This window comes from Electrona antarctica, assembly GCF_951216825.1.
Source record: "Electrona antarctica genome assembly, chromosome: 12".
Taxonomy (NCBI): Eukaryota; Metazoa; Chordata; class Actinopteri; order Myctophiformes; family Myctophidae; genus Electrona; species Electrona antarctica.
Genome location: NC_136793.1, coordinates 36,260,744 through 36,404,922, shown reverse-complemented (window position 1 = coordinate 36,404,922; position 144,179 = coordinate 36,260,744). Strand labels below are relative to the sequence as shown.

General features: G+C 40.8%; 7 protein-coding genes across 16 annotated transcripts; 1 reads left to right on the top strand and 6 right to left on the bottom strand.

Moving 5' to 3' along the window:
• Positions 1-14,189: 14,189 nt before the first annotated feature.
• On the bottom strand, positions 14,190-32,116 carry tia1 (TIA1 cytotoxic granule-associated RNA binding protein). 4 transcript variants are annotated; one of them, XM_079516472.1, is made up of 12 exons: positions 31,722-32,116; positions 30,692-30,788; positions 30,089-30,187; positions 28,934-28,988; positions 27,950-28,037; positions 27,679-27,754; positions 25,487-25,595; positions 22,897-22,992; positions 20,724-20,808; positions 19,155-19,293; positions 17,873-18,024; positions 14,190-15,735 (listed from the first exon to the last, which is right to left on the bottom strand). In XM_079516472.1, exons 1-12 carry the CDS (start codon positions 31,751-31,753, stop codon positions 15,597-15,599), a joined length of 1,167 nt encoding a protein of 388 aa, XP_079372598.1. In that variant the 5' UTR covers positions 31,754-32,116; the 3' UTR covers positions 14,190-15,596. The 4 variants fall into 4 exon arrangements, with proteins under 4 accessions (XP_079372598.1, XP_079372597.1, XP_079372596.1 ...); XM_079516471.1 differs by having other exon boundaries at positions 17,873-18,027; positions 31,722-32,105; XM_079516470.1 differs by lacking the exon at positions 14,190-15,735 and having other exon boundaries at positions 16,245-18,024; positions 31,722-32,099.
• A 3,927-nt stretch (positions 32,117-36,043) lies between these two features.
• Positions 36,044-51,484, bottom strand: LOC306933817 (prominin-2-like). 2 transcript variants are annotated; one of them, XM_079516142.1, is made up of 24 exons: positions 51,235-51,484; positions 50,443-50,489; positions 49,368-49,570; positions 48,842-48,962; positions 48,338-48,401; positions 48,033-48,122; positions 47,303-47,487; positions 47,060-47,128; positions 46,526-46,589; positions 45,575-45,700; positions 43,268-43,292; positions 42,072-42,230; positions 41,849-41,972; positions 41,430-41,524; positions 40,121-40,205; positions 39,272-39,418; positions 38,734-38,805; positions 38,564-38,653; positions 38,075-38,128; positions 37,864-37,944; positions 37,713-37,781; positions 37,023-37,112; positions 36,418-36,530; positions 36,044-36,189 (listed from the first exon to the last, which is right to left on the bottom strand). In XM_079516142.1, exons 1-24 carry the CDS (start codon positions 51,455-51,457, stop codon positions 36,054-36,056), a joined length of 2,532 nt encoding a protein of 843 aa, XP_079372268.1. In that variant the 5' UTR covers positions 51,458-51,484; the 3' UTR covers positions 36,044-36,053. The 2 variants fall into 2 exon arrangements, with proteins under 2 accessions (XP_079372268.1, XP_079372269.1); XM_079516143.1 differs by lacking the exon at positions 36,418-36,530.
• Positions 51,485-54,263: 2,779 nt separating this feature from the next.
• LOC306934590 (transmembrane protein 150A-like) lies at positions 54,264-75,838 on the top strand. Of its 3 annotated transcripts, none has more exons than XM_079517223.1 (8): positions 54,264-54,327; positions 56,211-56,507; positions 58,869-58,916; positions 62,122-62,208; positions 63,275-63,342; positions 65,125-65,252; positions 67,765-67,942; positions 70,702-75,838. In XM_079517223.1, the coding sequence occupies exons 2-8, from the start codon at positions 56,443-56,445 to the stop codon at positions 71,019-71,021; spliced, it is 894 nt and encodes a 297-aa protein (XP_079373349.1). In that variant the 5' UTR covers positions 54,264-54,327; positions 56,211-56,442; the 3' UTR covers positions 71,022-75,838. The 3 variants fall into 3 exon arrangements, with proteins under 3 accessions (XP_079373349.1, XP_079373350.1, XP_079373351.1); XM_079517224.1 differs by having other exon boundaries at positions 54,278-54,323; XM_079517225.1 differs by lacking the exon at positions 54,264-54,327 and having other exon boundaries at positions 56,095-56,507.
• On the bottom strand, positions 74,800-81,412 carry rnf181 (ring finger protein 181). 3 transcript variants are annotated; one of them, XM_079517227.1, is made up of 6 exons: positions 81,370-81,412; positions 79,871-79,964; positions 78,790-78,923; positions 76,758-76,873; positions 76,098-76,172; positions 74,800-75,980 (listed from the first exon to the last, which is right to left on the bottom strand). In XM_079517227.1, the coding sequence occupies exons 2-6, from the start codon at positions 79,954-79,956 to the stop codon at positions 75,921-75,923; spliced, it is 471 nt and encodes a 156-aa protein (XP_079373353.1). In that variant the 5' UTR covers positions 79,957-79,964; positions 81,370-81,412; the 3' UTR covers positions 74,800-75,920. The 3 variants fall into 3 exon arrangements, with proteins under 3 accessions (XP_079373353.1, XP_079373354.1, XP_079373355.1); XM_079517228.1 differs by lacking the exon at positions 81,370-81,412 and adding an exon at positions 80,459-80,560; XM_079517229.1 differs by lacking the exon at positions 81,370-81,412 and adding an exon at positions 80,213-80,401.
• A 1,626-nt stretch (positions 81,413-83,038) lies between these two features.
• Positions 83,039-89,229, bottom strand: vamp5 (vesicle-associated membrane protein 5). 2 transcript variants are annotated; one of them, XM_079515394.1, is made up of 3 exons: positions 88,870-89,229; positions 86,550-86,693; positions 83,039-84,700 (listed from the first exon to the last, which is right to left on the bottom strand). In XM_079515394.1, the coding sequence occupies exons 2-3, from the start codon at positions 86,673-86,675 to the stop codon at positions 84,545-84,547; spliced, it is 282 nt and encodes a 93-aa protein (XP_079371520.1). In that variant the 5' UTR covers positions 86,676-86,693; positions 88,870-89,229; the 3' UTR covers positions 83,039-84,544. The 2 variants fall into 2 exon arrangements, with proteins under 2 accessions (XP_079371520.1, XP_079371519.1); XM_079515393.1 differs by having other exon boundaries at positions 83,040-84,700; positions 88,749-89,217.
• A 7,872-nt stretch (positions 89,230-97,101) lies between these two features.
• On the bottom strand, positions 97,102-106,929 carry vamp8 (vesicle-associated membrane protein 8 (endobrevin)). Its single transcript, XM_079517346.1, has 3 exons — positions 106,654-106,929; positions 102,853-103,017; positions 97,102-99,560 (listed from the first exon to the last, which is right to left on the bottom strand). Exons 1-3 carry the CDS (start codon positions 106,666-106,668, stop codon positions 99,351-99,353), a joined length of 390 nt encoding a protein of 129 aa, XP_079373472.1. The 5' UTR covers positions 106,669-106,929; the 3' UTR covers positions 97,102-99,350.
• A 4,342-nt stretch (positions 106,930-111,271) lies between these two features.
• Positions 111,272-128,546, bottom strand: ncaph (non-SMC condensin I complex, subunit H). Its single transcript, XM_079515588.1, has 18 exons — positions 128,379-128,546; positions 126,914-127,174; positions 126,021-126,111; positions 125,595-125,687; positions 124,692-124,803; positions 123,100-123,233; positions 122,268-122,457; positions 121,425-121,507; positions 121,086-121,279; positions 116,930-117,075; positions 116,486-116,592; positions 115,459-115,584; positions 114,430-114,537; positions 114,048-114,188; positions 113,388-113,498; positions 113,035-113,111; positions 111,584-111,659; positions 111,272-111,443 (listed from the first exon to the last, which is right to left on the bottom strand). Exons 2-18 carry the CDS (start codon positions 127,135-127,137, stop codon positions 111,384-111,386), a joined length of 2,073 nt encoding a protein of 690 aa, XP_079371714.1. The 5' UTR covers positions 127,138-127,174; positions 128,379-128,546; the 3' UTR covers positions 111,272-111,383.
• Positions 128,547-144,179: the final 15,633 nt, after the last annotated feature.

The following is a 144,179-nucleotide window of genomic DNA, read 5'->3' as shown; positions in this document are numbered from 1 at the left end:
CCAGTAGGGGCGCTGTTGTGCCAGAAACAGAGAGAGAGATAGTGCTGCACTGTTGCCTGCTAATGAGAGAGAGAGAGAGAGAGAGAGAGTCCACTCAGTTCACACGGGTGTGATTTTTTATATTACTCCCACAGATTTTATCCAAACATCACGCAAATCGGTACACATTATCTCTATAGTCATGTGATCAAGACTGCTCTGTCCGATTTTTCATATTAGATCCTGATTGGCTAAGATTGGCTTTCAAAGTTTGCAAGAGTGGCCCATTTAGAACAAAATGCCTCAAATCATGAACACAGCGTCCGATTGCAGTGAATCTTTGGATGCACATTCCCAGTTCCCACCAGGCCAAAAAATAAATGACAACATCAGTTTTTTCAAATCGCCCTCATGTTGGCACTATAACAGCCAGATGCACGTTTTGCCTTATACTGTAGCTCTTGAACCGTAGGTCATACAATCAAAAGTATGTTTCCCTTGGATTATTACACAACTCCCCCAATTAAACTTGCAACTTTAACTTCCTTTGCCGGCACACAAAAACATGATATTATCCACATGATTAAATATGAGTATCAATGAGGGAAAGCAGACCGTACATTTTTCTTAAAAAACATTTTCCAGGGATTCGTGATTTTCACGGAAACGGCAGCAGCCGTCTGTCAGATGAACACGTCAATAATTATAATCTACTGTACATGTAGCTTGTTATGCCTCACGGACCACTGTATGCATTAATCACATCAACCGGCTCATGTAAAATTCATATGCGACAGTGTCAAAGACGGCTTACTTGAAGTTGATTGACATATCTGTCTTCTATTGGTGCAGCCTGTTAGAATATCACAGACATGTGTCAGTCAATGGTATTAGGCCTATCAGAGCAGCCACTTGTCAAATCTTAATCCCCCTGTCATGATACCGTCATGGTGAAGTGGAGCATCTACTTAATATTGCATCCATCAGTCTCTAGCTGCCTCCTCTCTGTGGTGGCCGGTCCTATAGAGCTGGAACATTACTGCTGCACTGCCTTTTTTCCTTTTAAAATTGACTTTTTTTTGGTTCAATTTCTGTGCATTGCTGTGCTTTGTCTATTGTGATTTGCCTTGCTCGAAAGTCGAAACCATACGAGAAACATTTGCACAATCGCTTTTCTATCGGTCATTTGCACGTCAAGTAACGCTGGTAGCATAATATGGCTCGGTTTGTCACTAGACCCCTCTGTATACATTGCTGGAACTACAGCATTTCTGGCAACAGAGTGAACAAAGCATCCTCTCTCCATTAATAATTATCACATTGAGTGCCTAGTCTTTTTAAATCCAACCGTTGAGTGCCATGGACGAAGATCTGCATTTTTTAACGTTTTATATTGCGTTGGTCGTGGTCTTAAGCTACATCTGGTTAGCCCTGGAATGCTAGCACGAGTCTGTCCCTATATCGGAACATAACTCGGACGGTGCTGAGTCGGCTCAAGCAAACTTTGCAATGTTGCTTGAGACGGCACGCCACCGCAGTCCCGAAAACAAGCACTCCTTAACGTCTTGCCTCCTCTGGAAGCAATATAGCCCACTGCGTTAGGTGTTGACCTCTACCCTGAAGGTCATCTTGCTGTTGTCTGTGATCATCCGGTCATGTCGTCGGCTAACTTCATCACAAATGTACAGCTCCTCGCTGATGGGGACTATGAAGCTGCTCACCACCGTTATCCTGATGGGGACTATGAAGCTGCTCACCCCACCGTTATCCTGATGGGGACTATGAAGCTGCTCACCCCACCGTTATCCTGATGGGGACTATGAAGCTGCTCACCCCACCGTTATCCTGATGGGGACTATGAAGCTGCTCACCCCACCGTTATCCTGATGGGGACTATGAAGCTGCTCACCCCACCGTTATCCTGACAGCACAAGAGCTGTCAGAGCACTAACTTTATGTTCGTCGGTCCATTGTCCATCTAACTATTTTTCTCTCCCTCTCTATCTATCTCTCTCTACGCCCTCCTTCCCTCTCTCTGGTGGTGGTTCATCTCTCACACACACACACACACACACACACACACACACACACACACACACACACACACACACACACACACACACACACACACACACACACACACACACACACACACACACACACACACACACACACACACACACACACACACACACACACACACACACACGTCTGCAGGTGAGCATTCTTGTGCACTTAATCATCTGTGACAGCAGCAGGGATTCATTTTCGTATGCCTGTATGAAGTGTCACAGAGATTTCTAAGATTACTCTCTCTTTTATTAGACCTTTATAGATAGAGAAAGAGGAAGGGGTTGGGAGGGAGTGTGTGTGTGTGTGTGCGTGCATCCGTGCGCATGCACCCGTGCGCGTGCACATAATCCCGGCGCCCCAGGGCAGATAAGCAGACATGTTATGACATGTGACACTTCACTCCCATAATCCACCTTGATCTGACCGCTCTGCACAGCGCAAAGCACGTCATGACAAGTGCTCTTCACATTACACAAAAGCAGTATAGAAGGCTAACTGGCTTCTGGCTTTAGAACATAAGTCACCAGTCATTATAGGGCTATTCTTACCATCTCAGGGATGTTTTGGGGCATTTTTAATCTTGCACTGTATAGGCTACTAAAACACGTCAGTTTTAACAATGTTGCACTGTACTATAACGGTACCAGTGCTGGACAGTTAGGAAGAACATGCACTTAAAGGAGAGTTAGGAAGCGATAGTCGCAACACTCTGTGGAGTTATTCACCACAACAACAACAGATGGAAAGGAAAAAAAAGTTTTCACGCGATTGAAGAAGAGATCTAGCGCTTGACTGGCCGTGTGGGTAAAATGCTGAGGAACGCTCAGAATGATCAATGGCCTAATAAAACGAACCTTCACCTACCACCTATATTGCATCCTTTTCCACCCCTAGACCACCTGGATCGTAATAATTATCATCATCATTATGGTAATAAAACGAGTTGGGCGGAACTCTTAAGTACATTACTTAACTGTGAGTGGACGACCCAATAAAGCATTACACTTCTATATAGCCAAAGAACAGAACTGTAATTCATCATAAAGGAGGTAAAAAGGGAAAAGAACATATACAGTGAGGGGGGGGGGGGGAAAGGGGTGGGGGATTTTCGAATTGCAGCCGTCCGTAGGTGCCCTTTGAGAGCGGTTGCTCGTCATCTGTACCCAGTGTCATTAATTTATAGGACAGGTATACTTGTCCAACGTGTTAATACTGTACTGAAGTATGTTTACTGATTTTGCTTTTATTGAATTGATTTTGACCCAGGGACCACCATCCTGAGAGCCACCTAGGGAGTTGGGACCAGCAGTATTGTGTCGGGTCCATTATAGACCCACCTGGCACAATAGTGGTGGGGGTTCATGCAAGCGCTCCCAAGAGTGACTGTGTGTGTGTGTGTGTGTGTGTGTGTGTGTGTGTGTGTGTGTGTGTGTGTGTGTGTGTGTGTGTGTGTGTGTGTGTGACCGCATCACAGTCACACAAATCTACTAACTCTATTCGACAAAACTTCACCTACTGTGTTGCGTTCGGACGGCATAAAAAATGAACGCAACGCAGCGCAATGCAACGCAATGGAGCACTCCGATTAAAAAGGGAACATTCCCAATGTTAATTATCAATTCCAATTGATAATTAACATTTGGAATTGATGGCTCTTATAAAGCCGAAAACATCTAGCTCAAACCAAAAGGAAATAGCAAATTCACCTCCTGATTATTGAAGTGATCAAGAGCTGCATACACATATACTGTTCCCTGTTACAACTCACATACCTTTAACGGCAGATACAACACAACATACAAACTGTAGATTCACATCACTCAGCATTCCATTCCACAGACCAGAATTGTTTCATTGCCACCCAGTCATTGGGTCCCAAAATGACAGTACACCAGCTTGAATCACACTAGTATACACACAACAGCATATACAACACAAGCAGCAGCAGCAAAGAAGCAAACGGAAGAAGTTCCTACCTTGAGCCACCTTCTGATGCCAGGGTCAAACTTTGGAACCCATGGATAGAGAGATCTCTCTAGTTCATTATGAGCCCTCCAGCAGTGTCTCCAGTCATCTCCATCCTCCATACATCTGGCTAGCTGGCCAGTACTTTCCTCACAGTATCAATGGCACTAAATGGTAAATGGTACATGGTACATTTATATAGTGCCTTTATCCAAGGCGCTTTACATAGATTGTGCATTACATTCACCCATTCACACACACATTCACACACCAATGGCAGAGGAAACCATGCAAGGCACCAACCTGCTCATCGGGAGCAATTTGGGGTCTTGCTCAAGGACACCTCGACACTAACTCTGGGGGAGCTTGCGTTCGAACTGGGAACCTTGCGGTTTCCATCCGGCTACTCTACCCCTGAGCCACTGCCCTTGGCCAGAAAGGGATTTTTGAGTGGTGCAACCACTTCTATAGACAAGACAGCTATGTCCATCCCTGGGTCCCTAGGCTGTGTTCGAGCACGAAAATAGCGTTCTGTTGAACAGCCTCTGTCATGTCACTCTGTCATTTATCGACCATTTCGGACGTAGAACCAGGCCGGTACCCTGGGCGCGTTCCTGTGGGTCTGGGACTTCCGGGGACCCCCCAGGGTCCCCCACACGGAGTTGCACCACTCACTTCACACGGGTGTGATTTGTTTCACCAGAAGGAAAAATCTTGTCTGAGATTTTCTGTGGAGTAACAAAGCATTTTTCTTCTGGTGGAAAAGAAATCCCTTTGTGGCCAAAAAGTGCATTTTATACGTGTGGGGAAAGTAGGCTTTCCAATAACACAAGCCGCCTTCGTATTGGTGAGTAAAACGTTCTTTATATTTACACTACAGACGAGAGGCTGGTCTGCATTTATGCGAGCCCCGGAAGTCGACAGTAACATAGATCTAAATGCAACATTAGAGCTATGGACCTGAGTTAGGTAGCCTATGCCTTGAAATAAATTAAGAGATAGAGATCTAGATGTGCAATTCAGGTTGTAACAGTTCAATATCACTTTCAATTAAACCATCATAAACAGTTAAGAATGAAGTTGCATACAAGGATTTGGTGCTGTGACACCCTAAACTTTAGGGTGTCAATACATTTGTTTAGGGCCTAAACAAATGTATTCTATAAATGTATAAGCCTACTGTAGGACACATGCACTGCACATTCAAGCACCTTTATCATGTTTGTTCATTTCTCTCTCTCTCACACACACACACACACACACACACACACACACACACACGCAGGTTCGTGCTTAGCATAGGTAGCTCGTAGCTAACTCACCTGCAGAATAAAATCAAAACGAGCAAGCAGTTTATTATGAAGATGAATTAATTCTCTTTCAAACTGTTAGCAGTTTTCACTTCCTAACAACCCAGACAACTCCACTCAACTTCTATGAGGTGTAAAGTTACATTGTAAGTTATTTATTTCACTTTTTACTACCAAACATAGCTCCGCTCATCTGTGTGTGTGTGTGTGTGTGTGTGTGTGTGTGGAGGGGGGGAGGGGGGGGGGGGGGGGCGTAGCTACCGGAGGATTTGAAAGACCTGAAAACTGAAACTGAAACCCATAGTAACTCCATTTTAACCATATTAGATTAACACCCGTCCTTGGTTTATTATTTTATTTAACCAGTAAGAACCACATTGAGACTTAAAGTCTCTTGTGGGTTAGTCTCTTGTGGGTAGTTGATCAGTGAATCAGTGATCATATTGTCCATGTGTGAGGGGGCTGTTTGTTTTTTCATTTCCTTTTTTTAATAATTCTTCTGGAAAATGAAAGAAATAAAATACAATAAAGAAATAAAACAAACATTTAAGAGTATTCACAAAACTATGAGTCACCAGAACCAAGGACGGTGTTTTCTATGAATCTATAATGGTTATGGAGTTTGAAGTTACAATGGGTGTGTATAGCAAAGGGGTTTGTCTGATGAAATTATTATTAAATATCTAAATATTGAATAAAGCAACTTAAAAACTGTGGTGCTCACAAAAGCATGAGTAGACGTTAAAATGACCCCAACCATGTTTGAAAGTGAAATATCCAGTTAAGGGATGCCAGAGGAAGGGGGGTTATATTGTTTTCTGTTTAGAAGGACAGTTTTGTTAGCTGCATCATGAAGAACACCAACGCCCTTCACAGCGAGATACACATCAGTTGTATTGGCCTAATATTGTTTGTCCATAAAGCTGGAGATTTGATTTATCAGTGGGATTGAATTCAGAGTGTTTCTGCCTGGAGCCCATATGCAGTTTGAATTTAGTTTGCACAGTTTGTCTGCTGCTTTGTAACTTTAGGATGTCCAATCATTTAATATGTATCTATCTCTCTCTCTCTGCCCCCCCTTCCCCCCCCCTGCTCCTTCTCTGCTATAAATCTGTCACTGGCTCATCCAGAGTGAAGAGAAAGAGGGGAAAGAAACTGTCTGGAGTGTGAAGGGCTGTCAGAGATTTCTTCTTCTCTGGCTCTGGATTTACACATCACATTTTCCTGACTGACAAAGTACATAAACACACGCTCAGAGTTGACTGGCTTGGCAAGTGATCCACAACACCCACCCCATGCACACACACACACACACACACACACACACACACACACACACACACACGCACACACACACACACACACACACACACACACACACACACACACACACACACACACACACACACACACACACACACACTGTCTCTATGTCTCTCTCACACACACTGTCTCTATGTCCACACATGCACGCGCATACATCATCACATTGTCAAAGATGTACCCAAACACTGTACATGGATGAGAATATTTCTATAGTACACTCTCTCTTCTCTCTGTCTCTCTCTCTCTCTCTCTCACACACACACACACACACACACACACACACACACACACACACACACACACACACACACACACACACACACACACACACACACACACACACACACTGAATCACTTCCATCCACCCCCACAGTAAAATCATTGTTAATCTAACTCAGAGTGTAAAAAGGTTTTACCATTTTACATGGACACTCTGGCTTTCTGTATGGGATTAGGGGAGGAAGAGGAGGTGGTGACATGACGTCATCATAGATAGACTAACATTATTTTTTTGATCAATGGAATGGGAAATTTCTCTTTGTCTCATCTGTCTTCTCCCTCTACTTTATTTCTACTCTTCCTCTCCCTATCTCTCTCCCTCTGTCTCCTGTCTCCTGTCTCTCTCCCTCTGCTGGCAATGAGTGATTAAAGTAGTCAGATGAAGTCTGAAACAGACAGGATTGATGGGACTTGGCCACAGGCTGGCTTTGTCCTATATAGGTGTGTGTGTGTGTGTGTGTGTGTGTGTGTGTGTGTGTGTGTGTGTGTGTGTGTGTGTGTGTGTGTGTGTGTGTGTGTGTGTGTGTGTGTGTGTGTGTGTGTGCGTGCACATGTTGAGGGGACTGTCCTTCTTGATCTGTTCTGCTCTTCCTCGTTCCTCTTCCTCTGTGTTGACAGCTGTCTGATGAGGTGACACACACACCTGTGCTCCCCAATAACACACACACGTGTCGCACGCACGCACGCACACACACACACCCACACACGGTCGCACGCATGCACATGTGCGTGAGGCGGGCCGCTGCTTAATGTAAAAGTACATCCCCTAGCCATGATGTACAAGTACACCCCCTGGACCCCCTGGTATGTCGCAGGGGCTTTTGCCAAATTTTAATAAAAAAAACAAAACAAACAAACAATGACACTTCAATTTTATTATTATAATCACAATAGAAAAACGTATCATGTCAGTATCGTGGTCAGTATAGTCAGCATAATATCAGTATCATGGTCAGTATCATGTCATTATCATGGTCAGCCAGCGAAAACTAGAGTTCTCAACAGGCCCGTAAATTAAGCCCCGGCCCTACCTGGGCCCTAACTGGGCTGGCCCGAGGCCCTGCCTTGCATAATTAGCACACATTTATATAGTCCATATATGGGCATTCCCAGACCTGTAGTTTCGGTGGGAAGGTCGCTTCTCACCCCCAGGGCGTACCATGTCAGTATCATGGTCAGTATCACGTCAGTCTTCAGGGTCAGTATTATGTCAGTATCAAAGCGGTGGCGTACTTCATCATGATCCTCTTCCTCTGTGTTGCACTGTTGTCTGACAAGGTGACACACCTGTCAGTGATGCATGCACAGTTTCACCACAATCGGATGCTGCGTTGAGTAGTTGTGGCGATTTGTACAAAACAGGTACAAAGCGGGCTACTCCTGAAAAGTTTAGAAGCCAATCGTAGCCTAGGATTATGAGAAATCAAACAAACCCGTCTTGATCACATGACTATGGAGAGCATGTGTACCGATTTGCGTGAAATTTGGATAAAATCTGAAGGAGTAATATTAGAAAATGTGTTTTACATATGCCGGCCTCCTGGTGGCGCTATAAAGAGCAGATGTGAAAAATTCCAGGAAAAGGTTTTTCCTTGGCCTCTAGGGAGTTGGCATACAAAGTTATCCACAGAGCCGTGCAGTTAGAGGTAAAACACTTTTCAGCCAGTTATAGCGCCACCATGAGGCTGAGTTGAAAATGTTCATGTGGCATTTCTTCCTCGGCCTAGTGGGAATGTGCATGCACAATTTCACGGAAATCACACAATGTGTTCATGATTTGCAGCATTTTGTTTGAAACTGAGCACTCCTGCGAACTTTGGAAGCCAATCTTAGCCAATCAGGATGGAGTCTGAGAAATCTGAAAGACCCGTTTCGTTGAATGGCTCTAGAGCATGGGTTTTCAACAGGTGGTCCGTGGACCACTGGTGGTCCGTGAAGGTGTTGCATGTGGTCCCTGACCATGCATTTAGTAATGTAGGAAAGTGAAGATTTATTGCATTGACCACAAGTTAAGAAACAATGCAGTAAATGATCTGGTGACAAACGATGACGCGTCGATGTTGTCAGTTACTGGGAAGTCGGATGTCAAGAACTTCCACAGAAAGGTGAGTTAGAATCTCAAAGGAAACCGTACCGGTTTGCCTGGTTGAGTCACCATTATATGGAAATGTGCCCATAATCAATCGCAAGTGTCTGCTTACTCATAGAGTAAGTTACAATGAACAGCAACATGAGTTTAATATGGAAGGTTAATTTCTTTCCCCCACACCACGCCCATATCCCCCCTCCCAACACAACAATGGTCCCCAGGTTAATTCTCAGTCAGGGTAGTGGACCGCCCCCAGGTTGATTCTCAGTCAGGGTGGTGGTCCCCAGGTTGATTCTCTGTCAGGGTGGTGGTCCCTGGTTCATAATCAGTTGAAAACCCTTGCTCTAGAGAGACTGTGTACCAATTTGCGTAATGTTTGGACAAAATCTGTAGGTGTACTGTCCAAAAACTTGTTTTGCACAAAGCGGCCTCCTGGTGGCGCTATAACAGGCCGTTCTGGAAATTAATAAATTAATTAATTAATTAAGCATCCAGGGAGTGTGTGTGCAAAATTTGGCATCGTAGATGCCAAAATGCCGGAGATTAGCTGGTCACAGACGGACGGACGGACGGACGGACGGACGGACGGACGGACGGACACACGGACACACGGACGGAGTGCAAAACATACTCTCTCCCCATGCCTTCGGCCTGGTGGAGACAATTAACTTACGTGGTGAAATATATCTAATGCCTGCCAATTGCTCAAACGTATTAACTTTCAGTTTCAGTCAGGAAATGAATAGTTTGTTATATACAGTATCATATCAATTTTTGAAAGAAAAGAAAAGAAAACAATGAAATGTAATTAAACAGATTGGCAAAGGATAAAACACATTTTATGAAATAAGCACATCGATGGGAAAAATACATTTGACAGATTGCAAAATCTAGTTCTACCAGCAGAGGGGAGACTTTAGCTTTAGGTAGTGGAATCAGGCAGTCATTAAAAGTGTAAGCACAAAAGGAAGTCATCTAAAAATCTAAAACAGAAAACCTTTGTCTTCTAAGCTCTCTTCAACAATTGTACCAAAACCTTTGCCATGCCTATTCATTGGTGCTTTAACAGCTTTTTGTAAAACTGTTTTTTTTTGTGTTTAGGGGGTACGGTTCAGTCTTTGTTTTCAAGACATGGATCAAACTCATCCATCCACTGTCAGAGTGCTTATATTATAAGTGTCCATTACATTGTTTGTACTGTTGAATGTAGTATTATTAGAGGCTAATGTGCTATGTCATCTCATCATGCTTGTTTCATATTCACCTGCGTGGACATGTTTAATGTTTCTCTCTTCACACAGACACAATACTCAGTGACCGTGTGTGTTGTGAGACAGCATGCCTTAATTATGGATTAATTGTGTCATTAGCAGGTTGCTGCTGTTGGCGCCACATTGGGCCTGTCAAGGTTAATTACTGGAACATGTTTATTTGCTGTCAGCCTCTGCCGCAAGCTGTCACTGGATGGACACACACACACACACACACACACACACACACACACACACACACACACACACACACACACACACACACACACACACACACACACACACACACACACAAATACACACACACACACACACACAAATACACTGACAATGACAGTCACCAAACACGTGACAGTGACACACACAAAATATATAATATAATATATACCATACATACACAGACACAATCATACACATTGAAACACAAACTGCAAACTCACACACATATGCACGCACACACACCACAGACCTCAAACACAATCCCACTTTATGTTTTTCATCCAAAATTACCTGAAAAGTCTACTCTTTGAAAATGATTGATGAAATTGATTTAAAAGTAAAACTAATTCTGGTACTATTAAAATAATAGGCCTATAAACTTATTTAACTGATCACATGCATCAATGCATGTGGTGAATACATTTTCTAACTATTCACAATTTAAACAACTCCATAGGGCAGAAACGGCTATATCCACATTGTAGTATAGGTTAAGCTAAACACTGCATGGTTAAGCTAAGCAAGTTAATAAGGTTCAAATATGTGAAAAATATAATCGCTGTAAGTAAACAGATTGTCACAAGGTGTAGGTGTTACATTGTGCTACATCGTCTTCGACCTATAGAACCAACCATAATGACAAGCATAAAATAGTCGTGAAGGTAGATGGATATGTCATACTCTTCCCAGAAGAACATCTCAGCTTCATGATGCTCTTATGTGCCTGTCCATGGTGTTCTAAAATGGATGTTCACTTCTGGAACTTTATGTACTCCTGTAGGCCTAAGAATAATTCTTTGCAGTGCCTTCCCTGCCAGTATCTTACCTCAGATACTTTAAGAAAAGAAGGCACTCATGTAGAGTATTGTACATTATCTTAGGTACACATCAATGAACTTTCAGTTTTTGTAACAGCCTTTCTGCCCAGATATTCTTGCTCCAAGTCTATGAATCAATGGACTATGTATACATGTTTTCTCGCAAGCGCAAAGATTGGAACTATTCATATTTGTGTTGAAAGTGGGCAAAAAGTGTGTGTGTGTGTGTGTGTGTGTGTGTGTGTGTGTGTGTGTGTGTGTGTGTGTGTGTGCGTGTGTGCGTGCGTGCGTGCGTGCGTGCGTGCGTGCGTGCGTGCGTGCGTGCGTGCGTGCGTGCGTGTATATGTGTGCATGAAAGGCCATGAAAACCATGAAACCATAAAAAATTGATTAGACAGTGAGAACAGCAAAACAAAAGGGAGAAATTGAAAGAAGGGAGACAAAATAACAGTAGAGAGGGAGAAAGAGAGGGCACGGCCACTTTGATGGATTTCAGCTGTAATCTGTCCACTAACTCATCTCCTGACATCTCTTTTCCTCTCTCTCCATCTCTCTGACAGTCCTTCTATTAGCCCGGCCCAGACAGACCCTGGCTGAGCAGACGCACACACACGGCCCATTTATCAGCCTGTCACTCCTCCCAGCCTGCTAGTCGAGACCCTGCCTGGCTGCCTGGAGGACTGCTTGACTGGCTGGCTGTGTGACCGAATGGCTGGTTGACAGATTGGCTGGCATTGGTGCTTAGAAGACTGACTGACTCACTGACTAACGCACGCACGCACGCACGCACGCACGCGCGCACACACACACACACACACACACACACACACACACACACACACACACACACACACACACACACACACACACACACACACACACACACACACACACACACACACACACACACACACACACACACACACACACTACCCATGTTCAGAAATCCACCTCCATGTGTCAGTCAGTCATTTAACATCGTAATGACGAGCTGTTGTTCTGAGTGACACCAATGTAGAATTATAACGTGGTTCTGGCATCTGCTCCCACGGCATGAACAAATCAAATGTGGGCAGAGATCACCATCTAGTGGAGAACACTGGAATCACATGTGAGGTCAAATATGGGACTATCTGCATTTCAGGATTGATCTTTTGTCAGATTTGATACACATTTATTTTATAGAACTAGGCCGGTGCCCGTTCTGCACCAGACTACTCAGGAACAATGCAAGTCAGGGATGAATGCCCTACCCGTAGTATCAAGTTATACAATACTTATTGTAACCATTGTCAGAGTAGCATACCTAGGCCTATATTGTATCCATCTGTCTGTCTGTCCCTTTTATGCCCATATATGGATATCTCTGTATGTCTTCCTACCTGTGTCCCTTTTATGCCCATATATGGATATCTCTGAATGTCTTCCTACCTGTGTCCCTTTTATGCCCATATATGGAAATCTCTGTATGTCTGGTCTCAAGATGTGCAGACATATACATTAATTTGGTTATATTAGTAGGATACAGTAGCTATATAGAACTCTGCATGGGCTACACGTGATCTATTTACTATGTATATGATTTGCTCAAAGGGGATGTGATATAACTTAATAAAGGAAAACAACGCCGTCTTTTCCTTTGAAAAGGACTGAGTCAACAGACTCAGTCTTTACAGATATAGTACAGGGGCCGAGCCAGATTTTGGTACCACCTAAGGTGACCGTAAAATGTTTGTATTTTTGTATTCCTACATGTCTATGGTTTATTGTCTCCACCAGGCCGAAGGCATGGGGAGAGAGTATGTTTTGCACTCCGTCCGTCCGTCCGTGTGTGTGTGTGTGTGTCCGTCCGTCCGTCCGTCCTTCCGTCTGTGAACAGCTAATCTCCGGCACCGTTAACCCGGTCGATGCCACATTTTGCACACACACTCCCTGGATGCCAACGATGAACCTCTGCCCCAAAATTTCCAGAACGGCTTGTTATAGCGCCACCAGGAGGCCGCTTTGTGCAAAACAAGTTTTTGGACAGTACACCTACAGATTTTGTCCAAACATCACGCAAATTGGTACACGGTCTCTCTAGAGCCATTCAACGAAACAGGTCTTTCAGATTTCTCAGACTCCATCCTGACTGGTTAAGATTGGCTTCCAAAGTTCGCAGGAGTGCTCAGTTTCTAACAAAATGCTGCAAATCATGAACACATTGTGTGACTTCCGTGAAATTGTGCACGCACATTCCCACTAGGCCGAGGAAGAAATGCCACATGAACATTTTCAACTCAGCCTCATGGTAGCGCTACAACAGGCCAAGCCGCGTCACACACACACGTTTATATTGCTCCTAAACATTTTGCCAAACATCACACACACTCCTATCCTCCTGGTGGAGACCTGTGCCCAGAAGGGCACTTTTTCTAGTATTTGATATGATACATCTTCAAATTCAGTAGCTTAATGCCAGTTATATAATGTGACCATACCATTTACAACCTATATAAGGCAACATTTTCAAAATGTCATTATGCTTTAAGTAGCATGTGACATGTCAAACTAGGGTCCTAGTTCAGAATCATGGGGTTCCCTGGGGTTTTCATGATTCTAAATCCATTGCAAGCATTATTTTTGCACGAAAAACACTCCTTGGGCTAAAAACGGCCATAGCTTCATCACAAATGTGATGGTCATCACATTTGGGCAAGTGGCTATGGCTGAATCGTGCAAAACTAATGCTTGGAATGGATTCAGAATAATGAAAACCCTAGTTTGACATGTATCAGTGTTGGCCCCTGCACTAATACATCTGTTCCACTGAGATCGGCTCCTCACACACACAGTCATTGAATAAGAATACAGAGAATGGTTTATGCGCATCAGCATTTTTAATTGGACAAAGCAAGAAAACATTGATTACAGTAGCAGAGTCAATATCAATTATCAGGGCTAGCCACCTTTCTAAACAAAAGGGTCTGAAAATGTCCGTAGGCACTGCCTAAATTTTTTAAAAAGAGTTTTCATGTCTGCTAAAAGAAACCAGCTCTATAAGGCAACGATTATACCATAGGCCTCCCCATTTCTCTGGCAAAAAAGGGTGACAGTGTAAAGTTGAATCCATTCAAGGTTTGTGATACAAAATACTGGCATTTCAATATTAAAAATAAAAAGGAAAAAAAACATCAGAAATGTCATTTTATGTTCACCCTTTTAAAAATCTTAAATTTGTTAATGTTTAGGTTTTTTCTGCACTGCGTGGCAATGCTCTCATCCCTGCATGGAAGCATCACGTGTGTTGCACTGTGCCAGTGTCATGTTTGATAGTGCTGCTCTGCTACGTACAATGTTGGAGTTAACTGTCGAGTTATCAAAACAAAAAAAAAAAGCAAGCACCCACAGTTAACAGTAGCATTTTTACTTACATCGTTTCAAATGAATGTATGGTTATTTACATGTGGAGGGAAAAATAATAATTTGAGGCTGACCAAAATAGATATGGAGAAGAGATGGAATGCAAAACAAAAACCCTCTTGGTAATCACAATTTTTTGTCAAAAGTACAAGAGGAAGAACTGTGCAATATTTATCTGCCCTTACAGAGAAACAGCAGTGGCTTCAAATCCCTGCAATTTTTAATCCAAGAAGCAAAAAATAAAAATGAGGAAGAACTACAGATTTCCATTCCTCAGATAACCAAGGTTCATAACTTAGCACGATTCATCTGACCCTTACGGTTTCTTTCAATCTTCAAAGAAAAACAAAAAAACTACCCCCCCCCCCCCGCACTTTGACTTGTCCCAAGGAAACGAGTGAAAATGATGGAAGCAATATTTTGAGTCAAAAATCAAACCCAAAAAACAAAAGGCGCAAAAAAAGTGTCTCCTTTACAGTTTTATATTCATTTACAGTTTAACTTAAAAACGGTAAGAGCCCCTGGTTCACGGCCAGTCTTGCCTTATCACAAAGGGCGTGAATACCTGTGTGGGTCTCAAAAATGCTCCTCCCTGACTATTCCCCTTTACCTCAAGCCCATGGCCCAGTGTCACCCACCCCCCTCCCCCATTTACATCCGTCTTTTTTTTATTTTTTATTTTTTAAGATGTTCAGGTCTCCGTGTCCCATTGTTTTTTGTTTCATTTAAAAAAAAGTCCTGCCGCAAAAGGGAGGCGGTGTTACACATCCCAGCGGGGGAACCTCTCAGCCAATTAGAGGGCTGGCACAGAGTTGACAACAAAACTTCTCCCACCCCCGGAAATAACCCGCCCGCCCAACCCTTATCAGTGTGTGGGGTATCCGGTGGCGCCCATCCCTGGCTGGTTGGCTAGCATACTCCCATTCAATCCCTGCGTAGGCTCCATAACCCCACCGTTACTGATGGCACTCACGCCAGTCCACCCAGCACTGGCCGGTAAGTGACTGCAAAAACGAGGGAAAGAGAGAGAGAGACAGAGAGGAGAAAGAGAGAGACAAAACGCCAGGAGGTTAAAAGTGAGGAGGCGATAGGGAGCTGAGGGAGGGAAGGAAGGAAGGGTGGGTGGGGATGAGGGGTAGGTTTGATAGGGCAAACATTAAGGGCCAAGTAGAATCTCAACAGACTTGAATGAGAAGAAGAAGGTAAATGCAGTTATGGGAGTTTGAGGATTTTTAGGCAGGCTGGGGCAAAAATGAAGCTGGCGAAACAGGCTAGTTGAGAAAAAGTGTGGGGGCATTTTGGAAGGTCCAAGGGAGGGGCTTAATTTCAGGGAGCGTGAGAGAGCAAGCAGACGAAGAGCATAAAGGCTAATAAGCAGAGCAAGCTTTGGACCCCTAGCACCGTCCTTACCGCTAATGAACAAAAAAAATTGCCAAAATTCAAGCTCCAAGGGGATATTAATTGCAACCATTTTTAGATTTGGCCATAATTTAAACTAAAAATATAACCAAAATAATGTGACTCTTACCATCTTTATGAAACAAAATAAAACTCACAAGAAAGGAAAATTGACAATTTATACAGGTTTATCTACCGATTATATGTCCAAAACTAAAGCCATGAATTTTCCAATTCCATTAGACTTGTGGTGTCATATACTATGGAGAGAAAGACTAGGTAGATTTTAATTCTGAACAGACATGACACCAGGCAATTTCACAAATTAATGGAATACACCAATTGGCATTTGATGGAAATTAAGATCTGCAGACATTTGGTCCCCTGTTGCACATGTCGGGACACTACTGGTAGATAAACAGTAATTTTGCTTATCCATTTCGGCAGCTATTTCAATAGGAATTGGTGTTGACATGGTATGGCATTTTGTTTGTTGGAGACACGAAACGTCATTGCACATATGTTGTCCAACATTAACAAAATTAAACAAAAAATCAAATGGCCTACAAGCAAATATTCACACAGAATTTATTCAGTTATCGATGTAAAAACAATTCAATGAAAATTAAAGAAAAAAAAAGTCTCAAAGCGATGATATGGTTGTTGAACAAACAAAAAACAAAGGGCGTGAATCCTTCCATACATTTCAGTAGCCTGGGTCAGCCATCCAAACAAATGTGACCTGCACTAGCACAAATCTGTCAGATGTTGCAAAAACTCATTTAGAGAAAAGTGAGAGTTTACGACAAACTGTTGACTTTGGGCTCCGTTAAGATTTCACTGCAGTAAAACTAAGTGTTGGCTTTCAGTAAATAGGTCAGGACTCATACAAAGTTGGGCGATGTGAAATGCAAACTCGCAGTCTTTTGTCCTTCAGTCAACCTTTGACAACATGACTCGTCTACAAGACTCGAGCATCAAGACCATCGAATTACCACAAGGACGAAATACAGCATTGTGACCCGCTTTGGATGTGCAATGCCATTTGTAAGCTAGAAAAATACAAAGCTCACAATTCAGCTCAGTTTTCAGCAGCAGCCAAGTGATTTTGGTAGAGAAGGTCACAAATGTTAATCAATAAATCATATATATGAAGGTTTGCTACTCAATGACATATCAAATTAAAACAAAATACTTTATTCAATGAGTTACTCATTTAAGAGAAACATTTGCCATTTGAAGGGTTTTGCCAGCCAATCACTGGCATTTTTCAAGAGGGGAAATCTGTTTATGAACAGTTTAACTTTTTTTTGTAAAAAAGAAAAAGAAAAAAAAGGAAAAAGAAAAGAAAATAAATTTTAAAACGGTAAGCGGCTTTTTGGATTGAAATCCCTTCACATGATGGAGCATGCTTTACCAGAGAAGGGTTTGATTGCGTGGCTGGCGGTGGTTACTACAACATCCTAAACGACAGTCAATTACAAAATAAAAGATAATGTGTATGTTACATATTGTTGGTGTGCTTTAGTCTCAATCTTCATAAAGCTGGACATGGTGAGGGCGGTAAAGGTGGAGTTGTGGAGAGGAGGAGGGTTACGTGTCTCCCTCACGTGGCCCAGAATTGATGCCCCTGTCCTTGGTCTTGGAAGAGTCCACACATGAGACCTCAACTGATGCTTGGAGAGGATGAGGATGTTGTGGAGGTGGGTGGGAAGCCATGTGCGCACCGTTGTTGATACTTACTTGAAGCCTTGCTGGTTCCAGGCTTGGCCATACACGCCGTAGGTGGGCACCTGCCAGCCATTGGGGACGTACTGGCCGATCTGAGGGCCGTTGCCGTACCACTGGCCCCACTGACCATATGGCTGAGCTGCTGCAGGGAAACTCATCTTGTTCTGCTGGAGAGGGTATGAAGCCAGACTATGAATTCACACATATCTAAGTTTAACAGCATGTATAAAGGGGTGCACATAACCGGTGCGCCAGTGCTCAGGCGTCGTCAAAATGCTTGCTGCGCGGCAGGGCAATGGCATGCGAGGCACTTTTGCGTACCGAGAGCTGAGACAGAAATTTACTTCCTGAGAATCCAGACAACATTCCTGTGCATACAGCCAGGCACTCAAAATGTCTATCTATGACCTTTAAGTAGACTTAGAAATAAAACTAGTGTTGAGTAATCATTACAAGTGGCTCTTATTTTGAAGAGGAAGTCAGAGCAGACTGCAGAGGAAGTCTGTTTCGGTTGTAACCAAACTGTCATGACAGTTGTTGAAACTGAAAAAAGTTTTTATGATGCTGTTCAGAGCGCTAGTCACTAACCCACATTAGAGACTATATTGACGATATGAAAACCATGCAACTGTCACTTAAACAATGTACACACTTTGGAGTAACGTTATTGAACCTCCACAGCATTAGGCGAGTAAAGGTGGTTGCACCGGAAAACCGATGGAGAAACGCAGCTAAAAATCCGAATCTCATGCTGGCTAAAGTAAAGTTGTGGTAGAGTTGTCAAGTAGAGACGTCACGTCACATGGTGTAGAGACATGGGGCTCCATCTTGCGCCACCCATATCCCTAAACGTATTTGCCCTTTTTTCTTTCTTTTTTTTACTATTTTGATAAACATTTAAAAATAGTTCAACTAGCCGATCTACATCGAGGCATTGTGAGCTTGGAGATCGGCTATTTGAACTATTTTAAAAGGTTTTCTAAAATAGTAAAAAATAGTAAATTAGTTTAGGGATAAGGGTTGGCACAAGATATAGCCCATGGTGTAGTAGAGATAGCCACATTGTGCAGTTTCAAATTTACAAGCGAGGAAGCATTATGCCTGTAGCCTTCATTAACAGTGGTTGATTTAGTGTACTGTACAAAAATTCTATGTAACCGTGAGTATAATGCTAGTCACAGAAGTATGCAGTCCTCCAGGATTGCAACAAACCACCAGAATACATGGCTTTTAATATTATTAAATGGGTTATCTACTACCCCACGCTCGCAAAATAATTCACCCTTATTCTTACCTGGGGTATGGGCATCTGCTGCATGGGGTTCATCATATCTGGCGTCTCCTTGCCCCAGTAGCACTTGACTATATGGCCCTCTATCGAGGTCCCGTTGACTGACACAATGGCATGGGCTGCTGACTCGTGGGAATTAAACCTAGATGGAGACAGGGAACAATTAAATGAATAGTTCGCCAAGAAATGCAAATTGTGTCATCATCTCCTAGCCCTCAATTTCTTTGTCCACAATACAAAAGGAGTTTACCCACAAAAAGAATTACACAGAATTACTCAGCTTATACTGCATAATCAAAGTTCCCAATCTAATCGACATCAAACAAACAGTAAGAGCTCTGCAATGCCTGGTTTAAGTGTGACATTACAAACAAGTGTCAATGTTTTTGAATGTTACATGTGCACAAATTGTTTTGGCTTCAAATGTCTTGGATAATGTTGCAAGAGCTTCAGTAATTTTATGGTAATTCATTTGTTGACCCCTTTTGGAACACTAAACGCTATGGCTAGTTTTGGAGAAAGCTGCTACATTTTGCTGGCAAAAATGCTTGTCTTGATTAGACAATCATAATGCATATTTAAACTGGCATGAAGGAGAGTAGACAATGCCAGGATTTTCATTCTTGAGGACAGTTCCAATAATTTGTTACCCTCTAATTGACTATGGTACGTTACCTAACAAACATCTACAAAAGTCAGCATGGAAATGCATTCTGTGGCTCCAAAATTAAAAAAATATATATATATAAATTATGCAGTTACTGGCAATACATTTGCCAATTACCAACATGAATGTGAAAACTACAAACTTATTTCCTTCTCTCTGCCCCTGCGCAAGATTGACAGAAAAGAGGGAGACCTGCAGCAAAGGTCGTCATGAACGGGACTCAAACATGCAACGCACTGTCAGGCCAGAGCCTATATGTGGCATGCGCCTGTACCACAAGGCCAGCGGGCAGCCCAACAAGGCAATTTTAACACATTATTGCCCAGCCCTCTAGGCGAGATCATGGCACTAGTGCCAGAGAAATCTGCGAAATAAGCAGAGAAGAAGGGTCACTTCCACCCAAGCTGGAAGTGATGTAGTCAGGATCTGTACTGTAGTGTAAGCTTAGGGAACGGACGGACCATCGCCCCCCAGAGCAGCAACATGATCAGCGCGGCTTGGATTAATGTTTTAATAATAGGCTATAAACATGGCATGTTATGCCATTCCGAGCATAAATACCACTAATAATCCACTAATGTACCACAGATTATCATGTAGGCCGTTTCTACAATGAGAGGCCTATGGATGCTAGAAAGGGTTAATATAGGATGTGGAAATGTACAATGACAAAAATACTAACCAAATTGGTATTTCAACAATTACTATACTAAGCATCTTTTCCCTCAATCATTTATTAAAAGACCAAAAGTCACATTAATTATCAGCTGAGGGAAAGTTATAGAAAATAAAGACTATACAGACTATACTACATCACATGGTACGTTTATACTAATCATAGGACAATTGAACTGGATGACTACCCCACAGGCACTGAAAAGGGTACAAGGACTCTTCTTTCTCACCTCACGAAGGAGTAGCCTTTATCTGGGAACACACGGATTTCCATGATTTGTCCAAACGGAGAGAATGTCTGTCTCATCAGTTGTTCTGGAGGACAAATGTAGAGGACAGAAAAACATCAGATAAACCTATTTTTCCAAGAGGTTAAATGTGCTATAATGACAGTGTGCAGCCTGAGATCTGCAGAACATTCTTATTATTTAAAACAAAATTAAGTGAAGCTAAATTCAAAAGCAGGGTCTTATTTTTGCTGGTCACTAAACTATTAGTCTCTGTACCCAGGCGTTTGTTTTCGTTCACATTTGACAAAACTACTAACTGTGCTGTCTGATGGAACGCCTTTCAGTATCAACTTATGTCCTGGCTACTGTAACCACATGCTATGTCCTGGCTAGTGTAACCTAGGGGTGGGACGAGTCACTTACCTCCCGATTCGATAAGATCTCGATAGCCAGGGTGTCTATTTGATTTATATTGAGATTCTGCGATTGTAGCGATTCGGAAATACAATTCTGTTTTGCCCTTTATAATTTATACTATACTTATCGCAGAGGCTGTTTATTTTTGGACCACAATTCTTATATGAGACGATTTTAAGATGACCCCATGTTATTCTCCATAGATAGAGAAACTTCCATGAACCAGGGGATGAGCAAGTGACGTCAGGACTTTGGCACTCTATTTGAAAACCCAGACAAAAACCATCTGGAGTGTCCATTGTCACTCTCAGGTTTGCTGGTTTAAATGTGAACCACAACAAAATGAACAAATCATATCAGCCAGTTGTGCACAGCTCAAATGAACACAAGAATGGCCCTGTCTGCATACAGTACCAATGGTTTAATAAGAGCTACAACTACTTTTAAACCACAGCTTATTTTGTCAAGTTGCATAGAAAGCCAACTTATTGACATTTTCTGAGAAATCATGAAATCATGAACTGAGCGAAAATAAGGCAAAGGAACTGAAATCTCAACTAAGAGCACAGCAGACTTTTCACAAAGCCAAATAGTTAATGCGAACACTGGGGCGTAATAGTGTGTGTGCTGCGCACTCGTCAAACACAAGAAATCAGACTTTCTTATGCAGTCCAACCATGTAGAAGAATGTATGAACGTTTGGAAGGCACACGGTGGCTGATCGTCTCTACTTTCCTCATTGACCCGACAATGCTTAATTAACTGAAAACTGCTTAAATGCTGCTTTAATGTAAAATTATGCTTTTTTGTAGTATTACTGAATGCTTCCATGTTACTTTTTTTTGTTGCGTAGTGTCTTTCAACTCAGCCATAACAGGTCCCTAACATTATTGCGAACGAAGTGATTGCGAACGAAATGAGCACTAACTATAGAAGCTGGCCAAAACTGTCTGTGTGTCACGCTGTAACACCACCCGCCCGCCACCAGAGGGAAACTGAAATTGGAACGATACAAGTCTGTGTGTGTGTGTGTGTCAGACTGCCACAACAGCTTCGTTCGCTTCCTGCGTTTACGCGTCTTACTTGTATCTATCCATATTTCTTGGTAGGTTAAAGACAGGCATGAAATAGACATGATCAGTATTTTTTGATTGCAGTCATTCACAGCAAAGCTGAAGATGAACGGTTTAACTGTACACAGTTAACTGTAACTGTGTACAGTGACAGATGAGCACCATCTGATTTTCTCAGAATTGCAAAACAACCCAACTTTAAATCGACTGGCAGCTAGTTCCCAGTGGCAAAAAGGGTTTGCGTTTCTGCAATATATGTGAAATGTTTATGATTTAATTTCTCATTAAAGCCCATTAATGCCCGATTGGATTATCACTACTACTAGACTAGCACCAAAACCTACTTAGGGCAAGCAATTTATGGGCATATATGCCCATCGTTATATGTGCATATCAGTCGGAACTGCATATCCGACAGACTCTCCTAGGTTCTTCTGCGATGCACGCACTGACCGCACTTCCTCCGTCTTCTGCGATATGCTCGCTGTTTTAAGTCACAGTTCCTGAGATATGCCAACTACAGACATGTATGCATGATATGTGTAAGCAAAATAGGAAGTCATTCATTATGAATATTCTGATATGAAACTATATTTGTCGCTGAATGTATTAATTTTCTTTTGTTTACTATATTGCTCGTCTGCGTTATTCTCAGGTTCATAATGTTGTGCTATTGTACTGACCTGTAAGTCCTGTGCTGACTCCACCACAGTAGACAGTGCAGTTGCTGGGACTGGACTGGTTCACCACCTCATCAAATGACAGGTGCTTTGAGTTGCCTGGTAGGAAACCATGGACAGGGGACACATAAATCTACCAACCAATACAACAAATGGGTCAATGTGCAAAAAGTAATTTAATTTTTCAAAAGATCACTTAAAAGGACCACTTCACCACTTTTGAAACTTATCTCCATATAATTGGTCCTCACTAATGTTCATGATAAAATAGCACAATTAGCCCTTCACTAAATCCCACGCCAAAAAGCGATTGTCCAATGCCAATTCAAATAGTTTAGCATCGGTTGCTATGCAGGTCAAGCTTTCTTCGCTGCTAACGTGCCTATTGGACAAGGATGGGTTGGGGAGGGACTTAGTGAAGGGCTAATTGTTTTCTAAACAAGAGTTGTTTTAATATACATTTAGACTTGTATTATCGTGAGAATGATGGCTTCCATTATCGCATTGCAACTTTTCAGGAATAGAAAGCCTGCAGTTTCGATTAGCTTGGATTCCCCATCGATGTCACTGGTGGACAGGTTTCTGAACTGGCCACAGCCATCCCATGAGACACAGACCGAGTTGAAAAGAATTGTGGCATTTTATCATAAACATTAGTGAGGACCAATTATATGACGATAGGTTGAAAAGTGGTCCTTTAACCCATTCAGGTCGAAATTAAAAAAATCTTCTAAATCCTCCAGTTTTCTGAAATAAATGTTTCACTATTTTTCAAAAATAGCAGACCTACAAGCTTGTAGATCTGCTATTTTTCAATAGCTAAATTATAACAATGTTTAACCCATTTAGACCTGAGGACGCATCCGTGTCATATTATAGCTTTTAACCCATTTTGGGCGGGAACCCCTTTTGGTGTTTTAACTAAGCATTATGTTATACTTTAGCTATTGAAAAATAGCAGATCTACAAGCTCATAGCGCGCCACTCGGTGGCGCGCTATGAACTTGTAGGTCTGCTATTTTTGAAAAATCGTAAAAATGCGGCACAAATCTTTGAATATATATTCTTTCAGAGCGAAAGTTTTTTTTATTTCGACGTCAGGCCTGAATGGGTTAAAACACCAAAAGGGGTTCCCGCCCAAAATGGGTTAAACACATTATCTTCTGCCTAGGGCAGGGCTTCTCAACATCTTTGGCTGGGGACCCCGAAAATGCTTTGGCCATGTCTCGTGACCCATGCCCTGCTCCCCACTACCAATACAAGTAGACCTCTCATGAATACTGAAACCAGATATAATCATGGAAAGTTTATGCATGTACTATGTAAACTCTAATTTTCCAGCCATTCAGTTGCAAAAACAAACTTTATTTTTATTTTAATAATTACTCTTCTGCCTAGGGTACACATGACTCTGCTGCCTAGTGGACACATGGACACATGACTCTGCTGCCTAGGGTACACATGACTCTGCTGCCTAGTGGACACATGGACACATGACTCTGCTGCCTAGGGGACACATGGACACATTACTCTGCTGCCTAGGGGACACATGGACACATTACTCTGCTGCCTAGGGGACACATGGACACATTACTCTGCTGCCTAGGGGACACATTACTCTGCTGCCTAGGGGACACATTACTCTGCTGTCTAGGAGACACATGGACACATTATTCTATGCCTAGGGAACACATGGACACATTATTCTATTCCTAGGGAACACATGGACACATTACTCTGCTGCCTAGGGGACACATTACTCTGCTGCCTAGGGGACACATTACTCTGCTGCCTAGGGGACACATTACTCTGCTGTCTAGGGGACACATGGACACATTACTCTGCTGCCTAGGGAACACATGGACACATTATTCTATGCCTAGGGAACACATGGACACATTACTCTGCTGTCTAGGGGACACATGGACACATTACTCTGCTGCCTAGGGGACACTTGGACACATTACTCTGCTGCCTAGGGGAACCTGAAGAGCATTAACAGCGGTGCCCCATACAATCCCTCAGAAGCATTCAAGACAAGAGTACCTTGTTAAACATACTGTATATGCTAATTTTAGCCTTTTTCAATTAACAGGCAATCCCTCAGAAGCATTAAAGACAAGAGTACCTTGTTAAACATACTGTATATGCTATCCCTCAGAAGCATTAAAGACAAGAGTACCTTGTTAAACATACTGTATACGCTATCCCTCAGAAGCATTCAAGACAAGAGTACAGCTAATCCCTTACCATAGGGAATGAAACATCTAGTTCTATTAGCTATACTGTTAAACATACTGTAAATGCAAAATGTAGCCTTTTTCAATTAACAGGCATTCATGTCATCTGGTATTGGAACGACTGCTTCAGTTCAGTAATTTCAGTTGCATATTCTATTTTTTTCTAAACTACACACCTGATACAAAATTGAGTGTGAATTTTTCTAATCCTTTGGATTAGTCTATTACAGATTGCATGTTAGCATTGTATGGGCATTGGGCACAGGTTTAAGTAGGAAGTAGGAGTGGCACAGATACATGTTATTACAAAGACACCTTTATGTAAAATGAAATGTCAATCAATGACGACATACTTTCATAGTTGGTTTTTGGAGCAGGGGGCTTTCTTGTGGCCCAGTTGGTTCGGATCTGTCTGCCTCCCAACCACTGCCCACCCATCTGCTGAATAGCGTTCTCTGCATCCTGGAACATAGGGCGAGGAAATAAAACTTTAAATAAAATTGTTTCCCCACACACAGGCATTATTGGTCAGGCTGTGCCACGTATATTAAAAGGTAGAGCAACATAGTTTTGGTTTAAAATGTTGTTTTTGTTTAAAGCTCTATATTTTGATAACCAATGCTATAGAATGTTTAGTAACAATGGTCTCCCTGTCTCTTTAAAAAGTCTTTTAAATCCTGAGTTTTCTGAAAAAAAGAAAAAGAAAAAAAAATACGTTTCCGTCAGTCGTTCTCAAACGTATTCATGTCAAAGACCCCAAATATATATGACATTGGTCGCCGACCCCCATCTGAAAATATGTTGTTCCAGGGACCTTCCCAGTAGCAAAGATTTGAGTTAAAAACTTGCTCTGAAAGAACTTGCTCTGATTTCAGGCACATTTTCACGATTTTTAAAAAATAGCAGACCTACAAGTTCATATGAGCTTGTAGATCTGCTATTTTTCAACAGCTAAAGCATAACATAATGCTTAAAACACCAAAAGGGGTTCCCGCCCAGAATGGGTTAATAACCCATTTAGACCTGAGAACGATTCTACAAATGTCTTCTAAATTCTGACAAGCTCGTAGCACGGCACTCGGTGCCGCGCTATGCGCTTGTAGATCTGCTATTTTTCAATAGCTAAAGTATAACAAAATGCTTAAAACACCAAAAAGGGTTCCCTTCCAGAATGGGTAAAAAAACGAAAATTCAGGTGGTTTGCCAGTTTCAGATAATCAGGAGAGTACCCATTTATCAACTTAAAAGGTTTGTGGCCCAGTTCCAAATTTGTCTGCTCACTTTGTTTCATCACTTCCTGTTTCAATTGTTTATCATTTACATTCAAACTGATATCCCAATCTAAAAGAATTAAGCTTACTAGTATTTACTAAAGAGATGACCCCGTGTTCCTGAACAAACACATAGTGGCCATCTATTGGCTATCATAATATAGAGCTATGAAACACTTATTTTAACTAACAAAATATATCACTTATTGCATCTTTAACGGGATCTGGTACGGTACATTATGCCTTATGGTATAAGGTACGGACAAAAAGCAATACCATAATCACCCGATTGACTAGCTAACTAAATGTCTTCACTCTAACCCTCATGCACCGGCAAATTGTATTGAGAAAGAAAAGCAACTATATTGGTGACCTGGTGTGTATGTATGTGCATAGAGAGAGAGAGAGAGAGAGAGAGAGAGAGAGAGAGAGAGACACAGAGAGACAGAGAGAGAGAGAAGCTTAAAAACTGTAACCATGACAAACTGTTAACAAATACATTAATTTAATTAAGTGAAAGGTACAAAATGTAGTATTTATATAACTTGGCTTGAATTGTTCCACATCTCTATCCAATGTTTTGCGTTTCCCAATAACCTCCCAAGTACTTAAACAGGTACTTGGGAGGTAATTTGTTTGTTTTTTTGTGCACACTCTTTCAATGTTCCAGCAGGGCTAAGCAGGGTTGAGGCAATACCAAATGGTGAAGTGTAACGCTATCGACTACTGGTCAGATAATTCTCACTAGCAACAGACAAGACATATTCAGACAATTCCATCCATAGAGGTTTGCTAGTCGCAAGTTGTCTTGCACTCTTCAACTATTAACAAATGTTTGTAATGTTGAGTAACTGCATGGAGCAGGGCAGAGGGCAGTTGCGGGTGTTGCTTGTAACGCGTTACCCCCAGCACTGCTGTAGACGGGCCAGAGTGATCTAGTGATACTTGATAACAGGTAGACCACAAGTAAATACGGTACTGAACCTGTTAGAAACAGTGGCAATGGTAGTGCCTTGGGTTGCAAAATTCCAGAACATTCAAGGTGTAAATTTCCCATTGGGAATTATCTGGAATTTAATGAGAATTAAGGGGAAGTAAAATGAATATAATGGAAATTTACAGATACTTGCTCAGGCTGTATTTACCATGTAATATGCAGTTAAAATATAAGCAGACAATTGTAAAACCTTCCAATGAAAAAATAAATATTGAAATAAAATTTGGACTCATTTTACACAAATACGTTTTATACAAATCCATGACCCCACACTTACCCACTTGTTGAAGAAAGACACAAAGCCATATCCTTTGGATTTTCCTGTAGCCATATCTTTTACAACACGTGCATCCCTGCAGACGCCCGCGCGCGCACACACACACAAACACACACACACACAGACACACACACACACACACACACACACACACAATATCATTCAGAAATTATAACAAACCGGTTAATAATTATTTTGAATTATGTATCCAAAAGAGTGTGCACTTTGTTTAACCAATAAAGTGTGAGGGTAAAACTAGTGCTGCACTTACGATATCCTCCCAAATGGGCCGAAAGCAGCTTTGACGTCTTCTGTGGTGATTTCAGGGCTCAGATCTCCGACAAAGACATGGAAGTGATCTGTAGAACATGCACCGTTTAGAAATAACATGATATGTTATTACACAGGCTGTCACAATATTGCAGAAGACAAACAATAAACTAAGTTGCAAAATTTCTGCTAAATACGCACTTTAGTGCAATATGTACTTTGATGCACATTGAATAGGGATGGAATGTTTTTCTTCTAAAATAAATATGGTATTAATCAGTAATAGTGCAGTGCCCGTTCGGAGTGGGCAGATTACTTGAAAAGCGCTACATGCTGTGTTATAAACCGCAAAATGGGTGCTTTGCGTGTTCGAGAACCTCTCATCTGATAGACTTCACAGTTCACACTCAACACTGTCCTCCCTTGGGTCTTCAGCAATACACTCACCAAGTGTTGGGTTTCATTCAACACTAATACAGGCCTACCCTAATGTAACAGAAAACTAGCATTAATATGGTTCCCAGGACTGGAGTTGTGACTTACCAAATCAAGCCATATGGCTGAAGATCATCATTCCATTAATATAAGAACAACAATTGTGTCTACGACTCCTTTAGTAGAAGTACATTTGAACTAACCTGGAATTCTCTACATTTACCCATCCTAACTATTAGGAGCAGTGGGTAGTTGAGGTTAAGTGTCTTGCTCAAGGACACCTCAACGCTAAGCAGTACAGCTGGGATCAGACCAGGAACCTTCCGATTCCCAAACTCTGCCACAGCTGCCATTAAAAGACTACAATAGCTACAATTATAGGATATCATCTAATCCTGTAAGCATCCACACGGTGGATGCATACGGTATGCTCCCCTACTTTCCGCTTTATCAAGTTGTGGAAATGAGCCCCACATTTCCCAGACTGAGTGACCTGTGTAACAAACTCTGTGCTACAAATGACACATGACAGCGGAGTTCTTTGACTTACTGCTTGTGTCTTTTTTCTGACTGGTTGGCGTCGTGGCCCAGTTGACTTTGACTTCCTGGGGAGAGGGAGAGAGAGGACAAGCCAGGTGGGGTATGTTTACATTATTCACAGCATAACACAACTGCCTGCAGCTGGGGTGACGCCAGTCTAATGAACTGCCAGTCACACACACACACACACACACACACACACACACACACACACACACACACACACACACACACACACACACACACACACACACACACACACACACACACACACACACACACACACACACACACACACACACACACACACACACACACACACACACACACACACACACACACACACACACACACACACACACACACACACACACACACACACACACACACACACACACACACACACACACACACACACACACACACACACACACACACACACACACACACACAAAGGAGTGCCTCACAAACGGCTACAGAGAAATTGTAAATGCAAAAAAAATATAAAAAAAATAGTGTGCAGTCTTTGTCGAATGTGAACGTCAATATAACCCTGCACTAATGCCTCCAGGCCTATACAAGTTGATAAATGTGATGTGATCTCAAATACATCTGTTTTACATGAGTAAAACTGTTGGCATCTGGTAATTTATTTCCAACAATGGTATTGTCTAAAGGTGGTCACAACTGGGAAAACTGAAACTTTGATATGGCTTGGATGGCTTTCAACAGTAGTTCATGCATATGGCTGCAGGAAACGACAAAAAAAACAACCTTATGCTTGTTGCCAAGTCCGTTTGTAATGTTTGTCTAGGAGTATAAGCTTATTCCATTGCTGCACTCAATGTAATGCACTGGTTAAGAGTATTGCCTAAAATGTGCATGTGATAATCTAAACTTCAGTAATTGACAGTGTTCAAATTTCCTAGAGCAGTGGTTCCCAGCAGGTGGATCTAGCCCCAAAACGGGTTTGTGAGAGATCTTGACAATGTCACAGACCAACAACTTAAAATCCAGGAGAGGTCTAACCCTCGCCTTAAATTTGACCTCAGTAAAGTCAAATTAGGATCCCAGTTGAGAACCACTGTTATAGAAACATGTGTCATTAAACTTCCCCATCCCAAGCCCACCCATCCCCACTCACCCTGTAGATACGATAGCTTACCTTACCCATTATTTTACGTCCGTTCATGGCTGCCAGGGAGGCAGCAGCATGCCTGTGCTCATAGAACTCGACAAAGCAGTAGGGATCATTGCCGGCAGTCTGTTAATAAATGATATTGAAAATTGCAATACATGATATCTTTACATTTATAACTATACAGACAATACAAGACAAATTAGTCAATTTATGTAATATAATTAGGAAGAAATGGTTAACTGAAAACAACAACCTTAAGGATCTCAAGTATGTATGTACCAATATGTATTTTACCAATCTACATATCAGGTTGGACTCACTGTCATGGTGACGATAATGACGTATGGTGTAAAATGTATTTTAAATTATAATCATTTTAGTAAAAGGCAGTTGACTGAACATTAAACTGGCATACACTTAGAGAGAAACTGACATTCCAACTCTATACTGCTATATTTGTGGAGTTTGGTTCATTTGGTAAATGACTGCATTGAGTAAATGAATACAAATAGACAAAATGTTAACGCTAACCATGTTAAAAACACCATCAGTGCCTAGGCCTATTAACTGTGGTTTCTGTCAGGCCCTTAAAATGATATTAGTCCAAAACTAGAGGCCAATACTCACGTCAACTATCATTTTACAGCTCTTGCACGGCCCGATCTGTGTGAAGACCTGCAGGATAAGGGGCTCAGTGACATCCCTGGAAAGGTTCCCCACATACCTGCAACGAGGATGGACTCTTTGTCAAACAGGAAGTAGCATGCAAACAAAGGCTAGTTAACCAAGCTAGTAGCTACAACGTCGGACTTTGACGAGAATTAAACCACATCCACCATAACGACCGAGACCTAAATAAAAATAATTTAAAAAAAACACCCGGGCCACACAATTGAAGGGTGATGAGCCCCTTGAAAAGCAAAGTCTTGTGTGTCTGTTCGTGCGTTGACGTGGCCGGTCTGTCATCCAGTCCGACTGTAACCCGCCGGTGGAAAAATTGCATTCACATGGGCCTCCCCCGGTGCTAATAAGCTAGCTCCAAAAATTACTACTGTCCATCAACGTGTAACACATACAACACAAGTTTTAAAATAACTCCTTTTAGTGTGGGAGGTAAAAGAAAACAGCGTATACACATCGACCTTTAATAATCAAAATAGCATTTGGAGGCCCCGGTTATTGAAGTTAGCAGCGTTTGCAATCACGTTATTGACGCTAGCCATGTTAGCAGCGCTTCACTTTCATTTCAGAACCAACTGCAATGTTGACTCGTTCACACTTTGTCGCGATAACCCTTTCCGTCGACAAAATGGACGCGATTCCGACCGAATAGAGTTTCTCAATTTAAAACGAGTCGTTTTTGTCGCGCAAATTCAACAGGAATTCAGCTATTAGCTAGCTAGGGCCCGGTCTATTTACATGAACACACACACCGCAAGGAACACGCTCGTTTCATAAAACAACTTGTCATCCGTACATGAAGAACACGTCAAACTGAAATGTTAACATGTTTAGAGCGGCGGTGTGTTAAAACAACAGCGCATTTAGTATTTATTGATGGAATTTGGAAACGTTGCGAACGTTTTTTCGGAATGTGCCGCACATAACAAGGAACATTTCCATGCCAGGTGGTAGACGGAGCCCGCCGTTTACTTACAAGGTTTTGGGTTGATCGTCGTCCATCATCATGCTTCCAGTGGTCGCGTCCTGAGAATGTTTTAATCCGTGAACATACAAATATACGTTCCCGTTTTAAACGAAAGCTGGCCACAGGCGTTACGGGGGTCGCTTCAATTTAACATCAAACGTCGGCCCCAAAATATATCCTCACTCACACTCACACACACACACACCAGCAGACAGCCTCAATCTGATGCAAACAATGGGAAGTTGAAGATGGCGGAGGACAGCGTCAGCAGCGTGAACGGCGGCGTCGCTTGCCAATAAGGACAGATCTACATGCGGAACGACGCGTCGCGGTGTGACGTGTTGTTAGCTTGTAGATCTTTTATTTTTGGCAAGCGACACTTATGCGATGGATATCTGCCGCCACATCTGCACACAGTGCCAGTGCACTGCACAGTAGTTCGGGAATGTTAGCACACCATATGGCTTCATATGATCATATCTATATAGCTATATACATATACAGATGAGATAAGGGTATAAATGGTCTTAGTCCAGACAAAACTAAAAAAGTGCTTAGTCCAGACTCCAAAGCCATAGTAGTAGTACATTACAACTGGAAAATAGTAAATTATACACGTGATTTAGCGGCAGCTGGTGTTAGTGGAGGGCATTTGTCTTCGAAATGTGCATGTGCAAACTGTATTTATGCGACATTTTAAGTTGATGCAATGCATAATTACTAGATATAAAAATCAGCAACTCGTTAAATCCATAATGCGAAAAATCAGTGCGCCGCCCGGGAATCGAACCCGGGTCGCAAGAATGGGAATCTTGCATGATACCACTACACCAGCGGCGCCTATGTGCAATGCCTGTAGAATAGCCGTATTAAATCTAATCGAATTAAATCTAATTAAAGCAAGCGTGTCAAAGGTTCAAGTTTGAATTAGGTGAACATGATGTTAGTGCTGCTCAAGGTGCTTGTTTTGTTTTTGTTAAAGGGTTAAACTATACATTCTCAGATATTCTTAAAACAGAAAATATTTTTTCAGATGGGTCAGGGCAGAGCCATCTAATAGAAGAGTTGCGATATTGAGGGGGCAGAAAACAGCCCTGGCACGTACGGTTCATGTACTCGCGCGAGCCCATCGGGAGCCCATAGACTCCAATGCATTCCGTAAACTTCCGGTTGTCCCCATTCGTTGTCCCCAGTTTACTCACTCTATGGTTTACTCCACTAGAGGGGGGGGGGGGGGGGAGTGGCCTCTACCCAGTAATCGGCATAAGAGCCGCCATTGGACTGGCCCCATGAACTGAACGGAGTTTGCGTAACTCTGTCTTACTCTGGGTCAGGGTAACCAGGGTAACTAATTTCATCCAACCAGGAGAGAGAAACCATTTATCTGTTTCAATTTGAATATAGTGTTCCAATTCCAAATTTGTCTAGCTGCTTAATTGTCTCCACCAGGAAGCATACTAGGGCCTTTACTGTTCCTATTCCTAATATATGTAAACAACATGACATAAGCAGGAACAAACTGCAGGTTGAAAAGGCCCTCAGCTCTGAACTCGGTAGAATCTGCACCTGGCTCGCTGATAACAAACTATCTTTACACCTGGGAAAAACTGAATCCATTCTATTTGGATCAAATAGTAATCTCAGCAAGGCAGATGGCTTCTTGGTTAGAGTGGGTGACAATATTATCACACGAAAAGATGAAATTACCTACCTAGGTTCCATCCTGGAGGCAAATCTTTCCGGTGATAAAATGGCCACCAACGTAATCAAAAAAGTCACCCAAAGAACAAGATTCCTATACAGGATCTCCTCACTGGTCAACAAAAACACCTTGAAGACCCTAACAGGAGCCCTCGTACAAGGTTTCTTCGACTATGCATGCACCTCCTGGTACCACAGCACCTCTAAGGCCCTTAAAACAAGGCTCCAGACTTCCCAAAACAAACTGGTCAGGCTACTACTTGGCCTCACTCAGCATCTTAATGGGTCTGGTCCACAAGATTCGCTACACCACCAAGATACCCATGTACCTGTCTAAATACTTCCTTAATGTCAACGAAGTCCACACCCACAACACCAGAGGGAGTTCAACAAACCATGTGCAACCCAGATTTGGCACAAACAAGGGTCTAAATTCAGTCCGCTCTTATGCCACCAAAATGTGGAACGCCCTACCAACAGTCATTAAGACTTGAAAATCCCTTGACTCCTTCAAAACTGCTCTCAAAGGGCACCTACGGACGGCTGCAATTCAAAACTGGCCCCCGTAAAATCTGAATCCCCCACCCACCCCTTTCCCCCCTCACTGTAGGCCTATATGTTTCTTTTCCCTTTTTACCTCCTCTATGATGATTTCCTGTTTTGACTATATAGTTGTGTATATTCGTACGCCTCTTAATGTTTTGATGAATTGAAAATGGTGGACCCTATTGTAAACAAGTGTAATGCTTTATTGTCGTCCACTCACAGTTAACAGTTTTTTGTATTGAGTTGTACTTGAAATGTACTGTAATTCTGCAAACTGTTAATAAATCAATCAATCAATCAATAAAAAAATGCCGAAGACATGGGGAGAGAGTATGTTTTGCACTCCGTCCGTGTGTGTGTCCGTGTGTGGACGTGTCCGTCCGTCCGTTCGTCTGTTACCAGCTAATCTCCGGCACCGTTAACCTGGTCGATGCCAAATTTTGGCCACACACTTCCTTGTATGCCAACGATGAACTTCTGTCCCAAATTTTCCAGAACGGCCTGTTATAGCGCCACCGGGAGGCCGACTTTTGAAAAACACATTTTTCGAGGCCCTCCTATATACAGGTTTAATGTTTGTTTTTAGTTCAATGTTTGTTTTTAATTCAATGTTTGTTTTTAATTCAATGTTTGTTTTAAAAACGACATTGACAATGAAAGGAAAATGTACATCTTGTCCCTATAACATTAAACATTAAATGCCATTAACAATAAACAGAATTCAATGTTTGTTTTGTCACCGTTTGTTTTATCACCATTACATCACATAATCATAGCAACATGAGTTAGACTTTATTGTATTAGTGCCCCTCACTTCACACGGGTGTGATTTTTGATATTTCTCCTCCAGATTCTGTCCAAAAATCCCACAAATCGTTTCACACTATCTCTAGTCACTAGTCTATAGTCATGTGTTCAAGCCGGATCGCAGGATTGGACCGCTTTGAACAAAAAGCCTCAAATCATGAACGCAGCGTTCAATTTACGTCAAATCTTTCACAGACTTTCCACCTAGGCTGAGGAATATATCCCACCCTTTTCATATTGGCCTGTTATAGCGTTAGAGTTCTCTCTTCTGATTGGATGAAATTGGTATCCCAAACTGAAAATGTATTTTCTGTATTTGCAGAAGATCTAGAGAGATGGGCAGACCAGAGGTCTTCATGATTTTTAGGACAAGGACCCCTTAGCTGAGAGAGAGACAAAGCATGGATTCCACAACTATATATCATAAATTGTGTTGCATTTTGTATTTATATATTTAAGAAGTAGAAGACCCCCTAGCGGTCTAGTCTATGAAAGATATATTTATCAATAAATATGCATTTAGCTATCTGATAAAGATATATTCACTTGTATGTGTCGATATGGTTAAAGTGCCTGTGCCAGTGTGCCTACAGAAGTTAGTATGTCCTCCTGCCTGAGAGCTATTGTTTTAGTTTTTGACTATTTGCCAAGATTTTGCTTAATTGTCCTTGTAGCAGCCATGGGTCGGGTCTGACTCTGAACTCTGTGCTGCAGAACTCCCATGCCAGTGCCACTACCAGTCTGTGTTAGACTGTTTAACATATTTCTTCCCCTCAAGATAGTGCCACACGTTTGTTATAAACATTGCGCATAAATGTCACAACAACCCTGGTTGTCAAGGAAACGAAGCAAGATGAACTGATGGCTGACGTGATGATGGAAGGCGTAAACCCACGATATATGTATAAAACTCTTTATCTCTGTTTAAACTTCAGAATATCTGGGACCTCACTCTAAGCATTTATGGAATACCCAGATATCAATTTTATTAAAAGAAGTTTCATCTGTTTATTGATGTAATTATTTCATATCTGACAGAAAGATATGACCAGTATTTACTAGCGAAAAATAAAGCCATCAGTCTATTGAAATTATTAGGCCTAGCTAACCCTAACCCTAGAGTAAAATAAAAATATATGTTCATTTTGGAAGAAAAAAACACACATGATTATTTGTTTAAAAGCATAACAACTCAAAGAAGTATCATGGCACAAAATCCCAGATGATAGCACTTAAAAGCACTACAAATATAATAGTTGTAAATTGTCATGTATATGTCAAGTATTGTCATATTTGCATCTTTGTGCTTTGAAGCTCATGAAGATCACTGAGCTCATCTAACATGATATGGTTAGACTTGTCTTTCTCTGGCTGATGATTCTGTTCTCCTGGTTTATTCTCAGGCAGGGTGAACATGTCTTTTCTGCAAGAAAAACAAAAGATACTCAAACAATTTAATAAGTATATTTTATTTGGTTATTACTACTGTTTTTTATTATATTTTTCCAAAAGCCTTGGTCAATAAAATAAAACCTTGGACTGAATATGTCTGTATGTGCCATGATTTAACTCATCAAATTGAAGTTTGTATTTATGTTTTCCTTTCACCAAACACTAATCATAATTAAGTTTCTGTGAAAATTGCACTTACACAGTCAAAACTGATGGTGGTATGCATCGCAGACGTGTCACTACATAAGTGCTCAAGACTAATCCAAGAACTGATGAGGCACAGCACCACCCCAAACACAGCCAGAAGGCATTCTACATAAACAAAATGAAAATATAAAAACAATACATTTGATATACAGAGTATTTGAGATGTTTATGTTTTCCAGAGGGTTAGTTTTTTTTAATTGTCTTTTATTGTTTTGTCTTTTTTTTTGCATCCCTTCATCAAAAGGACCACAATGGAAACAGCCTTCAGACTTTTACATTTTCAATAAAGTGTTCAATCAATCAAAAGAGTAGACAATATTGGGAATCCTTGATTTATGATTTGATTTATCTAGTGCGAGAGACGTCGAGAAAGAAAATATTGACATGATTATGAAGAAATTAAATTCAATCATCTCCGTCCTGAATCACACATCTTTCTCTTCTATAAAAAAGGGCGACTTATTCTATTCTTCTCTATCAAAGTGCTCTGACCTTAATGTTTGTTGTTTGTTTAAATGCTGGAAATCAAGCCATTGTGCACCACTCTAGATTAGTGTCAACTACAAGTACAAAATATAATGAAGATGTTTCACTCACCCATGGGTCAATCACATTTAGGCACATTGCTGTATACACATTGTCCACAGACCTTGCAAGCCAACTGCAACCCATAACCTCATACAAGATCTACAAACAAGAAAAGGAGAGAAGTTTAAAGACTGACATAAGCTGCCATTGCAAATGTAAATCCAAGTCCACAATCCATGTGAATTATTCATGGGACCCACGACAAAATATCACACCAGACTCACAATATTTATTCAACAATAAAATCTATAAACTGTGACAATTTATGGGGGCCCTAGCTCGACCACCCAGGATGCTCACACATAATTTCAATCCTATTCAGCACCAGTGACCAGTGACCATGCATATATCTAAATGACGGAGCTGTTGCGCATAGACCCACCCGGCAGCACTATTTAATGCAATTTATTCGATTTTTTTGAATTACTCATGACAAAGTTGTAAAAGTCAACAGTATGTATGTCCATAACATAAACAAGCAGCACGCTAGCAAACAATTCACTAGTTCTTTGTTTCAATCATTTTGTTATTATTATTTTTCACAATTGAGCATACCACATATTTCGAGCTCTTGACATATGTAAATCCAAACAGCATGACATTAAAGAAACATGCATGTCATGAACCACACAGGCACTCCATATTAGCTCTTTTGAACAATGAATTATGGTGTAGTCTGTTCATTGCTTCTTCACCCACCCAGTGCCGGACCCAGCCCAAGTAGTGCAGTAGGGATCGCTCTGCTTTCTGCTTTGTGCACTGGGACATCTGAGAGAATAGAATAGAAAGCTAAAATGAAGTCAGAATGTGTACAGTAATGGGAAATTATTTATTTAAAAAAATCTCTTACATTAGCCACGATATATGGAACTTGGGCATGCATTGCTCCTTCCGTTTCATCAACACCACTCAGGGTTTTGTCAATATTAGTCTGCAGGCATGAGAGAGGTACTTCCAATAAACAACATCAACTCAATTACATCCTTTCTATATTATGCACAGAACAATTTTGTAATGGGGCAGAAATTGAGTGCTTGATTGTAATATTCACTATTCAGTACCTTGTATGTTTGTTTTATGTGTCTCAGGGCTCCAACACTTTCATTCATCTTGACCTAACGTGCTCAGAAGATTGATGGAATGTCAGCTAAACATTCTTCAACGATCACGCTCACATGAGACAGTGAGATACTGCACTACACATGCACATGCACATGTGCGCACACACTGATTGATTGATTGATTGATTGAAATATTTATTAACAGTTTGCAGAATTACAGTACATTTCAAGCACAACTCAATACAAAGACTGTTAACTGTGAGTGGACGACCCAATAAAGCATTACACTTGTTTACAAGAGGGTCCACCACACACACACACACGCACGCGCGCACGCACGCACACACACACACACACATACATGCACGCGAGCAATCCTAGTATTTAAAATTGGTGACAATTCAATGCACCTTTTTTTAAATGTATGTAATCTTTTTTGGCTTGAGATGACATGATTTGAATTGACACAGGTTGACACAATTAACTCACAGCGTCTGCAGTCTGTTGCCTGACCAGGCGGTTGAGGTGTCGTGCTTTCTCAGCCTCTTTTTGTAAATCGTCCTTAATCTCTGTATTTTCCTGACAGAATAGATGCAGAGGCTGTAAATCACTGCAGGATCTGTCTTTTCACCTTATTGCTTTGTTGGACAAACACCTACAGGGAGTTGTGCCTTCTCATCCAGTTCCACAGCCAAAGTAGCAAGGTCTCTCTTTACCACACGTGTGCTGAGCTGAGGATGCAAAAAAATAAGCAAAGTCAAAATGTAAATGAAACGAATAACCATTTAAGTCCATCATTTATTCTGACCCCTCCCCCGATTTATACATTATGGATAATTAGTATGGACTTCGATGGTTCTTCGTCTCAACTGCTCAAGGACTAAATACTAAATAATCAAACATACTGTATGCATGAATAGAAACAGCTAGGCAGACACACAAAGTCACACTATCTAATGACTCACACATTGTGTACAGTGTACACTGTGCACAAATGCACACAGACAAGTACAGTCAATGGACAAACAGAACACTGAAAGAAAAGGAAACACTATACTGTAGTGTAGGTACAAGACACATACATTTACAGTAAACACACTCAACAAACTGCATATATTGCATATAGGCACAGACAGAAAGGAGATGAAGAGAGCAGAGAAAGAGAGTGAGATAGCACTTATAGCTGTAAATTCATACCAGGGATATCAATAGATTGTAGTTGATGGTATCAAGGCCAATATTTCTGAAGTCCTGTATGTCCTGCCTGCCGCTGTCAGGCAGCAACTTCACTTCCGTCATGTCTATAGAGATGCTCTCAGCAGTCTTGCTGAAGTTCTCCATGTACTATGAAAAGGGAACAGGTGAACAGTCAAAGTATAGCTCATATTTTGTATTATATTATATTACTGTACTAAAAACAAAACAAAGTTATGCAATATTTAAAGAAGCATTCAGTGATTTAGGTGATTTGGGTAAAGAATATATTTCAGTTTTGAGTGTCGTTAAACTAAGCAATTTAAATATGCCGCTCTATAGCGATATTCTCATAGTAACCATTTGTGTTTGTTCAATTAACAACGGTTTCGCCATTACTTCAGCTCTTTAGTGAACAGAAAATACATCTTCAGGTCAGGATACCAATTACATCCAATCAGGAGAGAGACCTCATACAGGATAGAGGATAAACCAGTGAAATTTGAAGTGAGCTGACACATTTGGAATAGCATGAACACTAAACTGAAGCTGATAATTGGGTACTTTCTCCTGATTGGCTGAAGATTGGCCACCCACCTGAAATTAAATTTGTTTTTATTAAACTCTAGAGATGCAGAGACCCCCAATGAACATACACTCTATCTATAGTAGCCTAATCAGAATTGAACCTTTTAACAAAAAAAACATTTTTGTTTTAACCAAAACATATCATTACCCACCTTTAATTTATCCATTCATAACAAGTCCATTACATTTGTACACTCAAGTAACACTGAGGAATTTACAGTGTTTTAGAGAAAATGCAACTGTTAAATGCAATAATTGGAACACCTTGGTAGAATTGAGTAAATCTTCCAGGTCAAAGAGTTGATCCATATCCATACTGTGAAACATGGAACGTCCTTTCCCACAGCCCCTGTAAACAAAGTCAAATTACAGGACACAATTTGTTCCACCTGAAACTCACCACAAAAAACTAAAATCCAGCACAACTGATCTTAAGCTGTTCTGGGGGGAGCTATAGATGAGCCATCACATTGACAACACAAGAGACGGTCGCGGCCACACAGCCAACTCAAGGTATGGCCACTGAGCCAACTTGGGGACCCAACGCAAGGACAACACAAGAGATGGTCACGGCCACACAGCCAACTCAAGGTACGGCCACGGAGCCGACTTGGGGACCCAACGCAGCTCCTCCAAGGAAAACAAACAATTTAACGGAGCTGAACGTGAATCCCCCCCCCCCGCCCCCCCCTTTTTTTCCCCTCACTGTATATTTTTCTTTTCCCTTTTTACCTCCTTTTTGATGAATTCTTTTTTGATGAATTCCTGTTCTGTCTATAGAAGTGTCTATTTGTACGTCTCTAAATGTTTTGATGATTTGAACATGGTGGACCCTGTTGGAAACAAGTGTAATGCTTAATTGGGTCGTCCACTCACAGTTAACAGCCTTTGTATTGAGTTTGTGCTTGAAATGTACTGTAATTCTGCAAACTGTTAATAAATTCTTCAATCAATCAATCAATCAATGTCCTCCATGTCCAATCAGGTTACCACTGTATGTGTACAGTTTGAGAAAGAAGGAATCTTCACAATTCACAATGTAAAGTTCAGTGGTGCTGCACCATAAACATAAGTCTGCCTGGGTGACAATCTTCTTGCATTGATGAGATTAACTGGCTGCTTGTGTATACTGTAGGGATGGTCTATATTTACTAGAAGTGAGTATAATACAATAACCACGGAAAACGAAAGCGGGTATATGGTGAATACCTTCATACACTACTGGGCCACCCCATAATAAATGGTAAATGCATTAATTTAGTCTAGTACCTGAGTATTTCCGTATCATGATGTATTTAGTAGTGAAACGGGAGCTGTGCGTGTCTCAGTCAAGCACATTAACGGGGGCGGGGTTGTAAATTCAGAATTCATATGATACATGGAGTTGAGTTGGAAAACCAACTCCATGTATCAAAAATCCACACACCAGCTGTTCACAGACTCCACACATCTTGGCGGCTATAAGCACTGATTTTGGGAGTACCATGAATGCACTTCATTTTCTTCTTTGTGACCATGGTGTATGTATGGCATCACTGTATGACATCACTTACATACTGTGATAAAGACTTACTGATAGATGGCATATGTGTTGGGGTAAATATTCAAGCTTTGATTTCCTTGACTGACACTGGGACTGCTGAACAGGTTTCCCTGCTGGTCTAAGAACTGTGGAGGAAGAGAATGTAATAATGAAGTCACTGGACAAGAGCTTGTGACTACCGGGTCAGTTTTCTGATAGGTGTGCAGTTTTGTGCATGCCTGTGGCTCTCAGAGGTAACAATAATTAAAGGGAACAGTAGTTGAAACAAGTTGGTCTGGGAGTGTGCGAGTGTAAATGTTAAACTTGTAGGCCTACTTTATACATGTCCTTCATTCATTTGTTTTTCTTAGCATTTGACACAGCTACAGCTCAAATTTAGTGGAGAAAACAACAATAATATCAACCATTTAACTTAACGTTTAAGCTAATATGAGACCAATAACACTTACTGTAAATATCTGACCACTGGTGAAGCTACGGCATCCCAAAGTGTGAGCATTCCCTCCAAAGAACAGGGTGACAAAGACTAAGATGATGGAAACCCAAGAGAATGCACAGATCATTATCATAAAACTGTGGAGAGAAGAAACACATCATTATTATAGTACAATGAATGCATGAGAAATGATTTGATGCAATTACATAATTAGTCAAAAATGGGGTGCTACTTACACTTTAAACAGGTAAACAGCTATTGTTTCCAGTTGCATGTCTGGGTACAAGTAGTATACTTTCGGGTTGAACAGCACAGGCAGTCCCAGAGAGATGGCAGTCACTAAGAGCAGCACTGTCAATAGCATCACTGTGCACACTGTAGCTGACACTCCCCACCTGTAGATGGCATCACATACACATTTAATTTTGTTGAGCAAATAAGTTAAATTAATTATAACTAGAAAAAGTGCCCCTCGGGGCACAGGTCTCCACCAGGGCAGGCCAGGTTGTGGCCTCCTGGTGGTGCTATTATAGGCCAATGAGAAAAGGGTGCCATTTTTTCTTAAGCCTTGGATGGCAATTGGATGATTTGAGGCATTGTTCCAAAAATGTGTTTTGCAAAAATCCACCTGTTGGTGGCGCTATAACAGGCCAGTGAAAAGGGTGGGATATATTCCTCAGCCTAGTAGGAACGCCTGTGAAAGATTTCACGTAAATTGCACGCTGTGTTCATGATTTGAGGCTTTTTGTTCAAAACGGGCCAATCCTGCAATCTTTGAAAGCCAATGTTGGAATATGAAATATCGGACAGATCCGTCTTGAACACATGACTATAGTGATAGTGTGTAACGATTTGCGGGATTTTTGGACAGAATCTGGAGGAGTAATATCAAAAAATGTGTTTTTCAAAAGTCGGCCTCCTGGTGGTCCTATAACAGGCCGTTCTGGAAAATTTGGGGCAAAACATACTCTCTCCCCATGCCTTCGGCCTGGTGGAGACAATAAACAAAAGTCAATCAGCAGTTTTGTGTGGTTTAAATGTGAAAGATTGTGGTTAGCATTTAGAATACATAACAGCAAACATTGTAATAGGCCTACCCACAAAAGGTACTATACTGTAAATGCAAGTAATGCAGGGATCACTAAAGTGATTTACATGAGTAAGGCGGGTCACACTAGGGCTGGCCTCGCTGTTGCAATAAATAAATAACTAAAATATGATTATTTTTGATTATTGTGTATGGTGTATTTTAAAGATCACCGTTTAAGATCAAGATCAGACTTCTCTGTTTTTATGATATGTGATACAGGTGCTGCTGATTATGAGGTCAGTGCAGCGCCACACAAACATTTAACAGGGATGGATATTAATGCCAGGAACTCCATCTAATTCAAGTCGAGATGCCTAAAATAACAAGACAAAAGTTACATACCTGACATAGTCGTAGAAGACTATGGGCCCTATTAAGCAAGTGGAATCTAATTACATATAATTTTACAGTTTTTAAGACGTGGGGGCGGGTGCAATGTCATATTACAATTATGGGCCAGGTAAGAAGCGCTTTCGACACCCCGTGGTGTGAGCAAAACGGCCTTGAATTAGTCATGGGAGTGTTTAAGGGAGTTTTGAGGCTTACCCAATGAACATGTCCGTACTATTCTCTTTACGACACCAGCTGATGATGCGCCCTTTTCGGCAAGTGGTATTACATTTCTGCAGACTGGCACCATAGACATGACATGACTTTGTCACATTTGGATTAATTATTCATATTGCACTGCATGCTGTCACCTTTATGCCTCCAAAGAACAGATCCACAAGCTGTCACAGCCATGATGTGCATAGCTTGTAGGCCTATGTCTCTATTTTGTTAAGTAACTTGCAGTTTTCATTGGAAAGTCATTACAGCGGCGCAGCCATATGCTAAGGGAGGGAGATATACGCACATCGTCACTTAATTTGTTTCTGTTCTAAGCATGAAAAACAGCTGTAAAAATCTTTATTCTAGTTCATTTGATTCATAAATGAATAACTAAGACTTTGAAATGGCACCTACCTATACCTTTCAGATCGGAATGGAACTGCGAGTAGATACGCAGCATTGGCTGGCAAATTGGCAATCCATGCGTAATGTTCCCAGAATCGTCTAACCCCCGAACATACAAGTTCGTTTGATATTGTTTAATTCGATAAAAATAGAACCATGTACCATACAGCGAATGAAAGCAAGATTCCTAAGGAATATGGGGATTTTTACATTTTAAAAAACGGTTGAGAAATGAGAGAACCATGAGTGTTTATAATATCAAATATTATAAGAATAATATGAAAGACAAACGGGCTGTGAAGAGCTCAGCTCACCATCCCGACAAGGAGGAAATATAGCCTATAGTGCATGCACGTATATGCACTGACTGTTGCACACACGCTCTTTATTTGTTTCTATTGAAAAACACCAGTAAAATAACGTTTATTTTATTTTATTTCATTCGAGTCACGACGAAGGAATGAGTTGAAATGCCATACGTGCGCCATGCGTATTGCTGCGGCCCCAATGTTATGGTCTTCGCTCGTAGCATATTATTTAAGAAGAATTGAGTCGGGTGTGATACAGCGTATGAAAGCAAACCTCCCAATGAGTATGGAGATGTTTTAATTTCTAAAAAAGGTTGAGAAATGAGCGATATATGACCCTTTATAATCTCAACGAGAAAGCCAGAAAACTCGCTGTTGCCATGTGTCATAGAAACAAGTAAATAGGTCTATAAACATACTCCCAAAAGAATCGCATATAACAGGGGTCTACAACCTATTTTAAATGAAGTGCCATGTTTTTATTTTCTAGATAGTGAGTCTGCCATATCAAGATTCCTTTTAATGACACCACATTAAAATTTCCAGCATATTTTGATTGTCCACAAATATAATGCACAATCTATGTAAAGCGCCTTGGATAAAGGCGCTATATAAATGCACCATTTACCATTTACCATTTATAAAGTTCTTCCTTCTTTTTACATATTTTCTTGCACATTGTTAGAATGATCATTATAAATATATATCCCCCTGCAGTCAGAGTTCATTGTTTTAATGAATGAATGTGATGCATTGTGAGCTGGTAGATCTGCTATTTTCAAAAGTAATCTTTGAAAAAAGTGACAATTGTGGAATATTTTTGAAAAATGTTATTGAAACATTTAAAAACACAAATCTGTCATGGGGGTCACTGGCTTAGTTGGGCAAATGCATTAATCTGGGGGTCCTTGACATGGGAATATCGCTGTGTGAGGATCACTGGTTTAAACAACATTAGGAGAAAAGCCCAAATAAGCACTTTAGAAACAAGAAAAGCAACCACAACTACCAATATTTACAAGCATCTTTGCAGAAAAAGAAGCCGCTTATAATAAACAGACATGGCAACACTCCAGCAGCACTCCAGAGCCGCTCAAGTGTAAAATGAAACAGTGCTTTTTGCTTTTAAGACGTGGTCAGACCCAGGCGGAATCGGTATGCGCTGAGTGTTTTTAGGTCAAGGGGCTAGGGGCTTAATAGCAAATTAGCGCAAAGCGAAAATAATTAACATATGGACACTCCCCCAATGCTAAATTATGCAGGAACGTGGTATTCCATATGAGTGAGCGCTCACCACGGCTTCCATAATACGAAAAGGCGCAGAGCGAGGGCGAAATCTGTATTACCGCATGGGTTTTTCGTCTTGCTTAATAGGGCTCTTAGGCTCCTTCATAACGCTGGAAGATGGTTCTCAGATCAGAGACTGCCTCAGTGAGAGATCTCACGCTAGGAAAACTCTCGCTTGCATTCCTCAGTGACTCTTGGATTTCATTCAGCTCCAACAAGAGACCTACACAATCAAATGTTAATTTAACTAAGAGTGTTTTTACAACTGAAGATTATACTGGTGTTTCACACAGCACATATTATGATATTGGAGACAGACAGACAGACAGACAGACAGACAGACAGACAGACAGACAGACAGACAGACAGAGCGGGTGGTGAAGAAAGCACAACAACGCCTCTACTTCCTGAGCTTTCTACAGAGGCGCCACAGAGAGCACCCTGACTGGCTGCTTCACTGCCTGGTATGGCAGCTGCTTCAACCGCAAAGCAATGCAGATGGTTGTGCGAACAGCCGAACGCATCAGCGTATGTGATCAGGTATGTGTCAGCAAAACTTGTGGAATTATGAAGGACTCAAGCCATCCCAACCGCAGACTGTTTGAAATGCTGGTTGCATGGAAAACGTCTTTGCAGTCTCAATGCCACTGGAAACAGACTGCAAAAAAAGCTTCTTTCCCTGAACAATCAGATACATGAACGAACTGACAAGAACCAGAGCTAAACAGGGCAAAGGAAAGACACCCTTGTGTGTCTTTCACCCACACACCCCCACACACACACACACAAACACACACACACACACACACACACACACACACACACACACACACACACACACACACACACACACACACACACACACACACGCACACACACGCACACACACATGCACGCACACATGCACACGTATGCACACGCACTGGCTGGAAAATAGAGGATTAATGTGGAAATAGGGAGGGACAAAAATAATATAAACATTGAACAAACAACGTTGTTATTATCATCCATGGAGTAAAGAATATAAATATTAGACTGTGGTAAATACCTGTGAGAGCAGGTGCCATCTGGTTGGAGCAAAATTGAGGAATGCCATAGAATGTGCTGTTGCACTAAAAGAAGATACGGTCACACAGTAATTAAGACAGAGTTGCGTTCAAGTCATTTTCAGAAAACAATCACAATCTCACATGAATTCATTGACAATAAAGCTCCACACTCAGTGGGAACTTGTTCTGCTATTCATTAATGAGGCATACATAATGCTGATCAACATAGACAACTAGCATATGACCGATAGATGACTAGTATGACCGGTAGAATAGAATAGATGACTGGTAGATGATCCATGATCATTGGTACATTGCTGGTACATTAATGGTACATGACTGGTACATTACTGGTAGAAGACCGGAAGATGCGATGACCACATCATCGCAACATACCGGGTTTGATTCCCGACTACAGATTTGTGTTGCATGTTTTTCCATTATCTGCCTCACTCAATTTCCTGTCTTTCTACATTGTCTGGTCCACATAAAAAGCAAAAAGTAGTAGTAATCATAATATTTATCATCCTTACTTGTACCACGAGATGCTCAAAAGCATGCTTGGGGGGCATTGAATCCAACTTGTCTTGTACACTGGGGATCTGAAATGACAAATTCACGGATTGGAGCGAGACATGGTCACACAGCAATTAACTGTGTATGTGTTATACTGATGGTTAACATTGCTTATATTTTATTGTCAACAAGCCGATATGGTTTATAAGTATCCCAGTATACGCCCAGTATCCAAGATTATATCAGATATAATACAATACTTGACTGTAATCAGCATCAGTCTCAAGGTTGCTAGAGTCAGGAACATCACAGACACCACATAGTTTCAAGGTCTTCAGATGGTCCTGGAGTTGCTGCAGACCTTTCTGCAAGATTATGTGTCTATCCTGTATGGCAGCTCTTGTTGTCTGAATGATCTGCAAGTTGTCAGTGGTATCAGCAGCATCTGTGTGTTGTGATGAAACATCACATAGGAACATATGTACAGATGTAGCCAGTGGATAAACGGTAGGGTAAACACTGAGTTACTTGCATGCTGTCTTTCTAAGAAGGCAAAACATAATAATACTATTGTGGATCACGTTAAAAGACTGCAACAATCTCTCCTCAAATCAAAGACAAACAGACAGAGGGAAGAAAGAAGGTCACATGGAGAAAATATACAACTGAATCATATAATTACAATTTTATTAAAATATCCGATCTATAATATCGTCAAGATCTACTTCTGTGTAAGCTTGTAGATCAGGTATTGTCGCTGGTTTTTGAACATTTGTGAAAATATATGAATTGCTTTGAACATTTGTAAAAGAAAAAGAAGAACAAAGTGTGGCAGAGGAGATGCAAACAACATACCCTGCACTGAATATCTCATGGAAAAATGTCTAAAACCGGTTTGTCTGATAAATATAGAATGCATTGTATGTTTTGAACAAAACACATCATACGTATATTACGTAACAATGTGCTTGTCTTCTATAGATGACACACCTCTCACTGTAAGTGACAAATGTCTGAGGATTCTCTGAACATCACTGCTGAAAGACATGAGTATTGCTGCTCCAACGGTGTCATTAGCTTCTGAAATGATGAAATGGTGAATATTCTTTAACAAAATGTAAAACCAATTAAAGTTAAACAAATTCTGTGACACTTGTAATGAAGCATACTGTAACGTAAAGTAAAACTATGTTTGCTTTAGTTTAAATTATAATTTTTAGATGTTTACTTTACTTTCGATCACATCAGATATACACAGAACATTATTAATCAAACAACCAACAGATTTGTATTACCAATTATTGCTTTGGAGATTTCTGCATTGGGAATATTGTACTGCTCCAGGATGGCTTTCAATCTCTATAGAGTAAAAATGAATAATATTGTACAAGTAAACATTTTGTAAGTTGTAGCATGACTTGACTTGACTATGAATCTTTTTACATTATTCATATTTGATTTGTTGTAACACAACCACTTCTAAAACTCCATTAAAAAATAGGGACTCCAGGTTGAAAGTGGTTATAAAAATGATATGTCAAGTGCTAAAAAGAGGACATAAAGAAAATTAAAAAATGTCCCATTAAAAAAATCCACACATTGATCACTGACACACTCGCATGCACGCACACACAGGCACATAATCACACACAGGCACATCAATCATACAAGAATAAATGATTACATTACAAAGACTATTTGGGAGCTGAGATCACTATTTTATAAAGATCAGACCCATCTAATTTATTTTGACAGGTAATGACAGATAATGTTGAAGCTAGTGTTGACATGATTAAAACCTCAGGGATATAATGTAGGTTGTCCTGTATGATCCCAACATTGGTGTCCAAATGTCGGAGACCGGGGCGCATGTTGGCATAGGTTCTGTTGTTGGCTGTGAATGCTAAAATCACACCTGTCCTGCATATGAACAAAGAACAGAACATACTGTAATTACTGATAGGATCAAAAAGGAAGCATGCACATCTCCAGAAATTCTACAGGTGCTGAACAAAAATATACGTACAAAGAAGAGTAAAAGAAGGGTTGTCCGCACACCGTGTATCTGCTCCCAGGAAACTTTATTTAGGTAACAAAGGTTACCTAAATAAAGTTTCCTGGGAGAAGATACAGTGTGCGGACAACCCTTCTTATACTGCAATTACTACCTGCCAACATTAGTACTAAGACAGCTAAAGAAACATTTGTAGAATGTACATGTGTGCATGCATGTGAGAGAGACAGAGAGAGAGAGAGAGAGAGAGAGAGAGAGAGAGAGAGGATGAGATCAGAACTCTCCTTTCTAAGCTCATCTCTTTGCCTTACAGTAATAAAATTGTGATGAGAATGAGGCAGCCAGACACACTGATGTCCTTGTAGTAACTCTGTGATATGGACGAGTCGCTGCTCTGTGCATCCCAGTTGTGAAAATACTTCCAGACTAGAAGTCCACCGGCTATTGGCATCAGTAGAAGGTAAAGCAAAGCCAGGATCAGACAAACCACATACCCTGCCTCATAGCGCACCAGCTATGGAGGTGGAAAAGCAAAATAAAAACATTGGTCAATGACTCCGATGTTCTCTCTCTCCTTTGTAGTTTTCTTTGCTATATGGGCCCTGAAATTTCCCCATGGAGATCAATACTTTCTAGTCTATTTAGTGTTTAGCCAACTTTGTAGGTTCCCTGTGGCCATCAATGCTATTCTTATGTGCTGTTTTTGGGGACTGAATATAACATATAACTAATATAACATTCCCTTAGTCTAATGCTAAATATTAATATATGATGATTAATATGAGTCACAAAGACTATAAATACATGTAAAAATCTTGTTTTAACTCACTTTTGTTAACTTCACCAACACAATTCATATAGTGCAAAGTGAATCGTAAATCACATTAAAAGGTACTGTACCAGTATTGAATTAGTGTTGGATACTTCCCTGTGACTGTCTCTACTCTTGTGGAGTTTATTGTTGCACAGGTAGGCATGCCCTATTGCAATTATCGGCACAATTAGAACACCTCATATTGCTTGGCCAAAATAGTGAGAGAGAAGGGTTGAAAGCAACAGTGTTGTCCAATACAGTTGAGATTATAGCATTTCAGTACTCACTACTACACTGTATTACATTGTTTTACAATAGAAGCTATAGTGACATAGTGTTAGCAATGTGAGATAACATTAACAGAAATACAGTTGTAACAAATCCATCCGTCATCTTTTTGGAGAACAATAATATTCTTGTGTCTAATGGTAAATATTCAAATGTAAAAGAATATGTTATGGCAAAATGTGGAAAGTAATACATATTTCTATATGCTCAATGCTCATACAATTATCTACAAATACTTTCACATTTACATACATACTATATCCACAAAAGAGAGTTTGCCGTACCTGTTGAATCTCCAGTGGTTCATTTCTCCAGGCTTTGGATAGAATATCTAAGATACACAAGTTAACATGTTGTCATTGCCTGGGTATATAATGGTTATGATCTATACTTGTTGTCATGTTATCAATGTCTGGGTATATTGCAATGATTATGATGATCTCTGCTTGGCCGGCACAGGATTATGTTTTCCGCCATTTTGAGTTTTCTTCAAAACACACTTTTTTCAACTAGATTTTGTCCAACACACACAAATCAGGACACATTCTCTCTGCAGCCATGTAATCAAGATGTACCAGTCATATTTTTCACATTTTCAGGTAAGTTTCCACCAAATTCGGCACAAATCAAATGATCTTAATGCGTCATGGGAAAATAACCATTAAACAAGGTTTTGTTACTCCATGCAGTTAGCCTGCAATTGCCTTCACAAATTTGTGTGTGGGGCCTATTTCTTACAAAAACACTTTTTTGCACATTTTGCAACAATATTTTCATACAGTAGCTTATGCAGGCACAGTGTATAGTGCCATGCAGCTATTAAATGTCTTCTGTTTCATTGTACTTTTTCTTATATTTTTGGTGGCTAGGTATTTCAAAAAATAGATATTTCAAAGACAATATAAAACGCACCCCCCAAAAACAAAACAAAACAAAAAACACGTGTTGTATAACTATGTTGTATAACAATTGTGTGTGTGGGGGCGTGTGTGTGTGTGTCTGTGTAATTGTGTTGATGATGCAACAATGAACCAGTAGAACACGATGCAAATTCAATTACTGTTATTGTCACTCACCTTCAGGCAGTGGATTTGGCTGAACAACCTTGAGAAAGGCACGGGCAAAGTTATAGAGGGGCGCAAGGCCATCTTCAGATCTCACCACCCGCTGAGCTATAGGTTGGGTGAAGGAGGGGAATGGCCGTGTGTCATTGGAACCACTGAGACAATGTTGAGCTTCCGCAGCTCCCAGTAGGAACACAGAGGCCCAAAGCAAGGCAGTGAGCTGGAGCCGCATCATTCAGGCAGTAGACAACACCCGCTGATACGCTCTGGAAATGTGATAATAATACATTGAAAATGAATGACATGCCATCTCAGTTATGTCAAATATGGTTCATTATTACATTACCATAATCATGCCAGCACACAACAAATTTTGCCTATATATATATTGTAACTGTTTCAATTGAATCCCATGTCATTATTAGGGGTCAAGCCCAAAGGGCATAGACCCCTTTTGTTTTAGTGGAAATTCCGCCATTTTAGCTGTTTTGGCAGTTCTGAGCTATCCTTCTTCACGAAATTCGGCAATATGGTAGAGGGCCGTGAGGATCCCTCAGGAACTGAAGCTCACAGTCATTCGTCAAAAGACCTCTGACATTTAGATCTCCCGATGAGTAAATTGTTATGATTTGCTCAATCCACTCTTCTGCCTTTTTTGGGCCACGTCAAAGAATAATCACGCCTCATGAATGGAAATCGCATTTCCATTCATGCAAATAGAATCTGGACTCATGGTTACGGGACGACAGCGTTGACAGACCATTGGCTGAGCATGAAATGTGATGTATGAATGTGATGTATGATGATAAGAGCGCCCCTCACTTCACACAAGTGTTACTTTTGATTTATTATAGTTGTCAAACAATTTCAGTCATCAATGTTTATATAGCTCATTGTGTATATTGCATATAGCTTATTTCTTTTTGGGCTTGACCCCATCTTATAGCTTATTATTATTATTTATTTATGTATTTATTATTATTATTATTATTATTATTTTGTTTTTTTATTATTATTATTATTAGTAGTAGTAGTAGTATTTATTTAATATATGACAACTGTAATAGCTAAAGATACAAGAGATCATTTGATTGACAAGGATGAGTAAGACATTTGCCCTACAATAAAGTATCATCACATTGCCATAAACTGTATGGTTGTACATTGTACACATTGTACATAAACTTGCAGTGAATATGGCATCTTAGAAAATAAAAGAGAATTACCTTTGAAAATAATGGAGTACTCCAGGGACTGGAGCCTGTCCTTCCTTTGGCGGTGCCTCGTTCATTCTGATAGAAAAAGCATATCTGGAATTAAGGTGTGTAGGAACTAGGAACCTGTTTGTCAAGAATAAGAACTTATTACCAAGCACAAAGCACATGTAGTCCAAGACACTTCATCATCACACTTATCATCAAAGAAAACACTAGAGACCACAATAACTATAACTAATATTGTTTCTTTATTTGTGATGATCTTTTAATGAAGCCAGGCCCTCTCTTATTCCTGATCTGGGTTGTATTTGTCAGGTACAGGCAGCAAAATGTTGTTGTGGGCATGTTTTGCAAGGCTGTTATCAAGAACAATACAATATAACAACAAGCAATACTGTGATAAAAATAATCACACAACAAGATAATGATGATACAGATTGTGATGAAAATAAGAAATAAAAAAGAGAATGATATATATAAAAAAATCACACCCGTGTGAACTGAGTGGTGTAATATAGCCTGTCTGACGTAATTAAATCATGTCTGACGTAATGAAAGCACACCCGGGTGAACAGGGTGAACATAGCAACCATGCTCATTTTTTCTGCACAGAAAAAAAACCCTGTTCACCCGGGTGAACAGGGTGAACATAGCAACCATGCTCATTTTTGCTGCACAGACTAACAAAATCATGTCTGACGTAATGAAATCACACCCGGGTGAACAGGGTGAACATAGCAACCATGCTCATTTTTGCTGCACAGACTAACAAAATCATGTCTGACGTAATGAAATCACACCCGGGTGAACAGGGTGAACATAGCAACCATGCTCATTTTTTCTGCACAACAAAGCCAGTTGTAGGAGTGGTTTACACCACTCAACCAGTTGTAGGAGTGGTTTACACCACTCAAAAATAATGTACCAATAGCACAGGAAAAATAAAGAATAATAATACCAGTCCTATAGCTACTATAAATGGGTGAATTATTATAATACTACTTGTGATTATAATGCAGCATGATAAAATCCATTATAATGTATAAAAAATCCCACCCGTGTGAACTGAGTGGTGCAGTGACGTCACACACTAACCATAGCAACCGTGCTCATCTGTACGTGGCCCCACGTACAGGTACACACATACACATACACATACACAGATACAGACAAAGCTGGTCGTTGGAGTGGTTTGCACCACTCAAAAGTATAAGAATTATAATACTACAAAGGAAAGTCTGAGTAATTATGAAATATAATCATACTTGACCTTATGGGTCATTTATAAGAGGCTTTAATGTGTTATGATTGGATTATGAGTACTTATAGTTATAGCAGATTACATTGCATTTATACTTGACTTTATAGATTCTAGAATGCTTTTTAATGTGTCGCATAATTGTTATAAAGCATTATGAGTTATGAGTTCTCATAACTATAAGCACATATTATAGGTTTATGTAGGTTTATGAATGCTTGTCTGGCCTTAATTCTGACCTCTTAACTTTGTAAAGAAAAAATACATGTCCAACAATTACAAACAATATTATCTTTTCTTTTTAATTGATGCAAACGTTTATGCCCCCCCCCTGGCCGATCTAGACTAAAATAATAATAATAATAATAATAATAATAATAATAATAATAATAAACTTTTCATTGGCTCGGAGTAAAGTCCCGGCCTTCACTAATATTTCCGTGGGTATTGTAGTCCTCTGGCCTATTGTCCTGTATCCGATGAATTCCAGAGATTTTCCACAAAAACTACAAATACAGTGTGGCACGTGATCCATTGGCTGGAGTGGGCCCTGAAATAAAGGGGAGTTTTAAAGGGAAACCAAGGTTGTTCAGGTCCGTGGTGGTGGTGGTTACAGTGGGATCGGGGTAGGTAGGTGAAAAGTGATCTTCATGTAAATTACTATATAAATGCTATTGTTGACCGTATGCACAGAATGCCTGTCTGTATGTTCGACAAGCCTCGTCGTTCAGGGTAGCGTCAATTAACGGGCTGGGGGTGTCTGTCTTGGTCCAAACAAACGAGTATAGCTGCAAGCTAACCAGCTAACCGGGGGCTAACGTTAATGTATAGGGTTCTGGCTAACTACAGTTGACCAGCTAAATTATATTCACAATAATATCCTGTTCTTGGAGAGTTTACCTGTAAAGTGTACATTGGCTTGTTATGACATTGTAACGTTGTATTAAATGAGCGGGTTTGTTACAACACTGTTACACCTGCTGCAGCAGCATTGTGTTCACTGTTCACATAACGTTACGTTGGTGGTCGTAAATAAAGGAAGTTGCATACTTGCATTCCAAGAAAGAACGTGTTTTATTGTATCTTCAATAAGCTACAGTACGTACCAGCCTACTATCACTATTTTCACATAACACTAGCTAAGGTTAGACACACAAGTCTTATATGACACAAGTTTCTGATTAACAGGCGACCTGGTAATCAAATCAATAAATGAATCAGCCATTATGGTCAATTTCCTCCAATCAAGTAGTGAGCTGGGTTTAACTTTTCACTATGGTAGAAAGAGACCCACTGATAACTAACAACCCACAAGGCATTTTTTTGAGTGGTGTAAACTACTCCTACAACTGGCTTTGTTAGTCTGTGCAGAAAAAATGAGCATGGTTGCTATGTTCACCCTGTTCACCCGGGTGTGATTTTGAGTGGTCCTACAACTGGCTTTGTTAGTCTGTGCAGAAAAAATGAGCATGGTTGCTATGTTCACCCTGTTCACCCGGGTGTGATTTCATTACGTCAGACAGGCTATATTACACCACTCAGTTCACACGGGTGTGATTTTTATTAAGAGAATGTTCAACATGCCAATACCTCCTCAAACAACAAGCCTAAATGCCCAAATGTAACCACATTTGAATAATTAGGCGATACAAAAAATACCACTCATAATGCTCATTCATTTTCTTAATAAACATTGGTGTATACCTTTCATTTATGAAATGTTTTATGAAATACTATCTAAACTAAATTATTTTGCATTAACTTACCCAAATAGATTAGATTACCAGCAGCAAACAGTACCAGCGAGAAGGGCAGGGTCAGAGACACATTGCACAAACACATATTACAAATATTTTCTCCTGTCTCTTAACAAAACAATATGTAATGGATGGATTTATGACATATCATGTTCATGCAAACACTTTTGTGGTTTAAATTACCTCATGGCGGATTGGGCTTTACTTGAGACAAATTCCTATGAATCGCTTTTGGCGAAGGTCAGATTTGTAACTGAATACTGTGGAAAATGATACTGCCAGTCTTGGCCCATGTTTTTTTGCTACAGACCTGACCTTGGTGGAGTCAACATTCTCCTCAATGTATGCTTCACATCTATCCATGTCAGGATTGTATGACCTTTTATACCTTGAATGCAGCTGTCCATGTGTTATAAAGAGGTCTTAACAACGATCTAGCTTGTGGTTTATGATTAGGGTTTTTGTTTTTGTCTGCCCCTCTTGTCCACTTCTCTCTCACTCTCTATTATTTCTTGTCTTTCTCCTGCTCTCTGTTTCTCTGTCCATGTCTGTCTTTTGGTCTGCATTTGTCTTTCTTCTTCTCATTTCTTCTGTGTCTCTGATGTAGTTTTTGCCCTGTGAATGTACATATGTTCTTGGAGAATGCCACTTCTTAAGCCCCTGGAGATTCTCCTTCACATTCTTTATTGACTTTGTGTAACATTTTTTAATGTTTTGTAGGTGAAAATAAACAAACAAACAAAACTCTCTGTTCAGATTGCTGCTGGTTGCAGGGCTCGCTGGAGCAGCAGAAGTGGTGTGCCATTCCCCAGTCCTCTACATGCCCCTCCCTCGTGTGTGTCCCTGTCTGTTAGTGTCCCTGTCCATGTCTGTCCCTCTCTGTTAGTATCCCCTACCTGCTTTCCCCCTTGTCACCTTACTTCTTCAGTCCATTGAAGCCCCTGAACCCCCTCCATGCTTTGGACACAGCCAGCTCACTGCCAGCCCAATGACTGCCTGGATTGTCCTGCCTGTCAGCCTATCTGCTTTTTCCATCACAGGAATATGGATAGTGTAAGTATCAGTTTCATTATTTATTAATTCTAGGGCGATGCCTGTTGGGAATGCATGCCACTTGGTTATGTACCCGTTATGAGAGTGATTAGTGCAGCCAGTACCCATTATCATAGTACTTCAGGCGTTGACATTAAGGGTTGCCCACCTGCCCCTGGCAGGTAAATAAAACTTTCGGCATGATGTTGCAAAGACGCAATGATGCATGTAGCTGCTCCAAATCAACTCACAGCACATCTTTGCATTGTTTCATCTGCCCGTGTGAACGCTGCACACCATTAGTGTCAACCCCTGTACTTGGACGCCAGTCCATGTCACAGTTTGTCAAAATAAAAGGCGCTAGAGTGCCAAGCAGATTTTACTCTGAAAAGCCCTGCCTTCCATTTCCCCCCAAAACCGGGAGGTATAATGTTTCATTACTACCTCGCACTGTCAAGTTTGATCTCTCTTTAGAAGCATTAATATTCCAAACAAGATGCTTGGATAAGTCAGAAATTAGGACAGAACATTGCCGTTCTGATCAAAACCATGGACAGCGACGTAGATTCAGAGATATAGCAAGTTTTGTCGGCCTGTAAACAATGAAGTGACTGATGTGCGCATGCGCAAAACATGTCCAGGAGCGCTGAACAAGCCGTTGCCTAGCAACGGGAGCTGTCAAAACATGGATTACAGCGATCCCGTTTTATAACATTAATTAAAAAGGACCTAAAGACGCCTACTGTACGTCCTTAGCACCCCGCAGTTTTATTTGTGTGGACACGTCTTTAGCATAAAAGCTGTTAAAGTACGGTAGTGCAATATCCATTTTTCTTAGTACTACTACTTGGAGGCCAGTCCATCATGTCAGGACTATGATGTCATACTGATGACATAAGGATCTCCAATATACAGGCATAAAAGGGATACAGACAGATAGATAGACATAGATTTGTGGACTTGCTGTTCTGGGCAACCACTGATCTCTGACCAGTTTGAAGTCAATCAGACGGTTCTCGAGAGACGCAGAGCCAGAGGACACACAAACGCGACTATATAGACTAACCACAGAGGGGTGCTCTGGGCGCAGCCATCACTGAGGAGTAATCAGCACTGATCAGCTACACCTCGCCAAACAGGGCACTGCTCCAAGGATGCAGTGCCCTGTTGGCCAGGTAATCAGTGCTGATTACACCTCAGTAATGGCTGCGCCCAGGGCACCCCTCTGTGGATTCGTTTATACACACACAGACATACTATTCAAGTTACGTCCGACCATCAGGCAATGATCCAACCCACTTGGCACCTCGTCGATAGACACACGCCAAGTTTGAAGTCGACACAGAGACACACAGATTCAGTGCATTATAGATATATAGGGGTTGACACTAACGGCTGCCCGACTGCCCGTGGCAAGTAAATAAAATGTTCGGGCAAGTGGAGTTTGCTTTCAGGTTGCACGGGAAGAGCTTTTGTATGGGGTACTCTTCAAAGTATTAGGAGGCCAGTCTATGATGGAAGTGCTATGGCATAAGTACTCACATAGTACATCAGGTTTACAGTTTGTGTGTCACTCTGTCTATATAAACTGTTGTTGTAGTTTGTCAGTATGTGCCAATTGTCAAAGTACTTTCATTCTATGATGTTATTGATATGACATCAGCACTGTGTGTCTGTGTGGTACCAGAGTAATCTAGTAAGAGAGTGGTGACACGCTTTGATCTCGCCGCAAAGCGGGTGCCTATGGGCGATAGTTCCAAACATTGCTCCTATGGCTGGAACTATTCCATTGAGATACAATGAGCACTTCCGCATTCCATTGTTACAATGAGAGTCAACGGGAGTGTCATTACTCTCTTACTAGATTACTCTGTTACCCAGCATCAGCTTAAATTTTATGGAGAAGAGACGTCATTACTTGCGCAAGCAGAGCGCGCAATTAGTGTGATCGGCTGGATGAAAAGTGGTATGCGTGGTTATAATTGGCTGTTGATGTTGACTTAATTAAGATATGTTTCAATGTTGGGTGGGTAAAGGTAACGTATGTATGTATACATGTATGTATGTATGTATGTATGTATGTATGTAATGTATGTATGTATGTATGTATGTATGTATGTATGTATGTATGTATGTATGTATGTATGTATGTATGTATGTATGTATGTATGTATGTATGTATGTCGGTAAGAATGGTGGTCCCTTATTGGCTGTTGACGGTGACATAACTAAGGTACGCTTCAAGGTAGGTATATATATTTTATAGAGGGGCTGATCGTAAGTTCGTAGAGGTCGGCAGTACTTGGCACCTCGACAGAGTGCATTTCTAGTTTTGGTTTGTGTTTGTTAACATTGTTCATTTTGACTCTGTCCTCTCTCCAGCTATGCCATGGCTGTGATGAACCACCATGTTTGTCCTGTCGAGAATTGGTGAGTGATGACTTCATACCAGGATGTAGAATCAACAGATGTGTTGGATCTTTACCTTTAGAACAATCTTACCCAATTTAATTCCTTTGAATTCGAAGCACTATTGTCTTCTAATTAATGTCTAATTAATGTGGGATACTGACAGTATTAAGTTCAACATTCTAATGACTTAAAACAGTATTTGACTAAAAGTGATATATAATTACCACAGTTCCATTGTCCATATGTCTCATATAAATCCCCTTTCTACTAAAATTCCATAACATTGGTGGATAAAAAAGTATCACAAATTGCTGGCATTGGCAGTGGAAAGTCTTTCCCACGTCCTTTATAGGGAAGTACTGTATGGTGCACATACAGTACCTAATGCTGAGGTGTCTATTGTCTAAAGTACGCTAGACTAGGAATTTGGGGATAAAATATGTATTTGGGACAGAATTGAATTGAACATCCATCGTCAAAATCACAGATCTCCGTCTGTCTCTCACCCACTCCCTACACACAATTTAGGCATTTAGAAGTAGGTCGGAAGTGGCTTATTGTCTGTATCAGCCGGTAACACGTGAGAGTCTATCCCTGTTACAATGCGCTAGACCCCTGGGAGATGGATTGCTGAGGTGGAGCGCCACACCTACCATCAGCTCCCAGTACTTCCCGCATGATTTGCTGCACCAGGCCGTGCTACTCATACACGGAGTTGGCGGTACCCGGGATCGAACCCATGAAGTTGTTGTCCAAAGGCGAGAGCTCTACCGACTGAGCTACCCGGACACATTTAGCAGACGCTCTTAATCCAGAGCGATTTACATTAAGCAATAAGCAAGAACAACACATGGTAATATATCAAATACATATAAATAGTCATCAAGGATCATAAGTAAGCTAAGAACCGTAGAATACAGTAGAATATCTGTACAATGAAACTATAAGTATTAGTAATATACACTATATAATTCTATGTCTACATAATATGCTATCTAAAATTCTAAATTACATAATTTTAGCCTTTGCATATGCCTGTAAGGTCGTTGACACAATGTACTGAGCTGTTCCTGATTTATGCTACTTCAGGAAATTGCAACTCATTCTAGTTGGATACTCCACCAGTATCCACACAAGAGCTTATGCAGTCTCACATTGTAGTTTATACTTGCATATAAGACGTCAGCGAATCTCTTAATTACACAACTTTATGAAGCATTTAGTTCACAGCACAACCGTTTTTACATAGAACTAACGTCACCGCCATGATGCTACTACGGGTAAACAAACGCGTTTCATTCCCACTACAGCAGTGTGAGAACAATTACTGGAAATCAATCAGTCAAGGTAGGGAGTTGTGAGATTGTCGGTACAAAATAAACCAACATTCGAAACCGGCGCCTATTCCCACAGGACCGCCAAATGTTGATTACTGGCTTACATGCCAGTGGAAAAGGGTCTCAGAGCTTTCATCACTAAAACTGTATGGAAACAATTCTGATCATAATCACGGAAAGCAACGTAGATTCAGAGATAATAGCAAGTTTTGTCTGCCCGTAAACAAGGAAGTGAATGATGTGCGCATGCGCAAAACATGTACAGGAGCGCTGAACAAGGCGTTGCCTAGCAACGGGAGCTGTCAAAAAATTGATTACAGCGATCCCGTTTTATATCATTAATTAAAAGCTGTTAAAGTACGGTAGTGCAATATCCATTTGTCTTAGTACTACTACTTGGAGGCCAGTCCATCATGTCAGGACTATGATGTCATACTGATGACATCAAGGATCTCCAATATAAATACATAGATAGTCTTACTCATGTCCCTTGTTTGGTTCTGTTTTTGAGTGGTGTAAACCACTCCTACAACTGGCTTTTTTGTGCAGAAAAAATGAGCATGGTTGCTATGTTCACACTGTTGTAATGACGTAATGAAATCACACCCGGGTGAACATAGCAACCATGCTCATTTTTTCTGCACAAACAAAGCCAGGTAATGAAATCACACCCGGGTGTGATTTCATTACGTCAGACATGATTTCATTACGTCAGACAGACCTTACACCACTCAGTTCACACGGGTGTGTTTTTTTTATTATTTTAATTACTGCTCACAGTTAAATACTCCCTTATGGCTCCCTATGAGTATTATATTGTATTGTACTTTAATTTCTGTACACATCATCCATCTCTCCCATATGCTTTATTATTAAAAGTTAAAAGTAGCATTACTTTTCATGTAAAATGACTTAATTTCTACTAATTACTTAGCTTTCTTGTTTAAACCTAGCTCGAGTTAACATGTGGCATCTTAGGATAGATGTAGACCTATTTGACAGTGCAGAAACATAATTGCCTTCCTTGATGTATTAATGAGCATCAATTAACGGCCATCACCTGGGCACAGTCAGACACATACAGCTCCCCTCTGCAGGCCTCTACTACTGAAAGTGACTGCATGGAGTCTGTCTAATTTCTCTCCAAAAGCACGTGAATATGATGGAATATGATTACAGCTCACATTTCATATCACACACTAGCCCCCCCTTTTTGAATATCGATATATCACGATATACGATATATCGTTACATGCCTACATAATATGCTATAAAAAATTCTAAATTACATAATTTTAGCCTTTGCATATGCCTGTAAGGTCGTAGACACAATGTACTGAGCTGTTCCTTAAAGGATTTATGCTACTTCAGGAACTTGCAACTCATTCTAGCTGGATACTCCACACAAGAGCTTATGCAGTCTCACATTTGTAAAGTAAAACTTCCCTAGATCCCTGTTTAAAGTTAGTCGTAACTTTCCTCTTCTACCCCGGATTTGAACATGCACAATTGCCACTGAGTAGTAATAGAACCTGCGTGCTTGCTCTGGGGATCCGAACGTAATTCCGCCGGAGCATTAGTCCGACAACTGTCGGACTACCGCTTGAACATGCGCTGCTCCCGTGCTTGCGGTTATGTTAGGGATAGAGGTAGGTTGTCGGTCTAATGACCGTGGGACCAAAACAAACACGTGTCGGAAATTAGTACTGTACTACTTAAATTTTAACCTTCAGGTCAATGTTTGTGTCCTATACACAAGATCTAAATATCTCAATATAAGAACAGGGAGAACAAATAGAACAGCCCAAATTGTATAAGTTATATTGTATTAACATAGTCACTTTAATATAAACTAAACTCAGCTATTTATTGTGTCCTGGTTGCAGGTCTTACAATGTGACATGTGCAGAGGAGATGCCACGTCCCGGCTTTCCCAAGACATGTTGCACCATTCAAGACATTCCTCTCATCAGGTCTGCTGTTTTTTTCCTTCTTCCTCTGAACAGATGTTCCTTTCACTCTCTTATGTCCACAACAACACAGGAAGCAATTGTCTGTGAGCTAAGTCCGCCCCGACGTGATTTGTTTTAGCGCCTTGTTTTATGGCACATCTGTGGCCATTATTAGCTCAATCTGCAGCTTTTGACCACTGGTATTTATTTGAGCACACAAGTGCTTTTTACAATACAAATAGAGAGTGGGCATTTCAGTCTGGCTTGGCTTATGGCGGATGGACAGGACCTTTGTCGTTGAGCGATGTGAAAAATATTGCTGCACAATTAATCGAAAAAAGTAGAAGAAGAAACTGTCCAATTAATTTTAGTTACTCTTATGTTTTTGCTACGAGAGAGACTTTAAGAGAGGTTTAAGTCAAGCACTTGGATGTTGTCTGTTTAAAGCCACAGTAGTTGGCTACTGCCACATTTTGAATGTAATAATGTTCACTTTGTTCAGAAACTACAGCCTAAAGACGATAAATATTTTGATGGAAAAAAAATGAGAATCGTGTGAGAATCGTGAACTCAATTCTTGTGGAGGAAAATCGAGATTCACATTTGAGCAAGAATCGTGCAGCACTGCCTGGCAGCGTGCACAACAAATATGACAGATTGGCGTAGTACAGTAGTTTGTGAGATTAGTTGCGTACACAGACACACAAAGTAGTGAATGAATGCAAGACCTCCTAACCCGCCGTTTGAAGAGGCCCAGAAGGTTAGGAAGAAGATTCCAAGGGCCTTGAGACGACATTTTATTTTATTCTTTATTATAGTTTAATAAACCTGATTAGATATCCAGTGATCCAGTCTAATATGTTAAAATGGTTCCACAAATATGGGGGCACCCCCTTCATTAACACATTCTGTGTCTCTGAAAGGAGACATGGTCCTCGCATACAGTGCAAAGTAACAGAATAGTGCTGTACTGGTAATGGGAATCTAGTGATGTAAATATTGAGTTATGGATTTGTGTGTCAAATGAAGGGTTTCCTTTGTTATAATGATTGATGTTCTGTGTCCACTCTCTTCTTATGTTCTGCAGTAAGTGTGGCTCCTTCCCTCCAGAGAGCTGCCTGTTCAGCCTCATTGGCAATGTGGGAGCTTTCATGGGTAAGGCATCCATACTCTGTCCTAGTGTTTCTCAGAGAGTGGGTTTGCACACAAAGGTAAATTGTGAGATGTTGTGACAGGCTCAAAGTTCTGGCTTCAAAGTTATTGCAGAATTTGGTTTCCCATTGTAAAACCCCTTGGACTGAGCCACTGCTCAATCTTACTTCTGCATTGCATTACATGCAATGATAATATGCAACCACACATGCCGCGGCTAGTATAAACCACTCTGCCGGCCCTCCGACTCTGTGTCCTTGGTTGAAAGGTCATACAATATGTAATCTTGATGTAATTGTATTAAAGGTCATGGCAGACATTGTTACTGTTACTGATAATTGGTATTTAACATTTAAGTTTTTTTTAATGCAATGTTTTACTGTTTGTACATACACCTGAGAACTGGTGGTAGTTTATCACAAATGATGTGCTTGTTCTTGTGTATTATAAGATTCAGTGTTCTTTTATCTCTCTTTTGCACCTGCACGCGCAAACACACACTAATGATAATACGCCTTAAGTGAAGTTAGAGCCTTAGAAGGTAGTTGTACTTTAGAACCATAGAAACACCTACTATAACACTGTAGTAAACACTGGACCACCTCACTGGACCACCTCACGGGCGTGGTGGTCCGGGCACCCGAGGCTGCAATGCCAGCCTCGCGGGTTCGAATCCCGATCCCGACAACCTTTGCTGCGTGTCATCCACCTCTCTCCCCATTTCCTGTCAGTCTACTGTCCTATCTATGAAGGCATAAACGCCCAAAAACTAATCTTAGAGAGAGAGAGAGAGAGAGAGAGAGAGAGAGAGAGAGAGAGAGAGATATACCATAAAGTATAATAGTAAGTAACAAGTATTATCATCTTGTCTGTCATGAACTTACAGTCGTGTACAGCCATTTAAAAATCTATTGTAGCCACTAGACATCATTCATTTTGGTATGACTTCTTCACGTGCTAGCCACTAAACTTCAGAGCCTACAGAGGGCCTTTAAATAGCTGGCACTCGGCTATCAATAATAGATGTGGATTTTCTTCCTCTTCCTTCCTCTCTCTCTCTTTCCTCTCCCCCTCCCCCATCGTTTCTGACCTTCCATTATTACTGGCCTTGCAGTCTTGTTTATCATCTATAATCTCTGTGCCGCGTTCTCCCAACTCTGCGCTTAATTACATCCTCCTTCTCTTACATTTTTTGTTTCACAATTCACTCACTCTTTGGATCACCCTTTCTGTTGGGTCCATCTTATTCTCTCACTTATGTGTGTCTATCTATCCCTTAAAAAGTTGCCATGTCACAGCTCATGTATGACATCATGAAATAGAACCACCTCCAGCCATGACAAGCCTGAAATGCCGGGTTGGGTCACAATGGACTGTTTGATTTATGGAAGGGGTTCACTCGAGGAACACATGTTCTTATTCCTACAGGTGGAGTATTTATAAAGACATGCCATAGACATGCATAGACTGTCACCACACAACAGTCATCATTCCCACAAACAGCCAGTTTTGTTGGTAGGGGGGCTTTGCAACTGAGCATGGCATTGTGATGTGTGCAGCTTCATTCTTTCCAAACTTCAAATTGATAGCAAAATATCAGACCAGGAGGCCAGGCTGTTATGGTCTTGTTCTGCTGTTGCAATCATTCTAATTAATCTGGAATACCTTCTTCCATAAACGCCTAAAACTAAAATACATGTCATCCTCCAGTGGTAATGATCAACCTGAATACATGCATCAACAATAAATACTATAAAAGGTTTCCTGCCTGATGTTTTCCTTCAGTGGTGATGGTGTGTCTGCTGCGCTACGCCCAGGTCATAGAGCACAGTCATCGATGTTGGATCAACACTAGCGCCCTGGTGTCAGGCTGCACTAATGCCGTGGGCCTGGTCATGGTGGGCAACTTTCAGGTGAGCGTCTTGTCCCGTTTGAAGCTCTGATCTGCTCTCTCTGTAAAAAAAATGTATGGGACTAGGTTAAATTTTTTTAATCCATCAGCCAGTGTTAGTTCTCCTCCTTTCAAAATCACTCGTGGAAGTAGGCAAGGGGAACCGATTTCAGCAAACTTGTTTATTTTATCCCTATAGCCCAAGCTATTCGGCAGTCTGGTCGGCCTTCCTTAGCGTTGTCAACGCTGAGGAAGGCTGACCAGGCCGAAATGCGTACATTGTCTGCTCGTCAGAGGTAAATAATCATTTTGAGTGCTGGCATTTCATTTTATCATATAAAATAAACTGGACCAAATCAGCACTAATTTATCTAAAAATGACTCCTAACTCTATTCCTGACCATGAGATCCCGGTTGTATCCCAATTTAAATATCTGGGTATAGATATATTTCCCTCAATTGGAAAGAATTGGGTCTGTAAACTACAATAGAACCATTAGGTCAATCATGTACGATCTCAATCGATTGTGTAATATACCTGTCTCCCTTTCCGGAAGAGTCTCTATTATTAAAATTAATATTTTACCTCGAGTAAACTTTTGTAGTTCTATGATCCACCTCATTAGGAGAATTTGCATAGAGCTGTCTCAAAATGTATATGGCGAGGCAAGCGAGCTCGGGTTAAACTTTCTACCTTACAGAATGAGAAGCAGTCTGGCGGTCTAGCTGTACCAAATTCTAAGTTATATTTTCAAGCCTTATCACTTGAAAAACATATTGTGGCACCCATTAGTTTACAGGACATTCTCGTCATAGATATTCCGTTAAAGCAGTGTAGATTGCGTTATGGTCCGATAATAGTGCATGCCATACAGTATCTCTATGGCGTAAATATGAAAAATGACTTAATTGGGATACTAAGTGGCATGAACAGACTCCCTTATTCTATAACCCCTTATTGCGTAGTGGAGGTCGCTGTTTTGTAGCTCAATCGTGGTCCAATTGTGGCATTCATGTACTTGGTGATGATAATGGTTTAAGATCATTCTCAGATCTGAAGGAGTTATATAATTTCAGTGTACCAGGTACTTCCTTCTTTTTGTATTTGCAGCTCTGTTATGCAGGCCTATGGAGTTCCCTGGACTCAACCACCTCTCACCCCTTAGTTACTTTCATTTAAAAAAAAAAAAACTGCGGGTCTATCCAAAGGCCACGTTTCCATAATTTATAAAGATCGATTCCAAAGATGTACTTCATTAATACCTGTTATCCAATCCAATCCAATCCTGGAACACAGATTTACAACATCAGCATCAATTTATTAATTGGACCAGAGTTTGGGGAATTATAAATATTATCATGGCATCCCGAAAACCCCCAAATCAGCAGCAGATCTATTTCAATTTTGTCCATAAAACATATTTAACCCCTCAGAAAGCTTATAGAATGAGACTTGCTATATCGCCAAACTGTACACTTCCAAACTGTTCTTTAAATACAACTGGTACTTTTATACATATGATGTGGGAGTGTCCCACAGTCAAAGGTTTCTGGGAACAGATGACTAATTATCTATATAAAGTATTACAAAAACATATTCCCTGTTGTCCAAAATGATTGCTCCTTTATGATGATGATTCTTTAACTTTAAGTACAGACGTTTCTGGCTGGCTGCGATGGAAAGCTCCACATTCTCTGCCCTTTAATCACTGGAAACAGTTACTAGGTGATGTTGTAATAATGGAGTTTTCTACAGCTAGATTAAATGGTGCTAATTATCAAAGAATACAGCTGGAACCATATTCTCTATCAAGTTAGGACCTCTACTATATAACTAGCATTACATAATAACAACTATATTTGTATCTAATGCCTTTTTTTGGTCTTTGTTGAACTTTTGCTATATATTTTCTTTTTCTTTTCAGGCCTATGACGGAGTGGGTTGGGAGAGATTAATTTGATTATTTATAATTATTTGTTGTTCATTTACAAAATGTAGCTTTAATTAAGTTGTATTTAATTATTGTTGTTGTTGGTGTTCCTTTTTGGTTTTTGTTTTGTTAATGGTGGTTGGTGCTGGCGTTAAGATTTTAAAAACGAGGCAAGGAGGATGCAAGCCACTTAGCTGGCAGAGAATTTGAAATATGTTTATTTTTGTTTGTGTATGCCTGTACCTGTTTTCTTTCCTCTCTTAAAATGAAATTTAAAAAGAAAATCTTTGGTGTTTATCACACCCTTTCAGAACCGGTTGTATAACTTTGGATTGGCTTTGTGGTCAGGTTATATCAGACACATTTCCGTATTCCTGAACAGTACCTTTCTCTGCTTCCTGACTGTTGCTTGCATTATTGCTTAATGCTTACTGATGAAATTAAACATATTCTACTGTCACATTCAGTGACACTACTCTAGGTGTGTGATCAGCTAAACCCCGTCATATGTAAAGACATTATCGTGTACAATGATATAAATAGAATCCTTTTAACATTTGTAGCCCCCAATTTTGTAATGATATTTTATGTTTTTGCTGGCAGGTTGACCACGCAAAGTCTCTCCACTACGTGGGTGCGGGTGTGGCCTTCCCGGCAGGGCTTCTTTTTGTGTGCCTGCAATGTGTGCTCACCTACCGTGTGGCGGTGACTGCCCTCGACTACTGGATGGCCCACTTCCGTGTTGCGCTTGCAATTGGAGCCATGATCTCCCTTGTCCTCAGTATCCTTTTGTGTCCACCTGGGGCAAGAAATGGGAAAGCCAAGAGGGGGTATATGAATATGTATTCACTCATCAACGGGAGTCAGTGGTACGGTTGAGGAGGCTGTACGTTTTAATGAGGCAAAAGAGAAAGGTTGGATTCAGTCGTACATCAGCTTTCAACCACTACTGCACCATCGATGGACACAGTGTGCATTTATTGTAGTTTTAGACCTGATATCACCTATGTTTCTGGTTGTGAACAATCCACAGAGAGTGATAATGTTAGTTGACAATCATATTTTTCTGTCAGGGTTGCATGGGAACCCTCAAAAATGCAAAGGGGTGGAGAAATTTGTATTATGGAGAAAATGTGTTTAAGCACAAAAGCGCAGAAGATACCAAAAGGCAAAAAGTCTATTAGCTACAGTGCACCATAAAAACAAAATCACACCCGTGTGAAGTGAGGGGCGCTCTTACATAATCATACATCATCTCATTCCGGCGAATCACATCCTATGTCCACATTTTAATGCTTACACAAACACTCAAAACTGGCCATTCATTATCAATGGCATTTAATGTTTGTGTTGGGACAATGATGTAAAAATGGCCATTCATTATCAAAAGTTTGTGTTCACACACACACACTAAAAGCTCAAAAAACAAAAAGTCTAACACTAGAGAGTGAACCTTAAAAGACATCTGTAGATCTGTTGTACCTGTAAAGAACTCTCAAGAACGCAGCACCAACTGAAAGACACACAGGGTTTACATACAAACAAATCAAGGCAATCACTGAAACAAAACTCAACAAGGGTGTGGTAGGTAGGTAATAATGAGACGGGGAAAACAAAATAGTATACAAATGTAAGGCAATGCTAAAACAATGTACAAAAAGGCCACCAGAGGGGTACATTTTCTGCTACTATAGTATAGTGACAATTTTGTTTTCAAAAGAACTATGTAGAACCACTGATTTGTATTTAACCATTGGTAGCAAGTGATCACTGACTACGCTTATAGTTTTCTGTATCAGTATTTAAAACTACGTATTAACCAAAATGTACTTTGTATTTCCCCCTTGTAAGATGTGGGGTAAAGATTGGAATATGAGAGAAATTGTTGTGTCCAAAGACCCCTCAGTAATATAGTACAGGGGTTGACACTAAAGGGGTTACCCCTCAGTAATATAGTACAGGGGTTGACACTAAAGGTCTCATTGTTGTGTCCAAAGACCCCTCAGTAATATAGTACAGGGGTTGACACTAAAGGTCTCAGAGGCACTTGCACATCAGGTTAGTACAGGTCTTGTTCTACTTGCCCGAAAAGTAAATTGTCTAAAATAACAGGTAAAATGTACGTTTGTAGAACAAATTAATGTTAAATCCAATCAATAACTGCAGAGTGACAATAGTCACTTTTGTGAAACTTGTAAAAAAAAAGGTATCGTTCTTCATGAATAGCCAATAATATTTAATGAAGACGGAATCAGTTGCTCGTCTGGCAACCTGGAAGCAAACTCCACTTGCCCGAACATTTTATTTACTTGCCACGGGCAGCCGGGCAACCCCTGTAGTAGTAGTAACAAAGTAATGACTTGTGTCTGTGAGAGTGTGAGAGAGAAACCATCGAATCATGACCATGACTCATCTCTTTGAAGTCACTCCTATATTCCTGTTTATTGATGACTAGGCAGATTTCTCTCCTGCTCCGCAGAGAAGAGTGGTGGGGGCTGTCAAGAGTGAAGTATGTTGTGAAGGATTTGTTGGTGGGTTGGGCAAAGGAATTGCTAGAATAATGTTGATAATGTCGAACTAGTGATTTACAAATTATGACTTGTATGCATAGATTAAGGACATTTGCATGAATTTAAACTGCTGTTTGTGTCATGAGTACAGTACATGCATACTGAGAACGATTATATGGAGGCGATGAACATAATTATCTTTCAAGACGAGGCTGATTTTCTTTTCAGCACAAATAAAATGTATGAATGAGGCATCACCAAAAGTAATCACATTGCTTTTTAGTATAGTTAACACATTTCCATTACTAGAGCTCACTAAATTAGAACTGAAAATAAATTGGAGTTGAATGACAAATGCATCTTGGGAAATAAATTCTAAAAGGGCATAAAACACTGTTAGGTGATTAATAAAACATGATACCCCCTTGCATGAGTGCAAAGGTTCTTTGAGTTAATTCTGCTCCTCTTCATACTCTATGTGCTACAGTTGCTGTGCTGGGGGGATGTAAAAGCAGATGCTGTGTACTAAAGGAAGCATATGGGCCTGTCAGCCTGTTCCAGCTTTAATAACATGATCTACAGTGACGATGCCTCAGTATACTACACCGTCCTATTCAATTCCATATAGAGAACTGACAGGCATGGTGTCCTGGTGCAGTTCACAAAATGAATATAAAGAATATCCATGTTGATAATTAAAAAAAAACAGTGCAATGTGACAATACAACACATGGTAGAAGATACTACTATTGTGACAAAAATGAGAATAACATCACCCACCAAAGCCACAATCCATATCAGTATTTTATTAGATTGTTTTGCCCAAGAGTGGGAATTGCCTTCAACCTTTGTAAGTAGCAGTTCATCTTGAGATAGTTATAAAACTGAGAGAAAACATCAAATGGATTTTCCCCACGCCTGCTTGGAATACCTGTGGCAGAGGTCAAAATGCATTACCATCAACAGGCTTAATGTCACACTCTTCATTTTCTTTGCACCAGGGAGTTGTTCCTTAACTTGTTTCCTCTAGGCGGTATCTTCTTCATCCGTGAGAGCTTTATGCTGCAGCACGCTGCGGCCATCTGCGAGTGGGTCTTCACCGTCGACATCCTGGTCTTCTATGGCACCTTCACCTATGAGTTTGGCACAGTCACCAGCGAGACCTTGATGGTGGGCCTGCTACAGACACACCTCCAACACCACCTTCACCATGGCTCAGGGGTTATCTTAGGACCTGGGGCCAGGGCCACGGCACTTGGTGGTACCTCCAAGGGCCCACTGAAGTCGCCCGGTGGCAGCAGCACATCCACTCATCTCAACTGCACCCCTGAGAGCATAGCCATGTTGTAGCTTGCTCTGCCAGGCACCAAAAGAAGTGGTTGTAGTCGACGGCCATCACAGAGATGCCACAAAGTCACCTATAAGCTACAACTCTCGTGGGAAATGTAGTTCTCCCTTACGGCATGTGGGAACGGAGGAGTTTTTTTACCCCAAGAATTTGACTTGGCACGATAATTGTGTCCGTTTTTTTTTGTTTGTTTGTTTTTGTTTTTTGTGTTGTCAGAGGCTATTCTGTTCAGCCATTCCTGTCAAACCTCTGTTTACATCTGCTGTAGGGGATTCATGAGGAAACGCTGAATGTGTGGGTGGACCTGGGAAGAGAAGGTTTGTGGGATACTAGTCGTAACGAATGTTTTCCAAGATGGCCACTGACTTGAGACACCGACCTGTGACTCTGCAGCAGGTTGTGTTTCCACAACAGGTGTCATTTTGTTCGGCTGTTGTGGCTTTTATTCACAATTTATCCGTGATCTTCATAGCAGAATAATATGAAGAGAGAACTTTCCTTGAGCCACAAAGATTTTTTATTTTCCTTTTTTATTTCCCCCCAGACTCTTTATCACGAGACCCCCTCTATCCCAATGCTTGCCACAGCCACCATTTTACCGTGACCCCCCCCCCCCCCAACCCTACCACTCGCACGCCACACTTTGAGAGAATAGAGTACTCTTTTTAAGTTTGTACTGTAAAAGCATCTTAATAGAAAATACTGAATGTTCAAGAAGCAAATACCGTGGTAGTGAACAGTTATGTACCTTTTGAGGGGCTATACATACATGGACAATTTTTTACGTGTCAATCAAGTATAAATTAACTGCCAAATGATGAGGTGAAAATCAATAACATAATTTGACTTGGCAATTGTTGTGTGCACAGTGTCTGTCTGATATCTGGAATAGACCCCACCCCCCCATACAGGCAGGTGATATAAATCCTAATTTTATCTCAAATGAACCACTGAATTTGAGAGTTTCATCACAAAAATAGACATCTGTTATACAAAATGCTTGCAAGCACCTCATGTCAACCGCTGTTTTTGAGGAAATAATAGTGTTTTTGAAATATTGCTTGATCATTTTCAGTCAGCAAACCATATATACACAAGTGTTACGTTTTGGAATGAAACCCTTTTTTGTTCTTGTCAGGACATTGCCCATTGTGTCAACATGTGTCTCAATCTCAATCACTGCGTTCAATACTTGCTTTATGGCTCTCATTGATATTTTAATGTGCTATCCCTTTACGTCATTCCATTGTCTTTCAACGTCTTGTGCTGTGATGTTTCTGTATGTACTGTACCTTTCATTGACACTACTTTTGGTGCAGTAACCTGATGCCTTTGTAATCCAGGAGAGGTCGAGCCCAGGGATGTTTATTTCTATGATAAGATACTTGAACTGACCTACTTCTATTAAGTTTAATTCAGTGGTTGTCAGCACCAGTCCTGGGGAATTACACTACGGTTTCCAAAAGGTTGTTAAATGTATTAATCTGGTTATCTGAACTGGTCCCTTATCAGATGACTAGAGCAAAAACCAAACCTCTACTGAAGTTGTATTAGTGGTTATGAAAAGGGTAAACCGATAGTCTGTCATTAACTCGTAGATTAATACCACACTGATATTACAGTGCAGAAACACTGCTTTAGATTCCAGGCTGGACCTTTGGAAGCCTTATTTGAGATATGATCTCAACTTAAAAGATAGAAATATGAAGTAGTTTGTTCATAAGAACCATCTGGGCTGGAAATGCAGATGCTGCCTGTAGAACAGAGGTATCTAATCCTGTGCCATGGGAGGGCCAAAGATTAGGTAGCTTTTTATTCCAATCAAGTCAAATCACAGCTTTTTGTTTTTGGGTTGGTATGAAAACGCCCTTACTTTTGCCACTCCATTCTCATTGGCGCGTAGATGGATACTTCTGCTGTAGACCTTGTGCCATTAATCTTTGGGTGTGCGCGCATGATGTGATCATGGAATTCTAAATACAGTGTTTAAAGAAGCAATACTGGTTGTCTCCAATCACATGCCTGAGTGTATACAGGTTGTATAATGTCACTCATTGGAACGCCTTTGACCAGACAATTTATCAGTAGTGTTTGGTTAGAATGCAAGCCTGCATACACTCCAAGACAGGTGAATGGTTGTCATTGACCTGTATACAATGCACCTGTCATTTATCATGACAAGTGAAATGATCACACATTTTTAACATGTCTTAAGTTGGTCACACCTCAAATGGCAACAAAATAGCACCACCTTGAGGAGACACTGTCGGATGCAAGTCCTCCACTGTTCGAATGATGTGTGGATATTCTTGTTGTCGGGTCAATCATGTCTGTGACGAATGTCAGGGGTAACCTGTTGGTTAGCTGTTGGTAGTATTGGTTTATAACATGTCAAATCACTGGATGCCAGCAATATACATTTAAGTTGTCATTTCAGCTACCTCTGTGAATATCAGTGAAGATGGAAGTCAGGGTTCTTACAAATCCCCCCCACCCCCTTTATACTTTTTCCCAGAACTTTGTTTTTTTGTAATGATTTTGGAGACGTTTGTCAGTGTTTAATATGATGTATGCTGATACTGGTTTCGGCAGCAGTGACTCCGGAGGAAGAGTGGCCACCTGGGAACCCATGGTTCGATCCCCAGCTCCCCCTAACTGATTATGAAGTTGATGCCTTGTATGGTTGCCTCCACCATCAGTGACGGTGTGTGAATGGGTGAATGTAATGCACATTGTAAAGCACTTTGGATAAGGGTGCTATAGAAATGCATGCATTTACCATATCGCCTATACAGCTTCAAGTTATTCTAACAAATATCACAAGATGTGAAATGACAGTGTGTCTACACTTTGATAAAATACGAGCAAGAATATGCAACAGAACAGTTTCTTCCCAAATACCTTCTCAGAATTCCTGTGCTATTTCAACATAAGTCCTAGAAACAGTCTAGAAATATATATAAAAATCAGATTTTCTCTGTGTAGGAACCTGAAGTAGAACAGCTGTGTCAAAGATGGTGTTTCAAACTCCTACTCTTGCCAAAAAACAAGAAAAGATTGGAATCGGCACTGGAATTTTGATGCATCTTAACGTTTTCAGCCATCTGGCCCCTGGCAATAGGTGAGATACGTTGGATGTGATGTGCATGGTTGGTTTCATGTACTGTGATAGAAACTCTAGGTCCTGTATATGCACAATGTTCTTTGATTCTTTTGGCCTTATCCTGCCTCATCCTGTGCCAGATGTTTTGTAGAATCTTGCTTTCTGCTGTAGCCTATTTTCACCATTCTGTAAAACGAAGTCAAATAATCACAAGACTTCACTTGGCAGCTTGTGTACACAGTCAAATGTCATTCTGTGACAACCTCTTCCATCTTCCACTGGACAGGCCAAAACAAAAGTGGCTTTACAACTGGCTTTGTCAACATGTCATTTCTCTGCTTAATGGGACCCTATGGAAAACAAATGTCTGTAACACTTATCTTTTGTTTCCCCCCCATGTAAAATGTGCACTTGACTCAATTTGATGGAAAACTGAGGACAACCAATGAAGCCCAAAAACAAGTTAACAAGGCAACACAGAATATTTTGTTTCCTTTTTATATATATATATATATATAAATTACTTCTGTACATACAGTATGTATGATTTGTTTATCATTTAGGTATTTTCTTTTGTCAGAGATTTATATTAAAACAATGGAATAAAACAAATTATAAATGCTTGTACATTGGTTATTTTTGCATGCCCAAATTATACCACTAGCGGGACCCTGGGCAATAATTAAAATGCATTCATTGACATGATAGCTACAGGTTCATTTGACAGAGATACTTACATTCTATCCATTTCATAACTCATTACATTACATTTGAGGGAACGAGCAACTTGATGTTTTGAAAATAGGTTTAGGTGTTTTGATGTGTAGCTCATATACTCCTGACAGTGCCCCAAAACTCAGAACAAGCAGCAGGGTCAATTATACGATTCAGTATTGTTGTTGGTACATTTGGCAACAAGACATCACTGTGGTACAAAAGAAAGAACAGGCAGGCACCACACACAACCACCTTAATATAATATATTCAGGAGTCAACCATAAGCAGAGCAACCATCAGGGTGCTGAAGAAGGCAATATTGGCCCAAAATGGACTTCATGGGACTGCTTCAATAAATTATATTAAGGTTGCTGAGTGTGCTGGAAGTTCTTTCTTTTGTTGGCTTCTATGGCTATAGCCACCAATATGCTTTGAGACCTTTACTGTATATGAATATACCATACTAAATAAAACTCACTCAGGCATCCTAAGGCAAAGAAAGTAACAGTTAAGACTAAATTCTAATACATACAGACTTGGAATTCCTTGTATTGAACAATCACAAATCATACTTTTAATTTCTTTGGGAAACAAATTCCAGCAGAATACCCGTTTGTACACAAATGTCTAGCAACCATAGTTATATAAAAAAAGAAATCTTAAAAACTTTTCATTCACTCGAATTGAATGCAAGCAAAAGTCAAATAAATCTCACAGTTATGCAACCCTATCACTTTGTAGGGATCATGGGAAAATGAAATTCATGCTACCTAGACAAGTGGAAGAAAAATAACCACGTGTCCTACCTGATATCCAAAATAGACATGGGCCTTCTCACATTTACATTTTTACAGATGGATGTTCCTACATTTCTTTCCTTTGTACTTAACATCTCCAGGGAATTCCTTGGGAAACACTGCAGACTATGTCATGAATTGCACTAAGGACTAATCTACATTTCATTACACAGCCCTTTTGTTGCTCAACGAAAATTATCTATGTTCAGGTGAAAAACACGTCAACTTGTCGAAAGGGTCGTGTGATGAAGTATAATTTGGCCTTAAGATTGACATCTCAAATGTCATGTGTACATGGCTCCATGTAGGTCCTCTAGTCTGTGCTCCCTTTGTTTTCTTCTCTCCTGAAACATCCACAATCAGTTAGTTTAGTCACACAAGGGACTGACAAGAATGAATTTACTCAGAAGTAAAGAGAACACAAGGAATAAAGTTGTACAGTAAAGCTTTTGCAGACTAACCTTGTCTTTTTTAAATTCTTCATACTCTGGATTGTCGGTTGGCAATTCAAGGCGACATAGCGGACAGGAATTGGTCTATGATTGAAAAAGGAATATTGTGCATATAAAAGATATGACTGAAAAGGGAACATTGTGCCAGAAACCATATGATTATGGCGAGTTTTTTTTTTAAAAAACCCACAGAAACAGGGTTCCATAGAATTAAGTTGCACCAGAGCCCACATCCTCTGTCTCCCCCTACTGCAGTATGTCTGCCCATCAGCTTTCCCTACCGTCTGCCTCAATAAAAATAGATTATTACTGGCCTAACATTGAACTAGAGTTGTGGTGTACGTGGTTTTAGCCGCTCCAACCTCAAATCCCACCTACTCCAAGTTGCATTGGATGGTCACAACACGGTTTCTTTGTTTTTACCATGCAAAAGTGGGCCAAAAACAAAAACATTGACATATTTATTTACATAATTATGTCCTGCTGTGTACCAAAAGTCCAAGGTTTCGCTGTACGGTGGTGGTGACAGATGAGCAATGAATAAACAATGACAAGAAGCATTGTGAAATAAAGAAGCGCAACCTAGGTTTCTTGGCATAATTCAATGATCAACGCAAAGTATGATTTGTCTGGTATCTTACAAGAATTACAACTTTGTGTGTTATTTACCTTCCCCAACCAGGGCAGGATGCATCCTGAGTGGAAGAGATGTTTGCAGGGCATTTCTCGAACTGACTCTTGCTCCTCAAACTCCAGCAGACACACAGGACACTTCAGCCCTTTATCTGTGAGAAAAACAACAACCGGGTTGACTTTGCTTACCTATAATTCACCATCTTCCTCGCAAATATGTATCTATTGGTTGGAATAACAAGCCTCCAACAGCCAATCATCATCATTACAGATCTCATTCAGCATATTAGCTGTTTTAATGGGATGAAAACAGGAGGATGTGCTTCTATACTAGTGGTGCATTCAATTAATCGATATGGCAATATATCGAAAGTCCGGACGATAGGTGAATCGATCGAGAGGCTGCTGTATCGATATGGCAATATACGGCATGAATTCTCCGAGGATCGTTTGTCAACACTGCGGGCCTGAAAGTGAATCTGTGGGCCTGAAAGTGAATTATTGTATTTGTGCAACACGGTCATTATTTTGAATAAAAATATAATCGATTAATATTATTATCGATGTATCATATTGTGGCCTCTGTATCGTGATACATATCTATTGTGAGATTGCTAGCAATATCCACCACTATTCTATACAGGATATTACCAAGCTTTTCTCCTCAAACTTCAATTTAAAAACCAATCTGGCTTATGCCTGATTCTGTTAATCTATACTTTGTTAACAACAATGTATTAACTGACTCTCAAAACATCAGACGTGAAAGCACTACAATTAGTGTCGTTTGACGAGTTCACTTGTCCTAAATTCAAGACCATGTCGGCATGTCATCCCTTTTCTCTTGCGTCCTTCCTATTTCTCTTTCTATGTGGAGATTGAAGGACAATACATGCTCCTTCCAATGTCAGAACAAAAATTCCGTTTCGGACAGGCGTCCTGAACTAGTTGGACAGTCAGGACATCTGGGAGTACAGGAGTTCTGAGACACACTTAAGGCTTTAAGATCTTTGTGAGACTGGTGCTGGCCCATCTGAAGGTCAGACCCTCTGCAGTTCACCTATCAGGCCAACAGATCTGTCAAAGACACAGTCAACATAGGATTACAATCATACCCTCCAACATTTACTTCCCAGGTGGACTTATCCAAGGATTCTTTGTGGACATTCTTGAACTGCCTCACCTGTTTATGCAATGCCTTTTGCACAAAATAGTTTTAACTAGTTAGTGTCTACACTGTCCTCCTGTGTTGGGTGGAAGCGATGTCTGCCCAAATGTAGCCAGCTTGTTTACATTAAATAGTTTGCTAGCTACTAGCTAGCCCACTAACATTTGGAAATAGGTGATATACTATTATGTCCACCGTGTCTTGTCAACTCAGACAGCACTCATTCACCTGTTAGGTCATCGGCTGCTCTGGGCAGGCACTCGCTTAGGCGACACTCTTTTGGCGTGCATGCCTTGTTGTCCAGTGATGAGAAAACGTACAGCTATGGGGCATGGTTTGCGAAATTTCCTCTGGCAAAAGACATGCATGCCATCCAGGTAAGGAAACTCACAGTCGGCTAGGTTAGGTTAGTGCAATTATCTGCAATATCATGTAATTTATCACAAAATGATATAATAATAATACCGTGGTTAATTTACGCTATACAGGCAAACATGTGTCACTCACGACCAACAACACGACCACTGCTCACAACATAATAAATGACTTCCCGAACAGACACACCACATGCCATCGCATTTGGATGCTTCTGAGATGCACCAGACTGGCCTGCTATAGGCCAGAGGCATGGAACTCCCTTCTACATGTGTATAAGCGTATTGGTATACTCCCTTCACGGTACAATCTAGTAATAACTAAGCCAATTAAATGAAGTCGCACATCACTGAACCCATGACCAGAATTGATCAATCAGATTTTCTGATCATTCTGATTTATGAATTAGCAGTTTCATTAACTCTATAATGACTCATCAACGTCAGTGTGTGGTGGACTACTTTAGCATTACAAAAATAATAAAGTTAATTGCGAATGAGGTCAGTTTCTGTGCTGCCAAGTCACCTGCTTGATCTGGAGAGATGATGACCACTGAGAGGGTTTGTACTGCAGTTTTGGCTGCTGGAGGTGGAAGACGCTGGTCCCAATCTGATAGGTCAAATGCCCCTGAGTCAATGTCCAAGCCCTGCATCAAAGACCTTCACAGAGAGAGAAATATCAGTCTGTCAATACATAGATTTATATTAATATTTTGTTTTTCTATTTTGACAAATTGTCACGTCTTATATTTAACCTGGAGACATGAGTACATTTAGCCGCAATATGCAACACTAGATGTTTTATAATGGGTTGAATGAATCCAGAGTTGCAAATTGCAATACCGTATACGTTTGTTTAATAAACATCCACCATAACGTAGACATGTTATGAGCTACTTTCTGTCAAGAAATTCTGTGCAAGTGATTCTTTTTCTAAGTGCTGGAGTTTGGAAGCGCTCGTCGTAAGTCACTGAACGTCCCTACATGCATCTGTTTCGATTTGCACATAATGCAGGAGGCAGCAGCGCGACCCCTTAAAACAAACGAGCGCTTCCAAACTCCAACATTTCTTCTTCTTGACAGAAAGTAGCTCATAACATGTCTACGGGGGATTTTTATGAAAAACAAGCTCGGGAGATTGAAAGAGAATAATTCATGCTTGGACTACAGCTGCAATGTTGGTGAGTTTAACGTTGTTTAAGACAAGCAGATCGCAAACGCAAAATGATGAGTGGGGAGTCAATGGAGGGTATTGCAACTCTAGATTCATCCCATTATAAAAAAATCTAGAGTTGCAAATTGCGGCTAGTCTATGGTGGATTTTTATGAAACAAACGCTTTGCAGATTGAAGCTCGCCCTACAGCTGCAATGTTGGTGAGTTTAGTGTAATTTAATACAACCAGATCTGAAATTTCTATTTGGATCAATGGGCTGTCAATAGAGGGTATTGCAACTCTAGATTCAACCCATTATAAAAAAATATATTATTGCGGCTAGAGAACTTTACCTTGCCAGCCTACTAACATTCTTAAAGGGGAAAGGCTCCATTGAAATTGGTCATTTAATGTTGGACAATTACTTTATTTAAAATAGGATTTTCTCTCACCTGGCTAATTCAAGTAGTGCATTCTGCCGGTACTGTTCCTCGGGGTTAGTAGGCTCACAATCATGTTCATCAAAGTAGGATGCCATTGGTCCTCCTAACAAACAAACAAACAAACAGGAGAAACTACTTTACAGCTTTATCAAATCATCCAAGCTGTACGACATCCTACATGCAATATATATATATATATATATATATATATATATATATATATATATTGCATGTAGGATGTCGTACAGCTTGGATGACAGGATTACAGTTATGGTTAGGCACTTTGGCGTGTAACATGATTAATAACCAATTAATAAATATCACCAGTTTTCAATTGCAAGAATAACTCACTGGCATTTCACTGGCATTCCACGGACATAAAAATGTAAACTAAAAAGTTGCCTGCCCTGTAGTAGCACACAGGCTAACCGCTATTAGCTGTCTAAAGCTAACATGCCATTTGTAACGCTTTCTGAGTACTCCTATAACTGGCAGACAGGCAGATACACTATAACAGACAGCAGGGAATTGCATTAAAAAAACATCTCTGGGAAAAACAAATAAACTGCTCATAAACTTTCACCACAGTGGACTCACCTCTGTTAGCAACAGTAAACAACATTGGTCATTCTACCGGGTATGACGCATAGGTCTCTGGGTATGACGATACAATCACGTGTCCGTTTTCCAAGACCCGTTTCATCCAATCAGAAAGAGCCAGTATACATTTATTTTATGTCATGAAAAATAAAAATACAATGTTGGTTTTACACACACATATTATATATATATATATATATATATATATATATATATATATATATATAGAGAGAGAAGCTAAACCCCTTATGTGTAAACTACTTTTCCGTTTGCCTTTTTTTTCTTTTTTTTTTTTACATTTTTGAATAGTTAAAATAACCAATAGGCTACCAATCTACAAGCTCACAACGTGTCGATGTAGATTGGCTATTTTAACTATTCAAAAATATTTTTCAAAATATAGTAGTTTAGGGATAAGGGGTTTAGCATGGACGAAAATAGAGCCCTAAGTCTCAGCCATGTACTTGACTCAGGCATTTATTGTTCTTCTTATTCTTATTTGTGTTGCATTACTGCCATCTTCTGGAGTTAATTAGTTTCTCTTACAATTTGTCTGATTTTTCCTCTGTCCTTTCCTGTATTCTCAAGAAAGCAGATTCACTTCTCCAAATCAGAGGCCATGCCATGACACTGTCCCACTTGCCCTTGACCCGTTCCCATTTCGCTGGTCCCCTCTGGTTCTGTTTATTTGGGTGTTCATATAACCCATATTTGAACAAATGTACAGTGCCAACTTTACTCCCCTCCTGGACATCTTAAAGTCTGAACTTGGCCGGTGGGCATCACTACCGCACTTGGTTGGGTAGAGTGGTGCACTGTGCTTATTAAAATGAACATACTGCCCAGGTTAAAACTAGCAAAATGACGAGCTACAGTAGCTAAGAACCTACACCGATTACAGATCTCACCTGTTCTGAACGGAACACTGTTACACTGTCGTCGTCCCCTCCCAGTGAGCTGTGGCGTTCCACAAGGAAGCATACTTTACTGTTCCTAATGTAAACGACAAGACATCAGCTTGTTGTGACTGCAACTTGCTCTGAGCTCGGTAGAATCTGCACCTGGCTCTCTGATAACAAACTATCACCCCTGCCCATTTTGACAAGCTGGAATGGCTTAGGGTTGACGACAGAGTACAGCATCTTGCAATGGGTCTGGTCCACAAGATTCACTACTCCACCAAGATACCCATGTACCTGTCTATATACTTCCTTAATGTCAACAAAGTCCACACCCACAACACCAGAGGGAGCTCAACAAACCATGTACAACCCAGATTCGGCACAAACAAGGGACAATTCATTTTGCTCCTATATATGCCACCAAAATATGGAACGCCCTACCAACAGTCATTAAGACATGCAAATCCCTTGACTCCTTCAAAACCGCTCAAAGGGCACCTACGGACGGCTGCAATTCGAAACTTCATGGCCCCGTAAATTCTGAATCCCCACCCAACCCTTTTCCCCCTCACTGTATATTTTTCCCCCCTTTTTACCTCATGATTTCCTGTTTTTGGGCTATATAGAAGTGTATGTACGTCTCTAAATGTTATGATGAATTGAAAATGGTGGACCCTCTTGTAAGTGTAATACTTTATGGTGTCGTCCACTCACAGTTGACAGTTTTTGTATTGAGTGTATGCCTACTTGAAATGTACTGTAATTCTGCGAACTGTTAATAAATGCTTCAATCAATCAAACCTAGCATTCACCATACAATTAACCCTGTCCATAGTCTATATCTGTCTTAAGTGTAAGATTAAAGAGGGAGACTATATTCACTGTTATGGTCATGTCATAAGATTTAACAATATCAAATATCAAATATCATCAAACCCTGGATAGCTATACATGGAGAAGACTGGATCATCACCTAGATCTGCATATATGGAACCGACCAGCAACTCTGCATCTGACCTCAAACCCTTAGATCTCCATATGGAGCTAACCTGTTCTGACATTCCTGACATAGTTTGTTTAACATTTGGGACCCATATTTGCAATTTATTGGCCCTCAATTAGCTGACACATTAACAAGAATCTCCTCTCTGGTCAGATCGGACACACGGAAACTAGCTGGAGCACTGCATCCAATGTCATGGTTACTGTAATAAATGTACTTGGCCTCACACCCAGAACTCACCTAACCCCTGCTCATTACGCTAGGGTGAGATGGCTCAGGGTAGAGGACAGAGTACTTGCATTGGACCTGGTCTTCAAGATACTCAAGAGAACAGATACCTGTCAGACTACTTCAATAACGTGAAAGACACACACAGGCACTGTGCACAGCACCAGAGGGAGATTCGGCATGGGGACAAATTCGTTCTACTGCTGTCACCAAAATGTGGACTCCCCTACCAACAAACATAAAAAAGTACTGTACTATTTGCAACTGTAAAGTATTCAGTCAAACAATCAATCAATCTTCCTCCAGTATGCCCTTTAAATCTCCATTCCAGCAGTTATCAAGTACAGCTCTGTAAAGATTTGCTCTGTTCCTTTTGTTCTCAAAGTCATGTTGGGTGTCAGGGGTGTACTAGTGGAGGGGGGAGTAGATTCATAGAGACCGCCATAGACTTGTTTGACAGCACTATGATCAGTGTTGTGCATATTACAACAGTGCCTTGGGATAGAGGGATATTGTCTTTTTTTATTTTATTTTTTACAAATACTGTGCATTACACCTTTAGACAGTTTGAGATGAAAAATGTCACAAATGGTAACATGCAAATAAAAACACAGAGTGCTCACTCCTTGGATTGAGCATAATATTCACTCAGCACACACATCTACTTGTTTGTCTTGTTTCATGTTTGTTTGAGTTGGTAATATTACGTTTATCTTAAGTTTGTTTGAATAGGTGATGACTTTGTATAAACCTTACAGGGTTTCCTTCCTCAACTGCAAACTCTCTGAAACCCTCTTCTAGAGTGCAGCGCAACATTTTAACTTACAGTAAGTCCCCTAACATTTATTATTGACTTGATCCACTGCATTTTTTAGATATTGAATGACAGTGGTGGACAACATATATACTGAAGTAAATATTCAAAAGTACAAATTACAAAGTACATATTATTTTTAATATCAACATATATAGCAATATCAGCATTGCTGTATTGACATTTAAAACATTTCCAAAATAATGTAAATGGTGTGATGCGTTGTGGGCTTGTAGATCTGCTATTCTCACTATATTTGTATAGTTTATATACTTATTTTTGGGTTCTAAGAGTCCCTTCCTATAAATGTAGTAGTCAAAACTACTATATTTTTATTTCAAATGTAGCGTAGTGAAAGTCATGCGCTTACAAAAACAAAGTAGCCTATTTAAGTAAGTGCACTTAGCTACTGTCCACCACTGTTGAATGATAAACATATGGTTAAATTAATATTTCACATTTTGTAATTCTTCTGTGGATGTTGTTAATACATACAACATAGAAAATGCATTTATTGACATGTGTTGCCAATGGCCTTACGGTAATACTAGGACTTTAACCTGTCAATTCAACACACTACTAATAACAGCTATAACCATAAGTAGATATACTACGTTCCATTATTCCAACTTCTCAGAGCACTGGTTAAGAGATGTAACCATTAAAAAAGAGGACAAAAGCAGCTGAGTTAGCGACGGTACCATTTCAATTGACAACCTACACATGAGTGAAAAAGAGTGAACCTGACATACAGTATGTCCCTAAATGAATCAGTGGCATTCAAACTCAATCCTGGGCACCCATATAGCTAGTTTATCATTGTGCAAGATTGTTAACTGCGTTACCATGATATCACAAGTCCTGCTGGCTTTCATGTCATGACTAAAGTAAAAACCAGTAGAACTCGGAGCACCCATGGCCGAGACTGGGAACCATGACTTTAAACAAGCAAACATCACAGACATGATAGAGTGGTTTTGACATGGTATGTGACAGCTTTTTACTATCAGACCTGTCCAATCATCACATGATACTTCTCTCAGCTGTCTCCACTGGTATAATTTCCATCTTGTCTGTCATTTTAGTCCTGAAATCTTAATTTCCCATGATGTCATTTTTACTTGCTAGCAATAGGTTTAGTCTCCTTGCGCACTGACAATGCTATAGATTATAATTCCAACAATGACAGCTGCCACGACGATTCCAATGCCAGTCAGCACCACTTTCATCTTAATGCTGTCCCAACGTTTTTTCTCCTTCACCTTCTGGGTGGTCTTTTGAAAGGCCATACTCTGAAAAAAGAAGGCACATAAAATACAATCAAGATTATAAATCTCTTATTTAAGGATGATCCAGATTTGTCCTGTACACTCACATGATACTTGCTTGTGTTAACATATTGCACTTTAGTCCTATAATTCAACAGCAGCAACTAACTCAAATATTCTCAATCAATAGACAACATAGGTACTGAAAACATTATAGTCACTGTAGAAAATGATTCTCCTGCTTAGGTAGTCCATGTCTGTTTATTTTCTCAGTGTTCTTCTACATTTCACAGCTGGGATGTCCTGGTGGTTCAATCAGTCAACATGCATACCAAAAATAAACCTTGTTGTGTTTTGGGCCTAGCTCATGACCTGTGTCACTTGTCATCCTGCCCTCAAATCCATCTGTCCTGTCTTTATTCACTCTAGAATAAAAACTAAAAGGCCTGTCTATAATTTAACAGCGGTTATCTTGGCATGCCTGCTAGTTTGCTAGTTTCTCTCAAACAGGCAGGCCATCCATCCTTATAACTGCGCGATCATATAACAGGCCAATGTGGGAAAGAGGTGACCCCCTTAACTGACCCCCGGACGGACATGCGCCTCGTGGCATGTCCTGGACATACTCAGTCATACCCAGGGAGACCAGTTAACTTCATTCATCTTAGGAAACAATAGGAAATACCTTTCTAAAAATAGCCCCATAAAGCACAATCAGGATGCAAATTGTACATTTGTTTTCCCATCTAGCTCCACCTAAGGTGTATTTATAGACATCAAGATGACATTTCCTAGTTGATTCCCTGGGCTCTTTCAAGACCCCTAAAAGCTGTAGTAAACAGTAAGTTGAAAACTTGCTCACACAGCCTTTAATCAAAGCCTGTCATGTAATGTCCAGTCTACTCTAGACTGTCTACCTGTGGTTATACCGTTATTTGCGTCTTGCACTAAGTTGGAGGAGTAACAGTAAAAGTTTAGATTCTTATCTTACATTGACTTACATTGCTTACCTTTCTTATATAATTTAAATACCATACCAAAGTTTTCTTTGTGTTTTCAGTGAGGAAGAGGTAATAGTGTTGCAATTACTTTTTTGGATCCCTCATTAGCTACTCCATCCAGCAGCTACGGATAGGCGAATGGGCTTATAATACTTGTATTTGTCAGTTCAACCCAGGGACTTCCACACTGATCCCGTAATATTGAGTGCAAACATATTTTTGAGGACTCCTATGTCCAGCATTGAGGGTTTGTGTAAACACAAACATTGTCCTAACACAAACATTGAATGCCATTGACAATGAATGGATAGCTTTGAGTGTTTGTTCAAACACACACGTTAAATGCCATTGACAATGAATGGCCAGCTTTGAGTGTTTGTGCAAACACACACATTGAATGCCATTGACAATGAATGGCCAGTTTTGAGTGTTTGAGTGCAAAGATTGGCCAGAATTAGATGATGTATGATGATGATGTATGATGATAAGAGCGCCCTCACTTCACACAGGTGTGATTTTTAAGTAAGGCTACACAAATAACGTATTTCCACTCTCATAGTATTCTATCAACCCCCACTCCCACTGTACCAACCCTGTGGCCTTGGGGTTAGAGTGTATACCCTGAGACTGGGAGGCCGGGGTCCATATTTGGCACATACGTGAAACGTATGCATTTGCCCAGGGTGCTATAATTACTGCGCAGAGGGAGCAGTTAGGGGTTAAGTGTCTTGCTCAGGGACACTTCAACACGGGATGCGAACCGGGGACCCTCTTTATCCCGACTAAAGTCTAAACACACTCTACCGGCTGTCCGACTTCATGGTGCTGCAGAACAAATGTGATGGTTGTGACAATAAACCTTAAACTTGTACCTTGGTCAGGAGCTCATCAGCCCTGTCCTCCAGTTCGCCGAGCTTGCTCTCCCTCTCACTAGCCTTGTTGATGTTGTCCAACATGATGACCCTAACCTCCTCCACCTCCCCCTGGGTCTGTTGCATGCGGCTCCTCCCATTCTCCTGGACAAAAGACCAAACAGGTGTTACCCAGAATATAGTACACAATTGAATACATGAGACATTATGACTCATGAACCTGGACCGTGCCCATGTAAACAGAGCTGCTACCTTTAAACAGATCTTAAATCTGAGTTTTCTGTATGCTATTTAAATAGCTCGGAGAAAAATGCTGCCATTTGTCCCACAGTGACTGCAAAAAAAGTGCTGCTATTTGTTTCAAAAAAGCTTTATACCCTGTTATAACATGTACATAATGATGCAATGTGACATAGCTCTGTTTACAAAATACTGTACCCCCTCCAACTGTATATACTTTCCCCATTTTCAACTGTTTTTATTTGTATTGTGACACGTTTGTTTTCTCATGCCAATACATTTGAATTGAATGGTCAATACCAAGAGTGGTTTCCTGCAATGAGCCAGAGCAGTGGTTTTCAAACTTTTGGTCTCTAAGGGATGTCAGCATCTCATGGGACATTCATTTTACTTAAAGCAAAATTGGCAGTTGTAGCTCACATAGCAAAACAAGTTCTTACAGGCACTCTCCTTCTCCCAGTCCCACTGGCCCACACCTGCAGTGCTCACTACGCCTTTATATGGTAGATTAACCTATAATTCATAATGGTTTGTATAGTATATTGAAATATGTGGTTGTCACAAAATTCCCAGGCACAGCAGTGTGCTATAGAGTTTTAGAACCACTGAGATAGAGTGACATTGCAGGAGAAGAACAGAGAGCACTTGCGTAGCCAATCGTTGACAACAAAAAGTTGCCAGGCAGGTTTCCTATGGCCGAGACAGGCAGCCCACCTGATTCTTAACAACAAACAAGCCATATCCAGGAAGAATGCATGCCTCTGAGCCTGACGCCTCTACATAGATTGATAAGAAACTAGAGCAGGATATGTTGAGAAATAGCTGGACCCCAGAGTATTTTGTGTCCTGACTTCTCCATGACATTTTGCCATCTGTAGCCAGGGGGGAAATGTGTGTCTCAGAAAGTCAAGGCTACGATGCTTAGCCTTTTGACATGGACATTGGACAGGAAACCAACCGACAGTACAAAACAAGTACGACCTCAGCATCTTGAGTGGATTCATAATTCACCCCATTTCCTCAGACTGTCCCATAACCTTACACAAGCAAATGTAGTATATAATGAGAAGACATGGTGCAAGAAGTCAGTTCAGAAGTTGATCATTTATTTTTGAAGGTTTTCAAATTAGCCTAGATAGCTAGGCATAATATTTGAACAAAAGTGTTAAAAGGTAAACGAGCATTGACTTAGCTCAGGAACTGCCCATTCGAGTGCCTAGCTTCCTTCCTTCACTCCCTCCCCCTCTATCCAGTACCCAGCATGAGTGGACCTCATGGCATTTTCCTACCAAATCCCAATTCATCCCAATACACATCCGCCTCATACAGAGATAGCAAAAAAACAGCAGATCTACAAGCTCACAACGTGATACGTCATGATGGTGCTGAGCTTGTAGATCTGCCATTTTCGAATGATTTTCCTTGAGAAAAATAATAACATAGGCTATACATTTTTTTGGACATTTCTTTTTACATTTTCCCAAAACGCCAGGGGATGTCGCCTACCCTCAATTAGACTCGCTATAGTTGGTCAAAAAACTCAATTTTCATCATCATCATCATCATCAACAAGACAACAACTATTCATATTAAATGTGTTTACACCGTTATATACTAAAGTAGTTGATAAACCGTTATATACTAAAGTAGTCTATAACGGTTTATCAACCGGTTTATCAACCGGTTTTTGTTGTGATTGTATTGAGCGTGATGTGATATGGTGAAGTTCTCTTCAACTCACTGGTCAGTGGTCCCTGATGCACGCTGTCACCTTTGAGGACTTTGCCCTCTAGTCACTAGTGCACAACTGTTTAGCCTTATAGGCTGCATATAATACAAAAGTCTTTAAAACAGTAAAATCCTTTAGTACTACTGTCGATATATACTTGACTTGCACAACAAACAACAGCCACAGGCTACAATGCATACGCACAAACATTAGAAATGAAATGCACTTACCATTGCTCTCGCGCGTCACAAACTTTATTTCTGTCCGACTTTGTCACCGAATCATTTGAAGCGCTTGAGCTCAGAATAAAACTTTCACACGATAGGCCTACTTTCACGACCGCACCGCTACCTTTGCGGCGTTCTTTGTAGCCCTTTTACTGCCCTGTTTTCCTCACTTTCACTTCAGTTGAGTTGAGCAGTTCAGTTGTGACTGACTGTCGGGCAGTCGGGGTAGTGGGCTCAGCTGGCCTGGTTGACACCCCCCACATCCGTATCTGATCAACACACCAACTAAACCAGCCAACTGCATGACTGACGTCGCGGTGTGGGACCTCACGAATCTACCGTATTAAGTTACAGTCTCTTCTGCGGGGCAGGGAAATGTGAGCACATAAATAGATAATAACCAGGCCTTTTTACTTGTTTGTTGTAATTGTGTGTGTTTATGATGATGAAGGAAGGAATGTGGAATGGGTCGGCATATGTTCTGGAAGAGACAGACAGTGCCAAAGCAGCCCAGTCCCAGTGGACGAACTGTAGCGCATTACCTCATGTAAGCCTAAGGGCTAAACCCTAAAACCAGCACGGCCCGGGTGTAGTCAACTTTAAAGCAATTAAAATAATACAAAAATACTGCAGAAGGTATAGCCTTTTCAAAGTAATGGTGTCCTTGTGTGCTGTCCAAGACTATAGAAAATGCTGTGTGCAGTGCTACACTAACAACACTAACTAAAACGAAGTGGGGACTGGTGAACTGGGCAGTGGGCACTAAACCGAGGAACAGCCCCGCCCCGCGGATACGGAGGTAACAAACTGAGAACACAACTCCATTGTATCTCTTTGCGTGAGATGCACAATTAAAATTCCTTACAACAAGCTTCGTCTGTGTATTCAACGACGCTACTCGGCCAAAAAGCACACCAAAGAAGAGTTCTTCGTGACAGAGAAATCAAGACGAATTGATGTTAAAATACATTACATATATCGGATTATCCAATCAGCCTAGCCTACTGAATTCACCGATAAACTAATAAAGTGACTGTAAGTAGCCTACTAGCCTACTAGCCTAATTTGAAGTTCATTCAAATATTCTACATAATGTGAATGTCAATGTCACATCACAGGCTATATCATGTCAAATCATTTTGCACATAATATCATCATCTGCTATCAAGAAAACGACAGAAACAGGCATGGTGGTGGCGTGTGTATGTATATTCACAAAGACACTGAATATGTTACTCGTACTGACTTACAGCATGATGAAATTGAAACTGTGTGGGTTGAATTAATTTTCAAAAAAGCTAAATCAGTATTAGTGGGCACCGTCTACAGACCGCCTGACCAACATGGGTTCTATGTCTATGATATACTTGAGGGGTGCTTAGCTGAGGAGGAATGTGTAGAGAAAATCCTGATTGGCGACTACAATACAGACATGCAACGTAAGGAAGCACCTGTGTTTAAGTCATTCAGTAAGTTCTGTGATCTACATAGTGTCAGTCAGCTAATTACCCAACCCACTAGAGTGTGTGATTCTACTCAAACTGTCATTGATCTCATTCTGTCCTCGGACAAATCCAGAATCTCCAAGAAAGGGGTTATTGTATGTGGGCTTAGTGATCATTTTATGATATTCTGTACCCGCAAAATACAAAAACTTAAGACCGGCTGCCACAAAACAGTCATATCAAGGGACCTCAAAACCTACTCTAGTGAGGTCTTTAACCAAGTATTGGAGAGTCTGGATTGGTCCGATGAGCTTAAAAGCACACTTGTCGAAGAAGCTTGGCTTGGCTTCAAAACCAAATTTACATCAGTACTGAACAACATGGCTCCTTTGAGAACCACCAGGGGCAAAACCCGCTCGGAACCATGGATGAATTCGGACATACTGGCTGCAATGAAAGCCAGAGACAAAAAATGCTCTGAAGTTCTAAAATGCAAGTCAAAGCTAGCCAAGCGCTTCGACAGTGTTCGCCAAGCTCGTTTGAACAACCTAAATACACAACGAATCAAACTACGAAACAGTGTAACTGCCATGACCAAATCAGCTAAAAGTAACTTCATTAATGATAAAGCTCAGGAAAACAAAAACAATCCTCATGAGCTCTGGAAGCTACTAAACAACCAACTAAGCTATGGTCAGAAACTAAAAACCAGATTTTCGAACATAAACATCAAATCTGACAACACTCTCATCACTGACAACCTTGATGTGGCCAACTACTTGAATATCTTCTTTACAAACATAGCAACAACTCTGGTTAACAAACTGCCCTCCCACTCTGGGCTCTTTGGTGTAGAGCACATTACAACCTACAAAAACCTAGGTGTTTGTAAAGACGATTTTAAACTAGTTATGGTAACAACTGATGAGGTAATTAAGAAACTGAGTGCCCTCCAACCCCACAAGGCCACAGGCCATGACAACATTCCCTCCAAATTTCTCAGAGACTCAGCCATCTCTATAGCTCCAATCATCACCCACATAGTAAACCTCTCCATCAAACAGGGACAGGTCCCCCAAGATTTCAAACTGGCCAAAGTAACCCCCTTGCACAAGAAAGGGAGTAAATTAGACCCCGGCAACTACCGCCCTATTTCTATTCTTAGTTCCATCTCGAAAGTGATGGAAAAAATTGTCTATGAACAGGTTGAAAAGTATCTTGCCACTAATAAATTATTGTACGAGTTCCAATCTGGCTTCAGAACATCCCACTCCACTGACACATGCCTTCTCTATTTGAGCGACCACATCAAACAAGAGGTGGACGCTGGCAAATACTGCGGCATGGTCATGCTGGACCTCCAAAAGGCTTTTGACACCGTGAACCACTCCATACTGGTTAACAAGCTAAAAGCAATTGGTTTCGATAGCACATCAGTGAGCTGGATGCAATCCTACCTGGAGGGGAGAGAACAGATGGTGGAAGTGAACGGAACACTGTCCCCCCCCCTCCCAGTGAGCTGTGGCGTTCCACAAGGAAGCATACTAGGGCCTCTACTGTTCCTAATATATGTAAACGACATGACTTCAGCCTGTGACTGCAACTTGTTCCTGTTCGCAGATGACTCAGCACTGCTGGTCTCGGACAGGGACAAACTGCAGGTTGAAAATGCCCTCAGCTCTGAACTCGGTAGAATCTGCACCTGGCTCGCTGATAACAAACTATCTTTACACCTGGGAAAAACTGAATCCATTCTCTTTGGCTCTATTAGTAATCTCAGCAAGGCAAATGGCTTCTTGGTTAGAGTGGGTGACAATGTTATCACACGTAAAGATGAAATTACCTACCTAGGTTCCATCCTGGAGGCTAATCTTTCCGGTGATAAAATGGCCACCAACGTAATCAAAAAAGTCAACCATAGAACAAGATTCCTCTACAGGATCTCCTCACTGGTCAACAAAAACACCTTGAAGACCTTAACAGGAGCCCTTGTACAGGGTTTCTTTGACTATGCATGCACCTCCTGGTACCACAGCACCTCAAAGGCCCTTAAAACCAGGCTCCAGACTTCCCAAAACAAACTGGTCAGGCTCCTACTTGATCTAGCCCCCCGAACCCACCTCACCCCTGCCCACTTCGACAGGCTGGAATGGCTTAGGGTCGACGACAGAGTACAGCATCTTGCAATGGGTCTGGTCCACAAGATTCGATACACCACCAAGATACCCATGTACCTGTCTAGATACTTCCTTAATGTTAACGAAGTCCACACCCACAACACCAGAGGGAGTGCAACGAACCATGTACAACCCAGATTCGGCACAAACAAGGGACTAAATTCTTTTCGCTCCTATGCCACCAAAATGTGGAACGCCCTACCAACTGTCATTAAGACATGCGAATCCCTTGACTCCTTCAAAACCGCTCTCAAAGGGCACCTACGGATGGCTGCAATTCGAAACTGGCCCCCGTAAAATCTGAATCCCCCCCCGCCCCCCCCCCCTTCTTTCCCCTCACTGTATATATTTATTTTCCCTTTTTACCTCCTTTTTGATGAATTCCTTTTTGATGAATTCCTGTTCTGTCTATAGAAGTGTCTATTTGTACGTCTCTAAATGTTTTGATGATTTGAACATGGTGGACCCTGTTGGAAACAAGTGTAATGCTTAATTGGGTCGTCCACTCACAGTTAACAGCCTTTGTATTGAGTTTGTGCTTGAAATGTACTGTAATTCTGCAAACTGTTAATAAATTCTTCAATCAATCAATCAATCAAAAGATAAAAAATCAATGCGGCTATCATCCACATTTCCAAAGGCCCCTGGAATCTCCCCAACTTTAATCCCCATTCAGTGTCATTAATGATAAAGATCAGTGCTGAGCCTGAGTCACTGCCCTATGCCTATGTCAAGCCAAATTAATGTAAAGTAGGCTTTGAGAGGATGTTGTGTGTGTCTGATAAAACCTTTAAAATTGCAAACAACATTCATGAGATGCTTTTATGAATTTTATCAGATATTTTAAAGGTTATACATGATTAATACACAAAAGAATTCTATCCTAGCCTAAGTTTTAAACTCTCGTAGAGGTATTTTTCGATTCAGAATAGAAAAATACCTCTACGAGAGTCATCTTAGGCTAATTCTATCCCATCATACCAATCTTTTGTTCTCTTGCTACAACAATTTCTCTTCCACATTTAGCCTTACAAAAACAACACATAACCGCACTCCAATGTCACCGAAAACCACATCCTCATTTTTTGGTGAACCATTTGTATTGTGCATTATAGAATGATAATCTCACACTCAGCTAAATTTGAATTGAAAACTACTGTCCCACCTTAACTGCTGTTCTTCATGATGGTTTCATATATTAGGCTATATTATTCCAAAAGTTATAGGCCTATGTTGAAATAAAGCCTACTTTCAGCTCTACTGTAGCCTATGTTGTATCAAAACAATTCTGTAAGATACCCTCACCAGATAGTGGTTTTGAAAAAGGCTTTTCAGCAGTTGCAGGTCATTTTTGCAGGAAATGTTTAATTTGCAAGCAGCACAACCCAGCAGGTGCAGAGGTGCTCATCCACAACCATCTCAACCCTGGCGGGCTGGGCCTGGGGCCACATCCAAATGGACTGCATCACCCCTTCAGATCTATCCCTTCCTTCCCTCTTTCTGGCATTCACTGATACTAAAACAGTTGCAACATGTCACATTATGTGGCTATGTGATTATCACTAAACATACATCACCACTTCAATTCGACCATTTGAAAATAGCCGATCTACAAGCTCATGATGTGACACATTCTGAGCTTGTAGATCTGCTATTTTCAAAATAATTTTTATACATTTGACAACTTGAGACAGGACATTCTGAATACTTTTACTTTTGGTACTTTAAGTACATTTTTATGCCAATATCTTTGTACATTTTGAATTCTGGACTTTTACTTTATTTTTTGGGGCTTTTTGCCTTTATTGATACTTCATAGACAGTAGGTTGACAGGAAACAGGGAGAGAGATGGGGGGGGAAGACACGCAGCAAAGGTTGTCGGGATCGAACTGCAACACGCTGTAAGGCTGGCCTATAGGTGCCCGGACTGCTAGGCCGGCCCAGACCTGTAAATGGAGTTTTTCTATATTGCAGTATTGATAGGCCTACTTTTACTGTGAGTACTTTTTCCATGTAAGGTTCAGACGGAGATGTTCATTATGAAATTACTTATAAAGGGTTAGGTTGGTTGGAAAATTCAAAATTCAATTCTAAGACAACTGCTATAAGGACGGGAGTTCCTAACATCATTATACAGACAATGTATCTCCTCTCTTAAGACTTAAACTGCTTGGTGAAATTTACCATTCATTGTAAAACCATTACTGAAACAAAGTTTGTTCTGTGGATCGAGCAGCACCTTCTGTCAACATTGACTCAGATACCACTGATTACCTGGCTTCATAAACAGAGGCAGGGAAATCCTGGTCCTGTTGGATTTTCAGTGTTTATGTTCACAGATACTGTAAGCTTCTTACACACACAACGGTTGTTGTGACAATATCTGACCAAAATTCTCATGTAGGAAAATTACCCAGATAACCATTTCTTCCCAAATATTCTGTGAAATGCCAGTGGCTAAAGTAAAGCCAGCATATTACCAATTACTTTTGTCAATTCAATTATGAAATTATATTCTTTGTATCATTTCCATAAACATGTTTGGTGACTAGAAATCACAGACTAAAGCATGGATAACGAAATTAAAGATGTCTTAAAAATACTTAAGTCCACGGGCACGGTGGCACAGTCGGTAGTGCTGTCACCTCACAGCTAGAAGGTCCTGGGTTCGATTCCTGCTGGGGGGCGTGTTCTCTCCTCCGCGTCATCAGTGCCCATACCTGAGGCGGGTTTGCCGAAAGGCCCTTCTTTGTGGAGTTTGCATGTTCTCTCCGTGTCCCCTAGGGTAGGTACCCTCACAAAAAACATGCAGTAATCCTGGTCTCTAAACTACCTCCCCCTGGCCAGCTGGGGCGCCTGATGGAGGGGAAAGGAACTGGTTGGAATAACGTGTTCCTATATACGCCCAACCGGGGAAGCTCCCCCCTGTCAGGTGAAAAGAAGCAGCTTAGCCTCCTCATGCATAGAAGGAAGCATGAGGTCAGTCCGCTGCCCTCCCCAGGTTGGCAAAGGAAGTGTAGCGCCCAGGATTACATAATAATGATTAGATAATTGACACTGGATAAAAAATAAAGACTTAATATAAGTCCATCATGTAGGCTACTCTCCTCTACAGGATGGCAAGACAGGCTATAGCAAACATCTTTAAATTACCATTTTGCAATAAAAATAAAACCATATTACTCATCATATGCCTCATAATATTCTGTAGCAGGTCGCCTGGAGCTAATAGTCTCAGAAGTCCAACCCAACAATGGGGCTCTTTTTTGGCAGATCCACACAAAGGCCATATTGACCAGGCCTACCACACTCTCTCTCTACATCATTGTCCAATTGCACGGTGTTGGACTCACATCCGCATGACTGGCTGACAAGCTGAAATCCACTGAGATTTCTCATTGCTGATAAATGGGCTCCTATTGTTGTTTTTCTGGGAACTCATGTGAATACATTGTCAATGTGTTTTGTCACAGTTTTTTAAAGACAGCAGATCCATGGGTAATACATAAATAGGCTAATACATAATCTGTAATGACATGCATAAATAGGCTAACACACACACACACACACACACACACACACACACACACACACCGAGAGAGAGAGAGAGAGAGAGAGAGAGAGAGAGAGAGAGAGAGAGAGAGTGTGTGTCAAAGTGACAAGTCGTAGAGAGAAAGGCCTTGTCAATATCATTGCTCTAATTATTAGAGGTATAGGCCCTGAGTCACAAAAGGTTGAAAATCTATCAAATAAATTATTATGCAAACATAATAATGATGACCTGTTTTGTGGAACACATGCAAAAATAACAGCAACATAGCAATAGTTTGCAATAATACCCCTGCATAGGTATGTGGGTGCATAGGCCGTGACCATCTTCACACAGCCTACCCAGGTGGTAGGCCTTGAGTTACTAAAATGTTGAGAAGCCCTGCTCTAATAGGCCTATAATAAAGAGTGACACAGCCATAGAATAGAAACTTAAATCACCTCAAAATCAAAAATGTAACCTCATCATGCACTAATTTGGGTTATGATCAGGAAACATGACAAATGCTCAAAGGCGCTTTTTTATATACTGCATTCACACTGGCAGATACAAAAGATACAAAGATAGTAGATACACAGCATATCTGTCGCTTTGTAGCTGAAGTTGAAGCCTACTCAACATATTTGTAGCTTTGTAGCTGATGTAACAGCTACAAACATCGAATGTAGCTTTGTATCTTCATGCTGCTACATTGAAAATGAAGGTAGACTGTATCTTTTGTATCTGCTAGTTTGAGCAACATCACAACACTACCATCCACACGTTCACCAGTCTTCTATTAGCATTACTCTGTCGCCCTCTTGTGTTATCCAACATAAGTGTAAAGTGTAAACATGTATCCCCAAAAACATTGTAGTGACTCAATGAGGGATAATACTAGAAAGACATAAAAAATACCGTATTGTCCCACATATAAGACGACTGATTATAAGACGACCCCCATTTTTCAAGACTAATTTGTGGAAAAATAACATTGAATGTCAAATAGTCTAGTCCCCGATTATAATACGACCCCGTTTTTTAGGATATTTCCATTGGAAAATAACAGTCTTATATTCAGGCCAATAGGGTATTATTTGCATTACACAGATTTTGGGGTGTTATGAACTCAAATAAAAAAAAAAAAGCATTAAAAACAACCATTTCTTGGAGAATCAATAATACTCAATATGCAAAAAACATGTGCAAGGCAATACCATTTTATTTTAGATTAAACTACTAACACCATAATCAAGATAAGTTAATTATATTAGTCTAAAAATACAGTAGGTGTGACCTGTGGCAAGCATTTCCCCTATACTAAAATACAACAAACAGACAATGGATTCTGGTATGAAGTACATTTGGTTCACCTCTTAAAAAGGAGTTGAAACAAATCCCTGTTAAAACATATGTTCATGACTGTCATAATGAACAATATATGTTGTATTGATGTTTTTTTCATGTGAAGTGCCTGTCTTGTCTCAGACTAGACATAATTTTTCATACAAGTTTAGAATTAATTTATCTAAAGAATAAGTATTTCTACATCATACACTACCCCTTCATTTTCCAATATGCATATAAAAGAAAACAAGATTTGAAAGATACGGCATACATACACTATAATATATATATATATATATATATATATATATATATATATATACACATATTATACATACATGTGTGTGTGTGTGTGTGTGGAAAACAAACACCTTAAAATAAATACACTAAAGAATATATACTTTCTTTAACACCGAGGTTAAGGGCCATTACAAATATACAAATGGGTGAGGACTTTCATTATGTACAAGTTTGAGACCTCCTTAAACCCGAGGTTTTAGAACAGTTGCTTTGGAGTTTGGACTGACATGGACACTTTTGGACAGTCCTCTTTTTCTCCAGCATTCTTTGGGACTAAAAACAAAGTAATGACATTTTACGCCATGCTTACTGATCTGCAGATATATTGTTTGCGGAAACTTTAATAATAATCTTAATCTGACATTTAAATTTCAAGACAAACTAATTTGATTCATGTGTAACATGCCATATAATGTTGGCACTTTAAATAGCAAATGTGCCCATTAGTTTTCGCACTAGGGGGAGACATTGCTAAAAATGCTACATAATGTCTCACAGCTGTCTGGCTGGAAGAGTTTGTTTCAAATAGGCTTCTTCTTCACTGCCTGGCATGAGTTCTCCACTGACTTCAAGGACCAGTGGAAGGAGAACAAGGCCATTCTGCAGTCGAGGTTAAAAGCAGAAGCGGAGTGGTTCTGATAAGCGAGGGAAAAGGCGATATACAGTGTCAAGACCAAACACGCATCTGGAATTAAAGCCAAGCTGGGCAATAATATCCGAGACCTTGTTGGACAAAGGAAAGTTCAAAAGACAAAAAGCAGGGACAAAGAACTATGGACTGGCTTGTACAGTACACCCAGGTGACTCAACACTTGTACCAGAGCCCCCTTGCTGATGACATCTCTACTATTAGTTAAAATTCATTCAGACAAAAGGATGAACAAGATAAGTTAAAAGTTAACAGATGATTATTCAACCACGTGTCAGCACAATTTCACAAATCTTGGATTTATGGTTTGATATATTTCACATAAACTAATCTGGTATTGCTGCTCACAGCAATGGCAGTGTTGATAATAATGTGAAATAGATCAAAATCATGGCTATGACTTGGATGTGATATAATATTCCTTTCTTTTATTTAAGTAATATACTATACATGGTCAATCCATGGAGCACATGAATCTTGTTAGCCCATGAAACCTAAGCAGAAGTTCAAAATTGCATGGCTATTTAGTTGATCATTCGCGGAAAAAGAAAATCTTAAACCCAAGGGACCATTTTTCACTCAGATTTTTTCATGTGTATATATTTGGACAGGCAGAAAACTAACACACCAAAAAAGTTACGACAACACACAGGTTGCACAGTGACTGGCGACATACTGACTTTAAAAATGTGCAAATAGGCCATATACAAATTCATTAAACGGAAAACTGAGATCGGAGGAAACCACATTCACCATTTTAAACTATACATGTCACATTCAAATGCATACTGTGCAACTGTCCGAAAAAAAAACCTTGCATCCTCAGTAAAAGTAAAAATTGCGAATAATTTGAAACTAATTGCTGTGTGTAAAAATTGGTGTGCCGATTAGGAACCAAATAATATGGTGTTAGAAAGGGTTTTAGAAGTCTCAAAAGGTGATAGAATTTTCTCAAATTTTCAAAGTCAGAGGTCTCTGTCCTTGATTCAACTGAGTGAGGACAATTGAGATCTTCCATTATAGCATAATAAATAAGATAAAATATTGATCAGTGGAATAAAGAGGTGAAAGAACGGATTTACAGGTTTTTACATGAACAATTTACAGTATATGGATACTTTTTTGTGTGACGTAGAATAGAAATATATGTGTGTTTACTACACGCCTGGGGGTGGGAGTAATGTTGGCTTTTTGGTGGGGGTGATAGGGGGGATAGTAGGCGAGCTGATAGGGATGACTCCCGTGGCCAGGAGGATGATGATGAGGATGATGATGAGCACGATTACCACAATCACCACAACCAGCTTGACGTTCTTCCACCAGTAGGAGCGAGCCACCTTCTGTGACGTCTGCTTAAAGTGCTGGGCCTGGTGAGGAACACAGGGGGGGGGGGGGGGTAGAGATACTGTGTTTAAACGGCAACTTTACTTTACAACATTACTAGTAGAACCGGGCCTACAACATAGACCTGTCTGTTACATGAAGAAAAACATCCTCCTAATCGGATCTAAAAGCACAAAGTCATATAGCTGATGCCAAACTAAACATTACAGCATTACAGAAATTCATTCAGTGGAAGCAAACTAGAAAACAGGACCAGGTCCAATAACTCTGTGACTCCCATTTGGATCTGTGGACGTGATCATGTTGATGATCACGTCAGTCTCGAGTCTGACCAAATATGGAGAGACAGCAGGATTTGGATGTGAGATTATGTCACCAAATCGTTGTCTGGCGGAAACCTAGTCTAAAATCGTTACACTTCAACAACCCATGTTCCAATGGATCCAATGTTCTGAAAATATCAGAAAACAACTCATGTTCCAATGGATACAATGTACTGAAAACATCCACAAGCCAACAATGCGTCACTCGCAACGTGTTGTGAGCTTGAAGATTGGCTATTTTCACTCTGTTGCGTCGTATGACAAAGTAGAGCATTCATTTGTGAAAAAAAACAAGAAAAAAAGAAAAACGAAATGTACAAAATATTTGATGAACTGCTGCCAAAGGTTTGCAGCTCGTGCCATTGTTTTTTTTTCTACAGAAGTTTTCATTTGCATGTTTTCACTTGTCTCTTACAGAGCCACACCATGTAACTAGCTGCCTCCAGCTTTTATAAATGATTTCTGATGACCACATAGCTACCACTCCTACCATTACACCAAAAGGGACTACAAAAAAACATTACACATCATGTGAGATTAGCAGATCTACAAGCTCACTATAAATGATGCATCACATCATGATGCATCACATCGCAACACGTTTGTGGGCTTGTAGATCAGCTATTTCCGATGCACAACACACACTGTTGTACGACTGAGTACACTGTACATTAGCCATATAGATAAGATAAATAAAATACAGCATTTTCAATTTTTTTGTCTGAGAAATAGAAATATATAAGTCTAGAATCTCATTTTGTAAGTAAAATCAATCATTCATGACAAATCAAATCATGACTTTGGTGAATCTCGTAACATCCCTAGATGGCTAGCCATGCTGGAAAAAAAACCCTATATTCAAACCTAAGAATAAGCCTGCCCTCCAAGGGACTACCATCTGTATCCATTTACTGCATAATACAGCCTGTAGACATTTTCTGTTACTGTATTTTATACAGAAAATTGATACAGCCTCAAGTGTTCCATTTCGTGGCACAACCTGATGCCAACTTTTGGCCCTACTTTCATGGTTACAAATTGCAATTTACAAGTGTAGTGTACCATCAAAGGAATAGCTCTTAGAGTATAAAAATGATGTAACTACCATCAAGTCTATGGTAAGATTCAGCAATTAGAGGTAATATGCTCCACAAGAGCCCATTCTGGCTCAGCTGTTTGTCCAAGATAGCAGCACCCTACCAAGTACACCCGTGGTGAATACATTTAGGCATCAAAGACGAGTTATCTTTCACTCTGACTTTTACTCTGGCTCTACATCACAAAGAGACGACAACCCCTGCCTGTGACTGGAGGGCCCAAGATCTCAAAAAGGGGAGATCATTTACAATTGCTGCCAAATCTGATCATGTAAAATTGGCAAAGCACTGCAACTGGGGTCCACCTACTCTGGGAAGCATTCCTTTTCGGGTTTATGATCTGGTCGGGAGTGGAAGGTAATTTATGTTTTTCATGTTGTAGTCACTGATTCATGCCTGATTCAGAAGTACCGGAAATAATTCCTGCGATCACAATTTTAGGGCCTACCCATTACCAATAACATCCTTGATGTGGCGTAGTTTTTGCTGATTTTTAAAATATAAATGTGAGTGTACTTTCCAGAGACTATTTAGCGTCTGTATACCTTGGTTATCCCACAGGGAAATTCCATTTTTTTGTGTAGGCCCTAAAATTATGATCGTGGGGAATTATTTTGGGTAGTTCTTATTCCGGTTGTGGTTTCCTGCCTGATGACTACAACATGATGTAAATTACCATCCGCTCCAGACCGGTTCACACAGCGGTTTAGTAACAAAGACCAGACTTTCCTCCGAGGTGGAAAGCCTGGTGACGCGAGGTTAGGGTCCACCCCACCTCCTCAGTCAACCCAGAGGTTAAGGGGCTGCCTTCACGAGGACGTCGCGGGCTGTTCCCCGCCTAAGTTTTGTGAACGATATAAAACTTTACTGCGTCTACATTGCGGTTATGTTAATTATGTACGACGTCCACTCGAGACCGGTAAACTGCTTCGTTTTCAAGATAAAGATACAGTACACATAGCTGGCCTGTAGATGGCCACAAAAAAAAGAAAAAGCTTATTCTAAAGGCTATATGAAAGCGTTGGTATTTCACACAGGTGTTGCCAAATAACTAATTATCTTGATCAGATGCGCATATGCGTCATATCAATTTAATGAGCAGAGCAGTGCTGCTTCTCTCTCTGAGTCTGCACACACTGACTGACCAGCTAAAGTGTATGCCTACTAAACCATAATATATGACAAACCTTGGATTAATTCTTCTGAAAACAGCAGCAAGCACAAAGTAAGTGTGAGAGAGAGAGAGAGAGAGAGAGAGAGAGAGAGTGTGAGAGAGAGAGCGAGAGAGAGCGCGCCCCTTCTATTTTTTAACACGCAGCATCTCTCTCTCTCTCTCTGTGACTGTGACTGCGACACGGTCAATAATATATAGCATAAATAATAGGCCAAATATAACACTTTCCCTCTATCTGTGATCAGCTCCTCACACACAACTCCTCTCTCGTGCATGCCTGCTCAATCTCAACAACGGTTTGCATGCGTGCGGGCTGCAGATCGGCTATTTTTGGAGAAGAGATTTATAGACATTATGTGCAAATATAAAATAGCTGTGATACTTATATGTAAGTGGTTATGGTGAAATAAACCATTAACACTGGTTAGTTTGGAGGGGCGAGGGGACTATGACATCACCGTTTCAGCAAATTAGGCGGCATTCGCTGTACACACGGAGACGTGAAAGTCGCGTCTCCAAACTTTCCCACTCTGGAAGGTAGTTTCAAAATTAGCCGTTAAAGTCCCCCAAAACGCCGTCTCCGTGTGACAAAAAGGGTAGATCGGCTAATTACTTGCCCCAGAAACACCGAATACGTCCTCGTCTGTACAGGCCCTCAGTCTGTTGTTTCCCTCCCCTCCAAGATGTTTTAAATCCCACACAAAGATACTAAGTTACTAACCCCCGCCTGCAAGTCTTCTGACTTGTCCATGAGTTCGTCCAGCCTCTCTCCCCGCGCCAGAATGCGGTCCACATTCTGGGTCATGATGTCTTTAACTCCATCCACCTGGGACCTCAGGGATTGTACCTTATCCTGTGCAACCTCAGCCCCAGCCGCATTCCGCTCCTACAGAAAAGGAGGGGGAAAGAAGAGTAAAAAAGGGGGAAATAGAGAGAGAGACAATGGGAAAGAGTGGGGGAGTTGAGGTCAATATTGATTCTATACAGCACCCTTTGTTATGATAAAGCTTGCAGGCCAGAGGCCACTGACGACGCAAGAAACGCAAAGACTATACATGTCTAAAATAACCTTGCGTTTTTTATGTCCGTTTGACTCCCCCACGCAAGGAACAAAAAATACTATGTAGAGGCCTTGAGACACTGCGGTATTCTATTTTACAATTTTACTGTTTTTCCAATTAATTGTAGAGTCTCTCGTAAAATGCATAGCAGTGATCTACAAAACCACATTAAATTCTTGTTAACGATAGGCTACCAACCACACTCGCATTTCTCCCAACAACCAACCCAGGAAGGATACCGTAGCTACTATTTACATTAGATGGGCTCATAAAAATACTAGTGATTTCAGATAAAGTTGGTGTGCTAACGTAACACTTTAGGTCAGGTCTGTAATGTGTTATACCCACACTAATACTTAAGGTGTTATATAACAGTTGTTTGTATTATTATAACATGTAAAATGTGTAAATGTAATGTATAAGTGCTGGTCAAAATGCATTATCAACTCAGTGGAACATTTATAATGCATTATAATGCACTTATGCTTCATAACACTCATAAGTGTATATAATTATTAATTATGCATTAACAACTTATAATGAACACTTTATAACTAACCAAGTTAAGGTAGTTGAAAAGTGCTGTTCCACTGGGCTTATAATGCAAAAAGAAACTTGAGTTCAAGAGTGTTTTCATAGCTACAATGACGTGTGGGCACATATAAACAACGAAGAAATGAGTGTGCATCACTATCCGTGTAAATTCCTGTACAACTACTGTACTTGGTAAGTAAAATAAAATATAACTATAACTACAGTCAGCTGCTGACCGTGAAAGTGGAAGCGCCTCCCTTGTGAAGGCCTTATGTTATGTACCACGAGGTACAAATTGGATAGGTAACAGGTAATATAACTATATGGTATAACTGCATCATGGTTTTCATTTCTATATATACAAAACGTAACTGCAGTTTGGCTTTTGCGTCAAACTAGGTGTCAGTCAAGGGGAAACACTAAATCAAACGGAACATACAGCATTTCTTTAGCTCTACCTAAATCAAGAACAAGTTCACATGCCACCAGTATCTAAGGAGGCAATCAAATGATGTGTATCAGGAAGGAACATATTTCTAGTTGCCAGTCTGTGTGCGGACTTGTGTTGGCCAGAGTGTCACTTGGGACACTCCCCCAGCCCAACCTGTTATAGTTTACAGTGCAGCCACCAGACCTGCAAGGATGTGAATGACACCTGTCCCTGTGTCTGCCCTACCAAAATAGTTTAGCAATGTGGTCATTGTTACGTGGTGGCTTATAATGATATGGAAATTCAATTAGGATGTGGTAATTTTACGGTTAATGTAACACATAATGTGCATGTCTATAGGCCTTCTAAGTCCTTTGTGACGCCACCAGACAATAAACAAAGGCGTCTCCGGGAAACCAGCTGCTTTGGCTACGTCATTCAGCTCTCCTCCCTCCCTTCTTGTCTTTCTTTCCTGTAGAAAAGACTGCTCCCTCCCCCTCTCCAAACTAGCCAACATGCCTCTCTACTGGCACAAGGAACTCCATGAAGTCTGCTATCGCATGTCAGCCAACTCCATCAGAGAAAAGGAAACGGTAACATGCCCTGAAAAACAAGTTTGTTGCACATCGTATTAACTTCAGGTCAACTTCATTGTCATTCCAACTTACATTTGGAATGACGTAACGTAACTTGCAGTGAGCACATTAACTGAGATGTCCTAATTGTAACGCTTTAATAATCAAAAAATGAGTCACGTGATGAGTCACGTGTGTTTTCAGTTATTTTCTAAGATAAAACAGCCCACTGTGAATACAAGGGATAGATTTTGTTTTATTTGGTACCAGGCCGCATCAACCTTCTTCAGTTGATAATACGATAAGATGTCCTTAAACCCTTTTTCAATAACCACTTAAACACCAGCATCCACATTCTGGGGCGGGGGACGGGGACACATTAGCCAAAACCAGCCGATTACATTGAGAGTTGTGATCATTGATCAATTCAACAAACAAAAGGAAATGATTCCCCCAAATAATAGGTATATGATGTACTTGGTTTCCATTTTCCAAGACAAGGGGACACCAACGTCGGGAAGATGGTGACAATCACGAGGAAGAGTTATAAATGAAGAAGAATGTTATAAATGAAGCAGTCACACTGACACCACAAACTCGATGCAGTGTGAATTTAATGCAAAAGAGAGCAACGTTTTGAGTTGACAAAAGACCCTGAGGAACATTGGTTTACTTTTAATAAGATTCACACAGCACCAAGGCTACGAATGTGACTACTTCTTCTGTTTAAATGTGATCCATTCATGAATTTTAACATATCTGAGAATGCAGGGTTGTTAGAGAAGGGATGTTTCATGTCTAGAATTAAAGGAAGGAAGTCTGCGCACACTGTTCTACAGCTCCCAAGTATAGTTTTATTTAGAACCATAATAAAAAATAAAACTACCAGTATATATGTTTAATAAAAATAAAAGTATAATTGGGAGATGTAGAACAGTGTGGGGACTTCCTTCAATCCTGTTTTTGTTCAGCACCTGAATAATTATTTATAGATTTCTCCCTCTGGACTCTATTTAATGTATTGAAGTGTAAATGTTCATTTATGCATTTGTAACTCAAGTGTGAACAAAATGGAACCTTACGGGTCCATAATTTGTACACACTTATACATTTGTACACCCAAGAGTTAGAATAACATGCAGATTTGTTATGCATGTAATGGACAAACAGTCTTTTGGAAAGAAGGCCATGTCACTGTGTTGATTTTGGGCTTCCTCTCAGCAGAGAAATGGTGCCACCACCACCACAGTTCAAAGGTTGTCTAAACCTCCACAAATGAGAGCATATAATTTTCCCACAGCACTGAGGTCATGTCTGTCATCATTTAGCATAGCACATTGGAAGCATAAGCATTTAATAGATTGTGTTATGTGATTGTGATGTATGATTTATTTTATTTAAAGCATAATAAAATAAAGGAAACACTGAGAGTCTACGATCACCATCATGCACACCAAATAGAAATCTTAGTATATTTGATCTGTTTAATACGTAGCTGAAAATGTGAACTTTAAAATAAGTGTTTTATTGAATTGTCAATACACGCTACGTAAACTATAAAATATTTACAACCAAAATATGTTGTGGCGACGATGTTACTCGAAACACCAGATTTATGTTCAAGCCAATAAAGATAAAGTTTGAATTGCCGTAGTGGCTGTAAAGAGGCCTGTTGTCCGGGCTAGCCTACTATACGTCCTCTCTGTGGTCATGTAACGTTGCAAATGCATAACAATTAATTATAGATTGTGGTGGAGAAAGCAAGCATGGACATCTAAAAGCAATAGGTGTTAAAAATACGTTTGCAAAGTCCGACAAACAAGATGGAGAAGGAAAAACAAACACTTGTTGCACCACCTGAGCTCTAAACATGAAGACAACCCAGAAACACACAGGTTGCGTTTCTTTAAATTCTCACTTACCGGATCTATATCCATTTTGTCTGAAAATACGACCCTTGTCTCCTGACGACGGAGGTGGAAGTTGTCTTCTTGGGCAAATGGGTGATAGTTAAATCTTTACGAACTTGTTTTTTTAGTTAGTTTCAACGCTCGCTCCCGATACTGTTTTGTTTCCTCCTCAGCCTACGGTGTGTTTTTGTTAAACTTCCTGGTTTTTTTCTCCCCCCACCAGGGCCACCAGTCACCAAATTCCATTGCCTTGTCCCTCCTCCTCTTTCAACCGTTCCCCTCCATCCCTCTTGAGGGAGTTTCCATCAGGTGTGCACTACAGCCTGGGTATTGATTGAATCACACTTATATACTGTAACCTGTAACTGTAACTATTTCATATACTCTGCTTTAGAACAAAATCATCTACGATGTATAATGCTCAGGAGTTAGACTCAGGTTCCACACTGTTGGAACGTGTAATGTTGATGTTATGTAGTTGACAAGTTAGGCTAACTAAGAAATTAAGAATAGGCCTATCCAGTTGAGAAAATAATTATCCATACAATTATATATGTCTGACTGTGAAATAAAATGATTATGTCTTCTCCCAAAAGAGAATTCCAACTCTACAGGATTCAAACATGAGTCTCTAACCCTGTGGGAAACCAAACACAAAACATTCCTCCTCTGAAGAATGGGCAGACCACCTCCAACCACTGGCACAGCAGATACACACATTGACAGACACAATAATATTGTATGAATATACTACCAAACAGATTGGTTAATGTTTTATTCATTCACACCAATGACCTCAAGTGTATTATTGCTTAATTAGCCAGTGGCCACAATTCAGGGCCGGATTTAGCCAGCCCCACTCAGGTGGGCAGACAGAATTGTAAGGGGGGGCGACTCCGCCGGCGCGGGTGGGGTGTCAAACCCACATTGGGTGGGCAGGACGCACGTTTGGGTGGGCTATGCCCCCCCCCCCCAGAACCGGCCCTGGGCCACATAGTGTTTTAGTGTCAGTGTGTGAACAGTAGTTGTCTCCACCAGGCCGAAGGCATGGGGAGAGAGTATGTTTTGCACTCCGTCCGTCCGTCCGTGTGTGTGTGTGTGTGTCCGTCCGTCCGTCCGTCCTTCCGTCTGTGAACAGCTAATCTCCGGCACCGTTAACCCGGTCGATGCCAAATTTTGCACACACACTCCCTGGATGCCAACGATGAACCTCTGCCCCAAAATTTCCAGAACGGCCTGTTATAGCGCCACCAGGAGGCCGCTTTGTGCAAAACAAGTTTTTGGACAGTACACCTACAGATTTTGTCCCAAAATCACGCAAATTGGTACACAGTCTCTCTAGAGCCATTCAACGGAACGGGTCTTTCAGATTTCTCAGACTCCATCCTGATTGGCTAAGATTGGCTTCCAAAGTTCGCAGGAGTGCTCAGTTTCAAACAAAATGCTGCAAATCATGAACACATCGTGTGATTTCCGTGAAATTGTGCACGCACATTCCCACTAGGCCGAGGAGGAAATGCCACATGAACATTTTCAACTCAGCCTCATGGTGGCGCTATAACTGGCCGAAAAGTGTTTTTACCTCTAACTGCACGGATCTGTGGATAACTTTGTATACCAACTCCCTAGAGGCCAAGGAAAAACCTTTGCCTGTAATTTTTCACATCTGCTCTTTATAGCGCCACCAGGAGGCCGACATATGTAAAACACATTTTCTAATATTACTCCTTCAGATTTTATCCAAATTTCGCGCCAATCGGTACACATGCTCTTCATAGTCATGTGATCAAGACGGGTTTGTTTGATTTCTCATAATCCACCCTCATTGGCTACGATTGGCTTCTACACTTTTCAGGAGTAGCCCGCTTTCTACCCGCTTTGTACAAATCGCCACAACTACTCAACGCAGCGTCCGATTGTGGTGAAACTGTGCATGCATATTCCCACTAGGCTTTGGAAGAAATGCCACTTGACAGTTTTCAAATCAGCCTCATGGTGGCGCTACAACAGGCCAAGCCGCGTCACACACACACACACACACACACACACACACTTATATATTGCTCCTAAACATTTTGACAAACATCACACACACACTCCTATCCTCCTGGTGGAGACCTGTGCCCAGAAGGGCACTTTTTCTAGTTCTCAATGTGGTGTCCAGGGTCCCTTGAGGGGGTTCTAAATGGAACCTTAGAGGTCTGTAACTTTTTGATTGTGATAATGTGATAACATTGTCTCAGCAAGCCATTTGCCTTGCTGAGATTACCATTAGAGCCAAAGAGAATGGATTCAGTTTTTCCCAGGTGTAAAGATAGCTTGTTATCAGCGAGCCAGGTGCAGTGTTCCATTCACCTCCACCATCTGTTCTCTCCCCTCCAGGTAGGATTGCATCCAGCTCACTGATGTGCTATCTAAACCAATTGCTTTAAGCTTGTTAACTAGTGTGCGGATAGACCCATTAGGTTAATTTCCAATCTCAGAGTTATGAGAGTACACTACCTTTCCTCTCAGCCAATCACATGAGATCAAAACTTACATTAAGTGGCATACTTCTGTATAAAAGCAGCTTACAACTGTGATGTAGTCTGTAGTGGGCCTATGGGATACATACACTGTGGAATAGAAAATATTCATTCGTCTTCACCAGAGTAGAACTAAATCAGACCTGGTAAAATAGCTACATAAATCCAACTTTCCAATCCAATCACTTTGCAATTTCAGTCCACACATTCACAGGGACATTGGACTATAATAAATGTAACCTAGATGTTCAGGAATTCATTTTATTTGAAGAACAGTGTACATTTTTGTGGATGTTGCCAGAGACCGGACAGGTACCAAAGCAGGTTGTGAAATGTTCTTGGAGGGTTGGACAGAAACTCTCCAATTAGAGATGTACCGATACCAATTTAGGGCCAATGATCCCTGGGTCGGCGGTTCGAATCCCGGCTCCTCCTGTCCACATGTCAAAGTGTCCTTGGGCAAGACACTGAACCCTACATTGCCTCCAATGAGTTTGTCGGTGTGAGCGTGCCACCATTGGTGTGTGAATGTGGGAAGTGAGGACGCTGGCGTCGACTGTTCGCCGCTTCACCGTATGAATGAATTAACCATTGTAAAGCACTTTGAGTACTTGAAAAGCGCTATAAAAATGCAATTCATAAAAATGCAATTCATACCATTTTTTCCTTGAACCACTGATCTAGGAATAAACCAATTTTTCATTCATAACTGTTAACGTGCAGCACCACAATAAAATAAAAATGCAAATAGTACAGTAAAGGTCCCCACACACTGATCGCGTTTCTTCAGATTTTTAGCGGCGTTTCTCCATCGTTTTCCGAAAAACGCGTCCAGTGTGCAACCACCTTTAGAGTATAAAACAGTCATGCAACATGAATCATTCAAAATATTACTGTAAATGAAATATCATGTGATAAATTCGGTGGTATGGGAATGGCATGGACTGGCAGATACCTGCATTTTAAGCAGTATTGGCAGCTTTTCTGATACTGGTCTTGTTATACATCTGTCTATGTCAATCCAGATATTCCTTAGCCCTGTGAACTAAGGAACTCTGCATGTCTGCAAGTAACACCATAATGGTTTTTCTTTGCTTTCTCTCACAGTTGAAAGACAGCCTCCTCCCTGCCCAGAAGGTATTAAAGTCACATTGTTTCACCCTGCCAGCACCACTAACCCTGGTCCAACCGGTTGCTAAAGTCAGGGAAGGCAAGTGGGAAAAAAAAGAAAAAAGGAACAGGACAGAAAGCTCTGTCAAGACTAAAAAAAAAGACCAGAAGACAAATGTGGTTCCAGAGACAGGGATCTTAATTACAACTCATTAAAACCGGGAAAGCATCCGTGTCATTTTAGATTGAGCTAAAATTATTTTGTACTTAAAAATAGCAGGCATATATATATTAAAAAAATCACACCTGTGTGAACTGAGTGGTGTAAGGCCTGTCTGACGTAATGAAATCATGTCTGACGTAATGAAATCACACCCGGGTGAACAGGGTGAACATAGCAACCATGCTCATTTTTTCTGCACAATGTCTGACGTAATGAAATCACACCCGGGTGAACAGGGTGAACATAGCAACCATGCTCATTTTTTCTGCACAAAAAAGCCAGTTGTAGGAGTGGTTTACACCACTCAAAAAAGAGAACCTTTTTAACTGCAATCTTCACTTCTGGGCATCCATGGAACAAAATATTTTGAGATGGGGTCCTTCACATGAAACAGTTTGAGCACCACTGATATAGTAATCTCTCAAGAACAGATTTCGAGCTGCGCTACTGAATCTGTCGGCAGGGGCATTCAGAACGTGTATACATTGTTAGTGGGAATGAAAACACAAGCAGCCCACCGGAACTTCGGAAGAGGGCTAAATGGGCCAAAATCCTGCTATCCACATTCCATTGGGTGACGCGCCCAGAGGCAAATTCAAAGATTGCTGATATAGTAACATATGTGTTTACCAGAAAACAAGGATTTAGAAGACATTTGCAGAATCGGCCTCAGGTCTTAATGTAATGGTCGTACAACATTGTCACTTCTCAAATATTATCTGTTGAGCAACACTTTCGTATGGCAAAAAAAAAATTGGCTATAAACACCACATCATCATTAGGCACCTTTATTGATTTTTTTTTTAGATTAAAGTAACCAAGCAATATAACAATAAAAAAAGAAAACTATTAAAGAAACAGAGCGACAGTACATCCATTGCCCCTCAGTGGCCTTGCTTGATGATTACATCAGTCATGTCATCAACCTTCTCCAGCTCCAAATTCTAATGAAAAAGATCATAAAACTTAATGTCAGGGATTCACAATATTATAGAAATGTTGATTAATTCTGAACTGTGATTTTTGAATGAATGAAACACTTAAATACACTCATGCCCAAAACAGATGTGTGAACACAGCCTACCTTTTCGTTGGCGAGGTGCAACAAAGCCACAAAGGCCAATGGAACGGAAAGGTTTTGAGCCATCGTGGAGGGCAATCTGGAAAAACATGGAGACAGAGAGGATAGGAGGAAAAACATACATATGGGTGAGGTTGAGAGAGGCAGTAGAGGAGGGGTGCGGACCTGCCTATGTGCCTTTAATACCACTTTCAACCTGGTGTCCCCACACACTTCTGCTCTGGTGCCACAATACAGAACACAGACTGCTTTTTATCGCTTTCTTAATTTCATATGTATATGTATAAAAGTGTTGAAGATTTTTCTATTTGGAGACTTCTGAAATCAAACTACACTCCCGTTTCAAGACCTGAAGATGCCCTGAGCTCACCAAACAGTGGAGATGTTCGTATGTGCCCAGAGGGAATGAAGCCTAACTAAACCCTGGCCTGCTGGCAAAGGATCAAAGACCACCACCGCCTTCTTTCTCCTCCTCGCCTCTCGAAATACTAGGCTTTCTACCAATTAAAAAAGTAACTCACAGGGAGAATTGGAGAAAGCAACTGATTTGCCTAATTTAAATGGAGGTATCGTCAATAGATATGACATCTGGTATAAACCCCCCTATTCAATGAAGCATAATAATAATATTACTCAATATAATGTCACTGTCAGGCAGAAACCTCACATTTCACATTTTTATGTTTTTACTTTTTTGTAAATGAATGCCCTATTTCATAATACAAGAGTCAGAGTGTCGCACAAAAGTAGCAATTTTAAAATATTAATAAAAAAGGAACCATGTTGGACCTACAATGTTTCTGCCCAACAGCGACGAATCGATTATGCAAAGTACTGTACTATGCATTGCAAAGCACCATTCAGATTTTGCTCTGCAGTTTGGTTCATTGGTGCAGCCTATCATTATGACTCCACTTAATGAATTTAGGGTCAAGTAAACCCACAAAGAGATTATTATGTATTGAACATCACAAAGTTTATATAGGGCCACATTTCCCAGCATGCCCTTCACTGAAGCGGTGGCCTAAGGTTTAGAGGAGCGCCCTTGTTGCCGGTTCAATTCCCCGGACAGGCAGGAAAAAGTGATTGTGATCACTCACCCAACACCGCTGAAGTGCCCTTGAGCAAGGCACTGAACCCCCAGCTGCTCCCCCTGGAGCTGCTTAGTGGCCAACAGATAAGACTGTGGTTGTACTGGTCAGCTGCCAGGTTTTAATGTGTGTGTGTGTGTGTGCGTGCGTGTCTGTCTGTGTGTTTCTATGTGCAGGGCGTTGCTGAAAATGAGCACCTGTGCTCAGCTACTTCCCTGGGTAAATAAAGAATATATATATATCCTTGTTTGGAGCTTTTCAGTGCCAACTATGATTTTCACCTCTTATTGATTTATTTTCAGTGAAATATGTCATATGATAATTTATAAACAGTTATGCACTCAAGTACAATGTTGCTTATACCTTTGAAGAAGAGAGTTTGCAGTCTCACTGAAGAGTTTCTGTCCAGGCACCTCTGGTGGCTCTACTTTCTCTGCCTCCTACAGAGAACATAGCAAGGTGAACACAATGGATGGAGCACACACACACACACACACACACACGTACCAACCCATGTTGCCAGACAAAAAAATAAGCTTTTCCCTCTCTCGCACAGATAAAACCCACCTAGACATGGAAACAGCCAAACACACAAACTCATAACAAGCATAGAGCATATCAACATAATTTATAATAGAAATCAGGAATTTCAGACACTGACTTACAAAGTGAAACACAGACATATTGGCAGGAATACCAAAGGCCAACAAACATACCCCTGTAGGTTTTTCAGAGCTCTCAGTGAGAAGTGTCCACATAGAATTCTTGAGCCTCTTCATATCCATTTTCTTGGCTGTCTTGGCATAGTTGATCTCAATCTTGTTGACCTAAAGAAGCAAGCACAGCTTTACATTAAAGGGGAATTCCACTAATTTTCATTAATATACCTTAGAGCTGGAAAAACAATCATTAACATGGTGTTGATGATGTCAAGAACACAGAATGGGGGGGACTTTTTTAAAATTATTTCCACACAACAGCTCTAAGGTATATTAATGAAATGTTGAAAATGAGTGGTATACCCCTTTAAGTCCACTGCAAGCCAATTAATGGAATTCCATCAATCCACTCAATAGTGAACCCTTTATTAACCCGTCCTTTGAATATGCATGGTTTTATCGATGACTTTTTCAGAATATAAAGTTATGTTCTAACTTCTTACAAGCATTTATATTATGCACCAAAAATAATTATGAAACATAGCCCTATGAGAGTTTAAAGTATGAAAATATTGCTGACACCATTGAACAATATTAATTGCTATGTTGAGAACAGCAATGTTTAATGTTTCTCATGGCACAGTAGAGTTAAGACTAGGCATGGGACAATATGAACATTTTATGTCACAATTATCCTGACCAAAATAAGAAGCTCACCCTGTGTGGCTCTGGGACCAAGTTGTCCTCTCCATAGGTGGAGAGTCCGTCTGGGTCTTGGGAGATGGGCATGCTGTCCATAGGGGGCCGCGTGTCATCTGACCCAGCAAATCCTTCTCCTTCATCATCACTGTCTCCACCCTTTAGGTTGGTAAATGTGGGAACACAGAGTTGAACATTTGTGAAGATGGGTGAGAACATTTATAATTGATCAGAAGCTTTCAGCCCATCTACAGCTGGGTGTTCTAGTCAGTGGTTAGAGAGTTAAGCCCGATACACTTCATTGACAATCAGTGTTCTTGAGCAAGACCTGCCTGCTCAATCATTAAAGACACTGTATGTATACTTCAGTGCCATGCAAAGTGTAAAATAAAAAACAGACCTGTAGACCAGGGCAGAAGTTGGCTGTATCGTTGGCGTTGTTATAGTTGTAGTCTCCAATGCCTTCTCCAAGCTCTCCAGACAAACGTTTTGTGGATTCTTGACACAACTATAATAGAGTAGGATACAATACTTAACATTGACAACAACAACCCCTATTTGCTGCACGCCATTATAGGCAAAGAGTCTCCCACTCTTCCCCCCCCCCCTTTTTTTGTTGATCAACTCATCTATGTAAAGAATAGATTCACAGTACAAATTTGCTGCTTCACAAGGACTATTCTATGAGACTCACTGATATAAGCTTTTGCATGTACACATTATCAACTACAACACACAATTCACTCTGGCATTTCTGTTGACATGCATCAATTGTAGTGATGTGCTTTTGTGGGAAAATGCAGTACAGACATATGCACACAGATATACAGAAAAAACCTGTTGTTCCCTGCTTCTGTCACACTGTTAAAATATATACGATAGCAAACATTACAATCTTGCCAATCAAAATTACTTTTTCATGTAGACAGATTTACTATATTACTTGATATACTCATTTTATATTCCTTATGTATCCACCCTCCTCTTCTATTGTGTTTTTTATTTTCAAGGGGCACTATCCCCAGGAGCACATGTCCAGCTTTGAGGGTGTGTCAGTGTGTAAATATTGTCCTAACACAAACATTAAATGCCATCGATAATGAATGGCCAGTTTTACATCTCCCAACACAAACATTAAATGCCATTGACAATGAATGGCCAGCTTTGAGTGTTTGTGTAAACACAAACATTGAAGACAAAGGTGGGGACGCAAATTCTAATTGGCCGGAATGAGATGATGTATGATGATAAGAGCGCCCCTCACTTCACAGGTGTGATGTTTTATGTGCAAAATAAATTAAACCACCTGGCTTCAAGTGTTCTAAGATAAGATAGATCACATTGATGACAAATTTCTCCAGAACGCTCTAAAACAGTTTAATCTCAATCTTAAATCTGAGCAGGCATGTAAATGTGTGGATAGCCTTACCGTGCTGGAGGGTTTTAGGCTGAGCTGGGACAGTGTTTCTGGGGGAAACTGAAAGTCTGCTGGAAGAGTGGTCTTTTTACTGGACCTGGCAGTACTGAGGGCAGACTTGGTGTGAGTGGTGGCAGCCTTAAGGGACAAGGATAAAGACACATTCAGTTCAGTTCAAAGTGAATAGTATTCTAATCACCTATACAGTTTCCATTTCAATATTATATAGGTTTTAAGTTAACCGTCATTTATGGCATTTCATGGACCTGTCGTGTGTCGTGTGTGTTCAATGAATCCAAATCAATCCATATAGTTAATTATAAGAATTAGCTATACATTTTTTATTTTTTTAACCAAGTTTTTATTAGTAGTAATAAAAAAAGTAGTAAGTAGTAAGAATTAGCTATAAATTATAAGAGAAAAAACTAAACACATCACAGTGAAATTAAACAAGTCTACATGTCATGACATGCTGATGCATATCCATCTTATCTCGTCCCAAAGTGATGAATCAGAATGAGTGGTTGATATAGCAATAGAACCCAAAACTAATGCCTAGATAGTCTGAATGCATTTGGCATTCTATTGGAAAGTATGTCGAGACAGACTGTTCTGTGCTATTATCAAGTGTCAAAAGTAAACAAGGGAAGTCGTCTGAGGACGACGTAAAGAGAGGGAAGTGGTATATCCGATGTATGGGAAAAAAGCCAATGTTGGCCAAATAGACTACAAGTCCATACTCAAAATATTAATCTTTTGGAGTGATTTTTCACTGAGACCCAAGTTTGCCTTGAACAAGACATCATCATCATCATCATCAGATAACAAAGACTAGGTAACAATGCGTTTCCTTTCCAGCATATACCGTAGCGTATAACTTTTGCAATCAAATCAACATAAGTCAGCTTGTCTTGTCTTTTAACTAACAAGCAATTAACATACGGTTACATTTTACATCGTATTATTTCTCCCAAAAAAGCAACTATACAGCAATATGAAATGCCTGTATGATCGATAAAAAAAAATAAGTTAAGTTTACTCTGGTAGTTCGGAAGTAGGTGTCAAGGTCAACGTCATCATTGAAGTCTATTTCAAATGTCTTCTTGGGCTTCCTTTTACGAGTCTCCTTGTCAGGCATATGATCGACTAAAATAAAAGGAAAGATACATTCAGTGAATCATCTGTATACATTCAGCACAGATGCCAAATACAGTGAGTGAGCAAGTACATAAGGAGATACAGAAAAGACATACAGCTAACCTACTAGTAGCCTCGGAAACCCAGACGGTTTATTTCCTGGAAGAAAGAAAAGTCTGGGTCCCAGTCCACTTCCAACCGGCATACGGGTGAGAGTGAACCTAGAGTGCAGATGGGAGTCGCTCCAAATGTAGCCTCGGAAACCCAGACGTTTTATTTCCTGGAAACTAGTGACCAATTATCTATATAATAAAAGTAGTATTAAACATGTGTGGATGCCACTCACGCTTGTGTTTGGGTTTGAACTGCCAGTAGCCAGGTCCTGCCCAGGTAGCCATGGTCCTGGGGCTGAAGTAGGAATACTCCCTGGGCTGAGAGGATAGCTGCAGACACATGGTGGTTATGTCGCCCTCCCCGATGGGGATAACATCCCTGCACCATCAAGGATAAAAACACTCAGTATCATAGAAACTCTAACCATCAAGATTACTGGGAGGGTGTTTGAGATGGATTCATGAGTGATGAGGTCTTCAAAATACAGTTAGAGTAATACATGTCCAAAGTCCAAACACAAGACACATAATATACCCCACATATTGAGTAAAATACACAAAAACGCTACAGACAGTAGCCTATCAATAAACCTTGGATAATACTAGGGATCCCTGCCATCCTTCGGTCAGTTCAAAGGAATGCTCCAGAACATTTTTCACCGTGATTGCTCCTGCTTCAATTGATTTATTTTACTGACTGGTTGTTCTGCATAAAGTTCCTTTGTAATTGTCTCCACCAGGCCGAAGGCATGGGGAGAGAGTATGTTTTGCACTCCGTGTGTGTGTGTGTGTCCGTCCTTCCGTTACCAGCTAATCTCCGGCACTGTTAACCCGGTCGATGCCAAACTTTGCACACACACTCCCTGGATGCCAACGATGAACCTCTGCCCCACATTTTCCAGAACGGCCTGTTATAGCGCCACCATGAGGCAGCTTTTCACATTTTTTACCTAAAACTGCACCAATCTGCGTGAAACGTTGCATGCACACTCCCTAGAGGACAAGGACAAACCTTTGACCTGCATTTTCCGCATCTGCCTTTTATAGCGCCACCAGGAGGCAGACTTTTGTAAAAACACATTTTTTGATATTACTCCTCCAGATTCTGTCCAAAAATCTCACAAATCGTTACACAGTATCTCTATAGTCATGTGCTCAAGTCGGATCTGTCCGATATTTCATATTCTATCCTAATTGGCTATAATTGGCTTTCAAAGTTTGCAAGATTGCCCCGTTTTGAACAAAAGCCTCAAATCATGAACGCAGCATGCAATTTACGTGAAATATTTCACACATTTACTTACTAGGCTGAGGAATATATCCCACCCTTTTCACATTGGCCTGTTATAGCGCCACCAACAGGTTGATTTTTGCAAAACACATTTTTGGAACAAAATGCAAAATGCCTCAAATCATCTAATTGCCATCAAAGGCGTATGAAGAAATGGCACCCTTTTCACATTGGCCTATTATAGCACCACCAGGAGGCCACAACCTGACCTGGCTTGGTGGAGACCTATGCCCCGAGGGGCACTTTTTCTAGTTTATCCTGATTTATAATGTTGGATGTAGTTTGACTGTATTTTGTGTATTGTAACCTCGGCTACATTGAAAATGAGGGCTTGCCCTCAACTGTATTTCCGAGTATAAATAAAGGTGATGAGGGAAGAAGCAGAATATGTTCTGACGATATTCATTATCATTATCAATGCTAAGCCACCAGCACTCTGTGTTTCCAATGTAACCGTCTTATCAGTATGCTAGACAGAACCCTTTGTGTTCGTTTCTTGTCTTGCATTTTCTTGTCTTTGGGGTCGTTATCTCACCTGAACAAATGTGTATTAGAGGCTGTCTAGTCAATAGAATGTTTGAAGACCTGTTATCAGTGCTACAAGGGACTTAACAGTGTAAATAGACTGACAAAAAAAGGAACAACTGCAGACCTCCACTGAGTCACTCCTTTGAGTTTACTTTTCTTTCTTTTTTTAAATCACTGCATTTTCGCACTGTACTTTAATTATTTAAATTAAATTACATTTTATTTTAATTGTATCACTGTGCAAGCAAGCCAGGCACAGACAAAAGACTCATTCATTCATTATCTCGTTAATTCAGTTTGTAAAACAAAAAGGGGGAATTTCAATCAGCATGTTTTACCAAATTAACCACCAACTTTCTTACGGACCACAGGGAATCCAATTACCATTCCCAAGACAAAGTTACTAATTAATTTCATACTTTTCATAGCAAAGATAGAATAAGGAGGCCATCAGCACAAGAAAACCCCACGGTCCCACCACTGTTCCCATTTTTTCAGGCCTTTTAGAATAAGAATAAGAAACTATTTTCTAGAATCTAGATGTGAAGTGAGTACAAACATTTACACATGAGCTGGCACAGTACTTCCACTGCTGGCCACTGAACAGCAGCAGTCAGAGGCCCTAAGGCCCTTTGGTGTCAATACAGGCGAAAAGTGAGGAGATATTGTTCAAAGGCCCTTTGGTGTCTATATGCTATTCTTCAGCCTTGTTCAAACATACATCTTTTTTTACATTTAGTAAAAAAGAAATCTAAAAATTCTTGTTTTACAGACTGACAGATCAAGCTACATACAAAAAGATATCTGTCAAACAATAAGTATGTGTGTGTTTCGGTGCGTCTATGAAGTGGTTGCAAAATAGTGTGCCGAGTCGGAGGCACACTGGTGTTCGTGAGAAGTTCAGGTGTGCTTTGGGATTTTGTGCCAACCACAAATTATTATCGCGATATACTGTATATAACTATAGACATAGAAACGTTACGAATTGTGTTTTTTTAAATTTACCTTATCCATTCCCAATAGAGGCAAATCTTATAACCTAAAAAACGATTTTAACCTCTTTCAACAATATTTTGACTTGCCCAATGGTGTGCCGCCCTTGAGTACAAAAAAACTGACTGGGTAGACTGTAACTCATGACCTTTGAGCCACCAGACCTAGATAGAATAGTCCCCACTAGTGATGGGAGATTAATCGGCAAACACATCGGTATCGGCCGATATTGGCCTTAACCCTTTTTGGCCTGACGTCGAAATAAATAAAGTCTTCTGAAAGAATATAATATATTCAAAGATTTGCGCCACATTTTCATGATTTTTCAAAAATAGCAGACCTACAAGATTGTAGCGCGCCACTCGGTGGCGCGCTATGAGCTTGTAGATCTGCTATCTTTCAATAGCTAAAGTATAACATAATGCTTTAAAACACCAAAACGGGTTCCTGCCCAGAATGGGTTAAACCAATTAATCGGTAATCGTATCAGTAAAATATTAGATTTAGCAGATATTTAATTTTATTATAATTATGTTGAAAAATAAATTTAAAAAAGCCTGAAAAAGCCTTTTGTGATGATGAAGGCTGCAAATTATCGGATATCGACCAAATTGTTTCATCGGCACATCCCTAGTCCCCACTCCTTTGGGGTGTTTTTTTGTCACATTATGTGTATGTATGTGTACGTGTATGTATGTACCGTGTGTGTGTGTGTGTGTGTATATATATATATATATATATATATATATATATATATATATATATATATATATATATACACACACACACACTAGGGCTGTCCCCGACTATACTAGGGATTTTTATAGTCGACTAGGATTTCGACTAGGATTGTCTAATTAGTTTACCATAACCACAGTGATCCTTAATCAAATTCCATCATATTCAAGGGCATTTGGAGATAAATTGATGCTCGTTAATGCATCAAGCAAGGCAATTATGTTTCTGCAACTGTCAAATAGGTCTTCTACATCTATTCTAACTAATAAAATAAATTTTTCGTGGCACTCAGCATGTCACCCTAGACATAATGTGGCCCTTGGGGAAGACTAATTGGGGAACCCTGCAACAGAGACCCCACAGCCCAATTCTATTTGGGCTGTGGGGGTGCTTGATATTTGTTAATTAATATAACAAATTAGGCCAATCTCTAAGTTGAATCATCATAAAAAACAACATCGACTAAGACCCATTCCGATCGATTAGTCGACTAATCTGCACACACGCGCGCACACACACACACACACACACACACACACACACACACACACACACACACACACACACACACACACACACACACACACACACACACACACACACACACACACACACACACACACACACACACACACACACACACACACACACACACACACACACACACACACACGGTTAAGGGTCTTGCGAGAGGGACACACATCGACACATTGCTGACCTGGCCTGGAATCATACCTGAGACTACCAGGGGCTCTGGTTCCCCAGGCGGGCTCACTAACCATTCAGCTATGGCCACCCCTTCTATCCCTTCTCTCTCAGCCCCCCATCTGGGTACTCACCGTCCTCCTTTGCGCTGGGCCTCGGAGCCCTCCTTGTACTCCACCCCACCGTCTCCTGGTCCATCCTCATACTCAGCGTCAAAGTCTTGGCCAAAGTCCTGGCAGTCTTCCTCTTCTGCCTCTGGCTCAGGTTCTGCATTTACGTCAAACACATGCTCACCCTGCTTCACCTTCTCCAGCAGCTGGCTCATGGTCTGCAAGGATCCACATTTAGTTAATCACAAAGGAGGTCCATTGTACAGAACCCTATCTAATTGTATAATTGTATATCCTTTGATATGGATGAACACCACCAACCCTCCCCAGAAGAAAAAAATCTATCTGACTACTTTGTCTCACCTGGTCAGGGTTATATCTGGTGAAGGAGAAGTCCTTCAGAGAGGGACAGATAGCGTTCCTCTCCTGGGCGCGCTGAAGACCACCTGACATAGACACAGTAAACACTCAAATTGTTTAGGTGTGTGACTGTATGTACAGTATAGTACATTGCTTGGTCAAAGGTGACTCCTTGGGGTCAGAATGTGTTGTAACTCAGGGTAAACTAGAAAAATGTTGAAGACATTAAATGTGAAAAATACTATAGAGATAATGTGTAGCGATTTGCATGATGTTTGAACAAAATCTGTAGTGTAGAAGACAATTTCTGCAAAAAATGTGTTTTGCAGAAATCCTCCTGCTGGTGTCAAAAGAAATCTGTAGGAGTAATATAAAAAAATGTTCAGCAAACATCAGCCTCCTGGTGGCGCGATAACAGCCCGATGTGAAATGTTTGGGGCAGAGGTTCTGCAGAGTCTGCTCTGGCCTCCAATGGTGCTGGAAATTAGCCGTCCAGACGGCCGGACAGGTGGCAAAAATTAACAATTTGGGTGCCGGGGGAATTCTTTTGAATAAAGGCGCTAGAGTGCCAAGCAGATGAGGGAGATTTTACTCTGAAAGCCCCCGCCTTTCATTTCCCCAAAAACGGGAGGTGAAATCTTCCTTTACTACCGGTACATCACCATCGTAAAACTGATCTCGCTTTAGAAGTGTTCATATTCTAAACGAGATACTGTACATGATGAAGTCAGAAATGAATTACATATGATCATTTTTAAGAAACAGATTTGTCACAAAGTACTAAACTAAACAGAAGAAGCTCCACTAGTGGTTCTGTTGTCATTGGAAATGTGAGAGAAACGTTACATGTGAAGGGTGCTGCAGGGACACGCTGCGGGGGAGGGGCGCTGTAGGTAGACGTGGATTGCAGTAAGGTCATATCGGAGGGGAAGAGAAGCTCGCACCGGCAGTTCTCACTGAAGAGCACTGACAGGAAGACGCCCGCCGTGCTGCTCTCGTCGAAGGACGATGCCATGCGGTGAAACATGGGGTCAACCTGGGTGGCAGGAATAAGCACAGATGAGCATTCATGACCTTTAGAGCACATTCATGGTTACATGGCTACAGTTTTTTGAGTGGTGCAACCACTCCTATAACCAGCAATGTCCGTCCCTGTGTGTGTGTGTATGTGTGTATGCATGCATGCATGCATGCATGCATGCATGCATGCATGTATGTATGTATGTATGCATGTATGCATGCATGCATGCATGTATGCATGTTTAGGGTACCAACAGGTGACAAAGTGGCGCTGTTGCACTTCAGACAGGTCTGATTTGTATTCTAAACTAGCAGAGGAATGTGCTTTATAAATCAAAAGTAAAGTTCAAGCACCTTCAGCTTCAGGTTGTATACAATCAGTGACTGTCAACAAAGCACAGTGCAATTCAAAAGCCACACCCTTAAATTACCTTTATCGACACATTTCTAAATAAACAAACAAATACCAAGTATAGTGGACTGCCCACTTGTCCAGTATATGTCCACTTAGTTTAACAATATAAAGTCTTCCACTGGTACTGAATGTTATGCAAGGCAGACTGGTTCTCCACTCCATTTTGCCACGTCGAGGAAAACTAGGGGTAACCAAAATGACAGAAGATAATGTCTTCTTTGGGATGTGATGGTCATACTGTACCTCGCACTTTCTCTCAGACTCTGCGCTGTTGATGTTGCTGAGATTCTGTTCTACCGTCTTCTTAGGGGGCCTTTTTTTCTTGACCTGCTTGACAGCCAGTTCGCCATCCATATCTTCCGCCTCATGACCAGGCTCTGAAACAGTGAATACACAAACACACACATAAGAAAGAATGCTTTATTAGTGTCTGTAAGTGTAGTAGTGCAGTGGGTTTTTGACTGGCAGCCCCTAAAGTACTGTCTGTCTTGTAAATTCATTCAAGTTTTATTTATTCTCGAAATTACACCGAGTAATTAAACTCATTTTCAGTGTCGTCGAGAAGTACAATATCATATAGAAAAAACATCACAATACATCAGAAGATCAGGAAAAGAAAAACTAAAAAGGTATACATGTGAATTACATAGGTTTACAAATAAAAAGCTAAGACAAATTTCAAAACGATCTAAAAACAGTTACATATTGTGGGGGTCTGTATGCTCACCAAGGTTTTAAAACAACTCAAGGGTACTAATGTGGTCAATTTTAATGTTGTTTGCAGGTCATTCCATGTATTAGGGCCACAGAAGCTAAAAGCAGATCTACCAAGTTCAGAGTTAACTTTTGGTACCTTGAATTTGGAGAAATTACTTGATCACGGCCACTCCTACTTTACTGCCTCACAGAACAAAGAAAAACCTGTACAGCACCTCCATTTTGGCTTTAATATAGTTTATTTTCTTTAACTTTCTCACAAATTAAGTTTAACGTATACTTTGCACAATTGTGTTGATGACAACACATCTAATAAAAAACTGTGCAAAGGTACATAAGCATTCCTGAATTATGTAACCATATATAAGAGCTACTCCATTTTTATCAAACTATATCAAAAACAATTATTTAAATAACCACCACTTCCGAGGCCAAATCTGGGAACGTCTTCTAGTGCCTGACCTAAGGTTTCTGAAAACCTTCAAATTCGGATTAATTCGCGCCGGCATCAAAAGGTAGAACAACATATAGGTTGCACCAGGCGTCAATGGGTTGAGTTGTTGTCAAAATAGTAAGAAATTGTAAAAAATAGCTGATAAGTTCAAAACTGCTGCTATTTTTCAGGGGGATAGGCCCTACTATATTCAGCTATTAGTGTAGATTTTAGTCGTACAAACATTAAATTCCCATTGACAATTAATGGAGAATTTTCGTCATGATGTACGATGATAAGAGTGCCCCTCACTTCACACGGGTGTGATTTTTACCTACAAAATGACATGCCCACAAAAGGGAAATCAGTCTGAAAGTGGTTGATTCTGTACCAAATGCAATTTCCAGTAGTAATAAAGATCTAATCTAGGCTGTGCGATAACGGGGTGCATACTTAGTTTAGACAGTTTTTGGTTTAGACTAGTCATTGGTTAGACCAGTCATTAGTCCTACAACTACAACCTATCTCAAACCCTCGCCCTAAACCTAACCTAAACTAAGTATGCACCCCCACATTTACACCTGCCTCCTCATGTCTTTCCATGCAAAATGATTTGACACAGTGACATAATCTCATCTAATAAGAGGCCATGGACACATTGGACAGTGGCTTATTTCTCCCTCACCAGGCTTTGTTTCTGCGCCAAGGCCACCCAACACTCTGTAGGCATCAGCATGCACAGCATCCACTCTGACAGCATAGATCTTTGTACTGGCATCCAAAGTGCCGGCAGCTACCTGGATGACCACAGGCAGAAATATATTTCAAAGACAGGTGTACCCATGAATCATAAAATGTTCCTAGACACTTAACCCATTTAGACCCGAGAGCAGATTCTATAAAACGTCTTCTACATCCTGACAGTTTTCTGAAAAACGTTATCAGTGGTGCACTGGTTCAACATGTTCATGTCAAGGACCTCCAGAATTATCTGTAATTAGCCGCCGACCCCCATCAGAAACTTGCGCTCTGAAAGAATATATATATATATTCAAAGATTTGCGCCACATTTTCACAATTAAAAAAAAATAGCAAGTTAGGAGATTCCCCCACACTAGCACTGATTCTTAAACAATTAACACAATGTGTAAAATGGTGATGTTTAGTGGCCTCAGGTCTAAATGGGTTAACCGAAAATACTAAATAGCTAATGTACAAGCTCTCAATGTGTCGCAGATGCATCGAAAGCTTGTAGATAGGCTACATTTGCTGCGCAACATACTTTCATAGAAGACAGTATTCTTCTTCTATGGAATCCAAATGACTAAAATCAGGCATGGTGACTGAAAGTTAAAGAAGCTACAATAGTCACTTGGTATTGTATTGAATTCTGATCATGATTGTCTGGAATGTCTGCAAGGTAAGCTGTAGACCAGTGGCTAAAATTGAACTTCCAAACATTTGTCTCCGATACAGTAATTAATTATATATTTGATTTGACTTGAACTTTAGGCAGGTAATACTATAAAGCCCTGTGCATGGGCTGACTGTGTGCCCCAAGGACGTTTACAATGACACAAAATCATACCTTAAAGTTTGTGAGTTCAGAATCCTTCTGCTTCAGAATGTCAGCCATGTAATCAATCAGATGGAGACCAAAGGCATTTTTAGTGGTGATTTTCTGCAGCAAAAAAGAAAACAAAACATTTAACATTACACAATCACACATCCCATTCTAGGGCGCTCGAATGAGGTTCAAACCATTAGATCCATTAGGATCGAAATGTCTCTTTTAGCCTGTATTGTACATCATTGCTGTAATATGTTTGCAATGACGCAACAGCATAGGAAAAATAAAGGCTTTTTATGGTTTACTTTTCTATTCATATTCTATGCTTCTGACTCCGATGTTAAATATGATACACTACATGATTCAATTGCATTCTGCTTCCATCTTAACTATTATGTTGTTTAAATACAATCTAAATTCATGTATATGCACAACCATACTTACATTCTCTGTAGAGAGCTTGATGCAGGTGGAGTAATGCTCTGAGATCTGTGCATTTGACAACTTGGGAACAGCAGCAGGGGTCCCTGAGACACTGCATACAAAAATACAGTACAAAGATGATCACTTACGTAGAAGTCTATACAGAAACATTTAAAGGAAGGCAACAACACAGTAAAATCCTTAGTGTTAATTAATCTATTTTTTACAAATGTAATCAAATCTGTACACCGACTCTCAGCATTACATTAACTTGTAGATTTTACTGTGATTTTTCTTGGGTCTCATTTTAAGACCCCCAAGAACACTTGCCTCATCAAAAGAATGAACAAACAAAGACAAAACAAACAACTTATTTAACATAAGCCTGAGAGAATACTAGGTGTCTTTTCAAGGCAGCCTTTAGCCTGGGCAGCATTCCTTTTCGGGTTTATAATCTGGTCGGGAGCGGATGATATCGTTATGTCATGTTGTAGTCATTGTTTTGTAGTCATCAGGCCGGAACCCTCTAAACCAGAACATCCTTTGGACCTTTCCCGCATCAAGGCTTTTATTGGGAAGGCATTATTCTTCCGGTTTGAGGGAAAGGATGTTCTGGTCTGATGACTACAAAACAATGGCTACTAGTACAACATGACGTAAAGATATCATCTGCTCCTGAACGGATCACACGGCAAAAAAACAGGCTTTCCTCCGAGGTGGAAAGCCTGTTGACACAAGGTTAGGCAGCCTTAATCCAGTGTCAGAGCATGGCAAATCCCCATTGGGGGATCCACAGGGTGGGGGCTGCCACACGGAAAGCTCTGTCTTGCTTGTTAGGAGCATAGAGAGGAGGTCCAAGTCTGTGGAGCGCAGGTTCCGTGACAGTCTGAGTGCGTTTATGGAGGAGGCCTAACCTGTGAGTCGTAGAATCGGTGATGGAAGAGTCATTTGCGGATTGCAGGTCAATAACTTTTGACCTGCGTCTCTGACGTCTCTCCTGCTCATCGTCATTGCCGGGGAACGCAGCTAGAAGTGGAGTGCTGCAGGCTGCTGGGGACAGTCCCTTATTGCCCTTCAGAGACCCGGAGCCCCAATTCTGTTGACGCACCCGGGACACAGGTGTCGAGGACGCACTCATCTTAGCTGGAGACAAATAACAGCAACTCAGGTCTCACCTGAGTTATTGGAAAAGCAACATTGTTAACATTGTGAGCACATAAATCTTTCCCACAAAATAAAGTAATGTAAAGTATACATGATTTGTACATGCATGGTACATCGATAATCAAACCTAAATGTACCCTTCTTCTTCCATAATGACATACATTGATGACATTGACATTGATGAGTACATTGCCGCAGGGTTTTTTTGTGCATTATTTTAGTTACATTTTTGGGAAGAAATAAAATAAAAAATTAAGATTTGAGGTGCCCAGTGCATAGCCCCTCTCGGAACCCTCGTAAAAGGTTTCTGACATTTGGATGTTTACCTTTTACCGCCCGCAACATGGCGATTCTGGGATACACAGGGACTTGGCCTCGCATATGTTCTTTCTGCGCTATTTGAGTGATGGTTATTTGTCAAGAAGCATATATCGGCAATAGGAGACAACGGAAACCTCAGCGAACGGCGCAGAAGCCGTTAAGTATTTTTAATCTTTGTTAGACCGTTTTGGCAGCTCTGAAATTCTCTTCCTCACTTCCCATGTCCCGCCTCCCGAGCGGTGGCTGGCTAGCTGTTACTGCCTCTGATTGGCCGACCGCATACATGCAGGATGTTTTTCAGAGCTGCCAAAACGGTCTAACAAAGATTAAAACGGCTTCTGCGCCGTTCGCTGAGGTTTCCGTTGTCTCCTATTGCCGATATATGCTTCTTTAGAGACAAATAACCATCACTCAAATAACGCAGAAAGAACATATGCGAGGCCAAGTCCGTGTGTATCCCAGAATCGCCATGTTGCGGGCGACAACTGAGTAGGGACCCTCCGTAAAAGGTAAACATCCAAATGTCAGAAACCTTTTACGAGGGTTCCGAGAGGGGCTACCCAGTGCACTGCCCACAATGTTTAGGTGCCCACTGTAGTTAGTTACCCAGTACTGAGGTCAAGCAATCATGTAAACAAAATACATTCCAGAATAACAGCAATAGATTAATTCGCCTGTTTAGGCTAAGAGTAAGCAATTATATAAAAAACTATTAAAACCATTATTTAACGCATTAAAAAGAGAAAGGAACATATGTAGCAGCTCAGATATTATCTAGACAAGTTAGCATTTGCACGTAGCTAGAGGTGGGCTAACTAAAGTAGCTGCTAACGGCTAACAAGCCAAAGGGAGTAACTAGGATTTGTAAAGTCACATTTTCTAAGCACAAATTACCTGTTTACAGTAAATTGGGTCGGTGTCGATGGATATGATCGTATAAGGACGATATATCACGGATCAGGATCACTACCAGAGGCGAACTGTTCTTCCTGTGTTGTTGTTGTGTTCTGTTAGGTTACTTCTGTACCTTTTGAAAATTTGCGCCGAACGAACGGTTTACGTAGTGAAGTGTTCAGTGTTGCGTCATTACGTTTCATCACGCCCACCTAATGATTCTAACAGTAGGCCTACTGGAGATTCAGATTCAGATATACATTTAATTTATATTCAGGCAGCGTTTACTCCTGCCTGTAAATACTGTTAAAATAATTAACATGCTTTTATTATTATTAATCAAAAAAAATGTTGATTCATGATCTTACTGACTGAGATATGGATATACAAAATAAAAAGGTTCTCCTGAAGGTGGCCGCTAGGTGGCAATACAAACTAGTCTACGGTACTCGTATCTAAGTCCTGGCACTGTATGCACGTTTGTATACTATGTCTATGTTATGAGTGTTATGGGCACTGCACTGGTCTGCACTGGTCTACTACGTAATTGTCCTTTTGATTAAAATAAAATAAAACTTTAAACATATTCCATTTCTTATAGTCGCACTCCAACACAGTCCACATTGAACTTTGCACTTTGCTTTACACTGTCAAAACAGCCACAAAAATAATTTCACAGAGGTGCAGAGTCGAGACCCCCGGAGTAGCGACACGCTTTGAACTAGCCGCAAAGCGGGTGCCTATATGGGCTAATGGGCTATAGTTCCAAACATTGCCCTGGAACTATCCCATTGAGATAGAACCCTAACCATTTGTCACTGGCGTTTTTAATGTTTGTTTAAGGAAAAACAAACATTACCCCCCACCACCCCCCCCCATTGAGCTGTGGCGTCCCACAAGGAACACGGAAGCATACTAGCGACTTTACTGTTCCTAATATGTAAACGACATGACAGCCTGCAAATTGTTCCTGTTCACGGATGACTCAGCACTGCTGGTCTCAGACAGGAACAAACTGCAGGTTGAAAAGGCCCTCAGCTCTGAACTCGGTAGAATCACAAACTTTCTTTACACCTGGGAAAAGCTGAATACATTCTCTTTGGATGATTGGATCAAATAGTAAACTGAACACGGCAGACAGCTTCTCAGTGACAATATTATCACACGAAAATATGAAATGACCTATCTAAGTTCCATCCTGGAGGCAAATGTTTGATAAAATGGCCACCAATGTATTCAGAAAAGTCAACTAAAGAACAAGTATCCTGTACAGGATCTCCTCACTGGTCAACAAAAACACCTTGAAGAACAGGAGCCCTTGTACAAGGTTTCTTCGACTATGCATGCATCTCTTGGTACCACTGTCTAAATACTTTCTTAATGTCAACAAAGTCCACAACACCAGAGGGAGTTCAACAAACCACGTGCAACCCAGATTCGGCTCAAACAAGGAATTCAATTAATTTCGCTCCTATGCCACTAAACTGTGGAACATATCCAACAGCCATTAAGACATGAATCACTTGACTCCTTCAAAACCGCTCTCAAAGAGAACCTTACGGACAGCTGCAATTCGAAATTGGCCCCTGTAAATTAAGTCTGAGCTCCCCATACCCCTGCATCCTTTCTCCTGAGTCCCCATACTGTATATGTTTTTCCCTTTTTTACTTTCTTTATATGATGATTTTGTGTTTTTTGAGTGGTGCAGTGTAGCCACTTCAAGGAACAGCAATGTCTCTCTGTCCCTATGTCTGTTTAGAGTACAACAGGTGTCAAAGTTGGCTGTTGAGCTTCACACTGTGCACGGGTGCATGATGGGAAACTGAGTTTTTAGCAGCCATTATGTGATTTCGGGTGACTGTATACACTACAGTGACAGTATAGTACAGTAGAGGGACCCCCACACGGTAACTCTGTCATTTCTCTAAAGGAAAAGGACACAAAAAAGTCCTGGGTAGGCCTACTTCCATTGTGGTCCTAGAATTATGTAACAGTCTGGAGTGTCTTGGTCTCCACTGAGGTGGTTTTGACTTGAACCCAGCCAGCCAGCCAGCTAGCCACTGCTGCCCAGCCACAATACAACACATAAACACACAAAGAATACAGTGAGTGTATTGGTTAATTTCAAATTCATGCCCTTGCCTTGTGTGTGCTGCTTGAAATACACAGTAAAACACACGTACGTACGTACGTACGTACGTACGTACGTACGTACGCACGCACGGCGCACGCACAACGCGCGCACGCACGCACGCACGCACGCACGCACGCACGCACGCACGCACGCACGCACGCACGCACGCACGCACACACACACACACACACACACACACACACACACACACACACACACACACACACACACACACACACACACACACACACACACACACACACACACACACACACACAGCTTTAGAAAGTGTAGTGTACTGCAAGGAAACTTAAGCTTGTTTCAGTGAAACAAAACGGTTTGATTTGTCTATTTTTGAGGGGCGCTAGCCTCTATTCAGCTATAGTGTAGATTTTTGTCCTACACAAAGATTAAATTCCCATTGACAATGAATGGAGAATTTATTTAATGTAGACGAGCAAATCGCCTATTTTTGTCCTACAGAGTGCCACTCACTTCACACGGGTGTGATTTTTGAGGGGCTGTCACGTGGACTGCGGTCACGTGTGTTATGATTTGTTATGATTAGTTTTGTTATGATGTAGTATAGATATATATATGTATTGGTTAATATGAGGTAACTGGTGGTATTGTTATAGTTATATTGTATATATATGTTTAGACCTATCTTTGATATCTCTTATTATATATATATATATATATATAGCTATACATCCAGTAGACAGTATAGTACAGTAGAGGGACCCCCACACGGTAACTCTGTCATTTCTCTAAAGGAAAAGGACACAAAAAAAGTCCTGGGTAGGCCTACTTCCATTGTGGTCCTAGAATTATGTAACAGTCTGGAGTGTCTTGGTCTCCACTGAGGTGGTTTTGACTTGAACCCAGCCAGCCAGCCAGCTAGCCACTGCTGCCCAGCCACAATACAACACATAAACACACAAAGAATACAGTGAGTGTATTGGTTAATTTCAAATTCATGCCCTTGCCTTGTGTGTGCTGCTTGAAATACACAGTAAAACACACGTACGTACGTACGTACGTACGTACGTACGCACGCACGGCGCACGCACAACGCGCGCACGCACGCACGCACGCACGCACACACACACACACACACACACACACACACACACACAGTCAGCTATAGTGTAGATCTTTGTCCTACACAAATTCCCATTGACAATGAATGGAGAATTTATTTAATGTAGACGAGCAAATCGCCTATTTTTGTCCTACAGAGTGCCACTCACTTCACACGGGTGTGATTTTTGAGGGGCTGTCATGCACGTGGACTGCGGTCACGTGTGTTATGATTTGTTATGATTAGTTTTGTTATGATGTAGTATAGATATATATATGTATTGGTTAATATATGTATATATCTATATGAGGTAACTGGTGGTATTGTTATAGTTATATTGTATATATATGTTTAGACCTATCTTTGATATCTCTTATTATATATATATATATATATATATATATATAGCTATACATCCAGTAGACTTGTTATGAACCATATATGGGGATAGAAAGCGCTTTCTATTATATATGTGTTCTTCTCCACTCCAGGTTGGATTGACTATGTTTTACCTTGTCAGTGACATCAATGAGGGGCCGGATCTAGCCAGGCGCTTGATCAACGCCTGACTTCCTGATTGGCTGCCGGTCCCGCGCACTCCTTGGCCAGGAGTGTGCTGGACTCTACTTAGTCAGTCTGTGTCTGACAGCTCGGGGGGAATGTCACTAGGACCTTCTCCCGATCCGCTACTGCTATGTGCCACGACTAACTGTTGAACACCTTATTATTGTTATCCTTGTTAATAATAAGGCGTTGTTTATTTATTGTTTCTTTTGATTGAACTGAGCCATTATTGTAATATACGTTTGTTTGATTTATTATATATACTTTTATAATAAATCCTCGTATTTTGATCCTGGTGTCTACTCCCCCTTCCTATGTTACTCACTCATTTACCCCTAGACTTATGATTTGTAATAGGGGCGCTTTTGTCCACACACGTCTCATATTTGCCATTGAAAATGAAAGGAGAAATTAGGTCATATGTGCCTCAAATATGGCAACACAAACATTAAATGCCATTGACAATGAAGGGAAAATTTACGTCATATGTAGACGAGCAAATCGGCTAACCAATCACATAAATTCAGGTGTTCATAAGATGATGTATGATGATGTAAAATGATAAGAGCGCCCCTCACTTCACACAGGTGTGATTTTTATATTTATAGGAGGTGATGATTAATAAATGCCTTTCGAAAACTTCCCTATATTTTTGACTTAATCCTAAAGTTTTCTTGAACCATGATTAAACTTAGGTACGTATGTACGAAAAGCTTGAATTATTCTCCTTCTAACCTCAGTGTTTGTTTCATAAAAATCCACTATAGACATGTTATGACTTATGAGTTACTTTCTGTCCTTGCAGGTGATTATAAGTGTTGCAGTTTGGAAGTGCTCGTTAGATATCACTCAACTGCCCTGCGTACCACCTGTTTTGAATTTGCACGGACCACCTTGACCCCCTAGCGGCCTAGCCAAGTAGTTTTGTATTTGTATGTTTTTACCGCTGTTTCGGCGCTGTAGTGCCGAAATGATTTCGGCTCGTCAGAAATTTTCAGTAGCACCGAAGAGCCGACTTTAGGACGGTACCCGCCCCCCCCAAACCTCAAATGACGTCACATTGTAGGCTCTACAGAGCCGAACCGACTTTTATTCGGCTCTAAAATAGGAGTAGCCTATGAATCGGCCCTTAGTGTTATCCGTCTTGTCATCACCGCCTTTTCTTTTGTTCACTCCGTTCATCACCCTGTAATGTAAGTGTTCAACCATTCAGTAATTCGGTGCTCACAGAGCCATTCCGTTGTCATATTTTCCATGCATTTAAGCCACTTTGTAATTTATTTGTCTTATTAAAAGAAATACTCTTTTATGAGCGGTGTTGTTCTTCCATACATGTTTTGCGGGCAGTATACCCCTAGACTTCAGAACAGTCCGTAACACATCCTAACCAAATTCCCCCAAACCACCTAAACTGGCTCCTTTGCAGGCGAAGAAGCAGCGACTCTACTCTGAAGTCTCTCTTGCGTGACAACCCTATCACCCTATCTCTAAGGGAGATGCCAGGCAGCCACCCGTCGGAGAAAACTCATTTCGACGGCTTGTATTCGCAACCTTATTCGTTCGGTCATGACCCACACTTCATGACAATAGGAGAGAGTATATATACTCTCTCTTAATTTTAAGTAATCTTCGTTCCTATAGGCACGAAGATTACTCTGTAAACAGAGAGCCAGCAAAAGTAATCATTGCCAATTTGAATTACCCCATGTTTTGTGGTGTTGGGTTAAATCAACCCTCAGTTATTGTTGCTGTCACTTCCAACCCATACTGTTTAGCCTGGTATAGGCCGTTGTAGACAAACACATGTTTCTTCCGCTAGTCGTCAGCCACTTATTTTCACTTGACAATGGTGACTATCACGTGCAGAGGAATATGCTATTTCTCCCTGTTCCACTGCCAGCTCTAGAAGAGCCCCAACCAACCTATACGAAACCCGGGCGCAGCTCGATCCTTTCCCTTCCCCCCAATGGGATGGTTTTCTTTGTTCACTGCCTCACAAGCTGTCTACCATAAAAGGCCATGTCACTCAGGCGGTCTTCATCCCTGCAGAGACCTTCGGATTAGCAGACATCCTGAGGGAACAGGAAAGGACATGGTTGAACAATGAATCACAATAATGTTGAAATTGCAATAGTGAATGAGTCATGACACACTTTGTTAATGAGTAGAGGAAAAGCAAAAGATGTTTCAGATGATTTCTTGTTCTTAATCTAATCCCTATTTACCTACACCAGAGACAAGTCCAGAATTTTTTAAAACCAATTAATGTATGCGTGACTGTGACATGGCCTCGTTCAAAGAGATCGACCATGTATGGCAACGCACCCGACAAAGCTAAGTAACTTAATGTCCTTTATTTGCACATAGCAAATCTCAACATGTAAAATTTAGCACAGCATGATGCCTCTGGTTTCCATGAGAATCAAATCAAACTGCAACTACACATGCACGCACGCACGCACGCACGCACGCGCACGCACACACACACACACGTCACACACACACACACACACACACACACACACACACACACACACACACACGCTTCTCTCAAGACAAAAGACACATTTTGTATCTAGTAATGGAAGTTATGGAACTGATTCACTTGAAACCTTAAAGCAATGCTGCACATTGCAAAAAACATCACATACATGTTTACAGTATGTGTTATGGTAAAAATGCAATATTGCTCAGAATTCTGTCTCTGATTGGGCCAGAGAACCTCATCAGTGTCACAGCATGGGATTCTTTCTCTGCACCAGTAAGCAAAAGCAGTAAAAATGGCTTTGCATGTCTTATCCCAACCCTTGAAGCCATCTCATAGAATGTCTCCTTATGCTTCTTCCATCGCCTCAATCTAGATCATTCACTCATGGGGGTTGTGATCATACACCCACCAGCGTTATGCTCAAAATAATGATTTGATTGGATTACACTACAGTAAGGAAAGGTGAATATAGGGTAGACAATACAGAAAAGCATGTATGCTCAATGAATGTCCTGCCATCAAGTTCAAACACTCTCTGAAAAAGAAAACAAACATCTCTGAAAATGAAAATGTCAGACAGACATGCATCTAGACAAATGCAGACTGAACAGCAATATATTGATGCAGAGTACCTAGGAAATGATTGTTTACAGTAATCTACTGTAGCATAATGGTGCAACTCTTTCACTCTGTGAGGGAATGAAAAAACATCGCTTGGAAAGTTGGATGCACCTGGGACGTATCCTCAGTGATGTATCCCAAGGTCATCAGGGTTTCGGTTTTCCAAGGCTGGTGTGATAACCCATGCCAGAAGGCGAAAACCACCATTGCCTTTACATTTCTTAAAGGACCAAGCAGTCCTGAAAGGTTTCTAGGTGTAAGTATGTAGGACTAGTAGCATGCCAAAGTTTGTGCTATTGCCATTGAGAATGCATTGGGCGTTTAAGTTAAATACGGGGAGGAAATATGACAGCAAACTGCCTGTCATATTTTCTCCCTATTCCAAAGCCCCCCCCCAGGTACATTATATATTTAAACTATTTTCAGCAATGGTACACTTATTTTTTCAGTGGGTAGATCTTGTTGAGCTGGTCATTTTGAAAGTAGATTTCACGTCATAAATGTGTGGGCACCCCTGTTCTAGCCCCTAGGATGACCCGAGGCCCACCACTTAAAAACCACATGCTACGGTGCCCAAATCTGAATTTAGGTGCTCAAATGAACTCAAACTGAAGCAATTCAGTAAAGGTCAACACTTCCTCCTGGGTCATTTTAGGGGCTGGGGCCTCCAGTAAAAGGCCTAAATACTCTCCAAGAGTTGGGGAACAACATATCAAGAGAGTGGAGTGGTAGGCCCTTGGATTGACCCAGGACCAGTGATTAAATGTACCCCACTGAAAAATAGCAGATCTACAAGCTCGTAGCGTGGCACTCGGTGCCGCACTACGAGCTTGTAGATCTGCCCAAAGTTGAAGGGCTTCAACCTTGGGTACTGGGTAGCTGAAGTTGAAGCTCTGCCCTTCAACTTTGGGCACTTTTACATGTAGGCTGACCCAAAGTTGAAACAGTTGCAAGGGGGACATCTTTGGGCATGGGGTCCTCATCGTTGGATATGTTGTTCCCACAACCAAGAAGAGTATTTTACCCTTTACTGGAGGTCCTAGGCCCTAAAATGACCCCATGAGGAAGCGTTGACCTTTACTGAATTGCTTCAGTTTCAGTTCATTTGACCACCTAACTTCAGATGTGGGCATAATTACACCATTGCTTCAGTTTCAGTTCATTTGACAACCTTCTTTCAACTTTGGGCACTTTTACATGTAGGCTGACCCAAAGTTGAAACAGTTGCCAGGGGGACATCTTTGGGCCTGGGGTCCTCATCATTGGATATGTTGTTCCCACAACCGAGAAGAGTATTTTACCCTTTACTGGAGGTCCTAGGCCCTAAAATGACCCCATGAGGAAGCGTTGACCTTTACTGAATTGCTTCAGTTTCAGGTAATTTGACCACCTAACTTCAGATTTGGGCACCCTAACATGTGGTCTTTAAGTGGTGGGCCTGTGGTCATCTTAGTGGCTAGGAGGTCCAGTGAAAGGCTTACATACTCTCCCAAGATGGAGGAACAACATTTTACAATCTGGGAACCCTTATATGCCTTTGTATGGCTACAGTGCGACTGGTTCAATCCTACCTAAATCTAGGCCTAAGACGTGACACCTCAAAGTGGGGTACATTGCATCCACTGGTCAATCCAAGGGCCTACCACTCCACTCTCTTGATATGTTCTTTCCCAACTATTGGAGAGTATGTAGGCCTTTCCCTGGACCTTCTAGCGGCTAGAAGGTCCAGGGAAAGTCCTACATTGTAGGACTAGTAGCATGCCAAAGTTTGTGCTATTGCCATTGAGAATGCATTGGGCGTTTCAGTTAAATAACTCAGAAACTACAAATCATTTCAAAGTAAAAAGTTCCAGCATGTCTCTCCACAGTAAGCTGAATTATAAAATGTGTGAATAGAGTTTCTAGGTGAAAGTAATTTTTTGACGTGCCATAGAGCTGCCATTGAGCCCCATTATAAAAAGCACTATATTTCTAAAACTATGAAACATTTCAAAGATTTCTTTTCAGGCAAACATGTCCACCGTAAGATGAACCTAAATAGGTTTGAATGGGGTTTCTAGGTGTAAGTATGTAGGACTAGTAGCATGCCAAAGTTTGTGCTATTGCCATTGAGAATGCATTGGGCGTTTAAGTTAAATACGGGGAGGAAATATGACAGCAAACTGCCTGTCATATTTTCTCCCTATTCCAAAGCCCCCCCCAGGTACATTATATATTTAAACTATTTTCAGCAATGGTACACTTATTTTTTCAGTGGGTAGATCTTGTTGAGCTGGTCATTTTGAAAGTAGATTTCACGTCATAAATGTGTGGGCACCCCTGTTCTAGCCCCTAGGATGACCCGAGGCCCACCACTTAAAAACCACATGCTACGGTGCCCAAATCTGAATTTAGGTGCTCAAATGAACTCAAACTGAAGCAATTCAGTAAAGGCCAACACTTCCTCCTGGGGTCATTTTAGGGGCTGGGACCTCCAGTAAAAGGCCTAAATACTCTCCAAGAGTTGGGGAATAACATATCAAGAGAGTGGAGTGGTAGGCCCTTGGATTGACCCAGGACCAGTGATTAAATGTACCCCACTGAAAAATAGCAGATCTACAAGCTCGTAGCGTGGCACTCGGTGCCGCACTACGAGCTTGTAGATCTGCCCAAAGTTGAAGGGCTTCAACCTTGGGTACTGGGTAGCTGAAGTTGAAGCTCTGCCATTCAACTTTGGGCACTTTTACATGTAGGCTGACCCAAAGTTGAAACAGTTGCAAGGGGGACATCTTTGGGCATGGGGTCCTCATCGTTGGATATGTTGTTCCCACAACCAAGAAGAGTATTTTACCCTTTACTGGAGGTCCTAAGGCCCTAAAATGACCCCATGAGGAAGCGTTGACCTTTACTGAATTACTTCAGTTTCAGTTCATTTGACCACCTAACTTCAGATTTGGGCATAATTACACCATTGCTTCAGTTTCAGTTCATTTGACAACCTTCTTTCAACTTTGGGCACTTTTACATGTAGGCTGACCCAAAGTTGAAACAGTTGCCAGGGGGACATCTTTGGGCCTGGGGTCCTCATCATTGGATATGTTGTTCCCACAACCGAGAAGAGTATTTTACCCTTTACTGTAGGTCCTAGGCCCTAAAATGACCCCATGAGGAAGCGTTGACCTTTACTGAATTGCTTCAGTTTCAGGTAATTTGACCACCTAACTTCAGATTTGGGCACCCTAACATGTGGTCTTTAAGTTGTGGGCCTGTGGTCATCTTAGTGGCTCCAGTGAAAGGCCTACATACTCTCCCAAGATGGAGGAACAACATTTTACAATCTGGGTTCAATCCTACCCTAAATCTAGGCCTAAGACGTGACACCTCAAAGTGGGGTACATTGCATCCACTGGTCAATCCAAGGGCCTACCACTCCACTCTCTTGATATGTTCTTTCCCAACTCTTGGAGAGTATGTAGGCCTTTCCAAAGTCCTACATTGTAGGACTAGTAGCATGCCAAAGTTTGTTCTATTGCCATTGAGAATGCATTGGGCGTTTAAGTTAAATAACTCAGAAACTACAAATCATTTTAAAGTAAAAAGTTCCAGCATGTGTCTCCACAGTAAGCTGATTTATAAAATGTGTGAATAGAGTTTCTAGGTCAAAGTAATTTTTTGACGTGCCATAGAGCTTCCATTGAGCCCCATTATAAATTTATCAAATTTGAAAGCACTATATTTCTAAAACTATGAAACATAGTAGCATGCCAAAGTTTGTGCTATTGCCATTGAGAATGCATTGGGCGTTTAAGTTAAATACAGGGAGGACATCATTCCTCCCTATTCCAAAGCCCCCCCACGTACATTATATATTTAAACTATTTTCAGCAATGGTACATTTATTTTTTCAGTGGATAGATCTTGTTGAGCTGGTCATTTTGAAAGTAGATCTCATGTCATAAATGTGTGGGCACCCCTGTTCTAGCCCCTAGGATGACCCGAGCAGCTTTCCCATTGTGGAGTGATTTTATGGCTTCTAGGATCTCTTGGAGGGTAATCTCAGAGTTTAAATAATCTCGAGCATCCTCACAAAATTTTGGTAGTGTCAAATGTCTCAGCCAATTACTAATATTCCCTTTTGCTTTTGACGTGTATAATTGTTCATAAAACTCTCGAAAAGTGTCATTTATACGCTTCGGCTCAATAATCATTTCTCCAGATTTTGACTTGATTTTATGTATAGCTCTACTTGCTTGTAAACCTCTAAGCTGTCGGGCCAATAATTTATGAGGCTTATCCCCCAGTTCAAAATGATTCTGTCTAATCTTATATAGTTATTTGAGTGGAAAGAATAGTATTGTATTCGTATTTTGATGTCAGAATATGTTGTAAAATAGACACATCAGCAGAGTCTCTGTAATTGATTTCCAACTGTGATAGTTCTATTTCAATTTCTGAGAGGCGTTTTGGCCTTTTCTTTCTTGCAAATGATTCAAATGAAATAATGTGGCCTCTCATGACAGCTTTGAAGGTCTGTAACAGCTAGATTATCATTGATTTCCAAGAAATCTGAGATCCTATCAGCCATATGCTGACAAAAAGATGCATCAGAGAGTAATGATGAGTGAAAACGCCAGTTAAATTGTTGTTTTTTTAAATTGAGGTCGAGAACTAGGGAGACTGGGGAGTGGTCAGAAATTAAAATGTTGTGGTATTTTGAAGAAATTACATTTGGTATCAATTTAGAGTCTAACAGATAAAAATCAAGTCTAGAAAATGATTTATGTACTGGGTAAAAATAGGAGTATTCTCGTTCTTCAGGATGCCCCAGTCTCCAAATATCTACTAGGTTCATAGATGTCATTAAGTTATTTAAAACCAGTGAAGAGGTGGAGGAGTGGCTAGTCTGGGACGATTTGTCCAGGTAATTATCAAGAGTTGTATTATAATCACCTCCAATTAGGACATGCGTGTCATTAATGTCCGGTATTAAGTTAAATATTTTACGGGAAAAAAACGGGTCGTCAAAATTTGGACCATAAACATTAAGAAGAGTAACGTGAAATGAATTAATAAAACCAGTAACCATGATATATCTGCCATTTGGATCACTGATAGTAGAAATGTGTTTAAATGGGACAGTATTGTATCAGAATAGCCACCCCCCTGGCTTTACTAGAGAACAATCTGATTAGCCCAGCTGCATCTAAGCAGGTACGATTTCATAGGAGTAATGTGTGTTTCTTGTAGGTATACAATATCTGCAGACAAAGATTTGAAATGGGAAAACACTTTAGCTCGTTTGAGTACCTGACCCAGACCACGTACATTCCAACTGTTAATGCCTCCACTTTGCAAAGGGTTAGGACAACCCATATTGATTAATAACAGCGTACACACAAAGAGCCCTGTTCAAAAAATAAGTGGAAAAAGAAACAAAAAACATTAACCCTCCGCCCCCCTCCCCCCGTCCCACTTTCCCAAATAAAGTGAGAGCAAAAGCCCTTCATATTCACTTAGGGGTTGCCGGGCCATATAGGAATACTGTATTCAATTTGAGAAAAAGAAACGTTAAAGTTCCATTGGCCCCTCTCCAAAAAAAATATATATATCTTGGTCTTCCCCCTCTTCTCTCCATGAATTCACGATACTTAATACTTTGTGTTAACTTTTTAAACCTGAAATTATAATTACATTAAATTAATCTAATTTGATGTGCCTTGAAATTATATGATAGGTTTGTCATTCAATCTCTCTCTCTTCACTTGCAACCTTAAGAACAGAGGTGATACTTTGTGTCGAAGAACAAAACCAGTTGGAGGAGATACACTTTCTTTCTTTTTCATGGCTGCAGTTGCAGGGAACCTTTTCCAATGCTGTTTGGATCGTGTTTGGCCTTCTCAATGCCAACAGATCTGAGACCATGCACTGAACTGACATGCCTGGGGCTCTGCGCCACTCTATCCTGACCCTCCTAACCCCCTAATAGTCTGCCCTCTTGATCTTTCCCACCACCTCTCTCTCCTACAGTCACAATATACTTCCACATTTTTACTCTTCTCTGTCTGTCTCCCACTCTCATTACCATCTCTGTAGCTCCACCACCTCTTGTCTTTGGTGGTCACAATCCCTCAATTTGTTGCTTCTTCTATGTGTCTCTCCCTCCCTTTCTCACGTTCGCAGGGTGGCTCTACATGCCTCTTCTCTCACAGTGAAATATTAGACATTCAACTCTATTCCACAGGGTCAGGATATCTATTTTTTGTTTGTGATCCTGTGGTGGACTGGAAATGGTTCATGTCATGGGAAAAGTATAGTAAAAAATGAATAAACTTTACAAACTAACTTTAGTTTTGTATTTCAGACACGTTGAGCATCCGGGCAGATCATGTGCTTCTCCAATGGACAAACAGTTATGTTAAAAGAATCCAATCCAGATAGGGACTAGGAAAGCAATCTTATTAAAAAAGTTTCCCTAGAATATAACCTAGTATCATGCTCAGATAAGTCTGCATAGGTGATTCATTATTCCAGCTGTTGTCACTGTCCCTGAACAAATAAGATAACCGTCATCCAGCACCAAAGTCAGCATCAGGCTGATTACGATGCACAGACAGACAGACAGACAAACAGACAGACAGACAGACAGACAGAAAGACGGACGGACGGACGGACGGACGGACGGACGGACGGACGGACGGACGGACGGACGGACAGACAGACAGACAGACAGACAGACAGACAGACAGACAGACAGACAGACCGCCAGTCTGTCCAAGAATTCGTCTGTTCACCTTCCAAGCTGTTTGCTAAAGAATGGAAACCAACAAAAATGGCAGCTGCAGTGTTTTTCATCTCTTTCAGTATGAATGAGCTAGCAACCCACTCTCCACACTCTATTAAATCATTTACAATACTCATAGTCAGAGCACGCTAGACGGGCTTTACTTGTTACTTGTTGAATGTTTCAAAAATGAACTTGTGTTTCTCATTTATTATGTGAGCTGAAAGCACAGTGTGTTCCAGATGCAAGTACAAGCTATCTATCTTCTAATGAAATATGGGTCCCATATATCAGACTGAATTTGTAATCTCCAATGTTTGAAAGGCTGAAATGTTGATAATTGCATTGCATACTTTTTCCAGGGTTAATTGTCTCTGTCAGGAGATCATGCATTCACCCTTGTGTTGTGTATGAGTTATGTGAGTGTGAGTGTGCGCACGCACGCACGCACGCACGCACGCACGCACGCACGCACGCACGCACGCACGCACACACACGCACGCACGCACGCACACACGTCCATGGTTTGTGGATGGTTTTTGCAGTCTGTCTGTAGCATCTGTTAAGTGCTCCTGGTGTTACCAGTGTTGAACTTATCTTATATTATATTTTGGCCTTGTACTCCTTCTCCACAGTAGCCCAGGACTAGGAGGGACATTTCCTGACTGGCTACACATGGTCTATTTTGACCCAACTGTTGCATATAAAATGCAGAAGGGACATTAATGATTTACTAATGATAAAAAGGACTGTATTACTATATTACTTCGATAACAGAGCTGAAACTATAAAACTGTAAAAAATACTTTTCAAAGTACAAAAAATACTCTGCACCACAAATCTAGGCAGAGAGCCTCTAACAATTGGCAAAAATGGTTATTAAACCTTTTAGAAGTTAATAATTAGCTTTAACAGGAATACTTTTAAGAGAATGATCAATATCCAAATGTTACCTTAAGCAGGAAATACTCTTTTAGAAAAATACCTTTAAATACCCAATAGAACAAATGAGTCCACCAGGAAGAATGATTGTCCAGTCAGAAGCATTATGGTTTAGTCAATTCATTTTCAGTTCGGAGAGAATAGAACAGATCCCACATACAGCCAAATTACAAAATGTCGGTATATATATAATTTTAATCAAGATTTGAGAAGGCACAGAGAGCAACGTGTCAAATAACCAAAGGATGATTCACTGTCACTTCCTATCAAAACCAGGAAGCATAATGTATGGGATATGTAGTTAATCTTGTAAATGTAGTTCATAATTCAAAGTTAATGCCAACCAGCTAACGTGACTAGCAGACAACTTGTCTGCTCTGGCAAAGCACCAAGGCCGAATAACAGGGTGTTTTCCACAGAAAGGCAGACAATCGGGAAACAACAATTCTTTAGCTTACTCGCTGACTGGGGGAGAATTAATACTTATCTAAACGCTGGGCAGAAATGAGATGTAACTTAATGGGATACAGGCAGGGCAGGAATTTCACGGCGGCCACGGCGGCCATGGCCGTCGTTGCCCCTCTCTTTGGCCGTGTGCCCCTCGAAAAAGTATATGCCCATACGGCCACAGTGGCCGTGGTGCCCCGACCGGCGCCCACAGAAGTTCATTTTACCGTTTATCGCAATTTTCCAGTCTTTACGGTAACCAATGTTCCCCTCACGTCCCGCGCAGAACAAATTTGTGTTGTAGTTGTGTTGCCATTTGCAAAGTGGTTTGATTATTTTGCGGTACTTTGCCTTAATAACTACCCCCGCTGCCGCTGGTCGTCATGACGCGCGCATACACACACACACACACACACACACACACACACCCGCACGCCTCCTCCTCCTCCGCGCCACACATACACGCACTGACAGAGTAAACAGAGGGCATTTAGCCCACACGCTGCCTACTAGTGTAGCTAATCTAGCTATCCGGTCAAACTGCAACTATCACTCAAAACAAAACAATGTTTCCTACAGTTGCGACAGTGTGGCGGTCCTACGTCACATGTATTAACGTTGGTCGGACATGGTCCAGCTGATTTCCTTTTGTCTAATGCGAAACAGCGTGGCTGTCCATACAAGGAGGAGATCTACCGAATCTATCTAGCCCACCAAAACAAACATAAATGTACTTTTGCGTCGCATTATGGATAGCGACA

What these genes read in the sequence shown, in the direction of transcription:
- tia1 (XM_079516471.1), bottom strand. Translation starts at nt 31,753, where the DNA reads ATGATGATGGACGACGATCAACCCAAAACCTT. An exon ending in AGTCAGCACAGGACTTACAG is followed by an intron (nt 20,809 to 22,896) that starts GTCAGTACAATA and finishes TTTGTCCTCCAG; the next exon opens with AACAACTGATGAGACAGACA. An exon ending in AAAGGCTACTCCTTCGTGAG is followed by an intron (nt 19,294 to 20,723) that starts GTGAGAAAGAAG and finishes GTCTCCATCTAG; the next exon opens with GTTTAATTCCCACGAGTCAG.
- LOC306933817 (XM_079516142.1), bottom strand. Translation starts at nt 51,457, where the DNA reads ATGATGCGGCTCCAGCTCACTGCCTTGCTTTGGGCCTCTGTGTTCCTA. An exon ending in AACCACTGGAGATTCAACAG is followed by an intron (nt 49,571 to 50,442) that starts GTACGGCAAACT and finishes CCACCTCCATAG; the next exon opens with CTGGTGCGCTATGAGGCAGG. An exon ending in AACACATATGCCATCTATCA is followed by an intron (nt 40,206 to 41,429) that starts GTAAGTCTTTAT and finishes CTTTGTTTACAG; the next exon opens with GGGCTGTGGGAAAGGACGTT.
- LOC306934590 (XM_079517223.1), top strand. Translation starts at nt 56,443, where the DNA reads ATGACTGCCTGGATTGTCCTGCCTGTCAGCCTATCTGCTTTTTCCATC. An exon ending in ATCACAGGAATATGGATAGT is followed by an intron (nt 56,508 to 58,868) that starts GTAAGTATCAGT and finishes TCCTCTCTCCAG; the next exon opens with CTATGCCATGGCTGTGATGA. An exon ending in CATGATCTCCCTTGTCCTCA is followed by an intron (nt 67,943 to 70,701) that starts GTATCCTTTTGT and finishes TGTTTCCTCTAG; the next exon opens with GCGGTATCTTCTTCATCCGT.
- rnf181 (XM_079517228.1), bottom strand. Translation starts at nt 80,483, where the DNA reads ATGTTGTTTACTGTTGCTAACAGAG. An exon ending in GCACTACTTGAATTAGCCAG is followed by an intron (nt 78,924 to 79,870) that starts GTGAGAGAAAAT and finishes CTCTCTGTGAAG; the next exon opens with GTCTTTGATGCAGGGCTTGG. An exon ending in TCCTGCCCTGGTTGGGGAAG is followed by an intron (nt 76,173 to 76,757) that starts GTAAATAACACA and finishes TTTCAATCATAG; the next exon opens with ACCAATTCCTGTCCGCTATG.
- vamp5 (XM_079515393.1), bottom strand. An exon ending in CTGATGAGCTCCTGACCAAG is followed by an intron (nt 84,701 to 86,549) that starts GTACAAGTTTAA and finishes TTCTTTTTTCAG; the next exon opens with AGTATGGCCTTTCAAAAGAC.
- vamp8 (XM_079517346.1), bottom strand. An exon ending in CAGAAGACTTGCAGGCGGGG is followed by an intron (nt 99,561 to 102,852) that starts GTTAGTAACTTA and finishes GTTCCTCACCAG; the next exon opens with GCCCAGCACTTTAAGCAGAC.
- ncaph (XM_079515588.1), bottom strand. Translation starts at nt 127,137, where the DNA reads ATGAGTGCGTCCTCGACACCTGTGTCCCGGGTGCGTCAACAGAATTGG. An exon ending in ACTTCTGCCCTGGTCTACAG is followed by an intron (nt 114,189 to 114,429) that starts GTCTGTTTTTTA and finishes ACCAACCTAAAG; the next exon opens with GGTGGAGACAGTGATGATGA. An exon ending in TGCACCTCGCCAACGAAAAG is followed by an intron (nt 111,444 to 111,583) that starts GTAGGCTGTGTT and finishes CTTTTTCATTAG; the next exon opens with AATTTGGAGCTGGAGAAGGT.